Here is a 115457-nt window from a genome sequence, read left to right on the forward strand (position 1 = left end):
AGGTCCTGTAGAAGAGCAGGATTCAGGTGTGTGTGTGCATAGCTGTTTGCTTCCGTGTATATTTCTGCACCACACATGCACGCCTAGTGCCCTCAGAGGCTAGATGAGGTGGTCAGATTCCCCTGGAGCTAGAGTAACAGATGACCATGAACTGTCACATGCGTGCTAGAACTAAACCTGAGCCCTCTGGAAGACTAACTAGGGCTTGTAACCACTGAGCATCTCTCCAGCCTCGACCTGTGACTCTTGCTCCAGGAACATGTAGGTTTTCCCTTCTCGTGGCTAGTGGTGGTAATTTTACCTCAGCAATCCATAGGATATTGGAGGAATTGGGAAGCTGTCTTGTCTGAAGGCAAGACACACGATGCACTGCAGCTGCTCTTTCTCAAACCTGTCTTAGTTCCCGAAGCCATCCCATGTCGCAGACCCCATCTCATGGTGGCCAGAATGGCTTCCAGCCCACATGTATTTTGTCATTAAACCCTCACGGGGAAAGATTTGTGTCCTCCCCTGGAGTCTGAGTGGATTTCTGATTGCTTAAACAAGTGTACAGTAGCCACGAGGACTTGTGCCCTTAGGAAGTACTGGTGTCTCCTTCGCTGTCGCACTGCTGCTTGCTGACTTCAGATGCTGCCAGAGTCCGGTTCCCTTGAGGCCCCCATGCCAGAGCAGGCTACACAAGCCAGCACTGTTCGATTTCTCCTCACGCAGCCCAAGGGCAGGGTGCATGAGCATTCAGAGGGCCAATTCCAGCCCTGGGAATTTTCAATCTTCTCAGCTGATTCACCTATAGCTCTAGCTGAAAACTGCATATGGGACAGAAACCAACTCTTGTCCTCACCCTGCTGAAATTATCCAACCGAATCTAGTGACATATTAAAATTGTTGTTTCAAGTCATTAAATTTTGGGGTCATTGGTCTTAGAGTAATAGCAACTAGAACCCTCTGTTAATCCTGACAGCTGTTCAATTTCCCATTAGTGGGCAAACAGGATAAACTATCTGTAGGGTGCCAAGACACAGGGGAGTTTATCAACAGTGAGTCCGCACATGGGCCAGGTGCAGCTCAGTAGTTGGGTTTGCTGACCTGAGTAAGGCCCGGGGGGTTCCATCCCAGCACAGAGGAAAAGAAGGGAGGAGAGGTGGGGAGGGAAAGCAAGGCAGGGAGAGGAGAGGAAGGAGAAAGACAGAATCCAGCAACTGAATCAAAACATTCATCTGAGTCAATATGAATTTTTATTAACACACATTTGTCAAAGTCTGTACAAACCAAACATTCCTATGTTTTAAAATGTCCATTATTACAAACATACAAAGAAATGGAAGGTGTTACCAAAAGTTACTCAATTACATGGTAAAATGCTGTCATGATTTAAAAAAAAAAATCAACATTTCAAGACTGAGGTTTCCTCCATCTTTCAGGAGCTCATGGTGGTTTAGAAAATGTGTGGGTTTGCTGAATATTAAATGCTAAGACCTTAAAAAAAGTTTAGTATAAAACTAAGTAAGCCTTTGTGTATTGTCACACAGCAAACCCGCGATTCCTCAGTCTTCCTTTTCATTAAAAACCAAGACTGTTGTTCTTTTTCTACCGTCTTTCCCCAGAGCCAATGCAAACGCACCTGAACAATACTGTATGCTAGTTCATCTTCACCTGAAAGTTTCTCACTCACAGTTACAAAATGATTCAGCATGTCAGTTTTCCCTGCTTAGAAGGGGAGTAGCATTCCCCACCCCAGTGGCACAGGCCGGGTCCTTGGAATCTCCTGTCAGGAGGAGCCACTCAGGTCTTGACCTCTGCTCACCGAGGCGCATGCGTCTCTGGAGAATGCAATCCCAAACTACAGAGCAAGTAAACAGTGACCCGACTGCCCCAACGTCCCTGCCTTCACCGTCGGCCCCAGCTCCAGCACTGCAGGCTGTGCTGTGTCCCAGCGCACACTACGTCTCTAGCTCCTCTCACAAAGATAGAGGAGTGCAGCTCCTTCCCACTCCTGCTGGGTCAGACAGGGAGAAGGGCACGGCAGCGTGTTTTCTGAGCATTCCCATTAAGAACAGAGAGCGCACAGGATGAGGTGGAGAGAAAGGAAGGTACAGTGAGGTTCTCCCCATCATACAGCCTGCACCCAGGCAATTCATGCCAACCCTCAGAAACACGCAAGTAGCTCAAAGCTTAACCCACATGAATCTACTTATGTTAAAAAAGAAAAAACAAACCCCCATGTTTTGATAACAACCTGGTATGACAGCTGATAGAGCAAGAAACAGGAACGTTTTTAAAAAGAAGTGGCAGTGTGGGAATTTAAAATCATGTAGAAAGAGGAGGAGGGGCAGGCAGAGAAGGAAGTGCCCAGTACAACCTGGACAACCGTCTTTCTGCCCCACTTAAAGACAGACTGGCCAAACTTGGCAAGCAACCTCCCTTAAGCCTCTCCTCACACACTCTTCCATGGGATCCTCCAAAGGCACTTAGTCCACACTTAGCCTCCAACAGTTAACTTAGCATCAAGACTCTAAGGTAATGAGGAAGAAAAGATTGGAGTCTTCTACTAAAAGCTAGCAAATGGGACTGGAGATTTTTTTCTTTTTTCAAAGAGGCATCACTTTTACAAGAACTAACTAGGCTACCATCATCCCTTTATCAAGAAAAGGTTTCCTTTTTAAAAAATAAATAAAGCTCTGTGTATACATAGTACAAAGGCCGTACATAATATACCTGGAAACCCAAGAGTACACCCTGAAGAAAAGGTTTATTGGTGAGAAAAAGCCTCCCTCGCTGCACAGTCTCAAGGTGGCAGCTCCGAGGTTGGGGGTGGCAGTGACATACAGCTGACGACAGAGCTGACAATAGACTTGCTCGTGGGTGGCAGGTGTGATGTTGGACAGACACTCTGCCCATGACGCTGAGCAGTGACCACTATGGAAAACAGAGCACTAAAATAGAGAGAGGGAGGAGCATGGGAGCGGGAGGAGGAAGGGAGGAAGGAAGAGCAGGTCTGGAACCCTACCCGCTCAGCATGCAGCCATAACAGGGCACAGACCAGGTGTTTCCATTCAGCCACTACACCCCAACGAAGAGGGTAAGGTAAGAAGACAGAGATTTGTGGGAAAGCACAATCCCCAGAGATCCCAGAGCCAGGTCTCGGACCAACCCTGACCCAGGAAGGAGCACTGGCTGTCGGTGCTGGGAGTCTTCTTGCTGTCTTCATGGCGACGTTATGGTGCCTGACTTCTCGGACTTCTTGCTCTTAGACAAGGCAGCTGCCTGTTTCAGAAGCTCTCGGTTTTTGGCCTAAAAATAATAAAAATAAAAAGTCAGCACATGATCAGTTTCCACAGGAGAGTATATGGTTTAATGCAGAGTAAATGTAATGAGTAATATAACAATGGAAGCACACCTGCAATCCCAGCATTTGGGAGGCAGGCAGGTAGATCTTGAGTTTGAAAGTAAAGTGGTCTAGAGTTCTAGGACAGCCAGGACAGTTCTAGAACAACACAAGCTGGGTGGTGGCAGCACATGCCTTTAATCCCAGCACTTGGGAGGCAGAGGCAGAGGCAGATGGATCTCTGAGTTCAAGGCCAGCCTGGTCTACAGAGCATGTTTTAGGACAGCCAAAGCTACACAGAGAAACTGTCTCAAAGAAAGAAAGGAAGGAAGGAAGGAAGGAAGGAAGGAAGGAAGGAAGGAAGGAAGGAAGGAAGGAAGGAAGAAAGGAAGGAAGGAAGAAGGAGGGAGGGAGGGAGAGAAGGAAGGAAAGAAAAGAAGGCAAGCTGGCTGGCTAGCTGTCTGTAGGTGTAAAGGGGGAACCTGAGAGGCAGGAAGTAGTCAACAGGAGATTCTGGGACTTGACATCTAGTTAAGTACAAAAGAACAGGGAGAGGTGCACTGTGAGCCTTAGTCTCTCTGGACTACTGTTACAGAAAGATGCTGTACGCAACTGTCTTAGTCAGGGTTTCTATTCCTGCCAGTAAGTAACATCCCTCTATGGCTTCTGCCAGTTCCTGCCTCCTGACCTGCTTTAGTTCCAGTCCTGACTTCCTTTGGTGATGAACAGCAATGTGGAAGTGTAAGCTGAATAAAGCCTTTCCTCCCCAACTTGCTTCTTGGTCACGATGCTTTTTGGTTCTGGAATAGAAACCCTGACCAAGACAGCAACAAGCCAACCGCAAAGCCTGAGTGAATGGGATAAGCAGATCTATAATGTAGACACCTGGACTCACATCTGCTGTATCAAAGAAATAAAAAAATCACATCTGTGGGGTTGGGGATTTAGCTCAGTGGTAGGGCACTTGCCTAGCGAGCGCAAGGCCCTGGGTTCGGTCCCCAGCTCCAAAAAAAAGAAAAAAGACAAAGAAAAAAAAAATCACATTTGTTAATTCCAGATCTTGAGGGGAAAAATGAAAACACACCCAACTCAATGAAAGCTGTCTAAAGGGGGTTTGTGCATCTGTACTTGGGAGAAAAAGAAATCTAGGCATGGTCATCAAGCACGATCGAGCACAGCTCGTCACCACCCGCTCACCTGCAGCTGCTCTGTGACCTCCTTGTGGGTTTTCTCCATTTGGTTCATTTTGGCCCGTGTCTGAGACTCCTGGTACTGAAAATCCGCCTTCAGCTCTGTAATCTGAAGAAAACATCAGAGTGGCTACAAAGAGCGCTCTGACAATGGCAAATATCTGTTTCTGATGAAATAAACATCTGTCTTGCAATTCACCGGAACCCAGGGCCCTCCTGCATATCCAGGCTGCATCAAAGCCACACAGCGTCCCTTTTCCTTAAGGCTCTGCTGAAGGCTCACAAAGTCCTGCACTTACCACATTTCTCCTTTCCTCTTCCTTCCCTTCAATTCCTCCCTTTTGTGGGGAGGAGGGGTGGTTTATTACCCAGGCTATCTTTAAAATCCTAGGGTCAAGAATTCTCCTGCCTCAGCCTTCCAAGTTCTTCTGTTCTTCCCTGTGCCAGGTCAGTAAGCAGTGAGATAGAGAACCGTGGGAAGGAAGGCACCACACTCTTCTATGCTACTGCTCCATACCACCTCCCCACACTGAGCGAGCATTTCAGCTGCTCAAGGTGGTACTAACCTAAGTACTCAAGAGGCGGGGGCAGGAAGGCTACCTTGAGTTCAAGGCCATCCTAGACTATATAGCGAGACTGTCTCAAAAACAAAACAAACACAGACCCAAAACAACGACAGCAAAAAAAACTTTAGATAACAAAATCACCAATGTCTTAGTCAGTGCCAACAACCCAAAGCTCACTGCAAGGTGACTGGGTTTGAGGAGTTTGAGACTAATCTCTGTTGTCAGTTCCGAAAAGCTCACTTTATTACTTCATTCAACAGCCATTTATAACTTAATTTAAAATATAAATCCTTGGCTGGAGAGATGGCTCAGTGGTTAAGAACACTGACTGCTCTTCCAGAGGTCCTGAGTTCAATTCCCAGCAACCACATGGTGGTTCACAGCCATCTGTAATGGGATCCGATGCCCTCTTCTGGTGTCTGAGGACAGCTGCAGTGTTTAAATATAATAAATAAGTAAGTCTGTAGTGTCACTTGTGCACAACATAACTTGTGGGCACACAAGTGATACAGTACAGAAGCAGAGGTCTGAGGCTCACTTTGGAGCTGACTGATTCGCTCCTTCACCTCTCCATTGGGTTCCAGAGATCTGGGCCCGGCTGCCAGGCTTTTGAAGCCAGCACTGTGCCACCTGAGCCACCTACAGTGCCTATTTTGTTACGGGAAGCATTTGAGAGCCACATTTGCTTAGATGTGTGAGTGCCTGTGCCGGCCGCAGTGTGCATGCTGAGGCCAGGGAGACTCACAAAGTCAGCGCTCGCTCTTTTTCTACCACGTAGATCCTAGAGATCAAACTCAGGCCTTCGGTGGGCAGCAGCTCTATCTGTTGAGCCATCTTGCTGGCACTATTAGTTTTAACAATTAACTCATACTCTGTCCGATCTTGTAATGGCCTGAGGTTTAAAAGGTTAACCACAGGGCTGACACTGAACTGATTTCCAACTCTAGACTGACTGCTCGTTCAGAGAGCAGGCAGGCAGTGATTTGTGAACTAGGTTGAGACTAGGTAGCAACAGGCATGGAAACAGGAGAGAAGGGCATCTCAGTAGGGACCAGCATGGACAAAGTCACAGAGATATGCCAGCGAGCACTGCTGTTTCAGTGGCTGATGACTCCATAGTGGCAGTAGATGGGGCTAAAGGCAGGAAGGCGTGATGCAGCAGAAATGGTGCCCTAACTGGGCAATGTGACCTTGGTCTTGAAAGCTATGGGATACAAGCGCTATTTGGCTTGCTCTTTTCAACACTTCGGTTCTGCAAGGAAGAAGCAAGTGCTCGGCTGGGCCCTGCTGACAGAAGTGCCCCTGGGCCATGCTGGTCTAAGAAACATGGGTGCCTGTCATCTGTCAGTCACACAGCAGAGTAGAAAAAGGCAGGTACTGGGAACTGGGGAGTGAGGTGAGGTGGTTAAGTGCTTGCCTAACATGCACAAGGCCTTAGTTCAATCTCTAGGACTCTCTGAAAAGTGCAGGAAAACACAGAAACTTCTATAAAATTTAAACCAGGAATGGTAGCACATGCCTGTAACCCCAGAACTAGAGAAATAGAAAATCAGAAGTTCAAAGTCACCCTGAGCTGCATATGAATTCAAGTCTAGCCTGGGCTATATGTAGGCCTAGCATATACCTACAATCCTAGCATTTGGGAGGCAAAAGCAGAAGAACTACCACAGTTGGAAGATAGCCTGGACTACATGGCAAGTTCCAGGAAGTGAGGACTGTACTGCAAGACTCTGTCTCAGAAAACAGAACACAGGTCAGAGAGGTGGATTAGAGGTAAGAGGCTGGCAAGAGGCTTGCCACCAAACCCAACGACCTAGGTTTGATCCCCAGAATCCACATAGCAGAAGAGGGATGACTCCCACAAGTTGTCCTCTGACCACCACATGTTATGCACACCTACCTAGCCAGCCTGAACACACACATATATACACAGAATAAATAAAAATATAATAAATTTTAAATCCAAAAACAGGGGCTAGAGAGACAATCAACCCAGTGGTTAAAAGCCCTTGTTGCTTTTGAAGAGGCTCTAGGTTAGAGTGTCAGCCTTCATATGGTGGCTCACGACCATCTGTGACTACAGTTTCAGATGATCCGATGCCTTCTGGCTCTTGGGCACTGCGTGCACATGGCGTACAGACATACATACAGACAGAACGCCATACACGTAAAGTAAGTAAACTAGAACCGAGTGCACTGTGCTCAGCCTCATGCCCCTGCCCCCCTGCCTTCGTCTCCTGTCTTTCCTGCCACAAACAATCCCCTCCAACTAGAAGTAAAAATAAACTCTTCCTCCTTTAAAACAAAACACAACACAGCCAGATATGGTGGCACAGGCCTTTAATCCCAGTGTTTGGGAGGCAGAGGCAAACAGATCCTTGAGTTCAAGACTAGCCTGGTCTACAGAGTGAGTTCCAGGACAGGGCTACACAGAGAAACCCTGTCTCAAACAAACAAACAAACAAACAAACAAACAAACAAACAAACAAACGCCAGTGAGTAGGCTCAATGAGAAAAAGTGCTTGCCACCAAGCTGAGCCCAATCCTCTGGACTCATACCTCAGAGGAGAAAGTACTTTCTATGGTTATATTCTCTGCCTCCACAAGCACACTATGATGTCTCCACCCCACTGAAGTGAAACAGAACATCCATACTGAAGACGTAAGGCACTCAGTATTTATGGCAGGCCAGCAGATAGGGCAACTATCATAATGAAACGCTACTAGAAAAGCACAAAGGAGCCAGATGTGCTCTTGGAATCCTAACACTTGGGAAGTAGAGGCAGGAGTTTTGCCATAAGTTGGAGGTTACCCTGGTCTACAGAGCAAGTTCCAGGCCAGTCAGGACACATCAAGATCCTGTCTCTAAAAGCAACAACAGGGCTGGAGAGTCCGCTCAGTGGTTAAGAACACTAGCTGCTCTTGGAGTGGATCCAGTTTAGATCCCATGACCTACAAGGGTGGCTCACAAGCACCTGTAACTCCAAATTCAAGGGCTCCAATGCCCTCACTTGACTTCCAAGGACACCCAACATACTTGTGCTACACACACACACACACACACACACACACACACACACACACGCACACATGTATGCGTGCATACATGCACAAAGGCAAACATTCACGCACTTAAATAACTCTAAGCCAGGTGCGCCTGCTCTGGAGGCAGAGGTAGATCTCGTGAGTTCAAGGCCAGTCTACAGAGCCAGTTCTAGGACAGCCAGGGCTAAAAAAATTCTAAGGAGTCACTAAGCCTTCTTGGTACAGGGCAAAGTAAGCCATGGTTATCAGGTTCTTTTAGCCAGAGGGAAGAAACCTTTCTACTGGGACACCATGTTATGTCACACTCCCCGAAGTTCTGGCGCTCCTCAGCATACTCCCCCCTCTTTGCCTTTTTTCTAAGAAAGAGTCCAGGTTGGTCTAGAACTCATCATCTTCTGCATAGCTTCCTAACTTCTAATCCCCAATAACCCAGCCCCTCCTACACACCTACACACCTACACACCTACACACCTACACACACACACACACACACACACACACACACACACACCCTTCCTGCTAGAGACTGAACTCCAGTGTCGTATAAGCACTTTGTGGCTGAGCTGGACCCTCAGGCTGACCTGGTTTTTGTACACTGTGCCTGTTAGCTTTGTTAACTAATGTCCTGTTTGAGAAGTGGGAAAGCTATGGAAATGCTGAGAAAAATCAGCTTTCTGGACTCCTGGGCTGAAGTAGACTGAACAACATAATGCCATCCCAAGGGTCGGTCACCTTGGCAAACAGGCACTCCCTTCTCAGGGAATCCCAAACTGACCATAGGCTCTCTTTTCAGCCACCAATGGCAAGTACCCAACAGAAAGTAAGCATCACACCACATTCCACAGGTCTTACTCTGTAGGCCTCTGTCACGGAAGGGTTAGTGACTGTACCTTCTTCTCTTTCTCTAGGATCATTTGATCCTTCTGATGCAGCATCTTCTTCAGAGTGGCCACCTCTTCCTTCAGCTGGGCAATGATGACAAAATGGTCAGTGCCTGGCGAATCCAGAGCCAGGTCTGGGGAAAAGCTGGATAGAAGAGGGAGAGGGAAGTTTCACTAAGTGAATGTAAAACCTTTTCTCTACTTAAGGATGCACTTCCGGTCCTCAACTCTAGGTCACTTGATGGTGAACTCAGGGGCTTCAGTAACAATAGATCTCCATTCCAGCCATCAAGCGCACTCCTGCAGCCCCATCACACTCGCCAGAGTCTGCTGGACTTGAACTGCACAGGAAAGGTGGTCATCAGAAATGATGCCAATGCAAACCACAACCCATAACCTCCCACACGTGGGACCAAAAGAAACACGGATCTCAAAGCCAAGGGAACTGCTTCAAGCCCGGAACATATTTCCAATGCACTGCTGCTCACACAGTCCCATTTGTGATCAGACAATTTCCCACATCCTCAGGTCTAATGTCCTGTGAGGAGATTCAGTTCCTAAAAAAAATTTGGCCCTCACCCTGGAAGCAGTTCCCACTGCACAGGAAGGAGACTAGTTTCTCTGCTGCAGTGGTGGCCAGCAACTTCAATATTCAGCATGCTGAGGAACTCCAGTCTGAGGCCAGCCTGGGCTACACAGTGAATTTTAGAACAGCCTGAGCTAAGGTACGAGAGGCCTTGTCTCAAACAACAACAAAAGAATTCTGTGATGCTCAGAGAAAGGGACAAAGGTGGCAAACTCAGTCCCACCATATGCTTCCCACACTCTCCACTCTGCCAAGTCCTGGTGACTTCCCTGTCCTTTTAGCAGACCCTCCTCATTTCTCCCGTCAGGGAATCTATAAGACCCTGAAACTATATATGCAGAATCTTTCCTGAGTCCACAACAGGAAGTTTTCTGGGTGAGAATCCAAACCTTTCAATAGTGCCAGAGGTTCCTCTGATAAAATAGGAACCATTGCCAAAAGGTCACTTCCTGTCCTGACCCAGGGAATTCTGAGAGAAGTCTCTCTGGGTTTACTTCTCTGAACAATCTTTAAAGCAATACACAAACCTGGACACTGGTCCTAACCCTTTGTCAACAGAGCGACAACTCATAGCTCCTCTACATGTGCTCGTCCCCGAACCTCGCATGGCAGCTCATGTGCAGCATCTCTCTCTCTTTTTTAAGCTTTTTTTTAAAAAAAGGATTTATTTATTTATTTATTTATTTTTTAGATTTATTTATTTATTATATATACGTACCCTGTCACTTTCTTCAGACACACCGGAAGAGGGAATCACATTTTGTTACAGATGGTTGTGAGCCACCATGTGGTTGCTGGGAACTGAACTCAGGACCTCTGGAAGAGCAGTCGGTGCTCTTAACCACTGAGCCATCCCTCTAGCCCCCAAAAAAGGATTTATTTATTATATATAAGTACACTGTAGCTGTCTTCAGACACACCAGAAGAGGACATCAGATCCCATTACAGATGGTTGCTGGGAATTGAACTCAGGACCTCTGGAAGAACAGTCAAGTGGTCTTAACCACAGAGCCATCTCTCCAGCCCAGCATTTTTGTACACAGGAAGAAACTCTAAACAGCCAGCCTTTCCACTGCACAGACTTCGCCTAGTTACCAAGTCAAACACTCCCCAGCCTGGACTGGAAGACACCAACAGCTGATAACAGCTTATCCTCCCTCCTGTCCACACGAAGCACCTGGGACAGCGCATCGGAGGAAGACTAGGATGATGTTCTCCTAACTGATGCAGGAGAGCAAGAGCCAATGAAGAACAGTAAAACCAGCTCTCAGGATAAAGATCCATCAGGCTCCTCCAAGTTCAGAGCCAGACGTTTCCTTGTATCTATTTCCATACCCACCAGTATACATCTTCCCTCAACCCAACAATGTCTATTTAGACTCGTAACTATAGCAACCAAAGGCACAGAGTACGGCTGTCCTAGTGTAACTTTTCATTGTCTCCAAAGCTCCAACCCCCTTCTTAGATTACTTGTGTTGTTGCTGCTGCTGGCAGTGCTGAGGACGGACCTAGGGCTTCATGCATGAGAGGCAAATGCTCTACCACTGAGCTTCAGAACCGGTCACAGAAGTTACTCATGCACCAATCAACTCTAGGTAAAACCAGTGCGGTCTGTCCTGTGTTAGGGCCTGATCCCTCAGACTTTAGAGCCTAATAGAAATGAAAAGCAACCACTAGTTAGCAAGACAGAAAGCTAGTCTCTCCAAATACCTCCACATACAGAGAGCCTACTGCTTCTCCAGGACTTCCTGCCTTTTCTGAAAGCTTTTAATACAAGATAAGTTCTATGCTAAGAGGCTAAGGCAAGCAAACTACAAATTCAAGACCAGCCTGTGCTATGTTACAAGACCCACTCTCAGGACAACTATCTTTCTTGAGTGAAATCATAACAGGTTTGCAGTAACACAACACACTGGTCCTGAGGCCATCTTCGAAAGCCATTAGGAACCCCAATACTGTACACAGCTCCAGGGCAGAGAGTAAAATGAAATTTAAAATATCCTTTGCAGATGACAAACTAGGTACCTGGCTGCTGCCAGCTGCTGCCTTGGCCCCTGGACAGAGGGAGCAGTGAGCGTGGAGACTGAAGAGTGACTGACGTATTTCCTCAGGGAAGGAATACCATCTACCTCACGTGCCTCACACTCACGGTCTGTCCCAATGTTAACCAGCAAGTTAGAAAATACTGAGAAGGAACTGTGAATTTTGTAGGTTACCAAAACCAAATAGACTTAAGACACCAGAGGGTCAGACAAAGCTAAGCTAACAGTTCTGCCCACCAGATGGAAAGCTAAAGAACAATGGTAAGAGACGACGCTCGCACGGCGGTGCACATCACTGACCCTACACCCATAAGGCGGAGACGGAGGCAGGCAGAGCCTCAGTCCAAGCCAGCCTAGGTCCCCACAGGAAGTTTCACAACTGCTTCTTGGCCTCTTGGCTGAAATCAAGTGTAATACTTGCTTATCATGTTAATAGAAAGTTCAGGATAGCCAGGTCTATACCGTAAGACCCTGTCTCAAATGAGAAAGAGAATCAAACATGCCTCCATATTAAATGAGAGAATGTGACAGCAAAAGACCAATATAGAACTGACACGAAGCAACACAAGGAAGACACAAAGAATAAGTTAGAGTAAAATCATAAATTAAAAAAAGTCCTGGCGACTAAAACTAAAGGCCTTACACTCCTAAGTACACGAGGACGCTCAGGGAGAGCATGCGCCCAGGCTGACAGACTACTGCCCTGGGTTGGAGCACTAGTACTCTCTAAACTGGCAGAGTGGCCCACACTTGCAATTCCAGAACTCAGGAGGTAGAGATGGGACAGGAAGTGAAAGTCGTCCTCCACTACACAGAGAATGAGAGCAGCCTGCACCTGCATACAGGCAGAAACGCAAGCACAGTTTATGAAGTGCTTGCTTCACAACACAAACACTACATTTTGAATAAAAAAATAACATAACCCCTGCCCAAGGATGACATGCAGATTCTTAAATCACTCCATGCTTATAAATAAAATATCATTTGAATATTAAAAAATATCAAAATATTGTAGAAATGTTTCTTTTGTTTTCTGAAATAGTGCCTCATGCACTGCAGGCTGACCTGACCTCCCTCCATAGCTAAGGATGATCTTGAACTCTTTTTTTAAAGATTTATTTTTAAAAATAATCAATAATTAAGGGGTTGGGGATTTAGCTCAGTGGTAGAGCGCTTGCCTAGGAAGTGCAAGGCCCTGGGTTCGGTCCCCAGATCCGAAAAAAAGAACCAAAAAATAAAATAAAATAAAAATAACAGTGAATACACTGTAGCTGTCTTCAGACACACCAGAAGAGGGCATCAGATCCCATTACAGATGGTTGTGAGCCACCATGTGGTTGCTGGGAATTGAACTCAGGACCTCTGGAAGAGCAGTCAGTACTCTTAACCGCTGAGCCATCTCTCCAACTCCAACCTTGAACTCTTTTTTTTTTTTTCTTTTTTTTTCTTTTTTTCGGAGCTGGGGACCGAACCCAGGGCCTTGCGCTTGCTAGGCAAGTGCTCTACCACTGAGCTAAATCCCCAACCCCCCAACCTTGAACTCTTGCTTCTCCTGCTTCTATCTCCTGAGTTCTGGGATTATAGGGGTGCACTACAAGCCCAGTGTCTGAATGCTTGTTTTCCAAAGTGAAGTAAAAGACCAGGGCAAACCCCACAAAAAGTAAAAAGGATAGCAAAATATACTTTATGCTGTATTATCAATATTTTAAAGAAAATGCAAGTAAGTAGACTAGATTATTAGAAGCACTAATAATGTGTGAACATTCAAAAGGAATGTTTTTTTTTTCTTTTTTTTGGAGCTGAGGACCGAACCCAGGGCCTTGCGCTTGCTAGGCAAGCGCTCTACCACTGAGCTAAATCTCCAACCCCAAAAGGAATGTTTTTATAAATGAACATTTGTGGGCTGGAGAGATGGCTCAGCGGTTAAGAGCACCGACTGCTCTTCCAGAGGTCCTGAGTTCAATTCCCAGCAACCACATGGTGGCTCACAACCACCTGTAAAGAGATCCGATGCCCTCTTCAGGTGTGTCTGAAGACAACTACAGTGTACTCATATATAATAAATAAATAAATCTTTATTAAAAAATAAATAAATAAATAAATGAACATTTGTGTGGCAGCAGAAAGAAATTACCTGAATTTCAAAATATATGCTAAGCATGGTGGCATACACTGTGGTCAGTGGGCTGGGGCAGGATGATGGTGACTTCAAGTTTGAGGTCAGCCTAGGCTACATTCCAGCAGAGCCAAATTGCACAGTAAAATGCTTATCTCTAATCTTACATACACGCACCAATAAAATAAATTTGAGGGGGGTGATAATAATAATAATAATAACAACAACAACAACAACAACAACGATTTGAGGGTTTCTCTGTATAACAGCCCTGGCTATGATGGAACTCTCTTTGTAGACAGTTGGCCTCAAACTCAAGTGATCCACCTGCCTCTGCATTCTGAGTGCTGGGATTAAAGGCCTGTGCCACCATACCTGGCAATAACTAACTTTAAAATTAGTATGAGGCTAGAGATACCGCCTAGCAGCAGAGCAGCTTACTGTTACATACAACAAAAACAGTTTAGGAAAATGACCTTTCCCTGTCTTCTCTGGTGGACATAATAAGGACCACGTAGCTAAGGCGAGGACTAGAAAAGCCATCCTTACTCATGGGTGCACAGCCAGCCTGCGGTTTCAACTTGGTGCATCCCAGGCACAGCCAGATTAGCACTGATACCCCAAGAGCAAATAAGCTGGGAGGAGGCAAAGCTGTAAGGGCTGAACCAGCTCACGTGCAGCTTACAAACGCTCTCCTGAACCATTCACAGCCTGCTGCTAAGCAGATCCCAGTGACGGATTTGAAAGCACAGGTGGGCTTTAGTGGCCTGCTTTCTTAGGGCTTTAAATAGTTTGTTCATTGAAGCTTTTTTAACAAGATCAAAGATGATAGACACATCTGTTTTCTTCAGAATAGCAAGACTAACTGCTCAAAAGAACAGGAGAAGAGACCAGAAAGTTGGTCTGCATGGTTCCTTCTCATATGCAATCTGAAAAGGTAAGTATTTCCAGAACATTCAAAGAGTTGAAAACCAACTAAACTAGTGTCAACAGAGACTACCTTGGTAGGATCTGAAATCAAGTAAATATAATATGCAACGAGGAAGAGTAGCCTCCAGACACCTCACACTGTGTGAGAGAAAGCAACAGCCAGTCCTAGAAAGCCCCTCTGCTGGCTGCTCCCACAACCACACTGGCTGGGAGGGAGAGCTGTGAATGTCAGTTTTCAGAATGAAGAAGACTCCAAGGCCTTTAGGGAAATGTCAGGTGGTCTCACTTCAGGATGCCTGGGCCTGGAGGAGCAGGAAAATGGATGGCTCCAAGACTCTGTTGGGAAGCAACCCACTGCACCAATGCAGACGGGCTCTGGGTATAAGACAAAGCAGCTCATGAGAGGAAGCATCGCTGAGCAGGAGCGAGGACAGCGAAGAATGAAAATATGCATTTAGGCAGGCCAAAATGAAACAATACTGAACTGTATCGCATTCTCGCCTGCCCCAGCATCTGCAGAGGAAGGCTCCAAGGAAGCATGGGATATCCTGAGAGACATGCAGTCCTGCCTTCATCCCACCTCTGCCTCTGCTCTGTCTCTACACCAACTCCTTCCAGAGGAGGCTGCAGGCAGAGGTCACACGGGACATTCAGTGCCTAACTTCTTGGACCTTCTTAGTGGACTGAAGAATTTGACTACAGTTACTGGTTCTATCTTGAACACTGTCTCACTATGTAGTCCTGGCTGGCCCTGAACTTACAGAGATCTATCTGCCTCTGCCTTCCAAGTGCTGGATTAAAGGAGTATGCCATTACACACAAATGTCTCTTGCTTCTGTTTTTTGAGACAGGGTCTCAAACTGTGGTCCAAGGTGGCTGGAACTACCTATTTACATCAGCCTTGAACTCAAGAACACCCAACTGCCTCGGCCTCCCAAATTCTGAGATTACAAGCATGAGTCAATATGCCAACTAGGTTCTTATACTCAATTGATAAACAGCTTATCGATTAACTATAAGTGACCAGCACAGCACTCATAACTGGTCCACTTGGGAGCCTGGCTAGCTCCACGGTACACTCTGTGTAGTCAAGAACTGTGTATGGATTCCAAGTGTGTGCACTCGTATTGCGACTGGCTCACCTGTCTCCGTTAGTTGTGATTGACTCAAACTTGGATTTTTTCTTTGGGATTTCATTTTGAATTGAAGATGTAGAAAGTGTTTTCTGGCTTTTGATGGCAAAAAGAGAGAGACACACATTAGAAATCAAAGATTAATAACATACTCCGAGGGAAGTCTGTCAAATGCACGTCTGTCAAATGCACGAACAACTTCTCCTGTGCAACAGCTCATTATTTAATTAGTAAAATCTACCAAGGTGGTTCACAGGCTCAGTGCTTGCCTTCAGTGTACTTAGATCCAGTTTCCACAGGGTCAGAACCATTCTGATATAATCGCTTACTATAAAACAGACCTGTGACAGACAGTACAGTAAGAGACAGAGTCTGTCTCCCAGTTTACAAAGTCTTTGTTTCCTGTATTGCATACATCTTCCATCTCCTAGCTCTGGGAAACACAGACAAGTTATTCTCGCGGCCTTGAAGAAGACTTCATCAAGGTCCCCTGAGCTACCCAATGATCTCCAGCAGCAAAGCTGTAATGAGAAACCGAGCAGGCAGAGTTCAGCTCCTGGTCTGCCTGGCCATATCCCTTCTGAATCCAATATGGACCTTCATCCCACAGTAAAATCAGTTTTAACTCTAGTAAGGTCACCCAAAAATTGGCCCAAAGCTGGAAGCCTGTCACTTGCATGAAACCCTTTTCCATTGACGGGTGTCCCAATGCCATACCTTTTTAAAAATAATAATCTTATGTGTGTGAGTATTTTGTATGCATGTAGATGTGCACAGTACATCATCCTCAGAGGCCAGAAGACATGCATCTGATCCCTTGGAACTGGAGTTAAGATGGTTGGGAGCCACCCTGGGGCTAGGAAATAAAGCCAGGCCGTCTGGAAGTGCTCTCAACTGCTAGCCGCCTTCCTGGCTCGCCTCTCACCTGACCTCTCACCAATGTGAGATCGCAGTGAGCGCTCGCTCTATCCTTCCTGGAACTCTTCGCCACTCAGACATCCTACTTTGGGGATGGCAGCTTCCTGATTATTGAATATTGAATGCTTCTTACTTCTGTCCTCAGTCTCTGCTCTTCAGTTGTGCATGGAACTTCTCTGTGTAGCCCTGGCTGTCCTGGAACTCCCTGTGTAGACCTGGGAGGGAGACCTGCCTCTGCTGCCTGGTGCTGGGGTTAAAGGTGTGCACTGCCACTGCTGGGCTCTTAGTGAATGTACCAACTCATGTCTCAATCTTCTCAGTTCCAGAATCAGCTTTAATCAATTCTTCTAGAACTTCAAACAAAGCATTTAAAAAACTGAACTCCTTCCTCCCCTTCCTGGTTTCTCTTAAGTTATGATCTATGTGTTCATTCACATGAGAACCCTGAGAACTAAGGGCATGGAATGAACCGCACATCCAAGTTTCTTAGAAGCTTCACTCCTAAGTCCCTTCTTACTGTCACAAGGCGCCCTCAGGATGGTGCTCTGTATGTGTGGAGCTGAGAGAAGGGTAGGAGAAGGTAGAGCATGTGAGGGTGAGGCAGGGTCTCATGTAGCTCATACTGCCTTACAACTCCCTGCCGGCCTTAAACTCAGGGTCCGTCACTTCCACCTCAAGAGCTCAGTTACAGGTGTGCACTGTCACCTCCAGCCTCAGACGATCTTCCTGTAACGTTTCTACGCTTACCTATTCTTACACAAAAGAGCAGCCCCATTGGGAAGAGGCATACACCCAAGCCTTGAGAACATCAGACCAACACTCCAGTGAGCTACATAGCTATTCTTTCAGTGCCTTCTCTACTAGTTTCTTAATTCCTGCCAACGCAGGCTGGGTGCTTCCCTGGAACGGGCCCATCAGTGGCTGCCCACTAGCCACTCACTGACAAGCCTTGCAACCCCTTTCCTCCTCCTCGTTTCCAGCAACTCCAATGGTCTGACACTCTCAAGGGATCTGTGTGGTCTCATGCCCTCTGGTCCTCTGCAAGCACTACTCGCTCTCAGAGGATGACCCTAGCCCATCGTCATCTGACAAGACCAATCCATCTGGGGCTAGTTAAAGCAGGCTCTTCTCCAAGCCAGCCTTCCAGACTTCCTAGGCAGTTAATTAGAACTGCCTTTCTTCCTTGAATCTTGACAAGTTTTTACAATAGTGCCCATTGCATTAGACTGCAATGATTTGATTACAAGTCTGTCTTCTCTACCAGACGGCATACTATTGAGAGCGGCATGGCTTTTATTCATCTCTGTATTCCCAGAAGAGTCCCTGGCCCAGGAGAGTACTTAATAATGCCTAGAGAACAAACAAACCCATAATGACAGTAATAACAAAAACCAGCTAAAACCCATTGACTCCTGTCATTAGAAAACAAACTGCTATTCATGTGCTACATAATTTGCCTTCACAACAACCCCATGAGGTAACACTGTTCTCTTCCTCACTGCCATGAGAAAACGTGCTAGGGACAGGATCAAACCTATAGCCCCAACATCACTGTACATACTCTAAAAGGAGGCTTCAGCCAACAAGGAAGGGGCATTTTTGACTAGCCCCTACTCTGAGAAATTATAGAATGTCTACCAACTGTTTGTCAAAATACGTATTTCAAATATTCTCTCTAGACAGGAAACAAAGTCGAGTCCCCTAGAGCTTATGTACAATAACCAGACGTCCCACAGGCCTTACAGACATGATACAGAAACCGCCTTGGCCCTGGGAGACACAGGAACTATGAAGTGTGGCAAGCAAGGGACTTCCCAAAGGTGGTAACAACAGGAAAGTTTCTATCAGACAGCACCCTCTCCAACTACCTGTGGAAACATGGCACTTGCCCTGCCAGCGTCTGGGGTTACCTGTTGTAATGACTGCCACCACTCAGGCGGCTGTACTGCTCCTTCTCCTGATGGCTGCCTCGAGAAGAGCTGCTCAGGTGCTTCCTCTGCTCTCTGGTCTTCTGAAGGACGCGCTTGTACGACAGTGTGCACAGCCAGCACAGGAGCTTCCCATCCACCTGGAGAGGAGACAAAGTGAAGAGGGGTGAGGTCAGCGCTGAGACCGAGAGCACGAAGACTAGACTGCGCACGTGCAGCTAGAACCAAGGCATTATGCTCCAGCCTGTGAGCCTAGGGCCAGCCACAGAGGACTCAGGGACAATGTGCAGAAGCCACTTAGTATGGGACCACACACAGAAACTGATTTATGCTGCACACCGTTAGTCCCAGCACTCAGGAGACACAAGTAGGTAGATCTTTGAGTTCAAGGCCAGCACGGTCTACAGAGTGAGTTCCAGGACAGCCACGGCCACACAGAGAAACATTTTTATTGAGATAGGCCACATCAAGTATTCTTGGCTCTCCAGGAACTCAGAGCCTAAGTAGTCCAAGGAGATCCATCCGTATTGTTTGCCTATGTCCTAGGATTAAAGACATGTACCACCATATCTAGGCCAAAACCTTTAAAATAAAAACATTTTCGATTTATCTTATTTTATGTATACAGGTGTTTTGTCTGCAGAAAGGTCTGCGTACCATAGGCGTACCTGGTGCCTTTGGAGGTCAGAAGTGGGGCTAGAGTTACAGGTGGTTAAATGCTGTCATGTGGGTGCTGGGTATTCAATCCAGCCGGGTCCTCTGGAAGAGGAGCCTGAGCTCTTCTCTCCAGCCCACAGCACCTTTTCTTATTAAACTCTAACTCTGCTTTAAAAAAGAAAAAGAAAAAGAAAATAAAGTCCAATACATTGGTGGCAGCTCAGTTCAGTGTTAGAATGAGTTCCAAGACAGGACACTGAGTTAAGATTCTGTGTCAAAAAAAACAAAACAAACAAACAAAAAAGAAAACAAAAAAGAAAAAGCCAAACTCTTAGGCTAGGCATGGAGCTGGAGGCCAGCCAGGTGTACAAAGGGAGTCTAGGACAAACAGGGCTACACAAAGAAACATTGTCTCAAGGGAAAAAAAAGCCAAACCCTTAAGAGTAGGAATAATAGGGCTGGAGAGATGGCTCGTGGTTAAGAGCACTGACTGCCCTTCCAGAGGTCCTGAGTTCAATTCCCAGCAACCACATGGTGGCTCACAACCATCTGTAATGGGGATCTGATGCATTCTTCTGGTGTGTCTGAAGACAGTGTCAATGTACTACATACAAAAAATAAATAACTTTAAAAAAAAAAAGAGTAGGAATAATAATGTAAGAATTTAATAAATTTGACAACAGACAAATTAAGATATTAACAATACTAAAATTAGCAATATGAATAAAAATTAGAGATCACTTACTGAGTTTCATTTATTCAGTTATGTTCTAGGTTTGGTTTTTTTAAATATTTATTTATGTATGTGAGCACACTGTGGCTGTCTCAGACACACCAGAAGGGGGCATCGGATCCCACTACAGACAGCTGTGAGCCGCTGTGTGGGCTGTGCAGGATGCAGTTATGTATTTATGTGTCTGTAAGTATTTATCTAACAATAACTAAGAGAAAGAGGGCCTGGAACCTGACAGGGAGGAGAGAATATAGGAGAGGCTGAAAGGTGAAAAGTGGGTAATTATATTTTAATTTAAATTTCCTGTTTGATTTTTCTGAGATAGGGTTTCTCTGTGTGGCCCTGGTTGTCCTGGAATTCATCAGGCTGGCCTCAAACTCAGAGATTCACCAGCCTCTGCCTCCTGAGTGCTGGGATTAAAGGTGTGCACCACCACTGCCTAGCCTAATATAAAATATTTTTAAATAAAAATTAAAATTTGAATTAAAATATTTATCTCAGTATAGTGATCCATGCTCATAATCCCAGCACTCAGAAGACTCAGGCAAGAGGACTAGGAGTCCAGGCGAATCTTACCACACAGTGCATCAAGGATAGCTGCCTTATATGAACTTTTATCTCAAAACAAACAAAAGCCAAGTATGGTGGCTCGACTGCAACACCAGCCTTCAGCCAACAGAAGCAGGCATCTGTAAGTTCAAGCTGTGAGTTCAAGGCCAGCCAGAACAGAGTTCTAGGCCATCCGGGGGCTACACAGTGAGAGCCTGTCTTAAACAAAACAAAAAAGCTATTTTCTGTAAGTACCTCAGTCAGTCACCCTGTTTGTCTGCTATAGTTGTTATTCCATCAACAAAGATAGAGAAATGGACACATAATGAGATCATCAGCTGGTTCCAGAAACAAGACAGTCCCAGCACTCTCCTAGCCCTGGAGATGAACAGAATGCTCTTTCCCCTCGATTTCTATCCTATGTGTATGGGTGTTTTGCCTGCCTGGATGCCCGCTTACCACTTGTGTGCTGTGCACTCAGAGCCAGAGAGGGCGCTGGGTCCCCTGAGTCTAGAGATAGAGTTGTGAACTGCCAGGTGAATACTAGGAATCAAACCTGGGTCCTCTGGAAGAACAACCAGTGCTCTGAACCACTGAGCCACCGCTCCAGTCCAGGCACCACCACCGAAGGTGCCTCTCGGTCACTACTAGCACAGCTTTTCCTGTATCTTGTTTGAGGAGGGTGTCCTGCTGGCTGGCAGGAATATTTTCATCAATGAAAGTTACGCCCCACAACTGTAAATTAATAAATTTGGTTAGCAAGAGCAAGCCTTAAAAGCCCAGGAGCCTCTAGCATGGACAGTTCCAGTTCGATCGCATTCTTCACTCCTCAGTATTTCCCTTCCACCTCCTTTCCCTGGCCAGGCCACTAGAACTTCACGAGGGAAAAAGATAGAGAAGGAGTAGACAGCCTAAAGGGGTGAGAAACATGGGTAAAAAGATAATGTTTTACAATGTTGCATAATTATGTATGCAACAAAGGGTGATGTGAGTTGTGACCAAGGGAATTAAAGACGTCTATGTCTATGGCATGTGCTGGGTGCTCCACTATAGTCTAGCACTTAGGGAGAAAGAGGCCAGAGGATCAGGAGTTCAAATCTTCCTCAGCTACACAAGAGTTCAGGGCCATTCTAGGCTACCTGAGAAGACCTCGTGTCTCACCTCCTCTTGCCCCCTAAACAAGGCCTCTATAAAGAGGTATCTTCCTCTTATATTAGGACCAAAGACACAGATTAAAGGTCTCTGGAAAAGGCTGCATAAAGTGAAGAATCGCCAGCACCAAGTCAGAGGGAAGGAAAGGGGGGAGGGGAGAGGGTTGAAAGGCAACTGGGGTGCCTGAGGGCTGAAAGGCGGTCAGCAGTGTCAGAGGTGAGAGAATACAGGAGGAAACAGAGCACTGGAGAAACCCAGCAGGCATGGAAGAGGTTGGCTTTGCCCAAGTAGAAATGGAAGCAGAGAACATAGTATGACCAACTCTAAACTACCCCTCCATGTACACATTCTCTCTGGTGTCATCCTGTGAGCTTTAACTTGCACACGGAGAAACCCTGGAGCTCTGCAGTAACAGCACTGCTGTTACCTCACTCATGCTGTAAGCGCTCATCTTTAGACTTACACAGACTTCTCCCAACTACCGCTTATGTGGGACATTGCTCACTGTGCATGTGGAATCTAAAGGACAGCTTAGCTTCCACCATGTGTCCTCTGGAGATGTTCAGGTCATTAGGCCTGGCAGAAAGAGCCTTTATCCAATGAGTGACCTCACAGGCCCTCACTTCAATTCCTAGGGGAAGGCAGTCGTGGAGGTGCACGCTGTTAGTCCCAGCACTTGGAAGACAGAGACAGGCAGATCTCTTTTGAGCTTGAGGCCAGCATGGTCTACAAATCTAGTTCTGGGACAGCCAGGGCTACACAGAGAAACCCCGTCTTAACAAAACAAAACAAACAAGAAATGTTAGAGGCCAGCAAGACAGCTCAATGGATAAAGCACCTGCTGCCAACCTGGGAACCACCTAGCAGGAGAAGCAACTCTTGCAAGCCGTCCTCCACACCCCACAGGCATGGCTGTGCTACAAGGGCACAGACACACATGAACACAAGAGCAAATACACAAAATGTAATTTTAAAGGGAAAAATAGACAGGGCATGATGGCCCAACTTTTAATCCTGAAACTCAAGGCCAGCCTGGTCTTTACAGTAAAGTTACCACAGATACAAAGAGGCTGTCAGATAAAGCGAAATGGGAGATCAGATGGAGAGATGGCTCAGCTGTTAAGAGTATGTCTTGCTCTTGTAGAGAACCCTGGTTCAATTCCCAGCACACACATGGTGACTTACAACCACACCCAACCCAAGATCTGCTGCCCTCTCCTGACCTTCTCCAGCACAAGCACACAGCACACATGAAAGTACACACATATACATGCAGGCCAAACATGCACAAATAATTCTAAAAAAGCAAACAAACTTTTTTTTTTGTTTTAAAGAAAAAGGGGGGAGTTGGGGATTTGGCTCAGTGGTAGAGCGCTTCCCTAGCAAGCGCAAGGCCCTGGGTTCAGTCCCCAGCTCCGAAAAAAAGAAAAGAAAAAAAAAGAAAGAAAGAAAGAAAGAAAATGGGGGCTAGTGAGATGGCTCAGTGGGTAAGGCCCTGGCCACCAAGCCTGGTCACATGAGTTTCACCCCTGGGACCCACAAGGTGGAGGGAGAGAGCCCACCCCTTCACATGCAAATGTGCACATACTGCAGCAAGCATCCCTCTCATACACACACAATAAAACAAGGTAACAAAAATTTATTTAAAGAAATGTTACAATAGTCCAGATTGGATAAATGAAGAAACAAAGCCTTGACTCTTCAAGGTTGGTAACAGAAGCAGGAAAGGATCTCAAAAGTATGTCCACCTGATTTGAGCCCAACTTAATTCCCAGAGAGGAGGAAGGGGAGGAGGGCAGCGCAGCACTTTACCTTCTTTCGATCGTCCTTCCTGTCGAACGCACACTGCTGCTTGCACTGTTCACAGGAGTACGGGGGCCCATACTTCTTCTCGGAATTCGTGCAGCGCTGGCATTTATCCCCAATAAATGCAGCAATTATGTTACAATACTGACAGGGCTTAGGCTTAGAGGGAAACAAAGGTCACGTAAGTATATCATTTTTACTGCGATAACCCCACTCTGTAGTTCATGTCACATGGTAGACATGTGTTCCCAACATCAGGCATTTGCCCTGTACTACTCAAATGAAGCCCAATTTTTAGCATCAAAACAACAACAACCAAAAAAAAAAAAAAAAAAAAAACACCTTCCATAGGAGTATTGAATTTTAAATAAATAAAATAACCATAACCCACTAGAATCCATGATGAAACTTCAACAAAAAGTCCAGTAGAACACAGCTGAGTATGAGGCCAGCCTGGGCTACATGAACCTCTATCTCCAAACAAAAGCAGACACAGGCCAAGCACGGCGATGGACGCCTTTAATTCACAGCACTCAGGACACACACATAGGTGGGCTTCTGAGTCTGAGGCCAGCCTAGTCTACAGAGTAAGTTTCAGGACACCCAGTCTCACCTAGTGAGACCCTGACTCCAAACAAAACAAAGCACCCCCAAAACAAGCCGAAGAGATGACTCAGTGTGCAAAGGCGCTTGCCAAAGTCCAGAACTCGCAAAGGTGAAAGAGAACTGCAGAAGCTTACTTCTGACATTCACAGGCATGCTGTGTCAACAAATATTCAGGAAGGAGGGCAGGAAAGAAGGGAGGAGAAAGAGGAAGGAAAAATGGGAAATGAAGGGGTGTGTGTGTGTGTGTGTTTTCTTTTTTCTTTTTTTTGGAGCTGGGGACCGAACCCAGGGCCTTCCGCTTGCTAGGCAAGCGCTCTACCATTGAGCTAAATCCCCAACCCGTGTGTGTGGTTTTAAACTCTTCTATTTCATATGTACGGGCGTCTGTGTGTCTGGGTGGGCATCACATGTGCACACTGCCTGCAGGTGTTAGAAGGGGGTTTCAGGACCCCGAGAAATGGAGTTACAGATGGCTGTGAACCACCACATGGGTGCTGGGAACTGAACCCAGGTCCTCTGGGAACAAGAAGTATTCTCACCACTGAACCATTCCTTCAGCCCCGGAAGGTTAAATTCTAAAAGATCTAAAAACTCATTCCTGTTAGGATTTAGTTCACAGAAACCCTACTTACCGTTCCATATAACTGTACATTCTGAGCACACTTCTTGCATATTGTATTGGTTTTGCTGTTAAAGAAAAAATGAAACACAAGACTTTCCTTAGAACATCTGAAAACATATTCCTCTAAGTCCAAAGGATTTGTCACTGCTTAGGTTCTAGGGACAGCTGACATAGAGTCTGAACATTTGGTAAACTGATACTGACAACTCAGTTTAAATAGAGAATCGATTGCTTCAAATAATGTACCACGTCCTATCCCTGACCCCCATGTTGAGAACTTTACTCATGTGGCCCATGCTGGCCTCAAATTCACTTCTGTAGTTGAGAATGAATGGCTTTAACCTCCTGTTGCTGCCCCTGAATGCTAGGACTAGATGTGAGACCACCATGCCCAGCTTTAACTATAACATCTTTAAGTATCCCTAAATAAAACTACTATGTATAGACAAGGCCCTCACAATATGAAATGAAATACCAGAAGTTAATTCTCTTGGCTTCAGATGATACCTGAGAAATCAAAGGTGAGGAATAAGGTGTGTGTCTGCAGCATGAACTCCAGACTGACCACATTATCTTACTCTACACTTTAGTAGTCAGCCTGTAGCTCACTACAAACACCAGGCTTGCTTCTCCAGTGCTACAATTAAAGGGCTGCTGGTGAGTGTGAGTGTGTGTGTGTGTGTATGTGAGAGAGAGAGAGAGAGAGAGAGAGAGAGAGAACCCCCTTCTCTCACTCTATTCTGTCAGCCTGGTTAAATGTTTAAAGTCACTTGTCAATTACTTTTTAGATCCTCAATCATTGGTTTAGCTGAGACAGGTCTCATCAGTCCCTGGGATTACAGACCTGTACCACCATGCTGAGCTCACTACTTCTTTTTCTTTTTCTTTTTTTTTTTTTCCTTTTTTCTTTTTTTCGGAGCTGGGGACCGAACCCAGGGCCTTGCGCTTACTAGGCAAGTGCTCTACCACTGAGCTAAGTCCCCAACCCCACCACTTCTTTTTCAAAGCGGCAGAAAACTGCACTAATAAGATAAAAATCTAAGCAAGCAATGGGTCACAGATAGGAATAACGTTTATACTATATACCCATTAATATACAAGAAACCACGTAATTTGTACATAATGAATTGACTACATATCTGCTTGCCTCAGGTAATGGTGAATGCCTTTGATCACAGCACTACGGAGGCAGAGGCAGATGGATCTCTTGAGCTTGAGACCATCCAAGGATTGGAGATATGCTATGGTTCAGACCACTTCCTACATGATGGAGAGATGGCTCAGTGGTTAAGAGCACTGACTGCTCTTCCAGAGGTCCTGAGTTCAAATCCCAACAACCATATGGTGGCTCGCAACCATCTGTGATGAGATCTGGTACCCTCTTCTGGTGTGTCTGAAGACAGCGACAGTGTACTTACATAGAGATTTTTAAAAGATTTCTTTTTTAAAAATTGTGAAAAAAAAAAGAACACTTGCTATTTTTCCAGAGACCAGAGTTCAGTGTCAGCACCCACATCGCATGACTCACTGCCACCTTTATCCAGGCTTCTGATGCCTCTAAGCAACTGAGCTCACAAACACACTTAACAACATAAATAAAACCTAAAAACACACTATCTAGTCTACATAGCAAGACAGCATCCAACGAGAAAAGGGATGCTACATATATATACATGAAATACAAGCAGAAGCTTTAAGAGAAAAAAATTAATCTATTTACATTTTTTTTTTTGAGAAAAGTTTGTGTGTGTGTGTGTATGTGTAGTCCTGGCTATCCTGGAACTCACTATGTAGACCAGGCTGGCCTCAAACTCAGAGGTTTATCTCTTCTAAGGGCTAGGGATAAAAACATACATCAATACCTCCTGACTACATTTTTGGTTTTTTTTTTTTTTTCCAGAGCTGGGGACCGAACCCAGGGCCTTGCGCTTGCTAGGCAAGTGCTCTACCACTGAGCCAAATCCCCAACCCCCATTTTTGTTTTTAATAAGACATGATTTCACTGTATAATGTGAACCTAGTGGGCCTTGAACTTCCACTCTGAAACTACATTGCCTCCCCAGTCTACAATTAAATGAGCACTGATATTTTTGTGTAAAACTTTGTAAGAGAGACAAGGTCTCTTTATTATAGCCCTGGCTGTCCTGAAGCTGGCTGTGTTGACAAGAACTCAAGAATCTTCCCGCCTCTGCCTCCTTAGTACCAGGATTATAGACCTGTGTCACCATGCCTGGCATATTTTCTTTTTAATGTTACTATTTTTAAAAATGTGTGCCCTGTAGGTGTCCATGGAGACCAGAGGAGTGGGAATCCCCTGGAACTGAAGTTACAAGAAATCTGAGAAGAGTACCTCGATGGGGGGTTGGGGATTTAGCTCAGTGGTAGAGCGCTTGCCTAGCAAGCACAAGGCCTTGGGTTTGGTCCCCAGCTCCAAAAAAAAAAAAAAAAAAAAAAAAAAAAGAGTACCTCGATGGAACTCTGGTCCTCTGGAGGAGCAGTTCACTTAAGCACTTAGCCATCCCTCTAGCCGCCAGGACTGCTGGTATTAAAGAAGTGACCCACCACACCCAGAGCTGTTTACACTTCTCAAGGCAGATGTGATAGCTCACACTTTGAATCCCAGCCCTAAGGAGGTTAAAGAGGGTCTCAAACTGAAAGCTAGCCTGGACTACCATCTCAAAAACAAAAGACAACGATAAACAAAACAGCAAGAAAAAAAAAAAGTCTTTGCCGGTCAAGCGGAACTCTACCTTTCCTGCTGGTACTCAGTCCTGCAGTAGATACACTTCACAACAGGGTGAGCGATCCGGCATTCCTGAAATGAGAGATGGTTTGAAACAGTAAGGAGCACAGACCTGGGTTAAGAACCGTTGCTAGCAAGAGGCCTGAGCGAGTCATTTAACTCTCTAGACCTTAGTCCCTCCTTTGTAATACCTGTATCCCCTCCCTGCTGTTGATGTGGGAATAGGAATCTGTATGAACTAATTATAAATTTAAAACAAATATATCATGAGTAAGCTCTAGATTTGGTGGTTAGACCTCTGGAATCCAGCTCTAGAGCCCAGTGCTGATTCGTCTTGCCATTGCGGGATACCAAGAAGGATTACTTGTGAAACGAAGGCAGAAGATTAAAGCCGTTTTGTTTATAGAACTTCCTTTAAAAAAAAAAAATCATCCAGTCTTAGGCCGAGCAGTCATACACAACTTTAATTCCTGCATTTGGGAGACAGAGGCAGTCAGATCTCTTTTTTTTTTTTTTTTTTTTTTTTTTTGGTTCTTTTTTTCAGAGCTGGGGACCGAACCCAGGGCCTTGCGCTTGCTAGGCAAGCGCTCTACCACTGAGCTAAATCCCCAACCCTGCAGTCAGATCTCTTAAGAGTTCTAGGACATTCAGAGCTACAAGTTATGAGACCCTGCCTCGAAAACAAACAACAAAAAAATTTTAGATCATAGTTTTATGTCCAAAGATGGGCCTCGAACTCTTTCAGATTCACTAAACCCAGTGGCTGAAGCAAAGATATAGGCATCTGTTTTGTGGTTTTTTCTTTTTGTTTTTGGTGAGCTACACACAACGGACACACACACTCTGAATCTGAAACATCTGAGGATTTGTCAACGGCAACTTCGCACGAGCTTGGCGACTTAACTGTTGCTCTCTATTCACTCGTAGACAGGGTAGGACGAAGGAATAAAGAAAAACGTTGGCATTTCAGGGGTTAAAAAATGCTTAGGGAGAGGCAGAAGGCTACCAACTAGATGCTAAAGTCATCCTATTCGTGTGTTCCAAGTCTATGTTGGGGTGCTTTTTTCATTTTCCCTAATACAGCCTTGCCACCTCTAACTTTGAGATTGGCGGAAAAGTGCCCATCAAGTGTCCGAGTTCGAGACACTCCTCACAGGTAGCACCTGACTCCAGGGTTCAATCTCAGCCAGGACAGGGGAATATCTGGGCCCTCATTCTACACCCAAGGCGACCACGGCAGGAGAGAAGATGGTCCAAGGGGATCTTCCCGGGCGCCAGTCGGGGACAAACAGGAGACTCGCCGTCCCCTCCCGCGACCTCACCGGGTCGGAGAAGAAACCCCCGCCGTTGCTAAGCACCAGGACACGCCGGCTGCCAGGGCCTGGACTCGGTCCGGGGCTCCCCCACGTGCCCTGCAGTCCTCAGCAGGCCCGGCACAGCTCCTCCGCCTAATGAGCCGGCCACACCCTGCCCGAGGGGACCCCGGCAGTCGTCCTCGCAGGACCCAGAGTTCCGAGCCGCGCCCGGAGCATCCCCAGCTCCCGGCCGCCGCCCCAGCCCGCGCACCTTGCACAGCTGCTGCCCCTGAGACAGCGCCTCGAAGGGGAAGCGCTGGTGGCACTTGGTGCAGGCGTAGAGCGCCGCCATGTCCGGCCCGGGCCGTGCTCACCGCCTCCCCTCCCGCCGGCCCGCCGCTTTATCTGACAGTCTCAGGCACAACCTGGCGGCGGCGGCCGGCCCGCGGGCTGCGGAGGGCGGGCGGGCGAAGGCGGGCCGCAGGCTCGGGGGCGGGCTCTCCGGTGCTCAGAGGCCGTTCGCTGGTTCGCGTGGACGTCGATCACGCGGGAGGAGGCGGAACGTGGAGTTCCCGACGGCTCTGATTCGGTCTGGATTGGACTACGCCACTATGACGCTCGGGGCCGCGATTATGTAAAGCGCAGTCACGCGGGGGCGCCGCCTGAAAAGAGCGTCTTCCGAGTAGGATAGCGGAAGCCCTCGGGCTCCGCCCACCTGCCCGCTGCGGCCCCGCCCTCGCTCCGCCTCTCCTGGGCCGCGGGCTCATGAGTGTTTCTCGCGATACTCGACGAAGTTGTGATGTTTTGGGTTGCCATGGAGCTTCCCGCTAGCCGAAGGAGGGCGGGATTGGGGTGACAGTGGGGCAACATCGGGTTCGAACTGCCAAACCACCCTGAATTTGAACCCGCTGGGCAGCCATGGAGGACAGTCTATCCTCAGAGCAGGCGGATATTAAATGAGTGTCCTCTATAGGCTGAAGAGCTGGCTCTGGATGTCGCTTTTGCAGAGTTTTGTTCCCAGCACCCACATCTGGAGGCTCAAACTGCCTATAGCTCCAGCTGCAGGGGTACTCCCATTCGCAATGCCTTTGAACTCTGCAGGCACCTGTACTCCCGTGCACTTACAGATACACCTAAAATAAAATGTAATAAAGATTTTGGGTCATGTACACATGATCTCTATACACACACACAGTTGACCCATCTCAAAAGTACCACAGCGCCTCTGTGTTCCTATTGCCTCTAATTCTAGCTTCATATCGTCACAATTTTACCATTTTATAATTGCCCACCGTTTTCTTCAGGCTATGCCTTTCTGGTTTTTTTTTTTTTTTTTTTTCGGAGCTGGGGTCCGAACCCAGGGCCTTGCGCTTCCTAGGCAAGCGCTCTGCCACTGAGCTAAATCCCCAGCCCCTTTTTAGAGGTTTTTTTTTTTTTTTTTTTTTTGGTTCTTTTTTCCGGAGCTGGGGACCGAACCCAGGGCCTTTCGCTTCCTAGGCAAGCGCTCAACCACTGAGCTAAATCCCCAACCCCTAGGCTATGCCTTTCATAGTATCCCCTGGCAATGTCCTGTCTCTCCCTCACTTGATCTATCTAGTGTGTGTAAGACTTTGGGTTTGACTTGATCTCCAACACTGGAGAAAGAAAAAAAGGAAGTGAGAGAAAGGAATGGAAAAGAAAATATCGATGATCATACGTACCATAAACCTTTTTTAAAGAGTTATTTTTACATGTGTGTGTGTGTGTTCTCGAGTGCATGTGTGTTTACAAATGAATGCAGTGCCTATCGAGGCTAGATGGAGTGTGGGGCTGGAGTTGTAAGTAGTTGTAAATTGCCTGACATGGCTGCTGGAAACCCCAATTAGGATCCTTTGCATAAACAGTATGTACTCTTAACCACTGAGCCATCTCTCCAGACCCTCCTTGAATACGTGTTAAGTATTTACTATGTGAGGATTATGGCTTAGGCACACGGTCAATAAAACAGACATGATCTCTAACTTTGTTTGACAAATTAGCTAAAAGGGGCTATGATAAATTAAAAGACAAACTGTAAATTGAGCATAGTTGTAACATCTGTAATCTCAGTACATGGGAATTGGAGGCAGGAGTATCAGAAGTTCAAAACTATCCTTGAATACATATTAAGTTTGAGTCTAGCTTAAGCTCCATGTGACGCTGTCGTTAAAGACAAACAGGGCTGGAAAGATGGCTCAATGGTTAAGCTCATCGGCTGCTCTTCCAGAGGCCTGAGTTCAATTCCCAACAACCACACGGTGACTCACAACCACCTGTAATGTTTCCAATGCCCTCTTCTGGTGTGTCTGAAGACAGTGACAGTGTACTCATATACATTAAATAAATAAATCTTTAAAAACGAACAAACAAAAATCCACAGAGGTGGCACAAGCTTTTAATCCTAACCCTTTAATCTCATCCCAGTTGAATCTTGATTATTTCTCTGTTCGTGCCAATCAAGCCAGATTAGATGATATTAAATATAGGTTTATTGGGCTCTCTGGCAAGTTCACTGGCCCCAAGGATTGAGCCCAGGGGAGTCAATGTGAGGACACAGGGGGATACTGGGGGAAGGCCGAAGAGAAAGGAAAAAGGGCTCGAAGGGAAAGAAGAAGAAGGGGGGAGGGAGGGATGGAGGGAGGGAGAGAGTGAGAGAGAGAGAACAAGAGGAGAACAAAATGTTTGGATTATATAGGGCGGAGCCTCAGAAGAAGAGCAGCCTAGCCCCTGGGCTGGAAAGTTCAGGATTGGGGGCAGGGTATGCCAGGCAGGGACTGAGGGATGCTGGGAGAACCTGGAGGCCAGGTGTGCTTTGATCTATAAAATTTGCATCTCAGTCTCTTGTCCCTGGGGCCAAAACCAAACAGATCTTTGTGTTGGAGACCAGCCTGGTCTACCGAGCAAATTCCTGGACACCCAGGGCTGCACAGGACCAAAAAAGGAAGAAAGAAAAAAAAGTCCTTCAAGGAAAGAGGACAGACCTAGGATGGGGGATAGACAGAGACGGTAGAATGATGAAACAGAAAATTTTCTGAGGGGCCAAGATCTCAAAGTCAAGAAGGATTTAGCCTCGTGATTTAGCCTAGAGCATTCTAGGCAGAGAGAAAAGGGAAGACCCTGGGATGGGATAGGGCTTTATAAGAGAGAAAAGACCTATCCATCCTGTGGAAAAGAGGGGGGGAAAAGGATGCGTACAGAACCAGCAGGGGACCCTGTATGGACCAATGTTGTTGTTTGTTGTTTGTTATTTGAGATGGGGTTTCTCTGTGTGGTTCTGGTTGTCCTAGAACTCACTCTGTAGACCAAGCTGGCCTCAGACTCAGAGATCCACCTGCCTCTGCCTCCTGAGTGCTGGGTTTAAAGACCTGCACCACCACTGTCTGGTTCCATATGGGTTTTCCTCAGAGTGGAACATACAATAGGAAAGAAGTTACTGTAGGTTTTAAGCAAGGAGCCTCATGACTGAGTTCATCTTTTTGAAAGAGTGATCTGAGGGGCCGTACCAGTGACTCAGGAGGAAGAGGTGATTCGGATTCCTAGGTTCAGTCCTTAGCACATTCATGGTGTGAAACATCTGGAACCCCAGTTCCAGAGGATTCAAGGGACATACAAGTGGTGCACATACATGCATACAGGTGGAACATTCATACATACAAATTAAGCCCGATTTTATTTCTTTGTTAAGATTTATCAGACACAGAGGCGGATTTGATACAGGTTTGAGGCTGTTCTTGTTTACATAGCGAGTTTCAGGCCAGTGGGGGCTACATGCGAGGCCAAGTTTTAGAAACTTGTACAGCCTTCGGGATGCCCTAAGTGCCAGTCTACAGCACTGTGTAAACTGGGCACAATGGTGCCCCACCTATAATCCTAGCACCCAGGAGACGGAGGTAAGAGAATTTGAAATTCAAGGTGATTTTTTTTTCCCTCCACACAGTGATGTTGAGGCTGCTTTGGTTTCCGTGAGACGCTGTTCTTGCAGAATATCTGATCACACTGTGAACCCTGAGATTGTGTTAATCACTGAAAAAAGCTGTTTGTGGTGCGGCTCAGCCTTGGCACACAGCTTTAATCCCTCTGGCTAGAATGCACATACACCTCTGGTGCACAGTTTTGTTTTGTTTTTTAAGATTTATTTATTTATTATATGTGAGTACATTGTAGCTGTCTTCAGACACACCAGAAGAGGGCATCAGATCCCATTACAGATGGTTGTGAGCCACGATGTGGTTGCTGGGAATTGAACTCAGGACCTCTGGAAGAGCAGTCAGCGCTCTTTTTTTTTTTTGGTTCTTTTTTTCGGAGCTGGGGACTGAACCCAGGGCCTTGAGCTTGCTAGGCAAGCGCTCTACCACTGAGCTAAATACCCAACCCCAGCAGTCAGCGCTCTTAACCGCTGAGCCATCTCTCCAGCCTTGGTGGTGCAGTTTTGTTTTTTTGTTTTTTTTTTGTTTTTTTTTTGGTTCTTTTTTTTCCCGGAGCTGGGGACCGAACCCAGGGCCTTGCGCTTCCTAGGTAGCGCTCTACCACTGAGCTAAATCCCCAGCCCTTGGTGCACAGTTTTAATCCCGAACAAAATGGCTGCAAACTTAGTTTGTAGAAGGAAGCAACCAATGAAAGTAATGTCCAATTGAGTGGCAGACAAAGTGGTCAAAGTTATCAAAAGAATCAGGTTTGACAGAATAGGTTCGCCCAACTCACAGAAGAGAGAGGAAAGGGGAAGCTACTTAAGGGGCAGTACAGAGAATGCGGGTTTTCTGGGACAGTTGTACAGAGACGGGTTGCAGAGAGAGAACAAGCTAAACTCAGACATCATCAAGAACTAGAGAAGGGGGCTGGAGAGATGGCTCAGTGGTTAAGAGCACTGACTGCTCTTCCAGAGGTCCTGAGTTCAATTCCCAGCAACCACATGGTGGCTCACAACCATCTGTCATGAAGATCCGATGCCCTCTTCTGGTGTGTCTGAAGACATCGACAGTGTAATCACATAAAATAAATAAATCTTTAAAAAAAATTAAAAAAAAAGAACTAGAGAAGGGGTGAGCTCATTCAGCAGTAAGTCTCGAGAGGCTAAAAAACATTCTAGTTTATACTGGGGCTAGAAGCCTAGGTTAGAAGACAGAGGCAGTAAACCACCCAGACAATAATTACATCAGACTTGATTGCCCCAGGCTGGAATAAATGCTTAGTTATCCTTTCGGGAGTCTCCTGCCATTATCTAGGCTAGAGGTGGTGGGTTGAAGGTCACAGCGGAGAAGAGTGAAGGATTCGAGACGTGAATAGATGCTAGAGTGAGCAGGATGTACAATGGATTTCATTTGGGAGGTGGAAAGGGAAGGGCAGATGTATATGACGATCCACATGCCCAGCTGTGGGTGTTGCCAGACTTGTGACAGCAAGGAAGATAGGTGACAAAACCGAAAAGGGTTGTTTTGACATGTTATGTTCTAGATCCACATGGGAAGACATCATCTAATTAGTAAGTTCTTTTGGCTTTTTTTTTAAGATCTTATTTATTTATTTTATATTTTTTAAAAGATTTATTTATTTATTATATATAAGTATACTGTAGCTATCCCCAGACACACAGGAAGAGGGCATCAGATCCCATTACAGATGGTTGGGAGCCACCATGTAGTTGCTGGGAATTGAACTCAGGACCTCTGGAAGAGCAGTCAGTGCTCTTAACCATCGAGCCATCTCTCTAGCTCCCAGATCTTGTTTATTTTACATGGGTATGAGGGTTTTGCTTGCATGTATGTAGGTCCATCACAAGTGTGCCTGGTCCCCAAGGAGGCCACCAGAGGATCACCTAGCACTAGAGTTACAATAATCCGTGAGCCTCCACATGGGTTTTGGGAATTGAACCTGGGTCCTCTGTTAGAGCAACATGCACTCTTATCTGCTGAGCCATCTCTCCAGCTTCTCTAGCTTGCGGGCTCTTTGGATCTCTTATAAGTGGTCCTTTTTGCTTTCTGTAGTGCTTGGGACCAAACTGAAGGTCTTCTGCACTGGAGTCATACTTTCAATCTCGTTAGTATATCTGTAGCCAGGAAGATCAGTGGGTGTGTGCGCGTGTGGTGTGTGTGTGTGTGTGTGTGTGTGTGTGTGTGTGTGTGTCTGTGTCTGTGTCTGTGTCTGTGTCTGTGTCTGTGTCTGTGTCTTTGTGTGTCTGTGTATGTCTGTGTGTGTGTCTGTGTGTATGTGTGTCTGTGTGTGTGTCTGTGTCTTTGTGTGTCTGTGTATGTCTGTGTGTGTCTGTGTGTGTCTTTGTGTGCTGTGTGTGTGTACATATGTGTGCACACCTGTGTGTGCACATGTGTGTATATGTGTATGTCTGTGTCTTTGTGTGTCTGTGTGTGTGTGTGTTTGTGTGTTGAGACAAGGTCTCATGTATCCCAGGCTCAAACACTCTATATACTCAGATGGCCTAATTCCCCTGCCTCTACGTTCCAAGGACTGAGATCAAAGGCTGTAGTCACTTTGCTCAGTTTAAACGGTACTGGGGATCAAACCTAGGGTTTTGTGCCTGCTAGGCAAGCTTTCTATAGCTAAGACACATCCCCAGTCTTTGTTTTTAATGTGTCTGGTTTGTTATTTTTGTTTGTTTGTTTGTTTGTTTGTTTGTTTGTTTTTTCCGGCAGGTATCTATGTCTATACACCACGTTTGCCTGGGGCCCTTGGATTGCAGAAGAGGGTGTTTGCTCCTCCAAACTTAACAGGCATTTGTGAGCCACTAGGTAGGTGCTAGATGTCAAACCCCCACCCTTGGCAAGAGCAACAAGTGCTTTAACCTGCTGAGAGCATCTCTCTAGCCCCTAGAAGATAGCTGTTTGAGGGGACTATCGATCTGCCTGTGGAATTTAGTGTTCTGAGCCTAATTAGATAGGACCTTTGAGTCATAGAAGAAGAAAGACCCTGATTGAGACAAAGGAAACTCAAACAGTTAGATGTCTAGCTTCAGAGGAGACACCCGCAGAGGAGCCTTGAGCAGTGATCCAAAGAGGGAAGATGGTTTTCAAGTCCAGGAGACCTTACACCCTGCCTCAGAACAACAAAGCCTGAGTTAGATCAGAGTCCAGGAGAAAAGCAAGAGACTTCAGCCAACAGGGTTAACAGCTCCTGGAGGCTGAACTGAGATTGTCTCTGATGCTTCCTGGGCTGACCTGTGTTTGCTGAAAGTCTTGCTGTCAAACCTTGGCCTTTACCCATCATGCCTTTCTTTGTGTTTGTCTTTCTCTGAGACAGGATCTCCATGTTCTGGCCGGTCTAAAACTTGCTATGTAGACCAGGCTGGTTTCTAAGTCACAGAGATCTGCCTGCCTCCTCTTCCTCCTCCTGTAGGTTGAGACTCAAGGTGTTCACCACGCTTAGATTTAGCAGCGTTGGCCAGGTGTACCTTTGAGGAAACTGTGAAATAAGTTTCTATCAGTTTTCTTCAAAGAAAGCAATACTGGCCAGTCAGAGGTGGCGCACCCCTTTTGTCCTGGTACTTGAGTGGCAGAGGTAGGAGGATTTCTGTAAATTGGTACACCATGGTCTACAGAGCAAGTTCCAGAACAACCAAGGCCACTCAGGGAAAAAACCCCATCTTGGAAAAACTAGAAGTAAATTCCAGTTTGGTGAGCACAGCACCGGAGAAGCTGAGGCTGGTGAGTTCGAAGATCAGCCTGGGGGCCACACAAGGAGATCCTATCTCAGGGGGGAAAAAAGGGGGGGGGATTAGGACCTGGTGTGGAAAACTTGTAAACACCACAGAGGCTGAAGAAGGAGGATTGCTCCTGGGTGGGAGATAGGGGGTGGTGTTGGGGCGTGGGGGGACTACCACCCAGCTTAGTGCCAGCACACTAGAAAGCTGATGCAGGTAGCTGTTCGGGATTTCTAGGCCACCCATGGCAACAGACTGAGTTCAGGCCACTCTGAGCAACTTAATGAGACCCTGTCTCAAAATAAAAGACTAAACAGATACCCACTAATCAGAAGCCGGAGGCACTTGGATCCCTGTAAATTGGAGGCCAGCCTTGGCTACACAGCAAGTTCACTCCGTTGATTGCTTTTAGATCTCCTACCCCTCCAATCCCCCACCAGGCTCTGCAGCCCAGGGTCTTACTAAAGGAGAATTTGCCTGAATTCCATGTCAATGGCTCTCTCTACCAAACCTGAGAAAAATCTTAATTACTTAAAGCCTCAAGCCATCTAGGACTACTTCCCCATTTCCAAGCCAGCCAGAACTCTAAACTACAGAAGGAGGAGGTGCCGTGCTGTCCAGACAGACTCAGCCACCAACGCCTGTGTTTCTCAAGGTCCAGCACCACAATCTTTGTGGAAACTGAGGAAGGAGGAGTCCAGCACTGTGATGGAACTGAAGCCATCATCCGGGATCCCCTCAAGTGGCCATGGTACAGCTCCTCAAAAACTGGGTGACTGTGGCTTCAGTCAAACAGCATGGGTCTACACCACAGCCACAGGAAACCTGACCCTCCTGGAAAGTTCCTTCAAGAATCAGCCCCCACCACACACACACACCCCACCCCGGCCAGAACTTCAGTGAGATTGGTGAGATCTCCCAGGATGAGAGAAGAGAACCAACTGCAAACTGTCCTGACCTGCAGCAATACCCAGCCTCCATGCTCACTTAAATTTATGTTCAAGGGCTGGAGAGATGGCTCAGCGGGTGAGAGCACTGGCTGCTCTTCCAGAGGTCCTGAGTTCAATTCCCAACAACCATATGGTGGCTCACAACCATCTGTAATGAGATCTGATGCCCTCTTCTGGTGTGTCTGAAGACAGCTACAGTGTACTCACATATATTAAATAAATCTTTAAAAAAAACATGTATGTTCAAAATACTGTGTGTGTGTGTGTGTGTGTGTGTGTGTGTGTGTGTGTATCTGTCTGTCTATCTGGTTGCTGCTTCTTTCTCTGTGTAGACCCAATCACTCCAGGCCCAACCTCCCCCTCTTGGGGAAGGCTCCCACTCTCTCTTCCTTTTAGGCTCTGGCTACTGTCCAACTGAGAATTTGGCCCAATTATACCTCAAAGGTATATCATGGGATGGATGTGGACTTCCCTGAGGGCCAACAAATTCTCACTAGACAGCCACTGGGAGAAGGGAAGATTCAGAAGCAGGGCCAGCCTGTCTGGCAAGTGACAGACGTTATCATCCCTGCCAGGCCCATACTCAAGTGTCAGTTCCCCTGCTCCATCTTCCCTCTGGTGTGAGCTGTCATAAGCTATCTCCAAATCCCATGTGACCTCTTGGACCTGTGATCAGGGATCAAAGACCCCTCCTCTGCCAATGTCTATAGACCTGGGAGAACTGAAGATATAGCTCTCGTAGAGCCGTTACCTAGCATGTGTAAGACCCTAGGATGAATCCCCAGCTCTGCCTGCCCTCCATATTTAAAAATAAGCTGGCGAGTTGAGTGTTCATCAACAAATGAAAATCCCTGGACCATCCTTAGCAACACACACACACACACATACACACACACTCACACACACTCACACACACAGAGACACTCTCACACACACATACACAAACATACACAAACACAAACTCACACACACAGACACACACACTCACACACACAAATATATACAAACACACACTCACACACAGACACACACTCACGCACACACTCTCCACTCACACACTCACACACACATTCTCACACTCACACTCACAGACAAACACACACACAAACATACACAAACACACACACATACTCACACACACAGACACACACAGACACACACACCACACACACATACACACACACACACACACACACACACACACACACACACACATGGGAGGGGTGTGGTACCTGGCTTCTGTAGCTGTAAATTCTCAGTCCACAAACTCAGCCATAAAGGGTTTCTCTATGTGGCCCTGGATGGTCTGGAACTCAGTCTGTAGACCAGGCCGGCTTCAAACTCAGACATCCACCAACCTCTTCTAGCACTAAAGAACTAGAGTTACCACTGCCTAGCCAATAACAACTTTTAAAAATGTTTTTTCAATTAAAAAAAAAATCGAGCTGGTCATGATGGTGCACACCTCTAATCCTAGCCCTCGGGAGGCAGAGACAAGATCTTTCTATTTAGCACTGCCTGGTCTGGAACTCTGAGATTAAAGGCATGCGCCATCATGCCTGGTTTAGCAATAAAACATTTTTAAATTAATTTAAGCCAGATGGGGTGGTACACCCCTTTATCTCAGCACTTGAGAGGTTCAAGTGAGTTATATAGTTATAACTACATAGCTACATATAGTGAGACTCTGTCTCAGAAACAATTTCTTTAAAGAGAAGACATGAACATAGAAGAGAGATTTGTTGGAAAGAAGAAAAGTTCCAGTGGAAGGACGGGTAAGAAGGGTAATGTGTATGATGTGTGTGTGTGTGTGTGTGTGTGTGTGTGTGTGTGAATATGTATATGAATTAAATTGTTATAGGCTTAATCAAATATATTTAATAATATTAATAATTGATAATTAATAATTAAATATATTAAAAACAAAAATTTACGGTCATATGTATCAGAGTTTTAGACCCTGAAAGTATAGCAAAGAATATGACCCAAGACTCTGACCTCAAGGAGTTTCTGTTTCAGGAGTCAAGGAGACATAATATCTTTTTTTTTTTTTTTTTGGTTCTTTTTTTCGGAGCTGGGGACCGAACCCAGGGCCTTGTGCTTCCTAGGCAAGCGCTCTACCACTGAGCTAAATCCCCAACCCCGCGACATAATATCTTAAAAACAGGGCTCAGGGGTTAAGAGCACTAATTGCTCTTCCAGAGGTCCCGAGTTCTAGTCCCAGCAACGACATGGTGACTCACAACCATCTGTAATGGGATCTGGTGTCTTCTTCTGGTGCGTCTGAAGACAGCTACAATCTTAAAAGAAAACAAATGTTTACATTCTCAGATAACTCAAAGTGCTGAGACCAAAACAAAACAAAAGCAAACAGGGGCTGGGGAGAGAGATGGCTCAGTGGTTAAGAGCACTGAGTGAGGGGTTGGGGATTTAGCTCAGCGGTAGAGTGCTTGTTTAGCGAGTGCAAGGCCCTGGGTTAGGTCCCCAGCTGGGGGGGGAGGGAGAGAGAGAGAGAGAGAGAGAGAGAGAGAGAGAGAGAGAGAGAGAGAGAAAAGAGCACTGAGTGCTCTTCCAGAGGTCCTGGGTTCAATTCCCAGCACCTTCCTCGCACTCACAGCTGTCTGTAACCCCAGTTCCAGGGGATCTGACTCCCTCCCACAGGCATACGTGTGCAGGGTGAACTCAAATGTACATAAAATAAAAAATATAGAAATTAATTGAAAAAACATAATCTGAACTCAGTCTCCAGAACCCAGGTAAAGGCTGGATGTGATGGCGTGGATCTGGAACCCCAACATCCCTATGGGAATGAGAGGCAGAAGAACGGGTTGGAAGTTCTCAGGCCAGCAAATCTGGAGTATGCTGAGCTAAGGGGACCCTGCCTTAACAAGGTGGAAACTCATCCTCTGACAACCTTCTTCTGTGGGCAGTCACATAGGTAAACCAGTCAAACTGGAGCTACAGTACTGCCTGATACTACGTGTACTGGGAACTGAACCCAGGTCCTCTCCACGAGCAGTAAGTGCTCTTTACTGCTGAGCCATCTCTCCTGCCCCTGAAAACATTTTAATACATTTACTTCCGTGCGTGCGTGCGTGCGTGCGTGCGTACGTGCACACGATTGTGTTTTCAAGTATACAGGCATGCTATAACCTGTATGTGAAGATCGGGGGACAACTTGAAGGAGTTGGTTATAAGACCGTGTGGGTCGTGTGGATTCGACTCAGGTTGGCACCGAGAGCCCTTACCCACTGAGCCATCTCCCGGGCCCAAACTTAACGTAACCCCTAAGATTCGCCCATATATCAGCATGTGAATCAGCCCTCCACTCTTTCTCAGTAGATACTATTCCGTGGTGAAGATACTGTATTTAGCTTATCTGTTGCACAAGAGAGCTGTTTCCACATGTCTTCGTTCACTTAGTGCCGTTACAACAGAACGTCTAAGACTGGGTGGTTTATAGAGAACAGAAACTTACTTTTTTTTTTTTTTTTAAAGATTTATTTATTTATTATATATAAGTACACTGTAGCTGTCTTCAGATACACAAGATCTCTTTACAGATGGTTGTGAGCCACCATGTGGTTGCTGGGAATTGAACTCATGACCTCTGGAAGAGCAGTCGGGTGCTCTTAACCGCTGAGCCATCTCTCCAGCCCGAGAACAGAAACTTACTTAATCAAAGATGAAGGCGTTGACAGCTTTCGATGTCCAGTGAGGGCCGCACCCCTTAATGCTGTGTTCATCACCCAGAAAGAAGAAGGTCAAAGGGCACCAGAGAGCTGAAGCCTCTTCATAAGATCCTCAATTCAGCTGAAGAGAAGAGAGAAGTCAGGACCTGGTGGCCTCTTCACATCTTAGTACTACCTCCAGATTTGTTAACACGCCTGACTTTCGGAAAGGACACCTTTGACGACAGCACCACCTTCTGGTGATTGTGAGTAACGCAGCTATGAAGGTTACGTTTAAGTCTCTGAAAACATTTCGATTCTATTTATCATTTGTTTGTTTGTTTGTTTGTTTGTTTGTTTGAGACATAGTCTGACTGTAGAACTCTGACAGGCCTGAAACATGCTATGTAGACCATGCTGGCCTCAAACTCACAGAGATCCACTTGCCTCTGCCTCCTGAGTGTGAGCTACCACATCCAGCCTGACGTTTTCTTAAGTACAAATGGTTCTTGGGTCTGTGGGTCTTCCTTCTTTCTCTGTATCACTTCGCTCTTAGAAAAAGTGCTGGTGAAGCAGGCACTTTCTTTCTGGAGTAGAATTTCCCTAAGTCCCTAAGGCTGGCCTCAGACTTGCAATCCTCCTGCCTCAGCCTCCCGTGTGTGTGTGTGTGTGTGTGTGTGTGTGTGTGTGTGTGTGTGTGTGCTTATTTATTTATTGAGATGGGGGCTCCTTTTTTTTTTTTCGGAGCTGGGGACCGAACCCAGGGCCTTGCACTTCCTAGGCAAGCGCTCTACCACTGAGCTAAATCCCCAACCCCTGAGATGGGGGCTCCTTATAGCTCTGGCTGTCCTGGAACTCACTATATAGACCAGGCTGGCCTCGAACTCACAGACAGCCTCCTCCCTATGCTCCTGAGTGCTAGCATTAAGGTGTGTACCACCACGCCCAGCTGAATTTATTTTCTTTATGATTGGTCTGTGTGGAAGTGGGTGGTGGTGTCTGTATGGAGGTCACAGGACAACCTCAGAAATCTGTTCCCCTCTTCCACTGTAAGTTCTGGGGATCAAACCCAGGTTGCCAGACCCCCGTGGAAGTTCTTCACCCACTGAACTGTCTGGCTGACTCCTATGCTTAGTTTTTGTGGAATGTCACACCAATTTCTGTGACGGTGGCAGTCTTCCTACATCCCCACTGACATCGACAGCCCCACTATCATCCTACAGGCCCACTAACACTGCTCCTTACAATCGCTTCCCGCCTCCCCCCACCCCCGTAATATCCGATGTATTGTGAAGTGGTGTAGCCTTGTGATTTTATTTACATTCACCTAAATGTTATATAATATGGGCATCTTCTGTGCATTTACTGGGTGTGGGTGGCTTCTTTTTTTTTTTTAAGATTTTATTTTACTATATGTGAGTACACTGTAGCTGTCTTCAGACACACCAGAAGGGGGCATCAGATCTCATTACAGATGGTTGGGAATTGAACTCAGGACCTCTGAAAGAGCAGTCAGTGCTCTTAACCACTGACCATTTCTCCAGCCCTTCTTTTTTTTTTTTTTTTAAAGATTTATTTATTTATTATATATAAGTACACTGTAGCTGTCTTCAGATACACCAGAAGAGGGCATCGGATCTCTTTACAGATGGTTGTGAGCCACCATGTGGTTGCTGGGAATTGAACTCATGACCTCTGGAAGAGCAGTCGGGTGCTCTTAACGGCTGAGCCATCTCTCCAGCCCTTCTCCAGCCCTTCTTTGGAGTTTTTTTTTTTTTTTCTTTTTTTCGGAGCTGAGAACCGAACCCAGGACCTTGCGCTTACTAGGCAAGCGCTCTACCACTGAGCCAAATCCCCAACCCCTCTTTGAAGCTTCTTTTTCTTTTTTTTTTTTGGTTCTTTTTTTCGGAGCTGGGGACCGAACCCAGGGCCTTGCGCTTCCTAGGTAAGCGCTCTACCACTGAGCTAAATCCCCAGCCCCTCTTTGAAGCTTCTTAACTGAGCTCTTTTGCCCAGTTTTTACTAATGAATCTTTTGGTTTCTTTTTTTCCTCTCTCTTTCTTTTTCTTTCTTTCTGTAATTTTAAAGATTTATTTATTTATTTATTTATTTATTTACTTACTTACTTACTTACTTACTTATTTATGTGAGTACACTGTCTTTATCTTCAGACACACCAGAAGAGGGCATAGGATCCTGTTATAGATAGTTGTGAGCCACCATGTGGTTGCTGGGATTTGAACTCAGGACCTCTGGAAGAGCAGTCAGTGCTCTTAACCACTGAGCCATCTCTCCAGCCCCTTCGTTCGTTTTTGAGAAGAGTCTCTCCCTGAATCTAGAACCCAATGGTTAGTCCAGAGCGTCTAGCCAGCGAGTCCCTGGGGTCTTCTTCTTCTTCTTTTTTTTTTTTTTTTCCAGAGCCTTGCACTTGCTAGGCAAGCACTCTACCACTGAGCTAAATCCCCAAGCCCCCCTGGGGTCTTCTTGTCTCTGTCCCAGCACCCCCAATGCTGGACTGCAGCTGTGACACCATGCACAGCCGCTCACATGAGTGTAAATGAATTATGCTTAATATAAATATAAACAATGAATTCACCAGGCAGCTATATTTCTTGAATTTATACTATCCTCCCCAATGACCACACAAGAAAAATAAGATTTATTCAAAACTGCCCCTCAATAGCTGGGTAGTTAAATGATCTACCTTTACCTCTTGTGCTAATCTGGCTACCTCCCAGCCCCAACCCTTAATACTTGCATATTACTATTGATCTGGCTCTTGAGATCCCTTCCAAATCTTCCACCCTGCTGCTGATCTGAATCTCCCTCTCTCCTTCCTCAGGTCGGTGGACTTCCCGCCCTCTTCTCTCTTCTGCCCTCCCATTGGGTGATCAGCATTTATTGACAAGGCGGTAAGAACTGTTTACACAACCTTGAGACAGGAGATTCTCGGTATAAGCATCACAATGCCACGTCTGCACTGAAACAAGATGAGGGCAAAGAAATCAGCATCTGAATAGCACAAGGATAACCTTTACACAGCGTACGAAAACGTCACGCTTGCACATAGGAAGCAAGGATCTGAACTCATCTCACGCTTCTGTAATGTGCACTTCACTAACTGAGCCCTCTCCCTGGCTCCCATTCCCATACATTATAAATAAACGTCCAAGTCCAAACCAAGACTAAGCCAGACTGAGGTTCGTTTTTATTTGTCTGTTGTTTGAGACAGGACCTCACTGTAAACTCCAGGTTGGCCTGTATTTACTGTGCAGCCCATGCTACCCTCAAACTCTCAGCAATCCTCCTGTCTCAGCTTTCTAGTGCCGGGATCAGAGACAAGCACAGCACATTAGACACCAACTAAGTAGAGAGGCCTCTCAGTCCAAGAGCCCAGCCTCCGGCTTCACTGCAGAGCACCACAGGCGCCTGGAGCCTCACTGGGAGTCACGTTACCTAGTTTTGTCATGAACTCCATTAAGCCTGTGATAATGGGGACTGAAGCAGCTTCCACACTGGAGTTTGACCCAACTGAACTTATGTGGCTGCGGTTTCCCCAGCAACCGTCCTCTGGAGTGAGCTAACACCATCCCAAGGCTCAGGGAGCTCTGGGATTGCAGCTACCAGAAAGCATCCAGCTACGCCTCTCTACCTAGGGTCTGCTTCCTAGGGAACCTAGTTTGACATTTAGCAGGGTTGGAGGGTCTCGAAAAGCAGCTTGAAGGGAAACAAGCACCTCACAGCTAGGTCAGGGACGGGGACAGTCTCAGCCTTCAGTGGGCATCTCAGTTGTCGAATCATTTACTGATGAAGGAGATTATATCAAAACGTCAACCCAGGACAAGATTCCAAGAGGTAGAAGCGCAGAGGACTCTGAATAGATTGTATCCACTGTCTCCCATCTCCAAGTCCAGGTTTTAGTAAGGAATGAACAGGACCCTGAGGCCAGGGGTTAAGGGTATTGATGTGGACAAACCCAAGTCTCTCATGGGCTTCTGGTTTGGGGGGTTAGAGGAAGCTCCTCCCCTATATCCAGGGAAAAGCAGTTTCCTCTTACCCAAGGGTATACAACGGTCTTGTGCAAAGCAGGGGCTGTTTCTCTCTCTCCAGATCTATTCCTGCCACACTCAAATAATTGTGTTCCTAGTGCCTGGTGAGTAGGGCGGGTTAAGACAGGATCTGGGAGGGGCTGGGGATTTAGCTCAGCGGTAGAGCGCTTGCCTAGCAAGCACAAGGCCCTGGGTTCGGTCCCCAGCTCCGGGGGGGGGGAGACAGGATCTGGGAAAGTAAGCTGCACCTCAGGGGGCTTGGATGAGGTAGCTTACAATTTGGGGGACTGTCATATGGCAGTGCGTGTGACCCGAGTGGGATACTTGCTAAGACTGACAGGGACTACTTCCGCCAGGACCGCTCTTCAGTGACCCACACTTTTCAAAGCTGGGTGAGTCCTTCTCTTTCACACACATGACAAGCCTCACACCAAGAGAAGGTCTCTAGGGGCAGGATGTAGCTCAGTGGCACAGTACTTGACGAGCATCATGGATGGCTACGTTCACACTCCTCCTCCAAAAAGGCGATAGTCCAACATCAACCTCTGACCTCCATGTGTGCCGGGATAAGCACACTTGTACACACCTGCACACATGTGCATGCTTGTTTCAGCGCGCGCGCGCACACACACACACACACACACACACACACACTGATACAGAACAATGGAGCCTTATAGTCTACTCTTCCTTGTCCTTGGGTCTAGAATGGACTTAAGATTTGCCCTCACTGACAAAAGCCAGAAGAAATAACACTGTTCCAGTTCTAGGGTAGGTTTGTTGTTTGTACGTTTTTTGTTTTGTTTTCTCTTGGTTTTGTTTTTGGGGCTTGTTGTTGTTGTTACTGGTGGTGGCGGTTTTTTACTCAATTGTCTGAGACGGGCTTGCTCGGTATAGCCCTGGCTGTCCTGGAACTCCCTTTGTAGACCACACACCTGGCTGAAGGCAGAATTTTCTTAAATTTACTTTGTTTTGAAGGATATGGCATATGTGGGAAGGGAGTGTATGCATGTGAGAAGCCAGAAGAGGTTGTCAGATCCCCTGGAGTTAAAGTGGTGTGCCGCTGTGAGTCACCTGATATGGGTGCTGGGAGTCGAACGTGGGTTCTGTGCAAAAGCAGAATGGGTTCTTAACCTCTAAGCCATCTCTCCAGCCCAGGAGACAGCCTTTATACGTGTAGAAATAGTTCTCCTATACCTTTATGAGTATTATAAATTATGAGTGGTCCTCAAGCAAGTCAAGAAAGGACTGACTGCCTGAGAGGGTCAGATTACAGGCCAGGCCAATTTGATTGGACTATAAGATCCCGCTGGTAGGAGTTTCCTCGGGGTCTCTGTCAGAGGTGACAATTCTGTCTCTGACAGGCTCAGTAGGAGATCTACCGTGAGGGCTCCTGGGACTCTGGAGCTCAGCCACATTCACTGTGGTCCATCTGGACCAAGGGGCTGATGTGTCACTGGGCCCCAGGAGTGACTAAGATAATCTCATGGAAATGGATAATGAGACCCAGAGAGATAGCTCAGTGGATAAAAGTAGTTTCCACCCGGACTGGAGAGATGGCTTAGCAGTTAGCATGGTTGCATGCCAGATAGATACACATCCAAGCTAGATGTCACCAGACAGCACTGCAGTGTTCTAGCAACTGATGGAAGCTCCCACAGCTGGGCCAACCGACGGGATCCAGAAGGTGTGAGGCTAAATGCCAGGGGGCTCAGGCTCTCTAAGCTGTGTGGGTTTGACAGCTCACCTTTGACCTGCCCCGATGGCTACCCGGGGGGGGGGGGGTTCTTGATAACAGAGGGTAAGAGCTGAATCCAGTTCGCAAGTCAGATGGACGTGGCTCACTCTGTCACAGACTGTGAGAGGCCCCCCCGGGTGTGTAACAACGGTGAGCGTACGTCATCCTCTGCATGGAGACAGATGGAAGGGAGTTAACACACTCCAGCTCCTATCAGCAACATGTCTTGGCTCTGTGGTCAAGGGCACGGAATGAACAGGACCGGAAGGCGGGGGAATGTGGCGTGGGTAGGCATATATGCATGAACCCACAGAGTGGGTACAAAGCATGGGGTCCCCCCTGTTGCACATGAATACGGACCAGAGACCATGGGCAGAGGAGGTGCCCAGTCAGTCCCCACCTATAGATGTCAGTTAGCCTCTACATTTCAGCCCCCCACCCCCGCCATTGCAACAGACTTTGTAAGAGTATCCATGGAGACAGTGATGGGGCTTTGAATGGGCCTCGCAGTTAGGCTCTCGCTTATGGAGGCTGAACTAGCAACTGCCAATAAAGGGCCAACCTTCCGGTAGCAGGGGACAATATGGCCATGTTGCTCATAGACCTGGTGGCAGGAATAATTCCGACTTTCAGGAGTTTGCTATGCTCACCAAAACATTACCACGGTGTGCCTGCAGCACTCAAAGGCTTTTGGGAATGCTCTGTCTGGACCAGATAGCTCAGTGGGCAAAAGTATTTGCCACATGGGCTGGAGAGATGGCTCAGTGGTTAAGAGCATTGACTGCTCTTCCGGAGGTCCTGAGTTCAATTCCCAACAACCACATGGCGGCTCACAACCGTCTGTAACGGGATCCCACGTCCTCAAAGCAACAGTATACTCATATACATGCATAAATAAATAAAGCTTAAAAAGTAAAAGTATTTTTCACCAAGCCTGATAACCTCAACATTCAGGAAATGGTGGCCAGAGGAGCAGAAAGTCAAGGTTATCCTCAGCTACAGAAGGAGTGCAAGGCTAGTGCAAGGAGTGCAAGGCTAGTGCAAGGAGTGCAAGGCTAGTGCAAGGAGTGCAAGGCTAGTGCAAGGAGTGCAAGGCTAGTGCAAGGAGTGCAAGGCTAGTGCAAGGAGTGCAAGGTGAGCCTGGCATGCATGAGACTGTCTTGCTGAATAGATAAGAAAACCAATAAATAATGTTCCATCCATTCATTAAACCCAGGGACCCATTTCAGGGGAAACATATACTATAGAATATATACATGTGTGTGTGTGTGTGTGTGTGTGTGTGTGTGTGTGTGTGTGTGTGTGTGCGCGCGCATGTAACATTGACCATATGGCTTTGCGTTCCTACCATACACCTGTCAAAGTAGCTAGCCTAAGAGAACAATGGAACAGAGTGACTTCGTTCCCAAAGCCTTATGAGGTTTAGAAAACCTATGTCACTTCCTAAGACCACTTGGAATTGGAAAGGCCTCATATACACAGAGTGCTCCGTGCAGGTCCTGTCATGCAGCAAGTGCTCAATAAATGCTTTTGGTGTTAATTGGGACGGGTTTTGAAAGGTCTTTGTGCCCTAAGGGAAGCTGGTGGTCAGCTCCACTAAGCCCGATAGGGCGGTGGCTCCCACCGTGGCGTGACAGCTTTGAATACTCTTGGCTGTTCCCAAGGTCCTCGGCTTGAATTACAATCTTCTGCCAGCAGGCAGGGCACAGATGCTGGAAGACAGGAGACCAGAAAACTCTGCTTCATGCAGGAAATGGAAACTCTGATGGGGATTGGCTGCCTGGGGCAGGGTGGAGGGGATCCAACAAGATTATAAAAAGTCAGCCTTCAGCCAGCCAGAAAGGGGCTCTCTCGATGCAGCTCCAATCTATCAGCAGGCTCGGCAGGAACGCGGCTTTTCTTCTCTCCTCCAAGGTAAAACCAGGAGGCAGGATGTGTGGGTGCAAAACTGCCCCCTCCTCTGCCAAGCTGCCTGCCTGTGAGCCTGAACGCGTATTAAGGAGGCAGAATCCTTGGGTTCCTTTCATGCCCTGGGCTGTGACTAACATGAAGGTAGGGCTTTCAGCAGATGGACAGACGGTAAAGCCTGTGAGAGCCATAAAGTCTAGCTAAGAGATGTCGTTTCAGCTGTCTGTGCCCTTAACCCTACTTCACTTCACTTCTATAAAATGGAAAGGGCGCATAAGATGGCTCAGCCAGTTTGGGTGATTGCTGCGAAGCCTGACAACATGAGTTCGATACCCAGAGCTCACACACACGGTGGAAAGGGAACCCACTGCTTCAAGTTGGCCTTTAACCCCCATATATGTGCCGTGGCACATGCTCCTCTTCAGACCACTAAATAAACAAACAAATAAATGGAATTTTAAGGCAGATTAAGCCACCTTTCCTAAGATCTGTGATAGTGAGCTCACCTTTGAGGACAGATGAAGCCGTTTGAAGTGGTTGTTGCAAGTGTGGGCAAGAGCACCAGTCAGTTGTGGACTTACACCTCGACTTTCCATCTTGCCGGCTATGAAGCCTTGGCACTATTACTGAATGCCTCCAGGTCCCAGTTTTCTTATCCATAATGCATGGTCGGTAAGAATGGCATTTACGTTATAGGTTTTTTATTTATTTATTTTTTTCTTTTTCTTTTTTTCGGAGCTGGGAATCGAACCTGGGGACCGAACCCAGAGCTTTGCGCTTACTAGGCAAGCACTCTACCACTGAGCTAAATCCCAACCCCTATATATTTTTTTATCACATACATTTATGTATTAGATTTATTCCATTTCATGTGTATGAGTCTCGAGACTCATTTCTCTGACTTACGTGTACCATGTGCATGCAGGGGTGTGAGGAGGTCAGAAGAGGGTATTGGATCCCCTGGAACTGGAGTTGCAAGATGATTGTGAGCTACCATGTGGTTGCTGGGAATTGAACTCATGACCTCTGGAAGAGCAGTCAGGTGCTCTTAACCACTGAGCCATCTCTCCACCCCCCCCCCCCCAGTTTCTTTTTTTTTTTTTTTTTTTTTTTTTTTGGTTCTTTTTTTTCGGAGCTGGGGACCGAACCCAGGGCCTTGAGCTTCCTAGGCAAGCGCTCTACCACTGAGCTAAATCCCCAACCCCCCCCCCCCCCAGTTTCTTAAGCGCAGAGCTGACAGGCATGAACCACCAGACCCTGCTAAGAGACATCCATTACTGGGTACTTTCTACCTGAACCTATGACCACCTATGGTCATAGGTCACCTATGACCACCAGGTGGGGGCAGAACTTGCATTTGGCGCGGCTCCCGAGGTAGGGTTGTAATCTCAGTTTACCAGAACATCCCGCTGTTTTTTTTCCCCTCCACCAACCCATCATCAAACTGGAAGGAGAAATAACAGGGTCTGAAGGCCACCAGTCTTCGTTTTGTTTTGTTTTGTTTTGTTTTGTTTTGTTTTGTTTTGTTTTGTTTTGGGGGGAGGGGGGATCCGAGGGCAAGGTATTGAGAGGCGCCACCTTGTGGCTAAAGGAGGTGGTATCGTATACTATCTACCTCTTCAGTAGATAAGACAGGTAAGGATCCTGAGGGACGGGGAACATTGCAGGTCATAGAAGGCCAGTTCCAGAAAGGCTTGAGCCATGCGATGAGACGCTGGTGGGGGATAGAACCTTATGATCGTTATCGTAGAGACTCAGGTATGTTTTTCCAATGGGGTGCACAGAGTTAACCAGGGTCCCAGGAATGAATCCCTGCTCCATCCGTTCCTACGTTTTTTACCAAGATGCATTCAATGACAAGTCTACTCCTGAATCATCTCTGCTACTGAAGTCTCTCAGCTCCCCCCCACCCAGCTCTCGACACAAAGTAGGTGACTACCCCCTTTTCTTCCAACATTCATACTTTTTGGCTTTGTTATTTCCCCTTCAGGCAGAAAAGTGCTTTGGGGTCCTGGATCTCTGGGTTACATGAAAGCAGAGAGTGAGAGCATTGGGCACTTGGGACCGACCTTCCTACCTTCTCTGACACCCCAGCTCAGGGTCCTTGGTTAGGACTCACAGGCCTTATAGCTTGGCTTTACTTAAGTTCCTGCGACTGACTCCTCAGTTCCAGGGGCTGCATTGAAACCAGTGAGTGTCACTCAGAAGCTCTGCTTTTAGCCACTCAAACTAGGTGCCTCGTAAGTGCCTTGCTGAAGTCACGCCAAACCTCAGCTTCCTCATCTGTCAATGGGGATGACCATTCTCAGCTTTCCTGGGCACAGCAGCCCACACGTCCTATCCTGGTTAGCACTTGGAAGCAGAAGCAAGTGGGTCTCTGTGAGTTCAAGGCCAGTCCTGTCTACATAATGGGCTCCAGGCCAGCCAGGGCTTGCAGAGTGGAACACTGTCTCAAAACAAAATGGCTGAATGGCAAGATGGAGGCGCCTTGGCTGAAGATTGGATTAGACAAGGCTGAGGATACCCTAGTGCTATGAGATGGCGACCTCTCACTCGCACGTCACAGGCTGTGACAAAATGAAGTGATGCTGTTCTTTTGAACACCCCCAGCACCATGCAAAGAGGTTTCCACAGAGGCAACTTTTACTAACAGTCATTACCAGTAACATGGTGCTAGGACTGCGACATAACTCGGAGGCAGAACATTTGCCCAGCGCGTACATCGTCTCCACGATGAGGATGCACCATCACAATGGCAGTGATGGCAGCGACTACAGCAATGGTGATGATGGTGACGGCTCATAACATTTTTTTTTACTGCAGGCATGAAGCCAAGGGACCCCTGCTTTTTGTCTGAATCATCTCTTACACCATCTCTGATTTGGAATGGAAATGCGGAGGAAAGGAGATTCGCTTCACAGAAGCCCCTCCCTGAGCCTTGGCTTCTCCATCCGGAAGTCAGAAGCTTCGATCTGATCATTGGTTCTCAGACATTTGGCTTCCCAGGCCTTGTTCTAGGGCCCCCGGGGACCAGTCTCTGCTGTCTGTGGCAGCGGCATCCTCTGGGGCTACACTATCTCCTAGCACCTTGCAAACAAGGGATGGTGACAGGAGAGAGGAATAGCTGGAGGCTCTCAAGAACCCTCCTCCGTCCTCACCCTCCCTCTTCCGGCTGAAGCCCAGAACTTTCTCTACCGCTCTCCTGGGTGACCTAGATGAGAAAACACTGTGTCCTGTGAATCACCCAGGCAATGAGACGCTCGGGCAGACCTGCTTGGGGCCTGCCTCAGCCACACGCCCCCACCCTCATTTTCCCCTCAAGTCAACCACGGCTCCCGGAACAAAACCACCTGATTTTGTTTCTGGCTCAGAGCACGAGCTGTTCTCTGCCTGGAGTGTCCTCCTTAAGCTCACCTGCCTACAGAAACCCTCCCTTTTTGTTCTGAGATATCGCCTCCCCTGAGGTTCCTCCTCAGCGATGTCCTTCTGTTAGATTGTTAGACTGCAGTGCTCCAGTCCAGGGTCCGTAGCTGAGGAGCCGAGCTCAGAGACTCTGAACTGACACAGGGTTCCGGTTACTCACTCTCTGCTTAGGCTGAGGTGGATAAGCCAGGACTCCAATCTCTGAAGAAACATTTCGGTGACATCATCAGATGGAGACTACAAACTGCCGTGTGTGTGTGTGTGTGTGTGTGTGTGTGTGTGTGTGTGTGTGTGTGTGTGTGTGTGTGTGTGTCGGGGGCGGAGAGAGTTTCCAACCCTGAAGAGGAAGAACCACGTAATGGATTTCACCCGATTGGGCACGCCCTTGAGTGTGCTCCATGCTTCCCAAGTGTGCTGGGAAGACTCACACTCCTGGAAAAGGGCTCCCTGTGTACCGTAGAAGCTGCTTCCCAAAGAACTGTGGTTTAGGCTGTCTGTGGCCCCGGGGCAGCATTAGTGAAGGCAGCTGCCCTCCGGCCTCCTCTACCTCACCGCTTTCCTGAGTCACAGCCTCCTCCCATCCTGCTTGCTCCGGCTTCGGTTTCAGGGCCACCTCTGCAGATGACAATTGTTTGCCACCAACTGGCTTGTCCCCAGAGAAACGTGTCTGGCAGACGTACACATGAGGCAGAGGCACAGCACAGAAAGGCTTGAGCATGGTACCAGCAAGCAGCAAGCTCTCGGTAAATGTCAGCCACTGTAAGGGGTCGGGGAAATAACCAAGGAACAACCTGGGAATTAGAAAATCTAACTTTGGAGCCGGGCAAGGCTCCCAGGGGCTCAGAGTTCTTCTCCCTTTCTCCCAAAGATTGGCATCTCATTAGGGCTACTCCATCCCGGGGCGCCCCCATCCATTTATTCCCTTGGATATCACCAAAGAAAGATGGACAGCTCTACTCCCACAAGCCTAATTTTTTAATTAATTTTAATTCATAAATTTAAAAAAGATTTATCTTTATTTTATGCACGTGGGAGAAATTTTTTGCCTGTGTGTGTCTGTGCACTGTGTGTGTGTGTGTGTGTGTGTGTGTGTAGTGGCTAAGGAGACCAGAAGAGGGTATCTGATCCCCTGGGACTGGACTTACAGATAGCTAGCTATAAGCTTCCCTATGAACGCTGGGACCCGAACCCAGGTTATATCTGAGGCTAATCACAAACTCATGATGATTCTCCTGCCTTAGCTTCCTGAGTGTTGGGGTGGCTGGACTTAGGATTCTGAATCCCAGTGCCCAGCAATCCCTCAGGCTGAGTTCCCCTGAAGATGGCCTCACAGTATTCTCTCAGAATGCAGCTGAATTCTTCCCCTTCATCTCCCAAGCATTTACCGAGTGATCAATCCATGCCAGGCACTGTATCAGGCACTAAGGCTCCCACAGCCAAAAGGACCTACTTCCTGCCTACATGCAGCTCACGATGAATCTGCGAGGCCCCCCTCTTCCTTCCTGCTCACCTCACCTCCTCTTCACCCCCATTTCTTTCGATGACCTTCACCCTTGTCTGTCTTCACAGACTTTGATTACTGTGTTCACACAGTACCGGATGACACGACACGCAGCCAGCAGCAGGGGCATGTGACATCTATCTCTCTTAGAATTCTCTCCAGCAGTGGCCTTCAGAAAGACACACCACCGAGTCCTGGCCCCGGTGCAGGGTTGAGGCTTGACAAGTGTCTTGCGTTCTTGGGGTCCCAAGTCTGTTTTCTTTAAAGCCAGTGGGTCCCCTCTGCTAACGTGATGGACTTTTAATAAGGCTTTCTTTGGGTTGTTTTGTTTGTGTTTCTTTTTCAAGACAGGGTTTCTCTGTGTAGCCCTGGCTATCCTGAAATTCACTCTGTAGATTGGGCTGGCCTCGAACTCACAGAGAGCTGCTACCTCCTGAGTGCCGGGATTGAAGGCGTGTGCCACCACCACCCAGTTATAAGATTTTATTTTGGGGGTTGGGGATTTAGCTCAGCGGTAGAGCTCTTGCCTAGTGAGTGCAAGGCCCTGGGTTCGGTTCCCAGCTCTGAAAAAAAAGAAAAAAAAAGATTTTATTTTTGAGAGAGAGAGAGAGAGAGAGAGAGAGTGTTTTGTTCAGAAAAGGGTGTCTGGGGTCTAGAGAGATGGCTCAGCGGTTAAGAGCACTGACTGCTCTTCCAGAGGTCCTGAGTTCAGTTCCCGGCAACCACACGGTGGCCCACAACCATCTGTAATGGGATCCGATGCTCTCTTCTGGTGTGTCTGAAGAAAGTGACAATGTACTCATATAAATAAACAAATCTTTTAAAAAGAAAAAGAAAAGAAAAGGGTGTCTGATTCTCCTCAAGCTCTAGTCTCAAGCAGTTGTTAGCTCCCTGCTGTGGGGTCTGGGAACTTAATGGGTCTTCTGGAAGAACAGGGAGCTCGTGTAACCAAAGAGTCATCTCTCCAGGCCCTGTGGGCTTTCTCTTCTAAAGTGTCTGCTGAGCAAAAGAACACACTCTGTAACCCTGGCCTTCTCAGTTCCTCGTGCTTCAGAGGAGAGTTTATTTTTGGGAAAAGCCACCTTGTAGTGCCAACTTTGGAGACTAAAGTGGGGTTGGTGCTGGGCAATGCCATGTTTGGTCACGAATGGGGGTGACTAGAAACTAGCAGAAGGCGCTCTTTACTCTGGAGCTCCATCTCAAGATGAGCCCCATATTAGACTTCAGTGGCTCTGGGCTCCATCCCAAGTAAAAAAATAAAATAAATTCAGACCCCTGTTTCTAACTGCCTTGCTGTAAGACAATGTCAGGGTCATCTCTGGTCCTCAGTTTTCTTGTCTGTCAAATGGTGTCAAAGGAGTCTCCACTAGACGGAGAATGTCTTTCCCGAATGCTGACCTTAGAGCATTTGACCTTGCTTTATCTTGAAAATGTGTGTGTGCCTAGGGAGGCAGGAAGAGGGTGGAGCTGGAGTTGCAGGTCGCTGTGAGTCACTGAAATGGAACTCTGTCTTCTGGAAGAGCTGTAACTACTGAACTGTCTCTCCAGAACTTTGCGATTTTCTCTCTTTGAGTCAAGTTCCTGCTGTGCTGACCAGGCTGCCCTTGAACTCCTCCTCGGCTCAACAATTTGACCGCAGGCTCCTCGGGCACTTGACTACAGGCATACCATGTCAACTGACTTAGTCCTGACCTTTCATCATCAAATCCCTTTATCTAGAGACTTTCGGACCAGGCCCTGGTTACCCTTCAACAGTCAGCTGCTCCAGAGGCGCCACAATCTCATGGTGCAGTGTGTGAACATGACCACCAGGTGGCACTGGAGTCCCGGGCTAGACTTCATCAGCCCTCATTATCCTTGAGCTGCTCCGCAATTACTAAAAGCCCTCCCTGGGGCAGGCTCCACCACAGCCTTCCGAGACTGAAATGAATGGACTCGGCTTCTGCTCTGCACCAGGAAGCCTGGACGCTGGTGTGATCATTCCCGAGATTTCTGAAGGACCTTCCTCCTGCTCTCCTTCCCAAACCTTTAGTTCCACAATTCAGGACCCTCTGCCATCAAGGTCTATCTTCCAAGACAGAGGCAGAAGGTTTTAAGGGAAAAAGAGAGAAACGCACCGCACAGGCTTCTTGGCAGGCGGTAGAGGGAAATGCTGAGAACCGGGCGTTACTAGGCTGGCCTGGAAAGGGGCCTGGGCCAGCAGCAGCTGGAGGTTGCTGAAGCAGAAGAGGCCTGTGGCTTCCTGTGAAGAACTGAGGAGACACGTCCTTTAAGCAGATGGCTGGGGGGAGGGGTGGAAGACTAGGAAGCTCAGGCCTCCTGGTAAGGAGAGGAAAGGGGTCCCAGGAAGGCACACGGAGCGCCTGAGCAGAGCTTTCTCTTGCCTCGCAGCCTTTGCCATCTCCAAAGATAGACAGGCAAGACAAACAGTGTCACTAATGTGAAGCTATGTGCCGTGAAGCTACCCGGAAGAATCAGGGGAGGGAACAGGTCGGTTTGCTCATACAGACAGCCAAGTCCAAGCACCTAGTCACAAGTACCCAAGTTTCAGTGCCCAACCTCAGAAACTCAGATAGAGAAACCCAGCCCCAAGTACTCGGCCTCAAAATCCCAGCTGACTCCCAGTTCCCCACTGCATGCACTACTGTGCAAGGGGAACACGTAATGCCCTGTCAGAGGCTGTGCGGGTGGGGGTAGGAAGGAGGGGGAGGGGACGGGAGGGGAGGGGAGGTGTGGCTAGCTCAGGACACACGAACCCAGGACACACGATTCGATTCAGAGGTTCTTTATCCGAACGGACAAATGGTTCCAGATGAAAGCTTGGCGCCAATCGTTCTTACAGGATCTGTTTACTGAACTGACTTGTCCCTCTAGCCAACACCAAGGAAATGCCAGTCTGGTCATGCAAATAATCACACAGCTCAAACTGGGGCAACCCGACTGCCTTTGCTGGACACATGCAGCTTGTTTGTCCAGAGTCGTGTCTCCTGTCACAAATACGGAGAGGCCTCTGTCCTTAACAAGGTCGGGAGCAGAGCACTCTGCTGGAACCTTTACTGAGCAAAGGGCAGGGGACTGCCACGCCTTGCACCGCTGCATGACAGAGCCTCTCTGTGTGTGTCTGGGCCTCTGCCTCACCACTGTCTAGCTTCTGTGGCGGCCAGAGGTCACCTTACAGAAGCTCATTCTCTCCTTAGGGTTTGCCAGCCGGTATCTATCCATGGGACCATCCTACCTGTCTGAGCAGGAACTCTTGATGAGCCAATGGGGCATTCAGCTTTCAGCATCCACCACTGCCAGGGGCACCCGAGATCCTAACCTACAGAAAGAGGGGAGTGTTTTCACTTAGCAGTGAATCCACAGCCATTTTCTCTGAACCTCCCAACCCAAGTCAGGGCCTCCTACGGTCTTTAAGTCCGGGTGCCTTCAGGCAGACAGGGGAACAGGCCACATTCCTTGTTTCTCACTACCACTGTGCTCTTCCTGGACCACTTGGGGGCATCAAAATTCTGGTATCCATGTCTTACTAGAGAGGTCACTGTCTAGTCAGTCTCAGGTACGGCTTGGCCTTTAGAATGAAAATGGAGATAAACAAATTGATTCTCCAGGCCAGCCGTTATAGTGCGCAGATGGGGATAGACACCCCTGCTTTACCATATCCTGCTTTTATGCACGAAGTAAGGAAGCCCGGTGTGGTGGTGGCGGTGCACGCCTTTAATCCCAGCACTCGGGAGGCAGAGGCAGGCAGATCTCTGAGTTTGAGACCAGCCTGGTCTGCAGAGTGAGTTCCAAGACAGTCAGGGCTACACAGAGAACCCTGTCTCCAAAAGAAGAGGAGGAGAAGGAGGAAGAGGGGAGGAGGAGGAAAAGGAGGAGGAAGAGGAGGAGGAGGAGGAGGAGGAGGAAGAGGAAGAAACAGTAAAGAAGCATGCCTGAGCACCCAGCCGTGAGTATCAAGTCCAAGTCTCTCACCTCAGAACTTATCTCCAAGTCCACATATCCGGCATCCTGCACATGTTAACCCTTACAGCCATCCTCCGGAATATTCTTAGGCATTCCACCAAAGCACAGAGAGGTTAATTAACTTTCCTAAGGCAGATAACCAGCATTTATCCCGGAAAGCCTGCCTAGAACAGTTTCTTGAAACCGAAGGGACTCCATGAGTCATGTCTCATTACAACCACTGTGCCAGGCCACTGTAACTTCCCTCTGACTAACCCACCCTCCTCACCCACCATCAACTGTTCAGCCTAGAACAAATATTGTTCTGAAGTTCAGGGAATGAAACCCCGGGGCGTGTACATGCTAGACATGCCTGCCACCAGTGAGCTAACAACCTCAGTCCTAGTATTTGTATATGATTTGTGTATAATGCAAATCTATTTACAGTCCCTGATTTGTTTATTTATTATATGTAAGTACACTGTAGCTGTCCTCAGACACACCGGAAGAGGGCATTAGATTCCATTACAGATGGTTGTGAGCCACCATGTGGTTGCTGGGAATTGAACTCAGGACCTCTGGAAGAGCAGTCAGTGCTCTTAATCACTGAGCCATCTCTCCAGCCCCCTGGAAGACACCTGTAAGGTCCTCCTATTATAGGTCCCCAGTGTCTATTCTTGTTAAAAAGTTATGGGTGAATACAATGGTCCACTTCTGTATCCCAGTGGTCAGGGGCATAAGACAGCAGGATTCAGACTTTGAAGTCAGACTGGGTTATGCAGTGCAACCTTGTGTCCAAACAAACAAAATAAAAATAAAAGGCCAAGACTGGGTAGATGACTCAAGTCAGTGAAGTGCTTGTCACACAAGCGTAAAACTAGAAGCTAGGTCTTCCAGAACCATGGAAAACAGCCTAGTGTGACGTCATGTGCCTGTAATCCCAGGGCTGGGGAGGTAGACACAGAATCCCTGGGGCTTGACGGCCAACTGGACTAGCCAGGTTCAGTGAGAGAGCCTGTGTCAAAAACTAAGATGGGGGCTGGAGAGATTGCTCAGTGGTTAGAGCACTGACTGCTCTTCCAGAGGTCCTGAGTTCAAATCCCAGCAACAGATGGTGGCTCGCAACCATCTGTAATGGGGTCCAATGCTCCCTTCTGGTGTGTCTGAAGACAGCTACAGTGTACTCACCTACAATAAATAAATAAATAAATAAATAAATAAAAATTTGGAAAAAAACTAAGGTGGAGAGGGACTGAGAACGGCATCCAGTATCAACCTCTGGTTCCCTCATTCCTGTCTGTGCACACATACGTATGTACACACTGAGCTGGGCTTGATGATTCAGGTTGATCATTCCAGGAACCTGGAGACTAAAGCAAGAAGATCACAAGTTCAAGGTCTACCTGAGTGACAGATCGAGAACCACTCTTTTTTTTTTTTTTTTTTTTTTTTTTTGGTTCTTTTTTTCAGAACTGGGGACAGAACCCAGGGCCTTGCGCTTCCTAGGCAAGCGCTCTACCACTGAGCTAAATCCCCAACCCCTCGAGAACCACTCTTAAACAAACAAAGAGTAAAGAGAGGTCAGAAGATAATGCTCAGGGCTTGTACTTACCATGCACAGTGCCCTGGACTCTCCCCCTGCCCCCCCATGTGGTGAAAATATATTGTTGGGAACCTTTTTGCTTTGCCTATATTTCTTGGGGCTGTTTCATTTTATTTTATATTTGAGACAGGATCTCACTACTTAGCCTTAGATGGCCTGGAGTTCCCTATGTGTCCAAACCTGGTTTTGAACTCAGAGATCCCCAGGCCAATGCCTCTCGGAGTGCTCAGATTAAAGGCATGGACCATCATACCTCACCCTGACCTAGGGCACTTAATTGTTTTAATTTCATTTAATTAATTTGTTTGTTTGGGTATTTTGCACCACATGTGTGTCTAATACCCTTGGGGGCCAGAGGAAGGCAACAGATCCCCGAGATTAACAGATAGTTGTGAGCTAATATGTGTGTGCTAGGAATTGAACTCAGGTCCTTTGGAAGAGCAGCCAGTGCTCTTAACCACTGAGCCATCTCTCTCCAGCCCTCTATTCTCATTATTATTCTTACTTATGTGTATGTTTGGTCATTATTGTTAACTATGCAGTATATTTGCATGTGCTGTTGTGGGTGATGGGAATCGAACTCAGGTCCTTTGGAAGATTAGTGCGTGCTCTAAAACCCTGAGCCGTCTCTCCAGCCAAGGGCAATTATGATATGCATAACTAACATGAAACTTTTTACCCTCAGGAAGTCCACAGTCATAATCCCACCAGTGCCCTCCTTTGGCAAGGCGTGGTTTCTGGGACTACGGGCTGACGTCATGTCGGGGGCTTGGCCCGAATGAGTTTTTACTTCCTGATTGGCGGTTATGGACAGCTTCACGAAGCTCGCCTCTGTAGCAGTTGACCTGATGAGGCAAAGCGACAGAAGGCTTCTACGAACGCCCCAGCATCTTCAGGGGACAGGGCCAAACAGCTCCTGCCTCTGGGGCGGGGGGCGGGGCGGGAATGACAACCGAGGGGATCAGCACTATTGTGGGACCGCTCTCTGCAGCAGGAGACACAGAGGGTGTGACCCAGCCTCTCACCCAGTGCAGCTATTTCGGGGACTCTGATCTCAATGAGGAAAGTCCCAGAGGCAGCCACGCCTATCCACTCATCCCCTTTAACACATCTCTCCTCTTCCCCCAACCCCAAACTTAAAAGTTAAAAGTACTGCAGGAGTGGGAGACCACAGCCCTTGTCTCCCTCACGTCGTCGCACTCGGAACAAGAATCCCGCCCTCCGGACCTGTATGCTTGACTGTACTTGGTTGATTGACAGGCTGCATGAAGCTCCCAGAATCCCAACTCTTGGAAGGGAGGAGGCTGGCGGCGAGTTTGAGGCAAGCCTACCAACACAGAAAGACCCTATTTGAAAGAGACAACAGCAAAGAAAACAAAAAGAAAAACCAAGCAAACATCTGGACTGGGGATGTAGCTCAGTGGTAGAATGCTTGCCTAATGAGCATGAGACCCTCCCTAGGTTGGATCCTCAGCAAATTCCAGACCAGCCTGGGATACAGGAGAGCCTGTCAAACAGACAACAAAGGAACAAACGGGACCCCTTTGTTGGTTTGCATATGGGAACTGCTTTATCCTAGTTTTCCCCACTGACCTTGATCATACCACCGATTTGCCTGTGGCTAGAGCCGTTTCGCTTCAGCTCTATGGACCACACTCTGTGCATGAGGAGATGAACTTTTCAGTGCCCATGTCCTGGGAGAGGAGACCTCTTGAGTCATTGATCCAGCAGTGAGCTGAGACCAGACCCCTGTGTCTGGCAGTGGTCTGGTGTGAGGACCACACACTCACTTGTCTCATGGAATCTCACTCTCTTCTCTCTCCACAAGCCCCTCCCCCCCCAAACCTCAGCTGGCCTTGCCACTTCATTTCTCTGAGGTTCCTCTGACAAAGGAGTTTCCCAATCTCCCTGTTACGGCTGTGTGTGGAGGGGGGCCAGGTTCTCAAAGGGGGGGGGGGTTGCTTTGTTTTGTTTTGGAAAGAAAATTCCGATGATTGAACTTGGCCCTCATAGACACTCCACCCTCACCCTTCCCTCCTCAGAGGTCCTGTGAAGTCCTAGGGTCCTCTTTCAGGACCTTCAAGAACATCCTAGGGCAGGGGTTGGGGATTTAGCTCAGTGGTAGAGCGCTTGCCAAGCAAGCGCAAGGCCCTGGGTTCGGTCCCCAGCTCCGAAAAGAAAAGAACATCCTAGGGCAAGTTTTTTCCATGTTCCAACCAAGAGTGGGACATTCCTCTGTATAAAATCCTTCTATAGCTCCCTATTGACAGCCCTAAAGTCACTCAGGAAGACATAGGAGGCTGTGGCCTGGGTCTCTATTTCTAGCCAAGGCTCCTCCCCTCTCTCTCCCTACCAGGCTCTGGCCAAAGGGAACACCTTAGCTTTTTCCTTGTCCTGAGATTTTTGTTTGTTTGTTTGTTTGCTTGCTTGCTTTTTGCTTTTTGAGACAAGGTTTCTTCCTGTAGCCTGGCTGTCTGGGAACTCCCTCTGTAGACCAGGCTGGCCATGGACTCCGAGATCTGTCTGCCTCTGCCTCCCGAGTGCCGAGACTAAAAGTGTGTTACCACACACCCGACTTCCGTGAGATACTTGTATGTAGGTCCCCTCCTCTGGGACGATCCTCCTTGATTATCCGTCACCTCTCTTCAAGCTAATTCCTTACCCTTGAGCATGGAAGACTGGGTATGAGTCCCTTGGTCAGCTGAGGACCAGGAAGTGACTCAGCCTTCCCTCTTCTGACACCCTCCCCTGTGGCCAGGCTGAACTTACAGCGCTTTGGCCTCTGGGCTTTTGTCTCTGCGGTTCTTCAGACCTGTCCTTTCTTTACCTTGTGAAACTGAGGTGACTTGGAAAGATCCTCCGTGGCCACCAAGCCTGGTGTATGGCTCGCTGGGTACGAAGCCCAGGGCTGCGTGCACACTAGGTCAACATTCTACCAACAGAGCACAGCCCCTGCTCTTCCCTCCCCAGCTTGCACTTTTTCTCCCAATCTTAGTTTCAAAGTCACTTCCTCTAGGGCTTTGTGTGGAGGCACACACACCTCTAACACCAGAACTCTGTGAGACAGAGGCAGGAGGATTTTGGTTTCAGGCCAGCCAGGGCTATGTAGACAGAACCTGCCTAAACAAACAAACAAACAAATAAAAATCGGCATTTTCCCTAGAGGGGAGAGGGAGAGGTACCATGTTCATTGCTGTGGAACCCGACCCTTTTTCTTTGTACTTTTGTTTTTAATTCTACCCCCCTACCTCCCCTCAAACAGGATTTCTCGGGCTGGAGAGATGGCTCAGGGGTTAAGAGCACTGACTGCTCTCCCAGAGGTCCTGAGTTCAAATCCCAGCAACCACATGGTGGCTCACAACCATCTGTAATGAGATCCGATGTCCTCTTCTGCTGTGTCTGAAGACAGCTACAGTGTTCTTATATATAATAAATAAAATTTTAAAACAAAACAAAACAGGGCTTCTCTGTGTAGCCCTCGCTGCCTCAGACTCACAGAGTTCACCTGTCTCTGTCTCCTGAGGGCTGGGATTAAAGGTGTGCGCCACTGCCACCCTGTTCTTTATAGCCTTCCTCTTCCCCTTCCTCCTCTTCTTCCTCTTCCTCCTCCTCTTCCTCCTCTCCTTCCTCTTATTTTATCTCTTATTCAAATACGGGTTATGGGAGGGGAGGGGTACCCTGTTGCTGTATCCTCCTGTGATAATTGTGGGTATAGAATCTGAATTAAGGTCAGTTCTCAGTAGGAATTTATTGAATGGATGAATAGTTTCTACTCAGTATTTCTCCAGGTCAGTGAGCACACTACTTTTCAAAGATATATTTAATAATAATAATAATCATAATTATTATTATTATTATTATTATTATTGCTTGTTTTGCTCGGCAGTGGTGGCACATACCTTTAATCCCAGGACTGGTGAGGTAGAGGCAGGCAGATCTCTGCGAGTTTGAGGCTAGCCTGGTCTATAGAGAGAGTTCCAGGACAGCCAGGGCTACACAGAGAAACCCTGTCTCAGCAACAAACAAACAAACAAACAAACAATTATTTTTGTGAGGCAGGGTTTCACAAAGTAGTCTTGGTTGGCCTGGAACTATGTAGACCAGGCTGGCCTTGAACTCTGGTGCGAGGCTGTCAGATTTCCTTGAACTGGAGTTCAAGGTTGTGAGCCACCATGTAGAGATGCTGGAATTTGAACCCAGATCCTCTGAAAGAGCAGCCAGTTCTCTTAACCATTAAGCCATCTCTCCAGGCCCACCTTTTCTTAAATTTAACTTGTTGAGTATGTGTGGGCATGTGTCGACGTGTATATACGTGTTTATGTATGTGCACACATATGTTTGTATTCCTTAGTGGTGCAGAGGTCAATGGCAAGTGTTTTCCTCCATTACTCTCCCCTTGTTCTTTTCAGCCAGGCTGTCTCAAAACCAGAGCTCACCTGCTTGGCTAATAAGATCCCCTCTGCCCCTGCAGCACCTGGGGCTCCGAGAAAGCACCAGAAGCAGCTTCCTGACCTTACGCTTCAGACTCCCCTCCATTTGCCTCCTGCCATTTGCCTCCTGCCGGGATTGCAGGCATGTGCCACCACAATGGTTCTAGGTGGCACACAAACCCAGAGCTTCGTGCATGCTAGGCAAGCCCTCTACCAGTGGAGCTACGTCCCCAGCCCCGTTACTTTTCTAGGTGTACAAATAGGATCATACCCTGTAACCCAGGGCTGGCCCCAAATGCATCACCCTCCTGGCTTAGCTTCCTGACTTGCAAGGATGCACCATTTGCCCAGATTCCAGGCAATCGCGGCTTTTAAGTTGTCTGGGGCGTCTTGATCCCTGGTAGAGAAGAGGCTCTCAGGTTTGGTCTCTTTGTTTTCTGCAGCCTTTGTAGAGGTGGTGTTCTCTGGCTACTCTGCCCCTGTGCCTGATCCATCTGCTCCCCTTCCCGCCTTCCTCAGCGCCCCCACCCCCTTCCCACCTGCACTGAGATTCCAAAACCTGATCTGGGCCTGACAGGAAAGGGAGGATCCAAGAAACAGGCCACTCAGCTCCCCACTCCCTGTAAATCCTATCACCCTCCTGGTTGTCACCACTCTGGGCAGCAGCTGGAGCCATCCTCTGGAGACAGAGGTCAGAACTCACCACCCTTCCACCAACTGTCCTCCTAGAAGAAAACCCAGTGCCCTTGCTGTGACCTACAAGGCTTAGCCACCCCTCATTGGCCTTCGTCCCTAGAGCGCACCCCCTAAGCTGCTGTCTGTGAGCAGCCTCCCCTCTCAGACCTTTGCTTCTGCCCTCCTAGTGCTGGCTCCCTGCAGCCTGGCTTCCCCAGGGAACCACAGGGCCTCCTTTCCTCTTTGATGCTTCCTCCCTCTTCCCTGGCAGATGAAAACTCCTCCTCCTCCTCAGCCTCTGGCCCCTCCTCAGCCTCTGGCTCCACCGCTAGCTTTATTATCACATCTCTGCAGAGTGACCGAAGGGCTCTCGAAATTGCTTGTTTGTTCTCTGTTCCCTGCTGGACTGTGAGACCTGTGAGAGCTCAGGAGGGAGGGGGAGAGGTGGAGGGGAAGAGAAAATGAATTATGGAAAAGAAGGAAGGGGAATAGAGGGAAGAAGAAAGGAGGGGAGGGGAGGAGGGGAGGGAGAGGGGGGAAGGCTGGAGGATCTGGGTTCACACCCACACTTGAGGGACGCAACGGTGGCTAGGTGCTCAAACCAACCCTGGCCTGGCTCTGAACAGCCAGGTTATGTGAGGCCCTGTTTGAAGTGGAGGTGGAAATGACAAACCAAGCATGGCCTATGATCCCTGACCTCCGGAGGCTGGGGACCGCTGGGGTCACTGGGCTGTTTGAGCTAGCAAGACCCTGATCCAGCCCCACCCCACCCCCACCTCACCTCCAAAAAACAAAAAACCAATAAGGTGTTGAGGTAGGAGAGGACAACGTTGATTTTCTCACCACTAGGCGGGAGTATTTTAAGCTTCCACCTCGCGTAGCTCATGTGGGTGAGGCCCTGGGTTCAATCCCGAGCACCACAAACAAAGCAAAAAGCCTCCCCAACTGAACAAACTGGTTGGAATTCAGGAAGAGACAGACTAGACCTAGGGACTGGAATAGAAAGTCTAGAAATAGCGCGGGGTGCACGTGGGAACCCAGGGGTTGATAAAGGTGGCCCGTCGGAGTGAGGAGGGAGTCTCTAATACACGGGCTTGGGGTGACCAGGTGGCCAGCTAGGGGGCAGAAATAGATCTGTGCTCTCGGGGAGCACTAGGACGAGCCCCAAAGGAGCCAACATTCAAGGGCTGAAATAAAACCGTAAAAACAAACAGGAGAGAGAACTCAGGAGGCTTTGCAACCTCATAGTGGGGAAGTCTAACGATGACTGAGAAGGCAAAAATAAATAAATAAATAAAATTAATAACGGCAACACATGAAAACCCAGCGGAAAACGCCACAGATCAACTCGTAAGATGAATGACAAACGGGGAGGGGCTGTGTTGGCAGCTCAGATCACAAAAGGCCGTTTTGCTAATTTTTAATGAGTTCTCGGAAATTGGTGAAAAGGACCAACGGCCTAGTAAAAAGCCGGGCACAGTCCAACACCTGAGAGTTCCCAGAAGAGCAACCAAACAGCTTTGCATACCGAAAGAGTGCTTGTTCAGCGTCCACAAAGCTGCAAGTTCGATTCCCAGTATCAGATAAACAAGGCAGCGTGGTGCACACTCCTAAACTACATAGTGTGTACAGGAGTAGCTTGGGTGCCTGAGAACCTGTCTCAAAACAAAGAAAGGGGGCACACACACACACTCTCATACACACACACACACTCAGAATACACTCTCATACACACACACATACACACATACACACACACTCTCATACACACACACTCACAATACACTCTTATACACACACACATACACACACACTCTCATACACACAAACACACACACATACACACACACTCACAATACACTCTCATACACACACACACCACGCACACATACACACACATACACACATACATATATAAAAACACACATATACACACATACATACACATACATACACACACACATACATACATACATACACACACTCACAATACACTCTCATACACACACACCACACACACATACACACACATACATACATACATACATACATACATACATACATACACATATACACTCAATATACTCTCATATACACACACACACATACATACACACACACACTCAATACACTCTCATACACACACATACATACATACATACATATATACATACATACACACACTCACAATACACTCTCATACACACACATACACACACACACACACACACACACACACACACACACACACACACACACACACACACACCCCGAGAGGTGGTTCAGGGGTTAGGAGCATGGGCATCTACCCTACATAGATGCCCACTACTGGCACCCCCTTCTGGACAGTGCACTCAACACACATGCAGGCACTACTAAACCCTTAAATAAAAATGACCAATTTTTGTCGTAAGACGAAAGTGCTGTCATTCATGTGGACAGAAACTGGCAAAGGTTTGAACAGGACATTTAGGCTGAATCCATCAAAATTACAACCACATCCAGACATCCCTGTCTCTGGGCTTTTTTATTCTTTAGGTTTTCTTTTTTTTTCTTTCTTTCTTTTTTTTTTTTTTTTCTTTTTTCTTTTTTTCGGAGCTGGGGACCGAACCCAGGGCCACCACTGAGCTAAATCCCCAACCCCTCTTTAGGTTTTCTTGACCGAGTGAGAAGGTGCATACCTAGAACGTTGTTCTCCACCATGTTATCTGCAAAGGTGCGAGGGAGAGACTGGAAACAGGCCCCATGTCTGTCCCAGACTTGGGGTTCCTACAGCCCAGGCTGGCCAGGTGATGGACTACCATGTAGTGACCCAGAAGAATAAGGAACTGTTCATGGCAGCATTTACATGTGATCCTGTCACCTGGGGCGCCACAACAGCCTGGGCTACATAGAAATTTCCCCTCGATCTCGAAAGGGGGCATGGTGCCTAGAATGGAGCTTAATAATAGAACACTGGCCTGGCAGGTTCAACTGAAACATTAAAAAATTAAGCTGGGGGGGGGGGGGCTGGAGAGATGGCTCAGCGGTTAAGAGCACTGACCGCTCTTCCAGAGGTCCTGAGTTCAAATCCCAGCAACCACATGGTGGCTCACAACCATCTGTAATGGGATCTGACGCCCTCTTCCGGTGTGTCTGAAGACCATGACAGTGTACTCACATACATTAAAAAAAAAAATCTTAAAAAAAAAAAAAATTAAGCCGGTTGTGGTGGCGCATGCCGGTAGGATTTGCTGAAGGAGGCAGAGGCAGGAGGATCACGAGTTCGAGGCCAGCCTGGTCTACACATTTTTTGGTTGGGGATTTAGCTCAGTGGGGTTGGGGATTTAGCTCAGTGGTAGAGCACTTGCCTAGAAAGTGCAAGGCCCTGGGTTCGGTCCTCAGCTCTGAAAAAAAGAAAAAAAAATTAAGTGAATGATACCATAACTGCGTGTCCGTACAGGGCTGGCAATGTAGTCGAATTGCTAGAGCCATTGCCTCGCGCAGGCAAAGCCTTGGACTCCGCTCTTGGCTCCACATAAAATTAGAAGTGGTGGCGCACCCCGATGGTTCTAACACCTTTTTTTTTTTTAAGTTTTATTTTATTTATGAGTACACTGTCGCTGTCCTCAGACACACCAGAAGAGGGCATCAGATCCCATTACAGATGGTTGTGAGCCACCATGTGGTTGCTGGGATTTGAACTCAGGACCTCTGGAAGAGCAGTCAGTGCTCTTAACCGCTGAGCCATCTCTCTCCAGCCCAGTTCTAACACCTTTAATCACAGCACCGGGGAGGGAGAAGCAGGCAGATCTCTGTGAGTTCAAGGCCAGCCTTAGAACAAATTCTAAGACAGCCAGGGCTACACAGCGAGACCCTGTCTCAAAACACAAACAACAGCAACAACAACAACAAACAACGAATCTTCAACACTGGGTAGGAAGATCAGAAGTTCAAAGTCACCTATGGGACAACTTAGTAAAGTTCAAGGCCAAAACAAAATTCTAAATCTCATTACAATCAGAAGTGCCCCCAGTGGCTTCCTACGCATTCACAAGATTAAATATCTTTACTGTGGCCAGCAAGCTCCTGGCCTTGGGCCATTCATGTCCCTTAAGAACAGCTCACCACCACCCCTGCTTCTCTCTTTCTCTCACCTAGGCACGCCCACACTTCAGGGTCTTTGCGCCAGCCAACCCCCTCCCTCTTGGTCTGGGCTAGAGTCTCTTCTCTCCCAGGGAGGCCTCCATTCACCTAAGTGTTTGCTTTCCAGAGAGCAAGGCTTGCTGACACTTTCCAGGCCCCTCCCTGCTTTCCTTTCTTCTTCAAAGCCTGTACCACCACCACTGCCCCCACCTCCCCTCAGTGTGGTATCTGCCCATTGTCTCTTCCCACAGCCACGGTTGGTCCAGGAGGGGAGGAGCCCTGCTCACAGCTGTAGTCCTCATCCCCACAGAACCTCACACAGTAAATGTCTGCAGCCGAGGAGGCAAACACCATCTGCAAAGCACTCAGTGTGCAGGCCCACAGGAGAGGTGCCATAAATGTGACTCCCCTGGGACACTGTCACCCTCTCCTCAGCCCTGTTTGTCTTGGAATGCCTCTCACATGGGCTCCTTCTCTGAGGTCCGCCCTCCCCCTTTCTCTCTGTCAGCTCTACTCTCTCTCCTTTCCAAATGACCTTCACATTTGGCTGTTGACCCAAGGGTGTGACGTGTCTTCTCCATGAGACAATGGCTCCCCTGTGCAGGAACTGTGGGAACTGTGCCTGCACCTCACAGGCTCTCTCCTTTCCCAGAGCTCAGCCCTGGGAGCTGACCACTATGTCATTTCCTGACTCTGATGAGGAACTCCCCTGCTGCCTAGTTCCTCTCTTGTCTGTAAGTCCCTCCTGCCATCTAACTGCAGTCATTTCTGCAGCCATGAAGAACTGATTTCCTCTTTGTTTACTGAGGGCCTCTCAGAGCAACTGGGCCAGGGGTTTTTTTCCTGTGTCAAACTTTGTTGGCTGTCAGGGGCTGGGAAGTGACTTCTCACCTAGATTGTCTAATCTCTCAGGCAGTCTCAGGCAGAACCGAAATAGCCAAGTGTAGCCAAATACAATTTTCTACTTTATTTGCAGTGCTGGGGAGGGACTTGAGGGCCTTGAACATGCTGGACAAGCTTTCTACCAGTCCCTCACCCATCCGTGCTCAAACCAGACCATATGAGAGGCACTGACCGCCTGTGACACCCAGCATCTCTCTTCTCCGAGTCTGACTATAACATGGGGGTAAGAATAGTGCATTCAGGGCTGGAGAGACAGCTCAGCTTGTCGGTGGTTAGGAGCACTGACTGCTCTTCCTGAGGTCCTCAGTTCAATTCCCAGCAACCACATGGTGGCTCACAGCCATCTGTAATGGGATCCGATGCCCTCTTCTGGTGTTCTGGTGTGTCTATGTACTCACACACATTAAATAAATTTAAAAAAAAATAGTGCATGCACGAATGTCTGTGTGTGTGTGTGAGAGAGATCAGTCATGAGTGTGCACACATGCATGTGTGCGTGTGTGCACATACACATGTAGAGGGCAGATGACAATCTCAGGAATCTCAGATGACAATGTGTCATCTCAGGAATCTCCCTCAGCTTACCAATTAGGCTAGACTGTCTGGCCAGAGAGCAGGGGTCCTCCCACCTCCCCCTCCAGTGCTAGGATTGCAAACACAGCCACCGAAAACAGCTTTTTTATGTGGATTCTAGGGATGGAGCCCAGGTCTTTACCCTTGTACAGTCGGGCTGAGCCCTCTCCCCACCCCAAGACAGGGCGGGGCCATGTTCCTAAAGTACTAGTCCCAAGTTCTGGTGTTATCTGATGGTCTCGCCGCCTTTACCTGGCCTCTCATACCGGTTACTTCATCACCTCACGTAGCCCCAGTGTTGGTAACGTGCATTTCACAGAGGAGAATCCTGAGGCTTACGGCCTTTATGTGATTTGTTCAAGGTCACACAGGAGGAAGAAGAATGAGGTTTGTCTCGAGAGGCTCACTTCAGGGTCTGACAAACAAGCAGTGTTGGCTGAGGGACAGCCTCACTCCAGGGTTTCCGGTAGCTGCTAGGGGTGACCTTGCTTTGCAACCTGAGTCTGTAGAGGAAGAAGAGGGATCCCTTCTCTTTAGTGTCTAGAGCTGGTACACACACTAAGAGTCTTCTCTCTTCCCGTCCTTCTTTTGCTCATCACGGGGCCTCCAAGCCTGGACATAAACCAAACCAAGTGACCTGGCAGTCTGAGGGACAAACACTATGTTCTCTCCTCCCAAACTGATAAAGACAAGAAGCCTGCCGAGAGGGTCCATAACTACCCACCTAAATCCCAGAGCTGCCTGACTCCCAGGGAGCCTTTGTCTCAGTGGCTAAAGGACTGGTTTCTAGGTAGGAACAGACGCAAACTTGTCAGAAGGGAAATGTTTCACTCCTGACATTGGGACGCCATTTCATTGCATTGTGCACGCCCTGGGGTGTGTGAGTGAGAGCAGGGGTGCTCTGGCAGGGAGATGGGCTGGGACACCATCCCAGTCACCAGGGAAGGGCCAAGTGCAGTGGAGTGAACAGCAGCTGCAGGAGTTGGCACATTTTAACAGGCACTTGTCAAAGGGAGAGTTGGGGGAGGGGAGGTAGCAAGTGATGTCGTAGACAGGAACTATACCCAGGGGGTCCAACATTCCTTACAGCTGGCACACACCTCTTTCCCTCTTGTCAGCCACTGACACCTCTTGTAAGCTCAGACTGAGCGCTCCTGGCTGCGGATCTCATGGGGTACCGAAAGTTGCAGGAGCTGTGGAAGCAAAGGGGTAGCCTCGGCCTCAGACCCCAGTATCCAAGCAAGAACTGTACTGACCCCCACTAGCTGGGTGTGGTGATACACATCGTTAATCCCAGCATCTCAGAGGCTGAGGCAGGAGGATTGCCAATTTGAGAATAGCAGGAGAGTTTGCATAGACTACCAGAGAATCCCAGGAAGGCTCTCTGCTTCTGTAGGAGCCCCATGTATGGGTACCTAGGGAAAGAGACTTCTGTCCCACACAGAAAAAGGGATGGCCAGGCTGACTCTTACCTAAAAGTGCAAAACTCAGAGCCTTGGAGACCACAGGAGTCAATGGTCCTCAAGGCCTTGGTCATAGTACAACCCTTTTGCCCGTGCTGAAGGACTGCGATGTCTGGACTAGTGCAGACCTATCCTGGGGGACAAGAGAAAACACACTGTTAGCCTCTCAAAGACCCCCCCAAATCTCCAAAGTTCAGTTAAGAGGGAGACCCTTTGGCAGCAGCAGTCTCCAAGGCCATGTGCGACACCCACTCCAATTGTCACGTCTCAGAACTCCACCTGTCCCTGTAGAAGATTCTAATTCCTACCCAAGTACCCTTTAACTCCGTGAAGCTGTTCAGTGTTCCCTGGAAGGGTTTGACCTTCTTTTATGTTGTTTGGTTTTGGGTTTTTTCCATTTACATTAATTGATTAATTAATTAACTAATTAATTAATTAATTTGAGACAGGTTTTCTCTGTGTAGCCCTGGCTGTCCTAGAACTCGCTCTGCAGACCAGGCTGGCCTAGATCTCAGAGATCCACCTGCCTCTGCCTCTCAAGTGCACCCTACCTCCCAGTTTGAATCTTACCTTCTTTGAGATATTTTGGTGTCCCTCTGAAGTACTCTCAGGTTCTCTTGCACTTCCCCAAATATCCTAGAACCTCCTGAGATAACGCAGTCTCCGTGGACTTATTTTTTTAAATATTTATTTATTTATTATGTATACATCATACAGCTTTCTGTCTGCATGTGTGCCTGCAGGCCAGAAGATGACCCCAGATCTCATTATAGGTGGTTGAGATCCACCATGTGGATGCTGGGAATTGAACTCAGGACCTCTGGAAGAGCAGTCAGTGCTCTTAACCGCTGAGCCATCTCTCCAGCCCAGCAGCCTTGAACTCTTAAGAGATCTGCCTCCCTTTGTCTCCATAGCACTGGGACTAAAAGCATGTGACACTACGCCCAGTTGTTTTGTTGTTGTTGTTGTTGTTGTTGTTGTTGAAGATGGGGGTCTTAGCAGTCAGTGGTAGCACAGACCTTTAGTCCCAGCACTTGGGAGGAGAAGGCAACTTTCAAGAGCAGGTTTTCTCTTCCTACCTTGTGGGGCCAGGGATTGGGCTCAATTTGTAAGGCTTGGTGGCGAGTGCTGAACAGCCATCCCATCCGCTGACCTGTTGGGAGGAATTCTCACGCCAGCTGTACCATACTCAGCCATCTCTGATGTCCTCCAGTCCCCTATGGCATATTCCCCCCATTAAACTCTAGCCGAAGTGTGCCCTGATATCAGGTTCTTGCTGGAATTCACTAGTCCTCCTGGCCTCCCGCTCATGGCATTGAGAGAGTCCACATCCTGGTGAGAGGGAGCTGGGCAAAGACCTCACAGAGGCCCACGGAGCTTCTGTCCCCAAGCCAAAAGCCCCAGTGACCAGAAATATGATAGCAGTTGCCAAACGTAGGGGGCTGTCTGCTTTTGAACTGCCAGGACAAAATGTCCTGAGCTCCATAGCTGGGTCAGTGTCCTAGACATAGTCGCCTCGTTGCCTCAGGGTGTGCGGCTTTGAGACAACCCGAGTCAATTGATCAAAAGGCAGCGAGAAGCCGGGTGTGCTGGCTCATGCTAGCCATCCAAGTACTCAGGAGATTGAGACTGTAGGATAGGTATGAGGTTGGGGACAACCTAGGTTACACAATGCTAGGCTAGCCTAGGCTACAAAGTAAGACCCTGTCGAGTTCCTTCCTTCCTTCCTTCCTTCCTTCCTTCTTTCCTTCCTTCCTTCTTTCCTTCCTTCCTTCTTTGGTTTTTAAAGACAAGGTTTCTTTGTGTAGCCCTGGCTGTCCTGTAGATTGGTCTGGTCTTGAACTCATAGAGATCAACCTGCCTCTGCCTCCCTCTGTGTTTCCAGCACTAGAGAGGACTCTGAGAGTTCAAGGCCAACCTGGTCTACCCAGTGAGCTCCAGGACAGACAGAACTATGTAGTGTGACTTGTCTCAAATAAACAAGGGGTTGGGGATTTAGCTCAGTGGTAGAGCGCTTGCCTAGGAAGCGCAAGGCCCTGGGTTCGATCCCCAGCTTTGAAAAAAAGAACCAAAATAAATAAATAAATAAATAAATAAATAAATAAATAAATAAATAAACAAACAAAGAAAAACAAAGCAGAAAAACTCATGCACCTCCCCACACATAGCAAGGGGGCCAATGTAGCCCTATTTGTGCAGGCAAGAAGGGCTAGCAGGGGCTGGGACTGATGGCTCGGCCTGCAACCCTGGCACTCAAGAGGCCATAAGGCCAACATGAACTGCTTAACAGGGTCCTGGCTCAGAAAACAGAACAGGGTTTTCCAAAGGGAGAAAATGCTACCTGCCTAGAATTGCTGTGCCTGGGCACAAAAGGACCGAGCCCAGCAGGTGGGTAAAGGCTTGGTGGTTGAATCACCATGGAGACCCATCGTCTGCCCATCTGTGGGGGCTGCCCACCCCGTGCTACCTCACCCTGTCTCCTCCTGACACCAAGCACCCTGCTGCTAAGCTGTGTTGATGGTGGCTGATTTGCTCCCAAGATGAAAGCCGGCTTGCTTTAGCCGCTGCATCCGGCCAGAGCTCTGCCATCTGGGGCTCCCCCAAATAAGGGTCTTCACTAGCATTTGAGGCCCTACAGCCACCTGCTCTTCAACCTTCAGCAGCCATGGAGAAGCAACTGGGGATGCAGCTCAGTGATAGCACGCTAAGGCTCTGGGCGTGACCTCCAGGCAAACGACAAAGAAAGGACCCGGCTTGGACGTGGCCTCTGCTGTGAAGGCATGGCCCACCACAGCCCACCCGGATGTGTTCCTCCTTCACCCCCGTCTCCAGCCTGCATTCTCGTGGGTATCGGACTCCTACGACGTCAAAGTGGAGCTTGGAGTCTAGGGAGGAAAGAGGAAATCCCAGCAAAGGGGGCTGAGGATACAGCTCAGAGAGAGAGAGAGAGAGAGAGAGAGAGAGAGAGAGAGAGAGAGAGAGACAGAATGTGTGTTGTATTGCATATGTGTATATGTATTTACATTCGTTGTATGTGGATATGTGTGCACATGTGCTGCATGGCTGAGGATGCAGCTCAGTGATAGACAATGTGTGTGTACATGTGTTGTATTGGATATGTATGTATGTATATTCGTTATGTGTACATGGGTAACATATGTATATATATTTATTGTGTGTACATGTGTGCGTGTGTGTACATGTGTCGTGTCACATATATGTATGGATGTATGTAGGATGATGTCACAGGTGAGGCAGGTACAGAATAGAAGGAGGCCTGTCATTGGAGGAGAAGGAAGTATGGGTGGGAGAGAAGTTTGAAGGAAGAGGAGGAGACTAAGGGAGAGAGGGGAGAAGCCATGGCAGGTGATGTTAAGATTCTGCTCTGTGTATTTACAGGTTGTTATTAATGTTCTCAAGGGATGGATAGTACCGGGCTTTGTATGTTTAAGTGGGCAATTATATCTTACCAATTGGATCTAAGATTATTGTGTTGTGTGTTCTTTTGTGTGAGGGTTTGAGTGTAAGAAAGTGTGCGGCTGAGATGTGTGTCCGCCAAGATAGCTAGAATTTATCTGGGCACCGTGGTACAGAGTTAGCGGGGTAAAAGACACCAATACTCTTTTCTATTTTATATATTTTTACAACAACAGATGTATATTTGGTGTGTGCGCATGTGTGTGTATGTATGTATGTATATATGTATATGTATGTATGTATTGGTTAGCTTTGGTTTGGTTTGGTTTGAGGCTCGGTCTCACTATGTAGCTGGCCCGGAGCTTGCTATGTAGACTGGCTTCAAGCCCACAGAGCCCTGCCGGCCTCTGCTGATTTTTGCTACGTTGTTTTTTTTTTGTGTGTGTGTATGTGTGTTCTTTTTTTTCTTTCTTTCTTTCTTTTTTTTCAAAGCTGGGGACGGAACCCAGGGCCTTGCGCTTCCTAGGCAAGCGCTCTACCACTGAGCTAAATCCCCAACCCTGTGTATGTGTGTTCTTGTTGTTTTGTTTTATCATTTTTCCCCCCAATATGCAGGTCTGGCTGACCTGGAACTCTCTATGTAGATCAGGCTGGTTTTGAACTCACAGAGATCCTCCTGCCTCTGTTTCCCATAGGCTGGAATTATGCACATTCCCCAACATCCCTGACCTTACTGACTCTTTCTTCCGAAAGAACTCAGTTCAAGGTTCTTACATTACTTGTCATGGCAACACTTTCGTATACTTTAAAACTCTCGCTCTTGCTCTTCCCCCCTTCGTCCCCATTCCATTCTTCCCTCCCCCCTCTCTCTCCACAGCTCATGGCCAGCCTCTACTCCTCTACTCTTCTACTTTTCTACTTTCTCTCTCTCTCTGCCTTTCTCTGCCCCTAGTACCCTCTTAACTCCCTTCCCCATGTCCTGAATCTGAATAAACTCTATTCTATACTAAAAAAAAAAAAAACAAAAAACAAAAAAAAAACAACTCTCGACCCCACTCCTGCTTCACTCCCCCTCCCCCCGCCCCCAGCTGGGGACCGAACCCAGGGCCTTGCGCTTGCTAGGCAAGCGCCCTACCACTGAGCTAAATCCCCAACCCCTCTGCTTCACTTTTTAACAACTATTTTTTCCTTCTACTGGTTTTGAGTCGTGTGTGTGTGTGTGTGGTGTGTGTGTTCACCTTCCCGTGTGTGACTATGGGTGCATACAGGCTACAGTGCATATGGAGTAGTGGTCAGGACAACCTGGGATTGTCAGCTCAGGTGACAGCCTCACCTTCCACCTTGGTTAGGACAGAGTCTCTTGCTGTCCCTTGCTGTAAACACAAGGCTAACTAGCTCTCAAGTTTCTAGAGATTCCCATCTTAATCCTCCAACTCACCATAGGAATTCTGGGATTACAGACAAGCTCTCCTGCCCCCAGATTTATATGGATTCTGGGTACTTGAATTCACGTCTTCACATTTGTGTGGTAAGCACTTTACCTACTGAATCATTCCCCAGTGAATACCGCTATCTTTCATTTTTTTTGAGATAAGGTCTCAGTGGGCTGGAGAGATGGCTCGGCGGTTAAGAGCACTGACTGCTCTTCCAGAGGTCCTGAGTTCAAATCTCAGCAACCACATGGTGGCTCACAGCCATCTGTAATGGGATCTGATGCCCTCTTCTGCTTTTTCTGAAAACAGCCACAGTGTACTCACATAAAATAAATAAATAAATAACCCTTAAAAAAATCTCATATAGCCCAGGCTGGCCTTATTAAACTCACTGTGTAGATAACTATTTTTTAGAGTGATCTTGTCAGGGGCCCCCACACTACAGACAGGTCTGGAAGCTCTCGACGGTTTCCCGATTCCTCTTTTGAAATTGGAAGTTGATGTGGAGCAGAGAGTGGCAAACTGTTTCTGTAAAGCACCAGAATATAAATATTTTTGGTTTTGCTGGCTATCCAGTCTTGGTTGCAGCTACTGAGCTCTGTCATGGTAACATGAAAGTCGCTGTGCGCAACACAGAAACAGAGCCTGGCCTCATTCCCAACTTTGTTTATGCACATTGCAATTTGGTTTTGACTTAGTTTTCTTATCCCCTGAAATAGTACTGGTCCTTCTTTTGTCATTTTGAAATCATTTAAAATGTGAAAAACCATTGTCAAGGAACCATCGAGATGACTCAGCAGGTAAAGGCATTTGCTGTCCATCAGCAGTCGAACCCGGGTTCCCTGCTTTGGACCCCCATGGCGAAAGAAGAGAGCAAACTCCCTCCAACTGCCTTCAACTCCCCAAACGAATAAATAAATTGACGTAATGCAAACTTTAAAATAAATTGTTGCCGGGCGTGACAGCGCACACCAGCTCTTGGGATGCCGAGGCAAGAGGATCTCTGTGAGTTCGAGGCCAGCCTGGTCTATAGATCAGGATCCAGGACAGCCAGGGCTGTTACACAGAGAAACCCTATCTAGACAGACAGACCGACAGGCAGGCAGGCAGGCAGGCAGGCAGGCAGGCAGGCAGGCAGGCAGACAGTTAAAGCTAGAAGTGACAGGTTGTTCCTGCAGTTCCAGCCGTCCAGGGAGCTAAAGTGGGAGAGTTCTTTGAACCCAGAATTTGAAGCCAGCCTGAGCCAACATAGCAATCACCTGTCTCTTAACTTATTTTTCTTAGCTCATTGGCTGCACAAAGCCAGGCAGATGGCCATATTTGGCTTGATCACTTGATTGGATTTTTGCCAAGTCTCTGTGGAGGTAATGAATGCTTCCCAGGGACCCGTCTTTGCAGTAATCCCACGAGCACGCGCCACGGTGGGAAGAGAGGATCACTCTAGGCATCCGCTGATGCCCTCACAGTGTGTGAACAGGCTGCTCTTTAAACTTTCACCCCCACCCCCATCGGTGGTTTTAGCACCTTCCTCCATTCATAAGCCTTCCTCTCTCCCCGTTGTGGAAACGTTTCAGAACAGGACCTTCCCAGAAACAATGTATGCTTAAATGAAGCCACCAGGGTAGGGCCTTAACCTAAAGGATTAAGGATTAGGGCATTTACCAGTGGAGATCCCAGAAGGCTTGCTGTCGCCACATGAGGTCAAGGAGACAGAAGGAAGCTATATGAAATTCTGACAACTGGCCCTTAGTGGAAGTCAGCCCTGCTGAGTCTTGATCTGGGACTTGGAGACTCCAGAACTGTAAGAAGTAAGAAGGCACAATTACGTTGCGATGTTTTCTTTTATATATTATTTATTTGATTTTTTTGCCTTTTTTTTGAGGACATGGTTTCTCTCTGTCTAGCCCTGGCTGTTCCAGAACTCGATCTGTAGCCCAGGCTGGCTTCAAACTCAGAGATCCACCTGCTTCTGCCTCCCAAGTACTGGGATTAAAGGAATGTGCCACTACTACCAGGCTTCTATGGTATTTTAAAAATATTCTTTTTTTTTTTTAAGTTTGGGGTGTGTGTGTGTGTGTGTGTGTGTGTGTGTGTGTGTGTGTGTATAGAAGCTGCAGGAGGCAATTTTCTCCTAATATATAGGTTCTGGGATCAATCAAACTTAGGTCATCAGGCTTGGTGGCAGGCACCCTTTTCCATTGAGCCATCTCACCGGTGCCCTGGTGTTTTTTTTGGGGGGGGGGTTGTTTTGTTTTGTTCTCTCTCTCTCTCTCTCTTTTGTTTTTGGGTTTTTTTTTTTTTTTTTGGTTGTTGTTTGTTTGTTTTGTTTTTCTGTTTGTCGTTGTTGGTTTTTGAGGAAGGACTAGGCATAGACTCACAATCATCTCGATTTAGCCTCCCAAATGCTAGAATCACAAACAGGAACCAGTGTGCCTGGTAACAGTTCTTTTTTGTTTGTTTGCTTGGAGAGAGTCTTGTGTAGCTCAGCCTCTAACTTGGTAGGTAGCCAAGGCTGGCCTTGAACTCCTGGTCCCTGATTTCTGATCCCTGATCTTCCTGCCTTCAGGAATTACAGGTTTGTGCCACCACACCCAGCCTCTTTAAATCAATGGCTTTTTTCTTTTCTTTCTTCAGTGCTAAGAATCAAACCCAGGGGTTGGGGATTTAGCTCAGTGGTAGAGCGCTTGCCTAGGAAGCGCAAGGCCCTGGGTTCGGTCCCCAGCTCCGAAAAAAAGAACCAAAAAAAAAAAAAAAAAAAAAAAAGAATCAAACCCAGTGCCACGTCTCATTTATGTTAAGTGTTTTACCGCTGAGCTACATCCCATCCCTAAATCAGATATGGAGTGGAGATCACAAAGTGGACCTTACATAGTTCTCTAGAGTCTACCCTGCTGTCAGCTGGCACCTTTCCTTTATCTTTCTTCTTTTCTATCTCTTCTTTTTTTTTAAAGATTTATTTATTTATTATATATAAGTACACTGTAGCTGTCTTCAGATACACCGGAAGAGGGCATCAGATCTCTTTACAGATGGTTGTGAGCCACCATGTGGTTGCTGGGAATTGAACTCAGGACCTCTGGAAGAGCAGTTGGGTGCTCTTAACCACTGAGCCATCTCTCCAGCCCCTTTCTATCTCTTCTTAAACAACAAAAACGTTCTGAGGACTGAACAGTGTCCAGGCATGGTTCACATCACAGCCTCTTCTTCTCTTGACCTAATGACAGCCGTTGTCCTGTCATGCGCTCACACCTAGACAATGTTTTTCTCCAAAGGACTTTCCCTCATCCATACAAAGTGAACCGTAGTTCCTCAATAAAATAAGAAATAAAGTTGGGGATTTAGCTCAGCGGTAGAGCGCTTGCCTAGCAAGCACAAGGCCCTGGGTCACAGCTCCAGAAAAGAAAGAAAGAAAGAAAGAAAGAAAGAAAGAAAGAAAGAAAGAAAGAAAGAAAGAAAGGAAGGAAGGAAGGAAGAAAGAAAGAAAGAAAGAAAGAAAGAAAGAAAGAAAGAAAGAAAGAAAGAGTCAGAGTCTGGGCCAGTGAGATGACTCTGTGGTATAGCATTGGCCAGGTTTGACAATCTGAGTCCAATCTTAGGGGCCCACAAGCTAGAAGGAGAGAACCAATTCTGAAAAGTTGCCCCTGCTGGTCCTGCAGAACCAAAGCTACAGGATCTCCATAACACAGGGTGTCAGAGAGGAGTCCCAGTGAAGGGTCAGTATTGATAGTGTAGCGGAAGCCAGAGGCCTCAAACCACACCGATGACTCCTTGCAAAGAACATTTACAAGTAAAGATGTATGGCCAGGGGCTGGAGAGATGGCTCAGCGGTTAAGAGCACTGGCTGCTCTTCCAGAGGTCCTTCCTGAGTTCAATTCCCAGCAACCACATGGTGGCTCACAACCATCTGTAATGGGATCTGATGCCCTTTTCTGGCACACAGGTGTACATGCAGATAGGGCACTCATACATTAAATAAATAAATAAATCTTTTTTTTAAATGTGTGGGTATACTTACTGTGGGACAGCTTCCATGACAAGATTTTTTGTTTGTTTGTTTGTTTTGTTTTTTGGGGTTTTTTTTGGTTCTTTTTTTCGGAGCTGGGGACTGAACCCAGGGCCTTGCGCTTCCTAGGCAAGCGCTCTACCACTGAGCTAAATCCCCAACCCCAAGATGTTTGTTTTTATTCCTTTTTAATTTTTTTTTGAGGGGAGGTTGCAAGGATGCAGGAAAGACATAAAAGGATGGGGAGATGAGTAGAAGTGGGGGGGCGCATGATGCAAAATTCACAAAGAGTCAACAGAAAATGAAAAGAAGAAGTTGCCTGGTGGCAGTGTATGCCTTTAATCAAGAAACACGAGAGGCAGAGGCAGGTGGATCTCTGTGAGTTCGAGGCCAGTCTGTTTACAGAGTGAGTTCCAGGACAGCCAGGGCTACACAGAGAAACCCTGTCTGATCTTGACTCTCCCACACTCGCTCCCTGCCTCAAATAAATAAGCAGGGGCCCAAAAGGTGGCTCAGTAGGCAACGGCATCAACTTAAATTCCATCCCTGGAACTCACACAGTAGGAGGACAGAGATGACTATCTCGAGCCGTCCTCTGACCTCCACACACACATACATGTTTGCACATTCCTCAAATATACATATATATATTACATTATGTATAATGTAATAAAAATAACAAATCAGTATGGCTTTAGGTTTCTCTTTTGAAGCAGATTCTAGAACACGTTTCTAGGCTGAGAGGATAAATCTGTCACAGGGAGAAATGGTTGGTGCAGGGTGGCAGAAGGTGTGAGTCCCCCCCAGAAGGGAGAGAGGAGGCAGAGTCATTTGGCCAGGCCCCCGGAGCTTCCTCCCGAAGTCACAAAATCATGGCCCTGGCCTTGGAGTCTCCTCAGGGAAAGTGGTTGCTTGGATTCTTGTAGGCTGGGCTTCTAGGGTCTTTCTTGACCGAGGACAGAAGAAGCCAGGCTGACTGAAAAGGGAAGTGAAGACAGAGGACAGGACAGGAGGCAGGCAGGCTGCCTTTTGATTTTTGTCTTTGCTGTCAGCTTTCAATTTTTTTTTTTTCCTTAAGATTTATTTATGGTCCACAAGTACACTGTCATTCTCTTCAGACACACCAGAAGAGGGCATCAGATCCCATTACCAATGGTTGTGAGCCACCAAGTAGTGGCAGGGAGTTGAACTCATGACCTCTGAAAGAGAAGCCAGTGCTCTCAACCACTGATCCATCACTCCAGCCCCCGGAGTTGTTTTAAAGGAACATGGACGTAGGGCATCAAGAGAAGTAGCAGCCTCAACTGAGTCTTCCTGTGGCTTCTCGGCCCTATGCTTTGCTTCTGGGCCGTAAGACTGTGCCGGAATCCCTCCCAGAGTCCTAGCATCCTTGTGAGTTAGATGGAAGGAAGATGAATGCGTGTCCACAAACACACAACATTTACCATGTGGTGGGCACTTGGTGTGACAGCTACCGGATCTCTCCCAAGGTTTTTGTGAAGGGCAGCCTCCTGCAGCCTTCAGTGCATGAAGAATGCAGGTACAGAAAGGGAGCAGTCTGCCTCTTCAACCAGGTAGCATGGGGTGGGAGTCTGTGGTCAGGAGGGCTTCTCTGAGGAGGGAGCACACGCAGTAACCAACCAGAAGGAGCCAATTCCAGACCAGAAGAAGAAGAATGCTCCAGAAGAGTTGTGAGTGCTCTGCTGGGAAGTGGGGAAGGCCCCTAGGAATTACAGAGCAATTCCTCCAAGATGAATGTATGTCTTTCTGTCTCTCTCTCCCTCATTCCCTCCCCTCTCCCTTGCTTCTCTCTATCCCTTCTGTTTTTTTTCTTCCTTCCTCTCTCCCCTCTCTCTTCTGTCTCCTCTCCTCCTCTCCCTTCTTCTCTCTTCTCTTCCCTTCTCCCCTAGCCTCTGCCTTCTCCTGTCCTGTCCTCCTCCCTGCCCTTTCCTCCTCCTCCTCCTCCTCCTCCTCCTCCTCCTCCTCCTCCTCCTCCTCCTCCTCTTCTTCCTCCTCTTCCTCTTCTCATCTCTCCTCCTTTTCTTCCTCCTCTGGGATAGAGAATCTCTACTCTTCTTTGGCTGGCCTCCAATCTGTAGGACTCAAGCGTCCTCTTGATTACCTGGGAGTGCATTCGGTGCACCTGTTCTTTTTTATCTGGGCTCCCTATGTCTGGAATCCCATTGGCCATGATAAACATTTTGTTAATTGAACACAAGGACCAATGGCCAAGGCCAACTTAGAGGATGCTCTAAATGGTGGTAATGCTATCGGAGCAGGGTGAAGCCATCCTCCCACAGACTCTGAACCTCCACTGGTCCTTCCTTTCTTCCTCCTCACCCCACATCATATTTTCCTAAGAGAGAAGCAGTTTTGTTTGGTTTTTCGAGGTAGTGTTTCTCTGCATGACCTTGGCTGTTTTGGAAGTCTATCTTTAGATCAGGCTGGCCTCGAACTCATGTCATTGCCTGCATCAGCATAACCCTCACACCGATTTGAGCATCTTCCATGCCTCAAGCTAGCACCCTCCCACATAAATTTCCAATTCAATCATAGCTTTCCCTTTCCCTCCTCAGGCAGGGGGACTTCCTGGGTCTCACTGGTCCTTGGTTTTAAAGAGGTAATTCAGGGGTGGGATGGGGTGAGGGCTATCAAGTTAGAGAGGGAGGGATCCCCAAGAGACACTATGATTAAGCACCCTCCTCAGATTCTCTAAAACTGTGAGGCTGAGGCCTGATGGAAGCTGAAAAGCAGCCACTCAAAGAGGCAAGGTCCTTATCAGCACCGCCCAGTTCCTACCGATGAGATGGCACAGTTTAAGTGACAGGCAAAAGACCCTTGACAAATCTGGTGACAGCAGTGTAAAGGCAAAAGACTATATGAACTTGGGCCAAATTATCCTGACCTGGCTCTAGGTTTTCCTCCCGGGAAGATGTGTGGGGAGTGGGAACCTTTGGGATGGCCAAAACCCTTTTGTATCCCACTCTAGCGGCTAAAGGAACAGGTCCCTTTGGCAGGAACCTTTGGGAAGGAGGTGGGGCGCAGGGACAGCGCTGAGAGAGCCCATCCACAGTAACCTTGAAAGGTGGGGAGTGGGAGCCAGGGGACCTTGGATCTGGGGGGCCCTTCCCGGCTTTGGGCAGCTGGCTTGGGGCTGAGGCGTGACTGAGACTTCTTTGGCTGCCTCCTCTTCCGCAGCCACCAAAATAAGAGAAGTCCGAGGCGGCTTCCCCCTCCCTGCCCAGAGTAGGTAGTAGGGACAGGGGCGGGTAGCACTTCACTTTCCCCTCACATCGTTCCTGAAAATTAGGGTTGGCTCGCCCCAGATCGGGTCACCAGCAGCTGGCTCCCTTGAGACCAGGTAGGCGGCCAAACCAGGAGGAGGCTGACCCGGCAGGTGTCGCCCCGCCCCTGTCCGTCCTCGCCCTGGAAGGAAGATTTAGAGGTAAACCTGAACTTTGAGAGCTGAGCAAGTTGAGAACGGGGAATGGGGGTAGCGACCCCATTCAGAAAGGGAATTAAGAAGGAAAACTAAGGATAGCTGGAAAAGATTGATAAGAACCTGGGAGAAGGCGGAGGCGGTTTGGCGAAGACAGACCGAAAGTTCCCCTAAAAGTCTAAAGGGGAAAGGGAGGGAACCTGTGTCAAATATTTGGGAAGAGGACTGAAAGTAAGGGAAGGTACTGTGGGCTCCCCCAAAAGCGTCTAAGGAGAGCACTGAGAGGCTTTGAGGGTGAGGAAAAAGGGAAGAAACCGGGGGGGTTGGGAGAGGGCTAGCTATAGGTGGGGAAACTGGGAGGGTCCAGACGGGATACTGAGGAAATCGGTATTTCCCGAGAAGGGGTCAAGGAGGGTGATTTCTGCAGAAACTCTTGAGTCTAGAGTGCAGTTCTGGGGTCACAGAGGCCAGCTGTCTGGATTCTGCATCCCCCAGGCCCTCTTGCTACATCACTGGGGCAGTGGGTTCGGGACGCCCTGGGGATTCCTTCCAGGCGTTGGAGGCGTGAATCTGGGTTTCCAGGGGAAGACCTCACCCTGGGTACTAGACCTCCCTGGGTGCTTTTCCCTCTCCGTGGCGGCGGTCTAGGTCTGCGTCCCCGTCGGGATCCGGGAATTGCTGGCAGCCCCGACGGAAATCCTGCTTTTGACCGCCAATGCCCGCAGGGGCTGTTTCCATGGCAACACAGGGCAGTGAGGCCAGTTGGTTCTGGGAGGCTGCCGGCTCAAGGCTGGCAGGCACCTTTGGTTCCCGCCTTCGTCCTCATTTTGGTCCTTGGTCCCGGAGTATTGCAAAACGGAGGGAGTGAAAGGGTGCTTCTGGGTGTTCAGGGATCTGCAGTCTCAGAGACCTGGTCTCTTGACAAGAATGGGCCTTTAATTGCTCTGCAGACCTCTTGAGTGAGATTTCTCTAGATTTTTTGCTTTCCTCATTGGAACTTTGGGGAGAAACTAGCCCTCCCCTATACCAAAGCTGTGCCTAGTGGCGCGGTCCTATAATAATCCCTGCACTCAGAAAACGGAGGTAGGAAGATTGTCACGAGTTTGAAACCAGCTTGAGCTTCATAAGTAGAAAGACTGGTGGTGTGTGTGTGTGTGTGTGTGTGTGTGTGTGTGTGTGTGTGTGTGTGGTGGGGGGACAGAAACAGAATGGAAGGGGATGGGGAGAGGAGGGCAGAGGGAGGAGGAGATGAGGAAAGAGAGGATTGGAGGAAGCGGCAGGAGAATCTCTGTCAGACCCAGGCCAGTTTGCTCTACACAGTGAGTTCTTGTCTTCTCAAAACACGGAGGACCAGAAAACTTCACTGACAGGACCTCTGAGAAACAGCACGCAGTTGACATCTATTAGATGTCTTATTTAGTAGGGCCCATTCCAAGGAGGTCAGCAGGGCTCGGATCTGTACCCCACTCTACACCCTATAAACAAGCCTGGTGGAGTCTAGAGCTTGATGCTGTGGGGTTCTTCCCGTTTGTGCTGGGCAGGTGGATGGATTAGATAACAGGAGGGACAGAAGCTCAGAGCGTGTAGAGATTCAAAGGAGGTGGCCAAGCTGAGGCTGTAGTCTGCTCATCCCTAGTGAAGCTGGTGTGGACGAGAGAGAGAGAGAGAGAGAGAGAGAGAGAGAGAGAGAGAGAGACACACAGAGAGAAACAGAGAGACAGACACAGAGAGACAGACAGACAGTGGCAAAGAGACAGAGAGAGACAGAGACAGAAGACAGACACAGAGAGACAGACAGAGACAGACAGTGACAAAGAGACAGAGAGAGACAGAGACAGACAGACAGACACAGAGAGACAGACAGAGACAGACAGTGACAAAGAGACAGAGACAGACAGTGACAAAGAGACAGAGACAGACAGAGACAGACAGACAGTGACAAAGAGACAGAGACATAGAGACAGACACAGAGAGACAGAGACAGACAGTGACAAAGAGACAGAGACAGACAGTGACAAAGAGACAGAGACAGACAGAGACAGAGAGACAGACAATGACAAAGAATCAGAGAGACAGAGACAGACAACAGAGAGACAGACAGAGACAGACAGAGAGAGGAGTGGGTGGGGCTCCTGCCAGCATGGCCAGCTCCTGTTCCTGCAGGCCTGAAGCTGTGAACGAGATGGGGTGAGAGTGCTCCCCAGTGTGCTGTGGCCTTGAAGTGAGCATGTTCACGCCTGGGTGCTTACGTGTGGTTATTCCAGGTCTGCTCTGAAGCTCCCTGAGGCTGAAGTGACAAGGGAAGTGACCAGCCCTAGCATGCTGGGTAAGGACAGGGAAGACAGAGCTGAAGAAGGAGGAGTGGAGTCCCTTCCACACAGCACAAGGGGCTGACAGTTGGTAGAAGGCAGGCAGCCCCATCCCACTCTCTCAAGACTAAGGGATCACATTATGGACTCTATACTCTTCCTCCTTCAGCTCCTACTCATGGCTGGAACCCCAAGTCCCAGGCTAGGTAACCAAGTTCTTGTTTTAAGAGGGTGATGAGTAATTTAGGGAGATATATAGAACCATTGTTTTCTTCTTTCTTTTTCTCTGAGACCGGGTCTCACTATATAGCCTTGAGCTCACAGAGCCCTACCTTAGTCTTTGCCTCCTGAGTGCTGAGATTAAAGGCTTGGGCCACTACAGCAGGTCTCTCTCTCTCTCTCTCTCTCTCTCTCTCTCTCTCTCTCTCTCTCTCTCTCTCTCCCTCTCTCCCTCTCCCCCCACCCCCTCGGTTTTTTTGAGACAAGGTTTCTCTGTGTAGCCTTGGCTACCCTGGAACTCTGTAGACCAGGCTGGTCTTGAACTCATGGAGATCTGCCTCCTGAGTGTTGGGATTAAAGGCATGTGCCACCGCTGCCACCACCGCCACCACCACCACCACCATCACCACCACCACCACCACGTGGCTGGCTCTTTCTTTCTTTCTTTCTTTCTTTCTTTCTTTCTTTCTTTCTTTTTTTCAGAGCTGGGGACCGAACCCAGGGCCTTGCGCTTGCTCTACCACTGAGCTAAATCCCCAACCCCTCTTTCTTTCTTTTTAAGACCAGGTCTCATTGTGTGACCCTGGGTAGCCTGGAACTCATTATATAGACCAGGATGGTCTCGAACTCACGAAGATCCACCTGCCTTTGTCTTCCGAGTGCTGGGATTTAAGGTTTAGGCTGCTGTGCCAAGTCAATAAACCCACTTTTACCAATAACGAGTGAGGAAAGCACAGTTGACACCTTAAGGACCGTGTCGGGGGAAGAGCTAGGATAGGGCAAGGGTGTGTTAGAACTGGACCAGTTGTAGGTCTGAGGAAAGAATGGTGTAAAACGAGAGGAAGTTAGTGAAATGTGAGAACCTCTGTGTGGGTGAAGGGGGCTTCGGCCTGTGGGGTATCAGTGCTCAGTAACAGGACAGTGGAGGAGTGTGAAAGCTGTCAGTCAAGGCTCCAAGTGTGGTGAGGGATGGCAATGCCTTCATACCTTAGACTCCTACTTGTCCCTTCAGGCCAAGCTCTGAGGGGAAACCGGAACTCTTGCAGGAGGTGGTTTCCTGCCACTGCCCAGTCTTAGTTCCTTTTTGGTGAGGTTGTCCGGGTTAACTGGGCTTGCTCATTCCTCCCACCTTGTCTGGGAACTTCTCTTTCTCTCCTGCCCTGCCCAGCCCCGCGCCTTGGTCCACCTCCCCTGTCTCAACGAGCCCTTTGCGCAGAGAACAAAGGAAACATTTGACTGCGTACCCACCCACTATATGGCTGATTCTCGGGGACAGATCCGATCTCAGGAGCTTCAGGGAGAGATCTGTCTCCTTAACTCTCTGAGAGATAGACGAACTGACTTGCCAAGTGCCTCAAGCCAGTTGTCACGCAGGGACAGACTTTGAATCTAAACCTGTCTCTGGTTTCTCCTCATACTTGGAGGTCAGGCTGGGGAGGTCAGGACATCTCACGTCTTACGTCATCACTTTGACATGGTTTGGGGAAAGAGGACCCGTGGGAAAGAGTGAGAAGGTTGGGGCTCTTGTGTCCAGGAGCACAGGTGTGTGGGAGGCAGGCTCCCTGTTGGGTGTTCAGCTGCCACAAGACAGATTTAGTCGGCCATTGGCCGTGTGGGAAGAATGACATTTACCAGTCAGGGACAGCAAGATCCTGCCCAGGCTTCGGAGAGTCCAGCCACAATGCCAGGAACAGAACTGTGGACTGACTCTCACAGTCGTCTGAATCTTCTGTTAGCCTGTGTGACTTCTCAGGGAAGTCGCTTTTCTGATACATGCAAGAAGGCGGGTGGACCAAGTGCCCCTGGGGGCCTCTTTGCAGCTGCGGTTCTCGGCCTCTCTTGGCCACTGCACACTGAGCTTCTCGTGAAATCCTCACAGCTGCTGGGCCCAGAGGGCGCAGGTGAGAAACCGGATGTTCAGATGCCTTGTCCTTCAATGTTCAGATGCCTTGTCCTTCATCGGAGGCTACAGTCTCCCGAAGACCAGAGCTGGGAGGGGTGTGGAGCACTTAATCCCTGTGACACAAAGATCACATGTTCAAGGGGAGGGCTACACAGACAGATCCCGTATGCCTTGAAGAAAGGAGGGAGGGAAGGAAGAAGAACAAGACAAGAGAGAGCTAAAGCAGAAGTGGGGGTGGGGGTGGGGAGGAGGAGAGAGAAAAAATGCTTACCATATAGGGACTGACACTGAACAAGGGCAAATACTGAAGTGGACAGCTTTGTGGTCCAGGGTTAGACCTTAGCTTTGAGACCCACAGTCTGATTTCGATCTTGATAGGGCTCTTAAATAGACTTCCTTTTCTCTCTCTCTCTCTCTCTCTTTCTTTCTTTCTTTCTTTCTTTCTTTCTTTCTTTCTTGTTTGTTTGTTTGTTTTGAGACAGGGTTTCTCTGTGTCGTCCTGGCTGTCCTGGAACTCTCTCTGTAGACCAGGCTGGTCTCAAACTCACAGATCTGCCGGCCTCTGCCTCCCTTAGTGCTGGGACTAAAGGTGTGTGTCATCACCACCCAGCTGAACTGATTCCCTTCAGTCAGACTTATTTGGGGCTGGAGCTCAGCTCTGTGGTAGAGTGGATGACTGACGTGTACCAAGTCCTAGGTTGAAACCCTAACACCAGAACAAAACTAACACCCATATTCATAAACACACCGATGCTTCTGGCTTGCACAGAATGCTGGCGGCCATGACTTGTGCTGCACCCTTTCTGACTTTAGCAGGCAGCCCAAGTTCACTGCCACCTAGGAGAGAGAGACAGGAGGGCCATCGACCTGTGCCCTCATCCTTCATCCAAGATGGCTCCTCAGCAGTTAATGCTAACAAGCCTGACAACCTGAGTTTGATCCCTAGAGCACATATGGTGGAAGGAAAGAACCAACTCCCACGAGTTGTTCCCTGATCTACACACAAACACACACACACACAGGGGGAGAGAGAGAGAGAGAGAGAGAGAGAGAGAGAGAGAACAGAGATCAGGTCACGTTTGGTCTGTGCCATAACTAGGATTTAGACTCTGACTGTAAGAGCTGGCCCACCCTGGGCACTCAGAGAGGTACGTTGGTCACGCTTCTGTAGAGATTGTGAAATAGAACAGTGCCCAAGGTGCCCAAACGGGCCGGTATTGTTTCACTTCCCAAGTTACTTAAGATCACTGTACCTCAGTGTCCTAATCCAACAAGGGTTAAAACAAAAACCTGCCCCAGGAGGTCACTAAAGAGATCATGTGTAGAAATTTCTTGGCATGATGTCAGTCACCGTGTAAACGTTTAATAAATTAACACATTTTCACTAATAGTTACCACCACCCAGACTTCCGGAGAGTACGGCTCCCTCGAGAGTTAGAGCTTGGTATCAAGTCATAGAGGAGGAGGGAGAGAGACTTTTCACACAGATGCTTGATTGGACAGAACCAGCTCCCTCTACCCAGCTTTGACTCTCTTCATCTAGACTGGTCTCCCCCTCCCTCTCCCTACCCCCCACCTCTGATGTGTGTATGTATGTACATGCCATGTGTGGATATGGGTGTGTCTGTTCATGCAAGTGGAGGGATGCCGTACAGTGGACAATGCAATGTCTTCCTAAATCACTCCCTTTTTTATTCAAAAAATTTTAATTTAAAAATATGTATAGTATATGGGTCTGGAGAGATGGCTCAGCAGTTAAGAACACTGGATGCTCTTCCAGAGGACCCAGGTTCAATTCCTAGCATCCACGTGGCAGCTCACAACTGTCTGTAACCCTAGTACCAGGTGATCTGACACCCTTGCACAGACATGCAGGCAAAACACCAATGCACATTAAAAAAATATTTTTAAGTGGTTAAAAAAAAAAAAAGCCAGGCAGTAGTGGCAAATGCCTTTAATCCTAGCACTTGGGAGGAAGAGGCAGGCGGATCTCTGAGTCTGAAGCCAGCCTGGTCTACAGAGTGAGTCTCAGGACAGCAAACACTTTTCAGAGAAACCCTATCACAAAAAGTTAAAAAATTTATTGTATGTGCCAGACGGTAGTGGCACACACATTTAATCCCACGAGGCAGAGGCGAGCGGATCTCTGAATTCGAGGCCTGGTCTACAAAGCGAGTTCCAGGACAGCTGGGGCTACCCAGAAAAACCCTGCTTCAAAAAAAAAATTAGGGGTTGGGGATTTAGCTCAGTGGTAGACACTTGCCTAGCAAGTGCAAGGCCCTGGGTTCGGTCCTCAGCTCCGGAAAAAACAAAAATTAATAGTATGTATGTGGGTATTTCATCTTGCATGCACATTTGGACATCCTTTGCATACCTGGTACCCATGGAAGCGAGATGTTGGATCCCCTGGAACTGGAGTTACAGATGTGAATCACCCTGTGGTGCTGAAAATCAAACCCAGGTCCTCTGGAGGAGCAGACAGAACAGCTCTCCAGGCCCTCCTTTTTCAGACAGGACCTCCCACTGAACCTAGTGTATAGTAACTGTCTAGGGAGCCCCAGACATCCTGCCTCACTCGCCCACGCCCACGTGAGATTTCAGCTTCTTTTACAGGGTGCTAAGGGTAGAACTCAACTCCTTGGGGTTTGTACAGCAAGCGCTAACTAACTGGACTGAACTATCTTTCTTATCTCCCCAATCCTTCTACCCCCACACATCAATACTGGGGCTAGCATTTTTGGCTTCAGGCATGTTAGGTTAATGTCATACTGCTTAACTATATCCTCACTGCTCGCTCTCTCTCTCTCTCTCTCTCTCTCTCGCTCTCTCTCTCTCTCTCTCCCTCCCTCCCTCCCTCCCTCCCTCCCTCTCTCTCTCTCTTTCTTTCTCCCCCCCCCCCCCCAGATTCCCCAGAGATCAAATATGGAACCCAGGGCCTTGTGCACGATAGGCAAGCACTCCACAGCCTCAGCCCTGGATTCTACAGCACCAAGCCTTGCACTGTAGCCTACACCAGCCTCCACTTGCTATGCTCCTGCCTCATGTACTTGAATGCTAGGATTACGGGGGTGCACCACTACACTGGTCTTCCAGGGTATTCTTCATCTGGAATGTTGTCTCTTTGTCTCCGGCCGGGGTTCTTTCTGGCAGTGAGGGGCTTGCTGGCTCAGGGACATCGACTCAGGGGAGCTCATTCTCTTCCCTTCCCAGGCTCAGCCATCAGGAAGTTACTCCAGTAGCTCTAAATCAGCCACAGTGGGAATATTTACACCACGAAAATTAACAAATGCTCCAAAATTGGAGCTTGGGGTTTTTTTGTTGTTGTGGTTCCTTTCCGTCCCCCTTACCCCCTGAAAATCAGTTTATGAGCACACCACCCCATCTCCCTCTCTTCACCTCCCTAGCTGCCTGCGCCTTTCACGGTTTCTCTATATTTCTTGTCTCTGCCTCTTTTTCTCCCCATCTTTCCATTGGTTCAGGTGGTCATTTTCAGCGTGGTTCTTCCCTGCACTGCTCCTCAGACACATCCCCTGTCACCATGCCTGAGTCCTTCAGTATACTCATACCAGAAAAAGCCAGGTCCACTTAGGACCACAGTGCCCTTAAATTCTGGGTGTGACAGAGCCCTGAGGGCTGTCCAAATTTGCCTGCTGGCTACCCTGTCACCTCGACAGTACTCCAGTTCAGCCCACAGAGCTTCCCTTAGAACCTTCCTCTTTCACTGGCAGACAGATTATGGGGTCTCCCTTGTGAGGGATATGCTCTAGCATTATACGCTTGGGTGTTATTTATTGCAAGTGGCAACATTGTGCCTACTGAGGGCTGCCGGGCTGTGTAAGTTTGTATCCTACAGAGGAGCTCTCTGGGTAGGGCTGGGTCTCCTGGGGAGTGTGCTTACACCCCAGCTGGTCCTAGCAGGCATTTGCATATGATTTCAGGAACCACTACGACTCTTTCTCAGCTACAGGCCAGGCAGGGAAAGGGCTCCCAAATGATGGAATTCCTCACGTTCATGACCTTAGGCAAATACCTAAATATCCCCATGATTCAGTTACTTCCTTAATAATAATATTTAAAACTGGGTTTGTGGGGAGGGCGAAATGAGGTAGAGTCAAAGTGTTTAAAGCGGCCGTAGATACCCAGGAAGGGGCTATTATTTTTAACTTACTTTTCTTGTGGAGAGGTTCCACGGTGGGTGTATGTACACATGTAATGTGTGCGCGCACACGTGTGTAATGGATGAGGACTGTAGGTTGGTGTTTTGTATGATACAGTCACAGATGCGTCTCTGGAAATCAGTATGGATGAATTTAGAGTCTTTATGACCTGTGTGTTGCCGAGAAATTACATAATGTCTGAGCTGCGGTAACTGGAGACCAGTGGAGCTCGGTACAGGCTTTGAGGCCTATGTTTGTGTTTTTGTGAGAGGAGTTTTGCTCTCACCTATAGCCCTTGCTTTTATATTGTCTCTCCTCTTCTCTGAATCCTCTTCAGCTAGGCCCTGGTGGAGACGGGGAGGGCTCTCTTCCCTCCACATCCTCCCCCACCCGCTTCCCCTACCTAAACAGCATAGAAGGCTGGGCCCTCTCAGACATACTGGTCCCTCACTCCCTGGGGTGGGGGAATCCTGAGGTGACCATCTCAGTAAGGTTGAGTGAATAGAAGCTGTTTTGGACCGGCCTCTTGCCACAGCCTGCCTCACAGCTCACCACACGCAAGCTAACTCTTTACCTCAACACACAGATGATGTTTTTGGTAAAGGGTGAGAGGAGCCAGGATGTAGTTTAGGACTCTGGGGTGACTGAACCAGACACCAGCAACTAGGCCTATTCGGTCCAGGAAGAAAGGTTTCCTGGAAGAGGTGAGTATGGTGGCAAGAGGGGGTGAACTGGATGGGAGCTGTGATCTTCAGGCCACCAGTGGGGGACCCTGACTGGCTGTCCCTGAACTAGCTACACCCTACAAAGCTAGACTTGTCACATCTTAGGAAACCTGGCTTCTCCCCAGGCAGTTCCTCTCTGAGTGTTGCAATGTCGGAGTTTTTTCCGGCAGAGGGTGGGGGTGGGGGTGGGGGTGGGGTGGGGTGGGGTGAGGACCCCTTGCTCAATGACCTTCTTGTGGAGTTGCTCACAGAACAGAGCTGCTGGGGAAAGTTTGGCTACTTCCCAGATCTCTTCAAGAGACTATAGTGGCCCCAGCTTCTCCCTAACCCTGGTCTGTAGGAGACTGTCACTTTCATCCTGGCACAAGAGGTGAGCATAGTCTGCTGGGATTGATCCAAGATGGGGGCAGGGCAGGCTCATTTTTGGGAGACCTTGACCGACTAGGATCCGGGGAGCTAGGCACAGCCTGGGAGTACTTCAGTGGGAAAGACGAACCTGAGAACAAGACGGAGTGTGTGTGCCAACCTGAGGGGCGTCCGAGTATACATGTACATATATGTATGTGCACATGTACACAGATGGACAGGTGTGTGCGTGATGTCGTGCACCAGATCTCATCCAAGAGCAATGAGACTGTGCAGTGGTGTCGGCAAGGACACTTTAGCATCCGCCGTGATGCTGCGTGACTGTGCCCATGTGTGTCTTCTTGCCACATCTCCGGTGGGACAGAGTGTGCAAGAGCTGGCACAGCTGGTGTGTCCTACTTGGGGATGGATATGCAAATGTTCCAGGAGTGGTGGGAGAGGAAACGAAGGTAGACATCAGGATGGGCCAGAGCTCAGGCCTTTTGGCTTCCGAGGAAGGTAGGATCTGGGCAGCTGGCTGGCAGAAACACTGACGAGGCTTGCTTTATCTCTGCCACTGTTCTCTCTCACCCTCAGGTTTCCGGCACCCCCCCCCGCCCCCAGGGACCATGCATCAGTCCTACTGACCCAGGAGTAGGGGCCTGTGGGGTGAGTAGGGTGGGGAGTGCGCTGAGGCTTTCAGGGTCAGGAAACAGGGTAGGGATGGCCTTTCTGGGCCCCTGCAAAGCCTGCCTTCCAGCCCCCTCCTCCTCCAAGGGCCCTGTTGCTAGGAAACGGATAGAGGAGCCAGAATGAGGCAGCTTGAGAGGCTGGAGGCTGGACTCATGACAGGAAATGGCCTTGATCCCCCTCTGCAGGGAATCTCCAGGTGCAGGCACTCTGGCCTCGAACATTCACAAACACAGACAGCTTTGCAGATGTGTATTACAAGACACACACACACACACACACACACACATACACGCACACAGAGACAGGCACATACCCTTCCACATAGAGCTGTGTACAGCCATGGTCACACAGACCTGCAGGCACACACACACACACACACACACGCACACACACACGCACACACACACGCACACACACACGCACACACTTACTTGCCCACCATATCTATATAGACATACACACACATGACGAAATACACGTACAGACAATTTCTGTTTTTGAGATGAGGTCTTATATACCTCAAGCTCCCTTGAAATTTGATACTGCAGCCCGGCATGGCCTTGAATTTCTGATCTTCCCACTTCCCTCTCCTAAATGCTGGGATCACAGGGCCACACCACCAGGCTGAGTTTACGTAGTACTGGGGGATCTGATCTAACACTTCACGCATGCTAGCGAGGCACTCTGCCAGCCGAGCTTTGTCCCAAAGTCAGCACCTTCTTCTATACACAGAAACACTACCCCAAAACTGCACACACACACACACACACACACACACACACACACACACACACACGGGAGAAGAAACACTGTAAAGGAGTCATGGAAACCCAATGCGTCAAAGCAACAGGGGCCAAAGGGCATAAAAGCCTAAGACTGGAGAGATGATGGCTCAGGTTAAGAGCACGGGCTGATTTTTCACGGACCCCCAGGTTCAGTCCCCAGCACCCACACAATGGCTCCCAATTGTCTGTAACTACAGTTCCAGGGGGTCCAGAGCCTTTTTCTAGCTTCCCTGAGCACCAGGCATAAGCATGGCGCATAGACGTATGTGCAGGAGAAACAGCCAGCGCACGAAAAAGAAATGAATTAAAAACAAATAAGCAAACAAACCCAACCAGGAGCGGTGGCACACATCTTTAATCTCAACATTCGGGAGGCAGAGGCGGGCAGATCTCTGTCAGCTTAAGGCCACCCAGCTCCACAGGATGAGTTCTAGACGAGTCGGGCACATACAGTGAGACCCTGTCTGAAAAGCTAGAAGTGCCTCAGCCATTAGGAGGTGAAAGCAGAGTGATCAGGACATCAGGGTTGCTTGGCTACAGAGCGAGTTCGAAGCCAGCCTGAAATACAGACCCTGTAGCTCATTACCAATAAAGAAGACATAGCCAACACAGCAACATCCTGAGGCAGAAATCCATCTGAGCTGTTGCCCTGGAGGCAGGGAAAAGCCACAGATTCTCTCTAAACCAGGACACAGCCAAGAGGCAGGCCAAAGGTGGCCCTTACTTGGAAAGACCCCAATTTGGGCCAGAGAGTGGAAACTCCATGCTTATGTGAACGTATGTGCCCATACACGCCTGCGTGCTTAGGGTGGTGGTACACCAGCCAGGGACCCTGAATCATGAGACCTGTCTCCCTTCTGCAGCAGGACACCTGGAATGGGCTGTGTGTTCTGCAAGAAGTTAGAGCCTGCACCCAAGGAGGATGTTGGCCTGGAAGGGGACTTCCGGAGCCAAGGCGCTGAAGAACGCTATTACCCTGACCCTACTCAAGGCCGGTCTTCGTCCATCTCGCCTCAGCCCATCAGCCCTGCTTTCCTTAATGTTGGCAACATAAGAAGCGTCTCTGGTGGGTCTCTAGGGTTCTGGGAAAAACTAAAGAAAGGGGAGACTCAGACTTGTCCTTAGAAGCCTCTAGAATGATATAGGAGACAGCCCTATTCTCTAGCTCCAAGTAGCTAAGTCACTGTGTGTGAATCTAGGAGCCCAGTTGGGGTCTTTTTCTGTTTACATCAAAGAGAGACTCCGGCAATAAAGGCAAGTAGCAAAGAGAACAAGAGAACCCTTCTATTTGGCAGAGAGGCAGAACTCTCTCTCTCTCTCTCTCTCTCTCTCTCTCTCTCTCTCTGTCTCTGTCTCTCTGTCTCTCTCTCTCTCTGTCTCTATCTCTCTCTCTCTGACTCTCTCTCTGGCTCTCTCTCTCTCTCTGGCTCTCTCTCTCTCTCTGGCTCTCTCTCTGGCTCTTTCTGTCTGTCTGTCTCTCTCTCTCTCTCTGACTCTCTGTCTCTCTCTGGCTCTCTGTCTCTCTCTCTCTGTCTCTCTCTCTCTGGCTCTCTCTCTCTCTCTGGCTCTCTCTCTCACTCACTCTTGTTCTCACTCTCTGGCTCTCTGTCTGTCTGTCTCTCTGTCTCTCTCTGTGTCTCTGTCTCTGTCTCTGTCTCTCTCTCTCTCTCTCTCTCTCTGGCTCTCCCTCGCTCTCTGGCTCTCTCTCTCTCTCTCTCTCTCTCTCTCTCTCTGGCTCTCCCCCTCTCTCTGGTTCTCTCTCACTCACTCTCATTCTCTCTGTGTGTCTGTTTCTGTCTGTCTGTCTCTCTGGATCTCTTTATCTGTGTTTCTCTGTATTGTATGTGTCTGTATCTCTCTGTCTCTCTCCCCCCCTTACACACACACACACACACACACACACACACACACACACACACACACTTCTAGCCTCTTACATGCCACTTGAGAAGGTGAGAAGTTTTCTTGGTGGGGAAGCACTTAGTCATTTTCCAGGGTAAGATGGACAAGCTATAAAACCCAAACCAGAAACCCCACGTGTCCTGAACTCCTTCAGGGACACTATGGCAGCAGGGGGAAGCAGTGCCTGGCCGGGGACCTGGAATCTGGGATGCAGCTTCCTTGGTTCCCCCTTCTAACCCTACACTGCTGAGCAGCTCTGTCTCTGCAGGGACGGGAGTGACCATATTCGTCGCCCTGTATGACTATGAGGCCAGGACAGGGGATGACCTCACCTTCACCAAAGGCGAGAAGTTCCACATCCTGAACAATACGTAAGTGACAAGTGACGGGGCTACCCGACTGAGGACCTGGCCTGGGCTGGGAACAAGTCCCAGAGAGGACAGAACTCTAGTCCTCGGCTAGAAAGCTCCAGCCAGATGGGGACATATAAGCATGCCAAGGAAGTTCCCGGGCTGGGAGCAAAACTCAGTGGTGGAAAACTGGACGAGCATGTGGGCGCTGAGTTCCATCCAAAGCCCCGAAAAGAAGTGGCGATAACAAGGAAACCCTGGGTGATTGTGGGAAGAGGGAAGGTGAAGGACTTGAGACACCAGCAGAATACTAAACCTAGTCCCCCAGGGTAGCTGTGATTGAGGAAGGCTTCCTAGAGGTTTATAAGCTGAGACTAGAAAAATAAGCAGACAGTGCAGGAAGAGGTGAGAAAAGAGAAAATAAGACCAAACAATGATTTCTAAAGAGCACCGAGAGGTTGTATATGGGTAAGTTGTCACGAATGAGCTGCAGGGATGGGCAGGTAGCTCCAGATGGGTAAGGGTGCCTGCCACCAAGCCTGACCGTGTGAGTGTGACCCCTAGACCACCCATTACATGGTGAAAGGGGAAAAATTGCTTCTGCAAGTTATCTTTTGATCTACACACACACACACACACACACACACACACACTAAAAACTAACAATCAAAAAAAAAATAACTGGTGGGTGGTGGTGTGCATGTCTTTAATCCCAGCACTTGGCAGTTGGATTTCTGTGAGTTCAAGGCCAGCCTGGTCTACAGAGTAAGTTCCAGGAGAGTCAGGGCTCCATAGAGAAACCCTGTCTTGAAAAACAAACAAACAAACAAACAAACAAACAAACAAAGAAGCAAACAAGCAAACAAAAGAATAGAAGGTAGAAGTTGGAGAGAGAGGCAGGTCAGAATCCATGAATGTTTAAAGACTGAATTTTATCCAAGAAGTTCATCTGCAGCCTCTGGGAATTTCCAGTTGGGGGAAACCTAGTCAGCGCCCATGGCTCAGTGGAAGAACAAGAGAAACAAGCCTGGGAATTCTCAAACATAATCCTTTTTCAGAGAAAACAGCTAGGGCAGCCTCAGTGGCTGGGAGACAGGCAAAGTAAAGCTCTTAGAGTGGGGAGGGGGTGGAAAGTGAGGTTTGGCCAGGCCCCCCTCCAGCTAATGTGGCCCGACCTGGACCCCAGGTGCTGCTGACTACCTCTGTGTCCCCCATCTTTACAGGGAGTATGACTGGTGGGAGGCTAGGTCCCTGAGCTCCGGACGCACGGGCTATGTTCCCAGCAACTATGTGGCTCCCGTGGATTCCATCCAGGCTGAAGAGTGAGTACGGTTGGGGCCAGCCCTGTGGGGGAAAACCCTGGTTGTTAACTTCCAAGGCCATCTCTTAGGAAATGAGGAGGCCCACTCTGAGTGCCCCTCCTCACATACAATAGTATAAGAAGAAGACAAGGATGACAATAACCACAGATAACACAGCAGGTGCCATGTTCTATACTGAGGCGTTTCTGTGTGGTCCAGATAGAAACCCTATTGTTCTGTTTTACAAATGGGGAAGCTGCCCAGGGGTGGAGGGACTGATCTTTAATCTTAGCACTTGCAAGGGAGAGGCTTGTGCATGTGTCTCTGAGTTTGAGGCTAGCCTAGTCCACAATAGTGAGTTCCAGGCTGGCCACACAGGGAGACTTTGTTTTAAAAAATAAAACATCAAATGAGGAAGCTGAAGTTCAGAGAAAGTGAATATTCCGCCCAAGTTTTCCTAGCAGGTAACCAATGGAGCCGGTGTGTGAACCCAGCTGGACATATACCGTGTGCTAGCCGGTATACACCTTGCCTATCTGTAACAATAACATTATGGCAAAATCTATGTATGTATGTATGTATGTATGTATGTATGTATGTATGTTCCTATGTATCTATGTGTCTGTCTGTCTATCTTAGCAGAGAGGGTATAGATTTATAAAGGAAAAGTGTGTAAGAATTCCTGAGAGTGGGAGATGTGGCCAGGGATTACTACCCATGAGCTTGCAAGCCTAAAATGGGCGGGAACTAGAGAGATGGTCCAGTGGTCAACAATGCTTGCTAATCTTCCCAGCACTGGACAGGTAGCTCAAAACCATCTGTACCTCTAACTCTAATGGGATCCGACACCCTCTTTTGGCTTTTATAGGCACACACACACACACACACACACACACACACACACAGAGCAAATACTCACACATGTATCATAATAATAATAATAATGATGATGATAATAATAATAATAATAATAATAATATCCTTTGTCTGTTTTTGGAGACAGGGTTCTCTATGTAGCATTGCCTGTCCTGGAACTCTCTCTAGACTAGGCTGACCTTGAACTTAAAGAGATCTGCCTGCTTCTGGCTCCTAAGTGCTGGGATTAAAAGTGTGTGCCACCACTGTCCAGCCAAATTAATCTTTTTTTTTTTTTTCGGAGCTGGGGACTGAACCTGGGGCATTGCGCTTGCTAGGCAAGCGCTCTACCACTGAGCTAAATCCCCAACCTCCAAATTAATCTTTTAAAACCTAAAAACTGGGGCTGGGGATTTAGCTCAGTGGTAGAGCACTTACCTAGGAAGCGCAAGGCCCTGGGTTCGGTCCCCAGCTCCGAAAAAAAGAACCAAAAAACAAAACAAAACAAAACCAAAACAAAAACCTAAAAACTGTTGCACTGGAGAGATGGCTCAGTGATTAAGAACATTGGCTTCGGGCTGGAGAGACGGCTCGGTGGTTAAGAGCACTGACTGCTCTTCCAGGGGTTCCAGAGGGGCTGGAGTACAGTTTAACATGAGCAAGTTCCTAGATTTCATCCATTCCTCCCCCCCAAAAGACTATCCTCACGACTCGTCCCATACGTTTGTGAAAACAAATGATGGAAGAGACTTTTGAAGAACTGGGCTGGGCGCATGTCTTTAGTTAGGGATGCTTTCGCTGCAAAAATACACCATGACCAAAAAGCAAGTTGAGGAGGAAAGGGTGGCTTATATCTCCACATTGCTGTTCATCACCAAAGGGAGTCAGGACAGGAACTCAAACAGGACAGGAACCTGGAGGCAGGAGCTGACACAGAGGACATGAAGGGGTGCTGCTTACCGGCTTGCCTGTCCTGCTTGCTTGCTTGCCTTCTTTCTTTCTTCCTTCCTTCCTTTCTTTCTTTCTTTCTTCCTTCCTTCCTTCCTTCCTTTCTTTCTTCCTTTCTTCCTTTCTCTCTCTTTCTTTCTTTCCTTCTTTCTAAAGATTTATTCATTATATATAAATACACTGTAGCTGTCTTCAGACACAGCAGGAAGAGGCTTCAGATCCCATTAGAGATGGTTGCTGGGGGGCTGGAGAGATAGCTCAGTGGTTAAGAGCCCCGACTGCTCTTCCAGAGGTCCTGAGTTCAATTCCCAGCAACCACATGGTGGCTCACAACCATCTGTAATGGGATCTGATGCCCTCTTCTGGTGTGTCTGAAGACAGCTACAGTGTACTTATATATAATAAATGAATATGGTTGCTGGGATTTGAACTCAGGAGCAGTCAGTGCTCTTAACCACTGAGCAGTCTCTCCAGCCCCTGCTTTCTTATAGAACCTAGGACTACCAGCCCAGCAGTGGTCCTACCCACAATGGGCTGGGCCCCTCTGCACTGATTACTAACTGAGCAAATGCCATACAGCTGAATCTCAAGAAGACATTTCCTCAGTGGAGGCTCCTTTCTCTCTGATGACTCTAGCTTGTGTCGAGTTGACACAAAACCATACCTACGGTATGGTGGCTTAGTAGCGTTGTGCCTGCCATTCCAGCATTTGAGGATAGTTTGGGCTGCATAAAACTGCATCTCCAAAACCAGAGTGAGAGTTCTCAGATCTTGGACTCTGGGAAGTGAAAAGAACTGGATGATCCAGGATCTTCTGAAGAAGCAAGTTAGGTGTAGTGTCGCTTGATAAGATGGGGGACACAGGAGCAGGGGGAAGTCCCTGGGGATTGTTGTTTTGTGGTTTGTAGAGAGGAACGGTAACGGGTGAAAGAAGTTGCCAGAAGCTAGACCATGGGGTTGCACTGTGCGTGAGAGATGCCTGGCTATGCCACTTCAGGATCTCAGAGGAAGTGGCACCTATTCCTATTGTCCCCAAGACTCTGTCATTTGTTCCCGGTAGCCCTGGCAGATGGCACACTGGTGCTGGCGAGAACTAGACCCCTCTGAGTAGAGATGACACTCAGAGCTGCCGAGTATGAAGGAGGGAGAGAGGGAGGCGCAGTGGTCCTGGGATTTGACTCTGGGGATGACCTTGGAGAAGAAAGAGCCACTGGAGAAAGAAGGCCAGGCCAATGCAGAGCATCCAAGGCTGGAGGGGAAATCCTGAAAACAGGGGAGGGGTATTGGAGGCTCATCCTTGGCCATGGGGTGACCCTCAAAGGGCACCTTTGTCACCTGGGATGTAAAAACAGGGCCCGACAGCAGAGTCCAGGAAGGAGAGAGTTAGTAGGAGGGGAGGAAGAATTGTCTCGAAAGGGAAAATGTGGGTCTAAGTGAAGGTGAGCTGAGAAGCCAGGGCCAAGCATCCAGAAGATGGCTCGGCGGGTAAAGACACTTGTCAAGCCTGACCACCTGGGTTTGACCTCCAGAACCCACAGGGTGAAAGGAGAGAACCAGCAACCAGCATGCACAGATCTGTCCTCTGACTTCCACTCCTTTGTAACAGCATCATGCGCACGCGCACACACACACACAAAATAAATACAGAAAAAGCGATGTTTTTTATTTTTGTGGAAAAAGAAAAAAGTAAGGGGCTGGAGAGATGGCTCAGCAGTTAAGAGCACTGGTGGCTCTTCCAGAGGTCCTGAGTTCAATTCCTAGCACCCACATGAGGACTCATAGCCCTCATTAACTACCGTTCCCGGGACTCTGATGCCCTCTTCCTGCCCTAGTGGACACTTTACACACACATGCATGTGCAGTAATATCAAAGAAATGCATCTTTAAAATACACCAATCTCAGAACTTCTTCCTTCTAGGAAAGAGGAAGGAAGGTACCATGTGTTTGGGGATTGAAGGATAGACAGTTTCAGGGGGCTGTTTATGGGTGAGATGGGGTTTCTTGAGCAGAGGGACATGGGCAAGTCCAGAGCATAGGAAGGAGGCCATATTGTGGAGAGGGACGGAAAGCATGAAGGACAACGGAAGGGCAGGGTGGCAGTGGTCACGGGGGTTTGGATCAGCTGCTCCCACAGCTTGGGTAGCATGCTGCTGTTTAAAGTGCTTATATGGAGTCCTGGTTAAGAGCCTAGGCCTGGGCTGGAGAGATGGCTCAGTGGTTAAGAGCACTGACTGCTCTTCCAGAGGTCCTGAGTTCAATTCCCAGCAACCACATGGTGGCTCACAGCCATCTGTAACGGGATCTGAAGCCCTCTTCTGGTGTGTCTGAAGACAGCTACAGCGTACTTATATATAATAAATCTTAAAAAAAAAAAAAAAAAAAGAGCCCAGGCCTGAGAGTCGATATAGTTTGGGTTCCTGTTTTGAAGTCACAGTGTGGCCTCAGGCAAGCTGCTTAACCACTAAGTAGCTGGTTCAGTTCCTCATCTGTCTTATGAGTTTAAACGCAGCACCTCTCACTGAATATTATAAGCAAGTCTATTTATGTTCAGGGTTGTCATCTACACAAAGGAAGTACCCAGTCTGTTAAGGCTTGGTTTTTATTTTGAAGCAAGGTCTTGCGATGTAGCACAGGCTACCTCACACTTAGAATCTCATCCTCTTAGGTGCTGACTTACTCTGCCGATCTTTAAGGAAGTTTTTGCCTTTTTTGAGACAGTTTCTTCGTGTAGCTCTGGCTGTCCTAGAACTAGTTCTGTAGACCGGGCTGGCCTTGAACTCACAGAGATCCTCCTGCCTCTGCCCAGCCTGAGTGCCGGGGTCATAGGCGTGCACCACTGTGCCAGGGTTGAAAGAGGACCTTGAAAAGCTTTGGCAGTGCGTCTGGTATAGCGCTTCAATCCTTCCTCCTTGCTGTCTGCCTTCCTAGGCACACCATTTGCCAAGGCCACCATCTGTCTCCCAGATTTGCCATGGGGGGGGGGGGTATGTTAGTGTCCAGGTAGCTTCACCTCCCTTGATTTGAAAACTGTGTTCCTTTCTCTGGAGCCCACACAGCACAGTCAATTTAGTGATCAGATAACAACAGAGTCTTCTGCAGCTCACGTGGTCACATCTGTCCATCCCCCCCCCCCCAATCCACCAGGTACACACACACTTAGCTTAGGACTACAGATGTCTCAGACAGCATTCAGCGGGCAAGTCAGCTCCCCTCTGAGTCTCGAGTTCTTTGTCTGTAAAATGGGTTGTAGAGAGTTCTAGAGAAATGAGTCAAGGACCCTGGGGTACCTGAAAAGGTCACTGATGCCTGGGTTCTACCAATTTTTGTTTGTTGGTTGATTGGTTGGTTGATTTGATATAAGGTCTTACTACGCAGCCTTGACTGATTTGGAACATTTGCCTGCCGGTGCCTCCCAAGTGCTGGGGTTAAAGGCATATGCAGCCTCAGGATGTCTGTGCTCCTGAGTGGTCCGCTCTCTTTCCCATGGGATTTGGTTGCAGGGAACTGTGGGATGCTATCAGTTCACTTCCGGGCAGACCCAGAAACAGGAAGTGCCCGGATCCAGAGGACTTCTGCCTCTGTGTATTCTGAATCCACCAGGCAGGCCACTTGGTAGCAGAAAAGTGGGTCTTACCTCTGCTCTTAGCTATGGCAGTGCTTCTGGAGACTGTCTTCCAGCTCTAGGCGTGGACAGGAATCCTGCCCCTGATTGCTCATGTAGGTCCTTGCACCCCAAGGACACAGTTGGCACTATGCGATTCCCTCTTGGGTCTGGACTTCTTTTTTTTTTTTTTTAAATTTATTTATTTATTATATATAAGTACACTGTAGCTGTCTTCAGATACACTAGAAGAGGGCATCGGATCTCTTTTACAGATGGTTGTGAGCCACCATGTGGTTGCTGGGAATTGAACTCATGACCTCTGGAAGAGCAGTCGGGTGCTCTTAACCGCTGAGCCATCTCTCCAGCCCAAGGGTCTGGACTTCTAAGGCTCGCTTTTTTTTATTTTTTTCTCGGAGCTGGGGACCGAACCTAGGGCCTTGCGTTTGCTAGGCAAGCGCTCTACCACTGAGCTAAATCCCCAACCCCAGGCTCGCTTTTTTTGTTGTTGTTTTGTTTTGTTTTGTTTTGTTTTTGTTTTTCAGAGACAGAAGGGTTTCTCTGGCTGTCTTAGAACTCATTCTGTAGACCAGGCTAGCCTTGAACTCACAGAGATTCACCTGCCTCTGCCTCCTGAGTGCAAGGGTTAAAGGCCTGAACCACCATGCTCTGTCCTCTCCCTTTTTGTTTTTAAGGGAGTGTCTCATTATGTAGCCCTGGCTGGCCTAGAACTTGCTGTGTAGGCCAGGGTAGCCTTAAACTCAGAGGGGCACCTGCCTCTGCCTCCGATTGTTGGGATTATACCACCACACCAGGAAGAGTCTAACAATTTTTTTTTTTTTTTTTTGGTTCTTTTTTTTCGGAGCTGGGGACTGAACCCAGGGCTTTGCGCTTCCTAGGTAAGCGCTCTACCACTGAGCTAAATCCCCAGCCCCGAGTCTAACAATTTTAATTCAAGAGACACCAGTAGAAAAGAGAATCTTAGGTATCCACCATGTGTGCCAGACCCTTTTCCATTCCCCTTCTCTGGGATCCTATACTCAAGTCATGAAGCAGATTATAACAGTCCATTTGTCAGATGGAGAAACTGAGGCTCGGCTTGTGCGGTGACTTCCCGGGGAAGATGGGAAGGTGGACTGTTGTTTAGAGAGGATGCGCCTGATTCTGCCTGCTCTTCCCAACAGGTGGTACTTCGGAAAGATCAGCAGAAAGGATGCAGAGAGGCAGCTTCTCTCCGATGGCAACCCTCAAGGGGCCTTTCTCATTCGGGAAAGCGAGACCACCAAAGGTGGGTTGGTACCAGCCATTGGGACAGCGGGAGAGGCGGACCTAACTAAGATGGACTCTGGGAACTGCCTTTGGGGCCTCTTCCTGCTCTAAGTCTGAGGGGGAAGAGGACTAAACGGACCCTTTCCACCCAGGTGCCTACTCCCTGTCCATCCGTGACTGGGACCAGAACAGAGGCGACCACATAAAGCATTACAAGATCCGAAAGCTGGACATGGGTGGCTACTACATCACCACGCGGGCCCAGTTCGAATCCGTGCAGGACCTGGTGCGGCACTACATGGGTGAGCTGCTCAGTGTGACCAGGAGGTCACGAAGGGGACACTGAGGCCTAGAGAACAAAAGATCTCCTGAAGAAGTAGCAGCTAGGCCAAGAATGCGTGTCCCCAGGCTAGGGTCCTGCGCTGAGTGGATTCTGAGGACACCGAGGCCTGACATAGCAATACCTCCTAATGCTTGCAGCCCTAAGCCTGTGGGAACTTTCGAAAAAATTTACATTTTATTTATTATGGGGGAGGGGCTCGTGGGTGTCAGAGGACAAGCTGTGGAAGTTCAGGTCATTGGGGTGACCAGCAGTCACCTTTCCCCGCTGAGCAAAATCTTGCTGGTTTCGGTCCATGGAGACTTTGTGGGGCCTTTGCTGTTCTCTCTGTCTCTGTCTGTCTCTGTCTCTCTCTCTCTCATTGTGTGTGTGCGATTGTGTGTGTGTGTGCACGCGTGTGTGTGCACGCGTGTGTGTGCACGCCATGTGTGGAAATCAGAGAATAGCTTAGAGAAGTAAGTCCTTTCCTTCCACCACATAGGTCCCAGAGACCAAACCTGAGTGGTCACGCTTGCTGGCTGGCACCTTTACCTGCTGAGCCACCATGTTGATGCTATTGTACTTCCTAGGCAGTCATCATCCTAGGTTCTAAGCCAGCAATTCTCAACTTTTCCTGATGCTGCCACCTTTTAACACAGTTCCTCATGGTGACCCCCCCAACCATAAAATTATTTCATTGTTACTTCACAACGGTGATTTTGCTACCATTACGAACTGTAACGCAAATACATGATATGCAGGATATCTGATATGTGACCCTTGTGAAAGGGTCCTCCAGCACCCCCAGAGGGCTCATGTCCCACGGCTTGAGAACTGCTGCTCTAAGCAGTCGGTTGCAGAAGTTGAGCAGAACTGGGAGGAGACTCTCTGGCTGTTGTGTGCTACCTGGACGTCAGGGACAAGGCTGAAGGCGAGGTCTCTTGGACAGCTTGGGTCATTGCCCAAGCAGTGACAGCAAGCAAGCAGAAGACAGTGATTCTAAAGCTGAGCAGGAGGCAGTATGGTCCTGACTAGACGGAGGCCTGCTGTGGGGGTTAAGCAACTGTTGTCCGTCCTGGAGTAAAACCCAAGCATGGCAGTCAGGCAACGTCATTGCCTAGTGTTCTCGTCTTGACTGGGTAGGCCCAGGATGAGGACCATGGCAGGAATGGGTTCATGTCCACAGTTTTGGCTCAGAACCTTACCTCAGTTTTCACCTGTCAGAACTGGTCCTGTCCTTAAAGGCCTGGCTGGAGGCCACCTCCTGGGAAGACCATAAAGGTTCCACAGAGATCTCTCTCTCTCTTTTTTAAATTAATTATTTATTATATATAAGCACACTGTCTTCAGACACACCAGAAGAGGGCATCAGATCTCATTACAGATGGCTGTGAGCCACCATGTGGTTGCTGGGATTTGAACTCAGGACCTCTGGAAGGGCAGTCAGTGCTCTTAACCACTAAGCCATCTCTCCAGCCGGAGATCTTCTCTCTTATGTGTCCCGTCCTTCCTTGGGCACCAACAAGTTTGCCTACTCAGAGGACTGAGTTGCAAATACAAACCTTTTTTTTCCTTCAGTTTTTCAAGACAGGGTTTCTCTCTGTAGCCCTGGCTGACCTGGAACTTGCTCTGTAGACCAGGCTGGCCTCTGCCTCCTGAGTGCTGAGACTAAAGTTTTGTTCCACCACTGCCTGGCTTCTTTCTTCTTTCCTTTCTTCCTTTCTTTTCCTTTCTTTTTTTTTTAAGATTTATTTACTTATTTTATGTATGAGTACACTGTCGCTGTCTTCAGACACAGCAGAAGAGGGCATCAGATCCCATTACAGATGGTTGTAAACCATCATGTGGGTGCTGGGATTTGAACTCAGGACCTCTGGAAGAACAGTTGGAGCTCTTAACCTCTGAGCCATCTCTCCAGCCCTTCCTTTCCTTTCCTTTCCTTTCCTTTCCTTTCCTTTCCTTTCCTTTCTTTCCTTTCCTTTCCTTTCCTTTCCCTTTCTTTCCCTTTCTCTCTCTCTCTCTCTCTCTCTCTCTCTCTCTCTCTCTCTCTCTCTCTCTCCTTTAATCCTGGCTTGTGAAAACAAACTGTAAACTATTTCCATTTCTCTGGATTGATTGATTGATTGATTGATTGATTGATTGATTTTAGACCCTGTAGCCTAGACCAGCACCAAATTCCTTCCTCTTTCCTCAGCCTACTGAGTGCTGGAATTACCAGCATGAGCCACCATATTACACTCGGGCAGCTAAGCTTAAGGTCTGAGGCTAGGCTGTCGTAGAACTTCGGAGAGTATCCATCACTCCCATTTGTGACCTCCTTTCATTTGCTCTTCCCCCAGAAGTGAATGACGGTCTATGCTACTTGCTCACGGCACCCTGTATGGTCATGAAGCCCCAGACTCTAGGCCTGGCTAAGGATGCCTGGGAGATCGACCGTAACTCCATAGCACTTGACCGCAGGCTGGGCACCGGCTGCTTTGGAGACGTGTGGCTGGGTAGGAGATGGGGGTTGGGGATGGGGATGGAGGGTGCTGAGGGGTTGTCTGGGGTCTGGGAAAAGGGACAGGATTTGCGGGGAGCCAGACTTGACGAGTATGTGGTCACCGAGCAGGCACGTGGAACTGTAGCACAAAGGTGGCAGTGAAAACGCTGAAGCCAGGCACCATGTCGCCGAAGGCCTTCCTGGAGGAGGCACAGATCATGAAACTGCTGAGGCACGACAAGCTGGTGCAGCTGTACGCGGTGGTGTCAGAGGAACCCATTTATATTGTGACAGAGTTCATGTGCTATGGTGAGGGGGCAGGGTGGGAGGCAGGGTTTGGATGGGTGGGACCCGGGCTACCACCTGTGAAGGAACGAAAAACTGTCTGTATAGTTAGGGGGCGGGGCAGGTAGGGGCGGGTACTGTTGCGGGGGTGGGGACTGTTGCAGGGGCGGGGCCTCCTCTTGCTAGAAGGTACTTAGCCAACTAGTGGATCCCTTTGAGCATACCAGAGCAAGCTCTGGGATGGAGAGAGAACCTGGAGAGGAGTCTAAGTGGTCGTGTCCAGGGGTTCGGAGGTGGAGACAGAACAGGAAAGTTGATCTAGGTGAAAGAACCAAGAACCGGCAGGGAGGGAGGCAGAGGGAGGCTAGGTAAGGGCAAGGCCAGTGTAGAGAAGGCTTGCTGGGAGTAAGGCCTTGCAGCTGATTTTCTGGCTGCTTCTCCCTAGGTAGCTTGCTGGATTTCCTAAAGGATCGAAAGGGTCACAACTTGATGCTGCCCAATCTAGTGGACATGGCTGCCCAGGTAAGCTGGACCAGCGGGCTTCACCTCCCAGACCTCTCTCCTACTGTCCTTCCATAAACCCATATGCCTTCATACACTAATACTGCAGCCTAGCCTGAGCTCTGAGCTCTGAGGCAGGAAGATGCTGTTGAGTCTCTCTATGTGCTCCAGGCAGTGGTGGGGTTGGGGTGAGGTGTCTATCTCGGGAACGGTGTGATTATGGTGTTGTGAGCCCTTGTTAGTTCCTGTTAGTTCCTGCCTCTCGCTTCCTTTCCCTCCCTCCCTCCTAGGTAGCAGAGGGCATGGCCTACATGGAGCGCATGAACTATATCCACCGAGACCTGAGAGCAGCCAACATCCTGGTGGGGGAACATCTAATATGCAAGATCGCTGACTTTGGGTTGGCACGCCTCATAGTGGATGATGAGTACAACCCCCAACAAGGTGAACGGCCTCTCCCTACTTCCCCAGAGATAAAAAACTTGAAGGGTTAGCCATGCACCCCACAGAATCAGAGACCTTTCCCCATCCCTGATGATCCCACACGCCCCCAATACTGAGGTAAATCCAATGCAATTCTGAGTTCAAGTCTCCCCTGCAAACACTAGCTTTACCCCCATGCCCTGAGTCACCTAACTTCCATGAGTTGCCATTCCTGATCTATAAAGTGGAAACACTTAGTCCACAATAAGAAGATAAGCACTTACCAGTTTCTGAGTAAGTACCAGGCACTGCTAAGTCGCCAAGTCTTAAACAGGAGACGATGAGTGTAACAACACCGGATCTGTAACCAGAATGCCTAGCATGATCCTAGCCACTAGGTTGGCTGTGCTAGCTGGGCTGAGAACTTGTTCACCATCCTCTTTTCCTAACTGGTAAGGTGAGGTCAGTGTAGTGAGGGCTTGATGTGTTAATTGACGTATTGCCTAAAATAATACCGGGTCCTGGGGGCTATCACTCAGTGGGAGAATGCTTGCTTAGTGGAAGGGGGACTAAATTTTCTCCCCAGCACCATAAAACCTAAACCAAGACAAATGAAACTGTGACCGGCACTTAGTAAAGGCTAGAGACATTCGAATATCTTATCTTGAGAAGCAAAACCATATGTAGAAAGCAGCAGGTCTTTTCATAGAGAGACCTCTATGCTCGGGGTCCCCAAGATATCCAATCCTAAAGTCCTCATTCTCTTAATCTAGCAGTTCTAGGACTCCCCGCCCCCCGTTAACCTTACCTTCTTCCCCAATATCTCCAGGAACCAAGTTTCCCATCAAGTGGACAGCCCCAGAGGCTGCTCTCTTTGGCAGATTCACTGTCAAATCAGACGTGTGGTCCTTTGGGATTCTGCTCACTGAACTGATCACCAAGGGCAGAGTTCCATACCCAGGTGAGCCAGGAATTGGGGGCGTGGTCATGGGGAAGGGCCTTCTCCACCTCTGCTCCTTCCACTGGCTGACAGGGCTCCACCCCACAGGTATGAACAACCGGGAAGTGTTGGAACAGGTAGAGCACGGCTACCACATGCCATGCCCTCCGGGATGCCCAGTATCCCTGTATGAGGTCATGGAGCAGACCTGGCGTCTGGATCCAGAGGAGAGGCCCACCTTTGAGTACCTGCAGTCTTTCCTGGAAGACTATTTCACCTCCACAGAACCACAGTATCAGCCCGGAGACCAGACATAGCCTGACTGGGTATCAGTGACCCTCTGAGACTATGTACTAACCCTTGCCAATCCCCAGGGCACTCTGGTCCCAGTGCCCCGAGACTTGGAACCCTGTGGAATCCTAGCACGTCGGAAAAAGTCCGAAGCTCTGAAGCCATTTTATAGAGGGTGCAAATGGAGACTAGAAATTCATCTCTTACCTTCGCTGGCCCCAAGCACTCTTTCTTCCCTTCCCACCCATGCCCCATGCAAAAATCTAGGGCACCCAGTCATTTCACAGACGGAGTAAATGGATGCTCAGAGTTCATCTCTCGTACACTCTGACCCCAGTACCATTTTTCCTGTCCCATTAGGCTCCTACGTACCGTTAGTCCCCCCCCCATCTCCTAAAAATACTCATACATTGTGTAGTTATTTATAAAATTGTATTTCTCTTCTTCCACTTACCTCTTATCCCTGCTTTCTAACCTCCTGTCAGCCCGCTCCAGCCCAGACCTTAAGAGTTTAATTCTGAGGTTCTCTTGGGTTTCTCTACGTTACAAAGGCAGGGGACGTCTCTGCTTGATTCCCCGTCTTCAGACTGGATGCTGTGGTCCAGGCCCAGGTCTGAAGGAGAGAGCCATTGAAGGCTCACCATCTCTCTGAGTGGTCTGAATGTGTTTATTCGTTATAAACGAACAGTGATGATCGAGCTGTGACAACTGCCGGAGCCATCTTTGGGGCGGAGTGGTGGTCCGCAGGAGGCGAACAGGATAGCTTTGGCTATTTGTGGGGCGGGGGGGGGCAGTGTGGGGGTGTCGAGCAGTTCCCTCTTACCTACTAAGTACAAGGTACCCAGTGTATGGAGTTTCAGGATACCCCCGTGTCCCACACGTCAGTTTGCCATGAGTCGAGAGGCGCGCAAAGCAGGTGACTGGAAATAGACACATGTGGTTTTGAATCTGGATACAGCTAATTCCTCACCTGCTTAGAGCTGACTTCCCAGCCGTCACAGGAACACTCGCACAGTTAGGCCTCTACAGCTGTCAGGCTCCCCAGAACAGAGCAAGAGGAGGGTGAAGGGGAAAGGCCTAGCTCATAGGACCTCACTGGGGAGTGGGGTGGGTTCTTCCCCACCCCAGGGAGCTTTCGGAGACCTTAGGAAGTATTTTTTTTTCTTTTTTTTTGGAGCTGGGGACCGAACCCAGGGCCTTGCGCTTGCTAGGCAAGCGCTCTACCGCTGAGCTAAATCCCCAACCCCAGGAAGTATTTTTATTATAGTGACTGGGAGCACTTACTAGCTGGGACCAGGGATGATAGATGATCTTTGATGTACTTCTTGGGTCCTCCGTGGAGAAACTGACCGCTGGCAGGCCTCTGTTTGGAAACCAGGGAAGTAGGAAATGTGGATCTCCACCTCTCCTGTCAGGAAGTCTTTATTGGCTTATGATGGGAAAGACGAGAGGAGTCTGGGAGCTGGGAGTCGCTGAAGCACTAGGCAATTACTAAGAATTGACTCTGATGCACTCTTCACTGTGCAGGACCCTGGGCATAAAAAAATGAGGGAGAAGGGGCTGGGGATTTAGCTCAGTGGTAGAGCGCTTGCCTAGCAAGAGCAAGGCCCTGGGTTCGGTTCCCAGCTCCGGAAAGAAAAAAAAGGAAAAAAAAATGAGGGAGAGCTGCTCTTGCTCTGGAGGCTTGCCCTTGGGTGAAGAAATAATGAATGAATGAATGAATGAATGAATGAATGAACAAATACTTACCTTTTAAGAAAAAAAATGAGGTATGGACTCATAGAACCCAGGATGACCTCGAACTCCCAATCCTCCTGCCTCCAGCTTCCAAATGCTGGGATTACAGTTGTGTCCCACCATGCCCAGTTTAATCTATTAAGCTGACTGGAACATGGCGGCACACACCTTTAGTCCCAGCACTGGGGAGGCGGAAGCAAGCAGATGGGCAGTGTTTGAAGCCAGCATAGTCTATGCAGTGAGTTCCAGGACAGCTAGGGATAAAGGTGAGACCCTGTCTCAAACAAAAGCAAACAAGCATTCCCGCTGACTGTCAGATATTTTTGCGGCCTTTCTGCCCCATGTAATCAAATGCCGAGACTGTTTCCTATGATTAGTTCCTCTGAATAAGAAAACCAAGGGTCAGGGGTTACCTGATATGCCTGGATTACTCAGATGCACATAGTAGAGCTGATCTACACAGAGCCCATGGTCTCTTCACTAGACTTCATTATCTCTGGGTTTTGGAAAAGGGTGGGGTGTGTGTGTGTGTGTGTGTGTGTGTGTGTGTGTGTGTGTGTGTGTGCTCTCTACTTAACAGCAAAAAGATGCCCTAGAACCCTCCGCCAAACTGAGGAATCTAAAGGAAAGGGGCAGGGTGACATCTACTGAGAGTTCCCTCTGACCAGGTTTGTGTTGAATGGAAACAAAATATGGAGTGAAGGTGATGGAGAGATGGCTCAGTGGTTAGGGGCCCTGACTGCTCTCTTCCAGAGGACTTGGGTTCAATTCCCAGCAACCACATGGCCGCTCACAACTGTCTGTACTCCAAGATCTGACACTCTCGCACAGGCAGAACACCAATGCACGCAAAATAAAAATAAACAAATTAAAGATTAAAATAAAATTTAGATGGAGAGAATCCAGGCAAACACTCAGGTACCAAAGCATCTTCAGGCCATAGGGGTCCTAGCCAGCCAAATTCACTAGAACCTGATATGCAAGCCAGAAGGTAGTGTTGTTTCTCTCTTCCTGCCCTGGGGTTAAATAGTAAGAGCACAGCTCTGTAGCCGTTTCCCACTGTGAACCCTGCCACTGTGAACCCTGCCACTGTGAATCCTGCTTCTACCACTTGCTGGCTCTGTGGTTCTATGCGAGTGTTTAATTTCGCCAAGCTCCAGTTTTGCTCAACTGTGAAGTAGCATTAAATGTTTTAATACACGTCAGCTGTTTGCCACTGTCATTTACAGAATGTTGACTCTGTGCCAGGGGTCCTGCTAAGGGCGCGCCGCCATTTCAGCCTCGGAGAACCTAGAAAAACAGGCGGCTGTTCTGATAAACTGAGGTACTGTGAGGTAACCCGTAAACCCTGTCTACGGTGCTCAGGTTCCTTAGTGCCGGAATCGTGAGCATGTACCGTCATGCCTGACCTAAGTCAGAATTTTTGAAGGTGTCCAGGACATTAAGCTGGTAGATCAGGGGCTGAGACCAAGTCTCTGGTCCCGGATTTAGCACTCAGACTCCGCAGCCTTTTCCTGGAACCAAGATATTCTTGTCTGCCTCCTGGGGCTCTGCCTGCTGCCTTCTGCCCGTGCGGTTTCAGTGAAGGCCCAGCAGTGTAGGGAACCATCTGGAGCGCTCCAGGGCCCTTGCTGCTCTTCAGCCGACCAGACCCTCCCTGGGTCTACAGGTTCCCCCATCACTCCAGAGCAGCTGGATGAACCTCCCCGGCACCCCCCGTTTCAGTACCGCCTTCTGTTCCCTCCAGATAGAACACAATGCGATTGATTAAGCTAAAGCTCTCTCCGTTTCAATCACATCCTCTCTCGCCCTGCCTCCCTGAGATTACAGGGCCGGTCACCTTGATTGCGGCTCACTCCGTTCACAAAAACTCATCGGTCGTTTACAAAACCATCTCTCGCCTCATTCACTCCCCCACCTGGCTCCTCTCCTCCGTGGTGTGTAGATTTTACTGGCTTACAGCTCAGAGGGTGATTTTTATCTCCGGGTCTATGCTGGGGGAGGGCACCTAATTGACTGGTGCGGGTTGTTTCACTTGCATGGTCTAATTTGATCTTCACCACTAGGCTCTGCGGCAAAGGGAGTTTATCACCATTTACAGAAAAGGAAAGGAAGGTTCCGACCCTCCCCCAAGGTCAGTCAGTGAGATGATAGGGTCTGGGTTTGAACTCTAGGACTCATGCATTCCACTGGCATGCATGATAGAGCTGTATGGCAAAATCTAACACTGGCCCACGGAGGCTGTAGATACAGTGTGGACCCACGGTGTCTCTGTACATGCTGCCGGTTGCACTGGATTGGGACCAGGGAGATGATGGCTCCATGTTTAAGAGTGTTTTCACCTGGGTTCGGTCCCCAGCTCCAAAAAAAAGAACCAAAAAAAAAAAAAAAAAAAAAAAAAGTGTTTTCAGCTCTTGCAAAGGACCTGGGTTCAAGTCACAGCACCCACATCTGGAAGCTCATAGATGAGTGAAACTATTTCATGGGATTCGATGCTCCCTGGCCTCTGAGGACACCTGCACTCACTTGTGCACACTAACTCATGCATACATACATAATACATACATACATACATGTAAAAATAAAATAAATGAGCCCCAAATTTAGTCATTTGTCCATTTCATATACACCTATTTTTGTGTTGTTTTGTTTGTAGTTTTTGTTTTTTTTTTCTTTTTTTCTTTTTGGAGCTGGGGACTGAACCCAGGGCCTTGCGCTTGATAGGCAAGCGCTCTACCACTGAGCTAAATCCCCAACCCCTGTTTGTAGTTTTTGATGGACTCTGTGATTGTTTGTATGTGCTTGGCCCAGGGAGTGGCACGATTAGGAGGTGTGGCCCTGTTGGAGTAGGTGTGCCACTGTGGGCATGGGTTTACGACCCTTACCCTAGCTGCCTGGAAGTCAGTCTTCCACTAGCAGCCTTCAGATGAAGATGTAGAACCCTCAGCTCCTCCTGCACCAATCCTGCCTGGATGCTGCCATGTTCTTACCTTGAGGATAATGGACTGAACCTCTGAACCTGTAAGCCAGCCCCAATTAAATGTTGTTCTAATAAGAGTTGCCTTGGTCATGGTGTCTACTCACAGCAATTAAACCCCAACTAAGACAGAAGTTGTTTTCTCTTTGTTGTTGTCGTCATTGTTCTTGCTGTTTTGAGATGGACTGGGTCTATGTAGCCCAGGCTGGCCTTGAACTCAAAATCCTCTTGTTGCTGCTCCATTTTGCATGCATTTCGTGTTGTCTCTATAAGGCTGGTCTTGTCCAGGAAGCATGACAGTTAAGCATTACAACACATAGCAGCAAGGCTAGTGTAGGAGCCCAGGGAGATTTCTTGGAGTATGTAGAATGAATTGACTCTGAGGAAACAGAAGAATGAGGTCA

General features: G+C 48.3%; 2 protein-coding genes and 2 long non-coding RNA genes across 16 annotated transcripts; 1 reads left to right on the top strand and 3 right to left on the bottom strand.

The window, feature by feature from the left end:
- Window positions 1-1216: 1216 nt before the first annotated feature.
- Fam76a (family with sequence similarity 76, member A) lies at window positions 1217-29283 on the bottom strand. Of its 2 annotated transcripts, NM_001108686.1 has the most exons (9): window positions 29095-29275; window positions 27536-27600; window positions 24796-24850; window positions 23564-23716; window positions 18643-18800; window positions 15824-15910; window positions 9017-9152; window positions 4523-4624; window positions 1221-3291 (listed from the first exon to the last, which is right to left on the bottom strand). In NM_001108686.1, exons 1-9 carry the CDS (start codon window positions 29173-29175, stop codon window positions 3205-3207), a joined length of 924 nt encoding a protein of 307 aa, NP_001102156.1. In that variant the 5' UTR covers window positions 29176-29275; the 3' UTR covers window positions 1221-3204. The 2 variants fall into 2 exon arrangements, with proteins under 2 accessions (XP_038966329.1, NP_001102156.1); XM_039110401.2 differs by lacking the exon at window positions 15824-15910 and having other exon boundaries at window positions 1217-3291; window positions 29095-29283.
- Window positions 29284-54197: 24914 nt separating this feature from the next.
- Window positions 54198-62681, bottom strand: LOC120102995 (uncharacterized). Of its 2 annotated transcripts, XR_010066666.1 has the most exons (4): window positions 57702-62681; window positions 56965-57048; window positions 55847-55981; window positions 54198-54292 (listed from the first exon to the last, which is right to left on the bottom strand). It is a non-coding gene; the product is annotated as an uncharacterized LOC120102995 (long non-coding RNA). The 2 variants fall into 2 exon arrangements; XR_005505029.2 differs by having other exon boundaries at window positions 54198-55981; window positions 57702-57956.
- A 7354-nt stretch (window positions 62682-70035) lies between these two features.
- Window positions 70036-86410, bottom strand: LOC108351145 (uncharacterized). Its single transcript, XR_010066670.1, has 4 exons — window positions 84331-86410; window positions 77956-78092; window positions 71453-71576; window positions 70036-71173 (listed from the first exon to the last, which is right to left on the bottom strand). It is a non-coding gene; the product is annotated as an uncharacterized LOC108351145 (long non-coding RNA).
- Window positions 83524-113281, top strand: Fgr (FGR proto-oncogene, Src family tyrosine kinase). 11 transcript variants are annotated; one of them, XM_006239080.5, is made up of 13 exons: window positions 83524-83657; window positions 93991-94062; window positions 95735-95937; window positions 97042-97144; window positions 98347-98445; window positions 105014-105117; window positions 105251-105400; window positions 107757-107912; window positions 108029-108208; window positions 108630-108706; window positions 108976-109129; window positions 109938-110069; window positions 110157-113281. In XM_006239080.5, the coding sequence occupies exons 3-13, from the start codon at window positions 95748-95750 to the stop codon at window positions 110363-110365; spliced, it is 1554 nt and encodes a 517-aa protein (XP_006239142.1). In that variant the 5' UTR covers window positions 83524-83657; window positions 93991-94062; window positions 95735-95747; the 3' UTR covers window positions 110366-113281. The 11 variants fall into 11 exon arrangements, with proteins under 11 accessions (XP_006239142.1, XP_038966754.1, XP_006239143.1 ...); XM_039110826.2 differs by having other exon boundaries at window positions 95738-95937; XM_006239081.5 differs by having other exon boundaries at window positions 83530-83741; window positions 95738-95937.
- Window positions 113282-115457: the final 2176 nt, after the last annotated feature.

The sequence above is a fragment of the Rattus norvegicus genome, chromosome 5, assembly GCF_036323735.1.
Source record: "Rattus norvegicus strain BN/NHsdMcwi chromosome 5, GRCr8, whole genome shotgun sequence".
NCBI lineage: Eukaryota > Metazoa > Chordata > Mammalia > Rodentia > Muridae > Rattus > Rattus norvegicus.

Excerpts from the sequence above, each read along its gene's own strand:
- Fam76a (NM_001108686.1), bottom strand. The coding sequence starts at position 29,175 with ATGGCGGCGCTCTACGCCTGCACCAAGTGCCACCAGCGCTTCCCCTTC. Across the intron at positions 24,851-27,535 it reads ACTGAGTACCAGCAGGAAAG|CAAAACCAATACAATATGCA; the intron begins GTAGAGTTCCGC and ends TTTCTTTAACAG. Across the intron at positions 23,717-24,795 it reads ATGTACAGTTATATGGAACG|CCTAAGCCCTGTCAGTATTG; the intron begins GTAAGTAGGGTT and ends TTTCCCTCTAAG.
- Fgr (XM_006239080.5), top strand. The coding sequence starts at position 95,748 with ATGGGCTGTGTGTTCTGCAAGAAGTTAGAGCCTGCACCCAAGGAGGAT. Across the intron at positions 95,938-97,041 it reads CAACATAAGAAGCGTCTCTG|GGACGGGAGTGACCATATTC; the intron begins GTGGGTCTCTAG and ends CTGTCTCTGCAG. Across the intron at positions 109,130-109,937 it reads TGAGTACAACCCCCAACAAG|GAACCAAGTTTCCCATCAAG; the intron begins GTGAACGGCCTC and ends CAATATCTCCAG.